Source organism: Scleropages formosus, chromosome 5, assembly GCF_900964775.1.
Source record: "Scleropages formosus chromosome 5, fSclFor1.1, whole genome shotgun sequence".
In the NCBI taxonomy this organism is placed as follows: Eukaryota; Metazoa; Chordata; class Actinopteri; order Osteoglossiformes; family Osteoglossidae; genus Scleropages; species Scleropages formosus.
Window position 1 is genome coordinate 25,362,447 of NC_041810.1, and position 121,896 is coordinate 25,484,342.

At 52.3% G+C, this 121,896-nt stretch overlaps 5 protein-coding genes and 1 long non-coding RNA gene across 10 annotated transcripts in view; 4 read left to right on the forward strand and 2 right to left on the reverse strand.

Annotated features, from left to right (window-relative positions):
• Nucleotides 1-4,968, forward strand: part of cd44b (CD44 molecule (IN blood group) b) — an 11,910-nt gene extending 6,942 nt beyond the window's left edge. For both annotated transcript variants that reach the window (XM_018765287.2, XM_018765286.2), the window contains 6 exons: nt 1-127; nt 329-421; nt 1,327-1,791; nt 2,937-3,029; nt 3,128-3,206; nt 3,428-4,968. The exon at nt 1-127 is cut by the window's left edge and continues 13 nt beyond it. In XM_018765287.2, coding sequence (XP_018620803.1) covers nt 1-127; nt 329-421; nt 1,327-1,791; nt 2,937-3,029; nt 3,128-3,206; nt 3,428-3,629 — 1,059 coding nt within the window. In that variant the 3' untranslated portion in view covers nt 3,630-4,968. The remainder of the gene's footprint in view (nt 128-328; nt 422-1,326; nt 1,792-2,936; nt 3,030-3,127; nt 3,207-3,427) is intronic.
• Nucleotides 4,969-7,502: 2,534 nt separating this feature from the next.
• slc1a2b (solute carrier family 1 member 2b) lies at nt 7,503-40,197 on the reverse strand. 3 transcript variants are annotated; one of them, XM_018765525.2, is made up of 13 exons: nt 39,587-40,197; nt 35,643-35,905; nt 20,634-20,705; nt 18,330-18,469; nt 16,800-16,952; nt 16,404-16,654; nt 16,153-16,312; nt 15,849-15,975; nt 15,510-15,743; nt 14,263-14,457; nt 13,850-13,984; nt 13,498-13,729; nt 7,503-11,451 (listed from the first exon to the last, which is right to left on the reverse strand). In XM_018765525.2, exons 3-13 carry the CDS (start codon nt 20,651-20,653, stop codon nt 11,380-11,382), a joined length of 1,719 nt encoding a protein of 572 aa, XP_018621041.1. In that variant the 5' UTR covers nt 20,654-20,705; nt 35,643-35,905; nt 39,587-40,197; the 3' UTR covers nt 7,503-11,379. The 3 variants fall into 3 exon arrangements, with proteins under 3 accessions (XP_018621041.1, XP_018621040.1, XP_018621042.1); XM_018765524.2 differs by lacking the exon at nt 35,643-35,905; XM_018765526.2 differs by lacking the exons at nt 20,634-20,705; nt 35,643-35,905 and having other exon boundaries at nt 39,587-40,196.
• Nucleotides 40,198-47,907: 7,710 nt separating this feature from the next.
• On the reverse strand, nt 47,908-67,960 carry pamr1b (peptidase domain containing associated with muscle regeneration 1b). 2 transcript variants are annotated; one of them, XM_018765267.2, is made up of 14 exons: nt 67,812-67,960; nt 61,859-62,035; nt 60,699-60,824; nt 60,260-60,374; nt 57,110-57,327; nt 56,674-56,781; nt 52,578-52,748; nt 52,078-52,272; nt 51,451-51,639; nt 51,156-51,347; nt 50,938-51,004; nt 50,358-50,590; nt 49,123-49,490; nt 47,908-48,735 (listed from the first exon to the last, which is right to left on the reverse strand). In XM_018765267.2, exons 1-14 carry the CDS (start codon nt 67,912-67,914, stop codon nt 48,178-48,180), a joined length of 2,820 nt encoding a protein of 939 aa, XP_018620783.2. In that variant the 5' UTR covers nt 67,915-67,960; the 3' UTR covers nt 47,908-48,177. The 2 variants fall into 2 exon arrangements, with proteins under 2 accessions (XP_018620783.2, XP_018620784.2); XM_018765268.2 differs by lacking the exon at nt 52,578-52,748.
• Nucleotides 64,266-65,659, forward strand: LOC108942134 (uncharacterized). The gene is made up of 3 exons (XR_001966688.1): nt 64,266-64,316; nt 64,501-64,612; nt 65,471-65,659. It is a non-coding gene; the product is annotated as an uncharacterized LOC108942134 (long non-coding RNA).
• A 13,440-nt stretch (nt 67,961-81,400) lies between the features above and the next one.
• LOC114910586 (four-jointed box protein 1-like) lies at nt 81,401-83,656 on the forward strand. Its single transcript, XM_029252321.1, has one exon. The coding sequence runs from the start codon at nt 81,854-81,856 to the stop codon at nt 83,042-83,044; it is 1,191 nt and encodes a 396-aa protein (XP_029108154.1). The 5' UTR covers nt 81,401-81,853; the 3' UTR covers nt 83,045-83,656.
• An 11,264-nt stretch (nt 83,657-94,920) lies between these two features.
• trim44 (tripartite motif containing 44) lies at nt 94,921-118,864 on the forward strand. Its single transcript, XM_029252493.1, has 6 exons — nt 94,921-95,135; nt 95,436-95,907; nt 96,589-96,666; nt 101,662-101,913; nt 103,603-103,625; nt 117,675-118,864. Exons 2-6 carry the CDS (start codon nt 95,437-95,439, stop codon nt 117,748-117,750), a joined length of 900 nt encoding a protein of 299 aa, XP_029108326.1. The 5' UTR covers nt 94,921-95,135; nt 95,436; the 3' UTR covers nt 117,751-118,864.
• The last annotated feature ends 3,032 nt before the right edge of the window (nt 118,865-121,896 follow it).

Consider the following 121,896-nt stretch of genomic DNA (forward strand, 5'->3'; position numbering starts at 1 on the left):
AGCAACGGCAACGCCACCATCCTCAGGCACACGCACCACCCCAACTGCAGCAACAACCTCACGGGGATCTTTTACACCACGGAGACGGAGGACGCCACATATGACACCTACTGCCACAACGCGTCCGGTGAGGTGTCACGCGCGCACAGTTACGCACATATGGTTCAGACGAATGCGCCTTCTCTTGCGCCCGATTCAGCGGCCTCACGTTTCCCCGTATGGACTTGGTCCAAGTGTGAGGGTTCGAGCGTTTGCCCTGTCGTGTGACGATGTCCCGTGCGCTGTCTTTCTGTGCTTGCTCTCGAACCCGTGCCGGGCCGTGCGTCAGACACGTCGGAGAAGAACTGCGAGAAGAAGGTCGTCCCGGTGCCTTTGGGCTCAGAGAGTCTTCCTGCGAATGACGAGAACAGCGACTTCGGAGGTGAGCAATGCTCCTGCGCGCTCCGTCTCGCCCCCAAAATCACAACCTTTCCTCCCACCTCGTTATCCTGGGAACAGGTGCAATAGAGGCCATTGCATTCTGGGAAAACAAACGCAATCCATACAGGATGCGGACATATCCCTGCTAAATGATGCTGTGTTTCACAGGCAGCAGGTGACATAGTGGTCAGAGCTTGGATTTGGGTTTGAATCCCACCTCCTGCTCTAGTACCCTTGAGCAAGATACTTGCCCTGAACCAATGCAGTAAAATTACCCAGCTGTATAAATGGGTAAATCGTTGTAAATCAGTTGGTAGCGAAGCATCAGCTAAGCGTAGACATCATGTAGAAGAGATTCAGCCCCAGTTTGAGTCACTCCACCTAAAAGCAGCAACACAGTGTCAGTGTGAAAGAAAATCCATGATGCTCCGCGTGACGAGCACACACCCCCCCCCCCCACCCAACCCCCAGCCTAACAACATGGCCAAAGCGCTCAACTGAGCCACTTGCAGTGGAGCCCCGCCCCCTGTCCCCTACTGCGCTCCCATTGGCTGGAGAGCTCCTGTTTGCTCTGCACCGTCACTCTATGAATCATCAGTGTACATCTCACAATATGCTGTCCGTACAGTGTGAATACTAATAAAAACTGAATCCTCACTAATGTAATTCTTTAGTTTAGGAAAATAACTTAGCGCCACCTGTTCACACGCCTGTGTGTGCAGTGACAGTGAGACGGCAAGAAATGAGCTCAAGTAACCATGGCGATAAATAACTGCAGTATGTAAATATAGATGTGGTGAATATTAAGGCTATAAATCATCCCCCTGACAAGCCGCAAACTGGTCGACGCCGTTGTACGCCTGGCGCACGGAGTAAAACACTGTGTTTTACCACGTGTTACCCCAGCCAGAGAGCCGGATCTGGACGAGGGGACCCTGGACGTGGGGACCCTGGACGTGGGGACCCTGGACAAGGGGACCCTGGACGACGCCCCTGTTGTGATCAATGCCACCGCAAGACCGGATTCAACGAAAGACAACGTGACGACCTCTGACCCCGGGGCCCAGGGAACAGAGGACTGGATCCCTGTCCCCACTGTTGCGGATGACAGCGCAGAGCGGGATGAGCGCCTCACCACCACCGTCAGTCACCAGGACGAGAAACCAGAGGTGGACGGGCCGCACCCCACCACTCCCAGCACAGAGGACGTGTTCGGGGACTCCAATGGCTCCGGGAGCCAGTTGGACACCGTCGAGGAGGAGAGAGAGACCACCGCAGCATCTCCTACTGACCTGGATGATATAAAGTCCACTATAGGAAAGTCTGTGATACCGAAGGGACACGGTCCAGTGATGGAGCCCACATCCAAGTGTAAGTGTCCCTCCGGAGGCTCTTCGCCTCACGTGTCTCTTTTGGGGGACAGAAGAGCTAAAATGGATAAGTGAGACACGCTCAAGGGACGTGTCTTCGTCCAACAGCCGCCCTTTTCAGCACCTGCAGTGTCTCTAAACTGATATTAGACAGTAAGGGGGAGATCCTGACACCTGACAGAAGTGAAACTCTTCTCATGTGATTGTTTATGTTTTTGACGTTCCATCGTCATAGCAACGCTGTTAGATGTTTGCAGGAAGGCGCTACAGGGAGTAGAGCAACGCGAGGTCAAGTGACCACAGCTACCTCAGCCATCCTTCAGTGGGATGGTGGTTAGAGACTTCAGCTTGTAACCAGTGGGTTTTGGGTTCCCGTCCCTGCAGGGGAACTGATAGTGAGCAAAGAGCTTCAGGTGAATCGCTGGTGTAAATATCCAAGTATTGCAGTGTTGGGTACTGCGGTAAACAACAACTGTCAGCTGTCACGGCTTGTCAAGAAGAGGGAAATGCAGTCTGTGTCCTTCCGCTCAGCAGTATCACGGTCCTTGTCTCATACATATCTGGACCAGCAGGTGGCGTAGTGGTTAGAGCCAGCAACATACGATTAAGAGACTTGGGTTTGAATCCCACCTCCCACCGTCGTATCCTTAGATCAAGATTTTTACTCTGAACAAATACAGTCGAAATGACCCTGCTGTGTAAATGGATCGATCAGTGATTTGTCAGCCAGAGACAAGAAACATTTTCTCATGAAGGTTTTGTGTGAAACACCTCTGTAACGCTACATTTACTGCAGTATTTACAGTAATACACCACAGTACAATCCACTTAGTTCATCAAAGGGGCAGCAGGGGGCACGCTGGCTAGAGTTGCCACTTTGTTGCACTCCAAGAAGTTGGGTTCGAATCTTACCTCCCCTTGCAGTAGCGCGATCCGAGGCACTCGCCCCAAACGGATACAGTAGAAATTGAAGTGTGCGTGTTCACTCTGGCCCATCGGGGTTCACTGGTCACAGTGGGTTTTGGTGTGACTGGTAACCTGGGCTCCTCCACTGTGAGACTAAAGGTCCAAACTGGGACTTTCACCTGTGACCAGTGAGGAAGAACGGTCACGATCAGCTCGTGTGTTTCCTCTGTTTTACCGCAGTCTCTGGCAATGCAAAACGCGGGCGGATGGAGGACGAAAGGGCACAGGTCCCGAAACCGACATCATCGCCTAGATATAGCAGCGGCGCCCCAGGTGAGCACACAACCATCCAGTGATCACTCCCTCTGCTGTCGCTGCTGGACCACGGCTGCCCGTCCACCTGACCGCACCGCTCCTCCTTCTCTCCCCAGGCTGGCTGATCATCCTGACCGTGGTGGTAGCGGTGGCGGTCATTGTCCTCGTGATCGCCGCCTTCGTCACGAGGAACAGGTACGTCGGAGGACCGAGTCCACCGTGGGGCAGGTGGCTCCAGGCCTTCTGAAGGTCTCCTAGCGAACACGACCGCACAGGAACGGGTTCAGATCCGTCTCCGTGATGTCTACCGCAGCCGACTTCCGGACGCTTGTGGTGACAATTGATCGGCGAGTGCGTTTGAGCGCTTGGTCATTAATTAATTAACGAGGTGCTCATTAATTCGTGTGCCGAGACAGGTGGTGCGGCAAGCAACAGACGCTCATGATCTCCAAGGAGGGAGCCGAAGGCAACGGGGCGACCGGCGGCGCTCGGGCCGAGGAGAGGGAGCAGGAGATGGTGACGCTCATGCACAAGGAGACGATCCAGGAGAATGGCAACAAAGAGGAGTTCACGTGTGTCGCCTTGGAAGAGCCTCTCGAGAAAGACCAGCTGGCGTGAGCGGGTTGGGGGCGGGGCTTCAGGGGGGCGTGGCCAGCACTTTGGCCTCGAGCTAACAGTAACTTTCACCCGCCTACCCACCCGCGCGGTGACTTGTGTAACGTGTGTCTGTGCTGATGGTTAGTGCTGGCGGTCCTGGTGTCGACTTTGGGGGGGTGGGGGTGGGCGTGGGGGGGAGGTGCAGGAGGCCCGCGGAAACAAGGAGTTGCGGAGTCCGAGAGTCATCAGAGCCGACGGTGCCGGATGAAGCGTCCAAGGGTCCACATTCCCAGAGGGGCCTTGACTGGATCCGCTCGGGCCCTTTCTCGAGGCCCTGGAACCAGTCGGGGTAGCGGGGGGGGTGGGGGGGAGGTTTGGGGGCTTTATATTGGGTCGACACCCTGCCCAGGGCTGAGGAATGAAGGAGAACGTGGGCCGCTGTACATATAGCTTGCGAATGCCACGCTCGGACTTATCTAATATGCTGGTGCAGAGCGGAGAACGCGGACCATCGAGGAGGAAGCGCAGGATGGCGGCACTCGAACCCGGGATCCCCGAAGGTCACGGCTCGGTGTTTCCAAGGACACTCCGCTGGCGCGCATTTCCTTTCCGGCTCCCATTCCTTCGTCTCTCTTTCGTTTCTACTTTACCTTTCAATCGCCTCTATATCGGGATATATTTTCAAAATTGCTGAAAATTATTGAATTGTTTTCTTTTGTACCTTCAGGTTTCTTCGTTGGTTTGTTTTTACCCATGTATAGTGAATGTATTTTCCCTGCCCTTCCTCGTTTATGTTCATTCAGATCCAGTGACCAATCTGTCGTTGTTTCTTCTTCATGCTCAGAGCAGTAATTTAATTAAAAGCGGAAAATAAACAGTTGAACCTTGTGAACTGGACCGGAACAAGGAAGCGCACATGTGAGAGGTGCGTTCAGCCCGACAAAGCTCTGCTCCACACCGATCGAAGGAACCGGCACGACAAGAGAAGATGCCAGATGAGCTGCGCATCTTCAGACCTCGACTGCGCTCATAGTGCACGGTCCACCCAAGGTCCGCGGTCGAGGTTCTTTGCTGACGGTTGTAGCACCGAGTCGGCAGTCACACTGGACGGACGGTCAGCAGAACTCAGTTCACTGAGATGAGTGTTGTTTGGGGGGGGGCCATCATGGGGGGGGGGGGTCAATCGGTACTACTACTTATGGGAAAATGACACACTGATGGAGGCACGGAGTAGCATCTGAAATCACTAAAACACACAAATACAGACATTTCAGTCAGTCAGATGATCGCATTAGAATATCCAATCATATTTATGACTAATAATCATCATGAGAACAGGGCTGGTGGCGCAGTGGTAACAGCTGGCACCTCGAAGGACCTGGGTTCGAATCCCACTTCCTGCTCTAGCGCCCTTGATCAAGGTACTTAACATGAACTGACACAGTAAAAATTACCCTGATGTATAAATGGGTAAATCAGTGTAAGTAGCTTAGTGTACAAATGTGACAGGTTGCTTTGGGGAAGAGACACAAATACCGATGCTAAAGCTGATGCCCCCCACATGGAGGTGTCAGTTGAGTTCGTAAAGCAGGGTGAATTGGAGCTGTCGATGTTAACGTCTCCCAAAAAAATAAAAATTTTTAAAAAGCGATGATGATGATTATAATTAACCAGCGGCCCCAATAAGAAGCACAAGTGAGATGACATGGAGCCACAGGCCTCCTATGAGAACCGCATGAGATGTTCATTATGGCGCTTATATAGTGTTTCTTCCTCAGAAGCGCAGGCTCTACAGTAGAGCGGGCGTGCGCCGCTCTGCAATAATCCGGGGGTTATTACAGCAACCCCCCTTCCCTACCCGTCCCACTCGGCGTCGCATTTCAGGCAATTTCACTCCGGTCCACGGTTGCGCGGGGGTCAGTAAATGAGTTCTCGTGCCGAGACAGAGGGTTGTTTGTTCGGACACCTGGCACCTGCCCACCGCTGCCATTCCCTGGAGGTGGGGAGTGGGGGGTGGGGGTCCCGACGCTTCCGTCGCCCCCGTTTCTGCTGGAAGCACCGGTACCACACCGGGCCTTCCATTGGACCTCACACGCAGGGCCTGTTCCCAGCCTTGGGATCTGAGCTCATCTCATTTGTGACCGACAGTAAAAACACAGTATTTCCCATGTTGCGTGCTTCACATCAAGACAAAGGGGGGGGGGGGTGTCAGGCTCTGGTTGATGGAATGGAGGAAAAGGATGATTCCGCTGTCAGGGATTTATTCATGGATGGGGGCGCGGTTGCCATGGGTGCGAGACAGGGAGACGGAGAGGACGGAACAGAGAGCAGAGAGACGTCTCTAGACACAAGACATCAGAGCGTCGTTTCCGCACAAAAAGCACCAGAAAAGCCCAGTTTAGGCGCATTTGGGGGGCTAAAGATGATCAATAACCAAGCGGTGACACTGTACGTTTCTTTGCTTTAACGTGTTCGACTAATTGCTTGTTCATCGATACAGAGAATGAAAACGGAATAATAATACGGTATTATATCTGCTACTTGGTTATAAGAGAAGCAGCGTTTCACTGTCACGCTTTGGAGCAGTTTGTCTACCGTGACCATGGCAACGAGTCGCCCCCAAGGGTGTCCCGTGTCGTGGTTTGAGGAGAACGCTGGAGGGCTGGGAAACGGGAGTCAGAAACACAAAATTTGTTTGTTGGAGACTAAAAAACCTTTTTGGATTTCACCACGTCTGTGCAGTGGAGTAATAAGAGTCACGTGGTAAACCAGGTAAATCAGAGCGTAAATGACATTAGACTGAACAGAAACCTCGATGAAAAATGTATTTATTGAACATTTGCTTTGCGGCGTCACTTAAAAACATGGACAGCTGACTTTTAATGATCCAGGTACCCATATTATCAGTGGCTCAGATATTTTTTTTTATTTTAGTAATTTAAAATTAATAATTCAAAATAATATTATTTTGTTAGGAAAACCTGTTAATAAAACTTTTACAGGATTAAAAGTTCACAGGATGCCCCGGTGACCCCTGGTGACCTCATCTGGTCCTCCTGCACACCGTTTTCCTCCTGGACTTCGAGCTCTTTGCCAGAGCTGCAGCTCCACACCAGAGCTTCTCACACGTTCCTCAGCGACGCATTTCACCGCGGTGCGAAAAAGGCAGTCGCTGCCGTTCGCTCGGTGGAGAAGAGGCGCCGTGACGGGCTGCTCGCGTTCAGCACGTGCGCACACACACAGCAGGGGGCGCCCAAAGCCTCGCACCAGCAGCTCTTGGGAACCCTTCTCTTTTCTTCAGTCCGCAGCAGATATGAGAACAAGAGGCAACAACGTTCGCTTTCGAACCGCTGCAACTTGTCAGAGTCGTGTGTAAGGAAGGTGCGCGGCAGTGCGGCGAGAGCACGTCCTGTCTGCCCTTTCCGGGGGTTTCTCGTCTTCTCCCGGAGCCCTGACCTGGCGCTCAAAGGGACGGGTTCGAATCGCCGCTCCTGCCGCGGCACCCTGCGCCGACACCGTAACACCTACCCAGCCGTATAAATGTAAGGTAAATCAGGGTAAGTACCATAGCGTACAAAGCACGATCCGGCGTTTCCTTCATTCGGCACGCACGAGCGGAAGGGCCGTCGCCCGTCATTACCCTCCGTGTAGCGCCTTCCTCGTCCATGGTGGTGTTGGGCTTTCAATTACACGGACGGGGCCCCTCACCCTGGAGCCCGCGATTCATCACACCGCTGCGTGCCATCATATTTACACTCTGTTTATGCTCTTAAAATCTCCAGCAGCGAGGATAAAATGTGCAAAATGTGCGCCGTGTGGATGAACGCACTCTGCGCTGACTTTAGTCGAGGTGCTTCACCACCTTAAGAAGGACGAAACGAGACAAGCGCTGCTCAGTCGGCAATCGACATTTATTAGTTTCCGTAATTTTCTGTACACAAAACATTGATCGATCGATATGAATCAACATCTTTTTATTCCACGGGTCCGGCAGAGAAAAGAACTGTATCAGTTTCATATATTGTCCCCGGGTGTGCGTGTATATATACGTGATCTTTCTCACACACACGCACACGCACACGCACTCCCTCTCCGTTGACGTACATCAAGAGTACAAGGAACTTACGACGACTGAGTTCTAGAAAAAAAGGCTAGAAAAGCACTGAAGAACAGAAGTGAGAAAGATTTATTAACGCTAAACATGATTATTGCATCAGAAATACAGTCAGAAGAGTACAAAAGAGACCCGCCGCACAATATTGTGCCTATAATAACCCTTTTTTCTTTCAAATGTCAACATTTAAAAAAAAGAAAAAAAAAATACGTGGAAAGGAAAAAAGCCAAATGCACGAAGACGTTTCCTCCAGCTGGTGTCCGGCGGTCTCTCCGCGCCCGTCTCCTTCCGGGTGAAGCTCGACGTGACAAAGCGTGGAGAGATTTGAGGGAGGTCGCGCCCGAGGCCGACGCGCACGGGTTCGCGAGCCGCCTCCTCTTTCGCCAGAACGGCGTCCGCTAAAGGAACACGTGGAAAGGAGCGCTTCGCTCTCCGCTTGTTTTCGGTTGTTCCTCACGGCCCGACGACACGTTCGCCGTCCAGCGTCCAGCGTCTCCTTCCCTTTCGCCTTCTGTCCCATTCAGAGCGCAGTCTGCGCCACGCTCTCCCGGCGCCGGGACCGAGGACAGAGTCCGTTGCGCTTCTCGGGCCCGGCTCGGGCGACTCCCAGCAAAGCTGCGTTTCGTTCCCTTGTTTTGGGCTCTACGCTTACAGCACAAGGACAACGACCGCACACGGGACACATCTTCACGGAACAAACTTTGTACATGTCCACATTAGATACAAAAAAGATGGACACCGTTATACGGGACGCGTAACACCTATGTAAGATGAATATGAGCTATGCAATTAAAAGGACAATTTCATAGAGTATATTCTTATATATACATATACATATCGATATACATATATATTAATTAGCTCTTCTATTTTCCTTCGGGGAGGAAAAAGCACAGGCAATAGTCTTCTAGAAGATTCCGAAGTTCACGGCAGGTAGAGTCTACCTCTAAGTCGCGCTGCACCAGGACAGAGGTGTGTGAGCTACAATATGTACACAAAGTGCAAACAGGCACTTTTTCACGCTTTAAGATAGCGGTGCAAAAGAAATGAAAACGTCCAACGCTCGCTCGGGCAAAAGGGTCCGGCGCGAGGGGCCCCCGACCACAGGAAGGCCTTCCCAGATGAGCGACTGGTGGAGCGGAAGCGGTGCGGCGACGTCTGCGGCCCACGGTTCGAATGGCGGCATTCGTGGTGCCGCTCGAGTCGCGGTTCCAGACGCTTTGTGGTGAAACGCGGTGTGAACGTGTCCGAAGCATGCGCTGCGGCGTGGTGGATGAAAGGAAGGGTTCGAGCGTTCCTCTCACGCATGGGTACGGACGAAGGGGACCGGCTCGCGCGACGGGGGCGTGAGCGTGAGCGTGTGTGTGTGTGTGTGTGTGTGTGTGTGTGTGTGTGTGCACGCTCTTCGTCACGGCCTTTAAGGGCAAATGTGGTGACCGCAAGGACAACGGTCCCATGGTCGGCGTCACCGCGGCCCCAGTTCACGTTTTCGAGGCAAGGTCGTCATCGAGGAAACTGCTGAAAACAATAAAAGACGCGCTACACCCACACCGACGCCACCTGCACACACACACACACACACACACACACACACACACAACGATACGAATAGGTGGTCCCGCTGATTTGTGTCCTTCGCTCTTATTCGTCGCACGGTTCCACAAGAGAAGAGGTGCGTCCTCGACGTCACTAACTGTCCATCGCAATTTGTCTTCTCTCACGGCGATAGATTCAGGTACGAGTCCTGTCCCCCGTTTTCCTCATAATCGCGCGCGGCTCACGTCTAAAAATACGCCGCGGTGTTTAGGAAGCTCTCGGAGCCGTAAGCTGTCGCGGCAAGAAGCCGGACACGTGCGCAAACACCTGGGCTTGATCCCCAACGACAGCCCCCCCCATATGCTGCTTAGAGAGAAACACCCTGACCGCGTGACTCCTGCACACAACCAGCACTTCCTCTTTCCGGCCACTGGTGGCGCTGCTGAGCCATCTTGTATTTCCTGCCCAGGAGCCTGAAGTCGGTGTCATCGGCATGTCGGGCATCGGGCCCTCGTCCTTGTGCTGGGTGTCTTGTGGCAAAAGGGAAGCCAAAGGATTATGGGAAAACTGGGATGCGCTCCTCTGCATTTGTTTTAATACTCGCTTTCAAATATGTGCTCTAAAATGTGCTTATTTAAACTGGCCATTTAACCGATGTGCCTGCCTAAATGTTGTCATTTATCCTCAATTCTTTTTTTAAGTGCAAAAAAGTATCTTGCATATAAAAAGTGGAAGGAAGCTACTGTAGAAGGCAATACGTTTTAGGCTCCAAGCCCCTGTAAGGTGCAGAAACGCAGACAGATAGACAAACACACACACAGACACACACAGACACACACACACACACACACACACACACGCACACGCATAAAGGTGTCAAAACTCGTTCTGGTCACAAGTGTCGGTCGGACACAACGAAACGCGACGCTGTTCCGACAAGGTGTGGAAAGGAGCTCGAATGCGGCAGTGTGTGAGTCTTCAGCAGTTCTGAGACAAAACAGGTAATATTGTAGTAACGGCCAGGTCTGTGTTTGTTCTCTTGTGAGACTAAAGTGTGTTTCCCCACATGGATAAACATTATTTCCTGACCTTCCCCACATCCAGTCAAAATGTACCTTGGGATATAACCCGTATGATATAATGCACAGTTTGCCTTATACTTGTGCATTACTACGGTTTTTTTTTTACTGTAACAGAAACACGGTCTGTGTCCCGTGAGGTTGGTAGGTCTACAGATCCTGCTTCAGTTCGACTATTTCCATCAGAAGAAGTTCTGATCGGTAAGAGAGGGTGGGAGACGCGGCGGCTACTCGTTGTTTTGCTCCTGAAATGCAGGAGCTGCTGGATGAAAGGCTCCGCCCCCTTCCTCAACCCCACCCACCATACCTGAGGATATGAATGACCCTGTGAACCTGGGGTTTCCACCTCCGCTGGGCTTGTGCTTTTACTTTGAGAGCTGGCTCTGCTCCGGAAGGTCATGCCCTCTCCCATCCACCCCTCCCCTACCCTCTGCCCCGCCCATCCCGGTTGCTCCGGGTCCGTTTCTCCGTCGTGAATCTGAGAGCAGCAGGCTGTGTATTCGAGGTAAAAGGTGTCAGAGCCACGAGGAGAGAGAACGCGGTTCCCCTTTCCAGTCATGAGGTGAAACATGGTACAAGGGCTGCCCCTGAGCAAAGCCATTAGTCTTTGGCGAGACCATGCAGGTGGTCCCACTTGGCCCCGCCCACATGTCCGTCTTTGTCCGCACGCACATTTCCCCTCTCCCGCCAGCTGTTTTACATCATTTTAAATAACTCCATAATGACTGACCCCCCTCCCCCCTTCTCCCTTCCCCCTTCCCCCATGAGCTCTCGGCAGAAAGGTGTCCAGCGATCATGATGTTTCTGGTCTCCATTGACCACTTCCTCAGCGCTCACAGAGGCGGTCGAGGTGTTTGCTTGCGGTTTCTTGGTCAGTTACGGTTAGTTGTTTCAGCCGGTCAGAGTCGGTCCGTTTAAAAAAGGTCGAAAAGTTCTAGAGAAACGTCTACAGAGCCAGTCGTCAGTACGGATGTTCTCCTTTGTCCCGCTAGGAAAGCTTGCGGAACCGAGGACAAGGCGGAGCTCGGACCGCCGCGCTCCTCTATTCCAGTCGCCAGGGTTCCTCCTCAACCAGAGCGAATTCGGCAGGGGAACCGTTGGTAGCCAGAGACACCTGGAAGCAGGTAACCAGGAACATCTGACTGCACAGTTGAGACATCGTCCACAGTATCACTGTCGATCGTATTGCTGTTTGCAGTATCATTGTTCACTGAGTCACTGTCCACTGTATCACTGTCTACAGTATCACTGTCCTCTATATTACTGTCCACTGTATCGCTGTCCACTGTATTACCGCCCACTGTACTGCTGTCTACAGTATCAACGTCCACCATATCATTGTCCACTGTATCACTGTCCACTATATTACTGTCCACTGTATCACCGTCCACTTTATCATTGTCCACTGTATTGCTGTCTACAGTATCAGCGTCCACCGTATCACTGTCCACAGCATCACCTTCCAAAGTATCATCGTCCACCATATCGCTGTCTACTATATCACTGTCCAATGAGTACACAGGACCGGAGCAGAGCAACTGCAAAACACCAGTTCGGTTTTGGTCTTTAAGCACCACCTGATGGAGCTGGGGGTCCAGTTCGTAACAAAGACACACTGGAACATCGTTGAGTGCTTTGCTCTCTCTCTGCTCCAAAGTGAAAAGGTGCCGGCGGTGGGAGGCCAAACACTGCATGCGGTAACAGCAGGGGTTCGGCAGGGGTGGGGTTCACTAGCGAGTCGCGTTCCAGCAAGGATCGCGGTAAGCAGGTCATGCAGCAACACGCAACACGCGGATAGAAGCAGAACACGAAAAAGCAGGATTCGTGTCTTTACGAAAGGGTGAAACTGTTTCAAACCCCGAAACTGACACCAGTTTAATGTGTTTGGAGAGAACGGTATAAAAAGTCCACATTTCTGTACATACAAGCAGCCAGAACATGCAGGAAAATGGGATCGTTAAAAAAGAAAACTGAATTACATGTATTTCTATTGTTCACAGTCAGCAAAACATGCAAACAAGAAGTGAAACAGCAGTTTTTATGCCAAAAACAGCTGTGGTTTTAGAGACTGAAAATATTGACTCCATTCAGCCTGTCCTCATCAGACATATTAACAGTAAAGCACTGGTAAAACAGTGTAAATCCGTCCTGTTCGTCGCATTTAACCAGCGCTTTCTGTGATGTGGTGCGATGCCGTTCGCTCCAGTACCACACCCCTCTTGCGTAAGGCCTGTAAACATGGTGTTTTTCTGTCTACGTCTCTTCTTTCTCAGATCTCCATGAACGCTGGTTTAAAGTGATGACAAGTAGGAATCGCTGCCTTTAAGTGTAAATGTATGAGACTCCTTCTAAGGGTCGTACACAGAGGTCGTGTTCAAAGGCGATGGACAAACCAGGTCTTACCTGGTTAGTAAAGTTTTATGACCAGAGGGGTCTGGTGGCATCGGAGATTTACGGCTCTAACGGCTGTAATTGTGAGAAAATGAACTTCAGAAATGAGAAAAATTCAAGTCATCTTGTGTAATTAGAATAGGGGTTCAGCACACGGGGGGGGGGGGAACTCGTCCCATAATCCTCTGGGGGACAAGTCTCTTTAAGGTGGCTTCAGTCCCCGGGGCAGACAGGAGCGATTAGTGCGAATGCGATCCTATCCGAGTTCTTCCGCACCTCGGCACCTCCGCTGACCTCCGAAGGCAAATGGCCTCTGAAGCGGCAGCTCTGTCCACTTTCACATCACGAAATGAAAAGAGCGTCCAGGCAAAGAGTGACCGACGTCCACCGGCGCGTCCTCAACTGACAGGCAAAGCAGCCTTACGGAGGTTTAAAGGTGTCTTTGTCATCCTGCCTAAAGTTGTGTTTTAGTGCAGCGAATTTACCGTGTTGCCAGGCCTATACCCAGCAGTGCATGGTGCGTACCGCCCTTCGCCGATGGACACGTAATCACCAAAATGCACAAAAACTGCTCTTCCAAAGGAAAAAACCTGTAAATACACCACGCTCCGAATTTCCATACACACGCACACGTTTACATATGGCAGCATTGACAAACATGCGAAGGAACAGGAAGTAGGAGGCGTGGCGGAGCGGAGCGAAGCAAGCGTGCGGCGCAAGCCAAGCGTCTCTAAATGCACGTCTCTATGTCCGCGAAGGAGACGCATACCTTGCAGTCGTCCACGTGCACCGAGTTGTGGGCCGCGTACACGCACTGGTTCGTGTTGTTCTCCTGGTGGTTCTTGAGGTCCTCATAGTAGGACTGCGTCTTCTCCATCTCTATGTCCTCCAGCTTGCCCTGCTGGGCGTCCAGCTGGTCCAGCTCCTCCTTGGACAGGTGGTAGACAATCCCGGCACCGAAGGAGTCTCCCACCACGTTGACTGAGGTGCGGAAGCGGTCCCTGGGGTGGCAGAGACAGGTCGCAAAGTGACCTCTTCCGAGGAATCGGACCGTTTGACTCGGAGGACGTAGTGTTCGTGCGTCCGTGTGTGTGTGTGTGTGCGTATGTGTGCGTACTCACAGCAGCCAGTCCACCGCCACCAGCAGGCTGATGTCCTGTGTCGGGAGCCCCACTGCAGTCAGAATCAGAAGCATGGTCACCAGTCCGGCACTGGGAATGCTGGCCGCCCCAACACTGGCCAGAGTGGCTGTTAGACTGGGGAGACGGACACAGAACACACACACCTGTACGGTCAGATGCGACACACACTCCTTCGACTGCTCCATCACATCACATCACATCATTTTCCTCTCCGGCAGCAGTGTTTGCCCAAAGCGATGTGTCTACCAAACCGCTTCAGGTGAGCATCGTGCTCCAGGCTCCAGCAGCAGGACTTCCAGTTAACCCCTGGCGCGCCGTCCAGATTGCAGTGGAACGGCACCATTGCTGAACTCCCGTCCGCTGGCTGGCAACCAAAGAGCAAGGAGGCTCACCTGACCGTGACGATCTGCCCCGCGTCTAAGTAGATCCCGTTCATCTGCGCGATGAAGATGGCCGCCACAGCCTCGTAGAGCGCGGTTCCGTCCATATTGATGGTCGCACCGACCGGGAGCACGAAGCGAGTCACGCGCTTGTCAATCCCCAGGTTCTCCTCCAGGCAGCGGAAGGTCACGGGCAGAGTGCCGGCGCTGAAATGGCGTTTTGGACCAAGCATCAAAGACGGAACACATGGTCAGAACAAACGTCTGATTCTCAGTGACCCTCTCGATGCTTTTTACCGGATATACCCTATAAGGTTAAACATTAACAATGAAGTTAGCGGTCCAACTGGCCACCATCACACACTTTTCCAAGTCACATGGGGCAAATGTCAGGAAATACACATCCAGCTGTGCGCACATCAGACCTGCAGATCTACAGCTGATTCCTGCTACCAGCCGGTCTGTGTCAGTGGAGGAAAGAACTTCGAAAAACCAATAAAATAACACTGTCTCACTGCCCACTCATCTCAAACGGACTTTGGAGGCTGCACTGTGACGCACAACCGCTGATCTTTACAACCTTTCTAACACTGTGGTGAGGGAACACCTCGTCGTCCATCATCGCCCAAACCGTGATTCCTCTTCCTGTAGAAGATCTCCGCAGGACCCTTCCGATGCACTACAACGCAACACCAGGTCAGTGGGATTATGTGCTGAGGGCCAGCAGGTGGCGCACTGCTTGGAGCTTGCTGCATTGCAGGTTTGAATCCCACCTCCTGCTGCGGTACCCTCAATCAAGGTTCCTACCCTGAATGAATACACTAAAAATTACCCTGCTTTGTGAGCACCTTAACGTTGCAAGCTGCTTTGGAGAAACACACAAGCCAAATGAGTAATCGTACGTGTCCACCTGCACGACTCGGATCCCTCACCAAGCCCCTGAAGACTAGGATCTCTGTCTCACCAAAATCCAAGATATCTGTCCCGGTTTTACCTTTCCCATATATGTGTGTCACTTCGCACCTCAGATATCTTCACTGTGTGCCAGTCACAGGCTCGGGAAAGTTCAAGACCCAAGACCTTATATCGCCTCAAACCACAAACTACGAGAGGTGAATGAATCCAGTCTCTAATTCACAGTTCCCCCAACAGCTGCATGAGCCCTTCACAGCAGGTAAACCATCCAAGCTTCATTCACACACTTGCTCCCACTCAACACCCAGTTCAAGAGTGTTATGTCACTGTGGAACGTCACACACCTGGAGGCAGTGCCCAGGGCAGTAATCCACGCCTGGAAGATGCCCATGAAAAAGGTGAAGGGGTTTTTCCGGACGACGGCGAAGTAGATAAGCGGTAGGAAGATCCCACCGTGGATGATGAGGCCCACCACGACTGTGACCATGTACATGCCCAGCTGCTTTGCCACCACCTCCAAATCTTTGATGGAGATGATCTTCCCACAGATCAGGCATGCAATACCCAGGGGAGAGTACCTGAGGGTGGGATCAGTTACCTTTACTTGACTGTGTCCACATATATGAGCTGGTCTGAGTAATGTTCCCTAGGTCACCTAGGAAGTTCAGGAAAGACCAACTGACCACATGATCATGGTGACCAGCCTCATGACAATCTCATTGAGAATGTTGAAGAATTCCAGCATCAGCTTGGCCTTCTCGCCCATCTTCCCCATGCAGATGCCAAAGGCGATGAAGAATCCAATGAGTCCTAAGAGTAAAACGAAGACACACAAGGAGATGATTTCATTAAACAGTTAAGATCTTACCATGGAGAAGAGTTGTCTTTGTCTACGTGATTCCCTCTCAAGGATGCACAATGATACCCCAACGGCAATGGAGCAGCTCTGGCCTGTATATAATGAAGGATAACTCTTCCAGTTCTCACCTAATACGTTCATCCCACTCTTGAATTGAAGCGATTTCTTGATGACAAAGACAGGCTCCGGTGGCTTCTTAGTGCTGCCAAGCAGGAAGTCATCCACAGTGGAGTTCACCTCATCCGTGTAATCGGGGATCTGCTCCACCTTCTTTGACACGGTTTGAATCTGCAAGGACAAGTTTGTCTCACGCTACCATTCGTTCTAAAAAATCGTAACGCCAGCAAAGCAGTAAGATCCTCTGTCTCGGAGCCCGTACCTGCTGGAAGCAAGCCTGCACCAGATTCTCTGGGAAGAGATTTCTGATGAGGTCAAAGAAGGCATCCAAGCTGGACACCTCGTCATTCTTATTACCCTCCCCTAGTCGCGCCTTCAGCTTTGGGTTTCCCGGGTGGATGAGGAGTACCAGGATGACACCCAGTACAGCCGCGATGATGGTGGTGGACATGTAGTAGACCATGGCCCTTGTGCCAAGTCGCCCACTGGACTTGGCATCTAATCCTGCCAATCCTGGAGTGAGACAAACAGCAGGCAGGGGAGGGGCACTGTAAAGTCAGGGAAGTGAAGTAAAACTCGTACATCAAGAGCACCGTTCTGGCGAAACACCAGATCAGACATTCTCAAAGCTGACTGGGTGCGGCCGCATGACTTTTACCTGTGATTAAGCTGGAGATGATGAGAGGCAGGATGAGCATCTTCAGCATCCTCATCAGAATGTCTCCTGGGAAGGCGATGACCATGATGACATCAGGATTGAGGGGTGAGGCAAAGCGCAGGAGCATCCCTGCCACGGACCCCAGAATCACACCTGAAACGGGGAAAGACGCCCATGGAAAACGGAGCAAAGGAGCAAAACGAGCCGTGAGTTACGGGCCTTCAACCTGTACGGAAAAGAAAACGAGGGGAGTAGAAACAAGTACAAAGAGGGAAAGTGGAGCTTCGTGTGTCAGAAAAGGGATGAGTGCTTGGGTGGATCCTTCAGAGACAGAACCGTTGGCAGAGAAGACAAAGTCGAAACGCTCCTTCCAGGATGAAAAGCGAGTGAGCAATGAAAAGATGTGAGACGGAAAAGTGCCTGCAATCCTCAGGAGACCAGTTGTGAAGTTTTCCAATTAGCGATAATAACATGTCTCGGCTGCTTGTTCCACTCCGATTAGTAACAACCGCTGCAGCTACGATCCCGATGAGGAGATTCGCTCCTTTTCCTAGAAGGAACCAAGTCCCCTCAGTCCCTTGTAGACCTCGCCCACAGCTTTTTTCACACAGTGGGAGGTGCTACAGTGCTGCTCCAGACCAGCTGTAAAAATACCATGGTGCTGTTTCACCTTAGGGGGTGTGGTGGTGCGGTGGCGAAGTGGGTTTGGCCAGGTCCCGCTCTCTGGCAAATCTGGGGTTTGAGTCCTGCTTGGGGTGCCTTGTGACGAACTGGCGTCCCATCCTGGGTGTGTCCCCTCCCCCTCCAGCCTTATGCCCTCCGTTGCCGAGTTAGGCTCCGGTTTGCGGCGACCCTGCTTTGGACAAGCGGCTTCAGCCAGTGCGTGTGTGTTTCACCTCGGCTGTTTTACATCATTTTCATATGCAGGGATCTACCAGTGAACACATGAGCTCCTGCTGTTGTGCTCTAATTAATTCTGGAAAGCCATGCCTCATGGCACACAGACACACACGCATGCACATACACACAGTCACAACAAACATCCACACTTTGTGATGCGGCTGGACGCATGTGTGTCTATTCAGGGGTGATCTTGTACCGTTCCGCACGAATCCGTTCACCCTACCTGGCTCCCTGGATCCACATGACACGTGACGTCTCTCCTTTTCTTAGACTCATCCGATTAACGGAGAAATCGAAAGCCCTGCCATTCCCCCCCGAGGCCCACTAATAGTCTTTAGAGCGCCCCAAGTCGCATGCCGAGCACTAAATGCCACTTCCGCTTGCAATTTATGACAGGCCGCGCATGTTCCCAGCATGCTTAGTCACCTTGCTGCTGCTTCCACTGGAGCGCTGACTGAGGTCAACCGAGGTCAGAGGTGTTTACAGAAGCTCACGAGCAATGCACCGGCGATCCTTTGTAGTAAAGAGTGGGTAAGTGACTTTGGGGCAGCAGCTCTGGGTCTCACCAAGCCAGGCAGTGTCGCGGTGACGGTGTGTGTGACCGTGAGCTGAATGTTCAGTACTGACCTAAGACGGTGAGTGTGAGCAGCAAGTTCTTCAACAGCTTCTGGCAGAGACCCGCACACATGGGCTCCGCGGGGGTGTCGATGGGGTCCAGCTGGCTCTCGTGCATCCTCACCTCGACTTGTTTAGGCATCGTGTTGGCACTGGCGGGAGGAAGAAGACAACCAGTTATTGCAACATCTGCACTCGGCGCTGCCTTTTCTTCTGCAACTTGGATTCCATGTTGACTTGGACTCCCATCCGTCTTTCCCGTGTCTGACCTCGGCATTACTCCCACATCTCCGTGTCACTGGGGACTACATACCAGAGACATATTGCATCTTTAGCCCTGTGTGCATCTAACAGTGCGGTGGGTAGAGGTGCTGCATTTGGCCCAAAGGTCACAGGTTCAAATCCCACTTCCAGCTGCAGTAACCTCGAATGAGGTATTTACTCTAAATTGCTCCAGTAAAATTACCCAGCTGTATAAAGGGATAGGTAGTTGTGGGCAGGTTAACATAAAATGTGGATTCATTCACTACTGAGTTGGCTTTAGTTTGTAAATGGCAGGTTGTTAGAAGCGTAATAAATAATTGCAGCAACAGAAACCAAGAGAAAGCCTCAGATTCAAAGTGAAAAGACAGCGAGTTTCACGGTCAACCGCCGGATTGCGGAAGGGTGCGACCGCAGCAGACAAACACGGTGCAAAACTGCGGTGTTTGGCTGTAAAATAAGCGTAAGTGTAGGGAGGCAGCGCTGCAGACTGCGCACCGCCACCAGGCTCTCGGGAGCCTTGGTCAGAATGACTGTGAGCTGCGCACTAAACACCTCCAGAGAATGTGCTTTGAAAGAGCAGATGTTGCGTGAGGATTAGCGAGGTTCTTCGGTTCTGTTAGGCAAGACGAACGGGGCAGGGGAAGGTATTATTTTTACTTTTTATAGAGCGCTCTTCTCACGCAGTGACACGGAGCGCTTTAACACAGGCATACAGCAAGAAACATTGATACAAACAAAGAAGACAGTCAACTAATGGCTACCATAATGAAGAACTTATTATAGAGCTATAAGTATACCTGCTGGCCACCGGGGAAAGGAACAAAAACTCCCAACTGAAGGTTGAGGGAGAAGAAAAACCTCTGGGGGTCCACGGGCCAGTGGTTGCCCACCCCTCCTGGGCATTCTAGAACGTAACAATTTGTAAGCCAGTGTTTAACAAGTAATTATAATGTTGGTAAATGGCACCTTGGATCCCCAGCTCGACATGGAATGTCTCGATCAATTAATTAATTAATTATTTTTTAATTAATTTTTTTAAAATTTATTTATTTTATTAATGTGCAAATATCAATTTACGGGTCCAGCTTTAATGAGCAGCTCAAAGTGGCTGCTGGAAAGGCCTACAGATGGTCCTCGGGCGCTTGGAAGGGCTACAGTGGAGCGTTTCGTCGCCGAACGCGGCGTTCAAAGTGTACGGCAGGAAAATTTGAGCTCCCGATACGGTGTGAGTCACTCCCGGTATTCAGCGAGTTATGAGCAACAGCATGCAAGACGATAAAAATACAAAAATACAGCAGTTACCCCATCAAATTATGTCTGATTTTTTCTCAAAGTGAGCAAAAAAGAAATGTAAAAGTCTAATGATTTTTGATATTTTTCTACCATCTTTTTTGCTCAGCCTGGAAAAAATACACGAGACACACATGACAACACTGGCATGTTTGAACTATGTTTGCATGTAATGATATTGAACAAATGTTCCTTCATTGGTAGATTAGCTGAACTAAAACACCATTTTATCCAGATGATTGAAAACTGCCCTCTAAACACAGCAGGACTTATCATTGTGTTTTAATACATTAACATACCGAAAAATAAAGCTATTATTATTATTATTATTATTATTATTACAACTTTAAGTCTATTATTGTTAAATTTTATTTCTTTATTCATCTATTAAAAATAAAGCTATTATTATTATTATTATTATTATTATTATTATTATAACAACTTTAAGTCTATTATTGTTAAATTTTATGTCTTTATTTATCTACTATTTATTACAATTTTATGACCATCCAGCTATTCTATCAGTTTTCAGTAGTTCAATATCAGGTTTAACTACATTTTCTTTACCTTAATCCCCAGAAAATGGACATTCTCCAGTTTACAGGGCTGTATTCTACAAAAATACCACAATAACACAACAGCCTGCTCTCCTCTAATCTCATACTACGGGACACTAGGGTAGGCGGGCAATATTTCTGCGGTGGAATAAAAACTAGGGTTAGGGTTAGGGTTGACCTTTCTCATTGTAAGATGTGTGCTTACTGGACAGGGGAATGAGACATGGGAGGAGTCGAATCCTCTTGGCCAAGGTCGCTCTCTTTATCGCCGTCGAAACTGAAGCAGAAAAACAGCAAAAGTGAGATCAGCACACTTAATGGACACTTACCGGTCAGTTACTGGACTGGTCTTTGGTGCTGTGTGCCTTTTACCGTGATTACAGTGAAAACAGAGCACTTTAATTTTTATTACAATTTTACGCTGCCAAATACAGAATCGGGCGCAGTGATTTCCTGGAAATAAAACACATAATCGGGTGACGCTCAGGTCAGAAAGCTGCAGCAGGAAAGGTGTGCTAAAAAATGGCAGGATGGAAACAAAAAGACCCCACAAGGCACTGAGGTCATGTGGAACAAAGTCGTGCACAAGTCTTTCCTCCGTATGATAATCATGGGAGCCCTAAAGAAAAGACCACAGTGTTTCCCATCTACAGGGAGGCACAGACGGAGGTGGTAGCAGAGCCTGGGGGGGTCCCATCAGTCCTCTCTTCTCACTCTCACCATTGCACTGGATGCACGATCGAGCCACATCCCGCAAGCAAACCCGACTCGCGCCACTTGTCTGCCCCCCTCGACGCTTCTGACTTTGGCGGGAAATTTTTTAGAACGGCCCGGGGAGCTAATTGGGATTGAGAGGGAGGCGTGCGCCCGGCTCCCTGCACAAGTTAAGGAAGGTTTATGGAAGATTATAACGTCACCTGGCATCACCTGCCCTTGAAAGGAGCAAATGACGCCGCTCGGCAGCGCCGGACTCCTCCCGCTATCTAAGGGACCTGCGAGAGCCAGTACTTCAGAATAAAAAGCGAAGCAAAGAACTCCTGCGATAATTTCCTCTGCTCAAGATAATCTCACATTTGCCACTGCCAGGTTCCTCATTTAACAAAACGGGACACAGGGAAGTGAATTCGGAACCTCACGGCTTGTTTCCCTCTTTTTTCACGTGTCACTTTTATAACATTTCCCTTTAATGTACAACGTGGCCTCGCAGATCTTGCCACAGTCCGACACGGTGCGTACGGCATCCTTCGGAAAGTTTTCCGGCCCAAGAATCCCAAGTTCTCACCCTGTTTTCCACCGATCGCTCTGCAGCCGACGGCACCGCGAGACAGGGGTCGGAGGTCACTGGGCTTCGCAGGACTCGGGTTCTTGCGAGACTCGGTGCGCGCGCTCTGTGATGCCGCGCACGTGAGCCCACCGCCCGGCTCGCTCCCAGGCGCTCGGCAAGGGCTTCTGTCCTCGCAAAGTCAATCCCATTGGCGGCCGCCACCAACGGTACGCAAACACAGAACACAGCCGACATCACCTGACCAGCCACGTCTCCTGTGCAGAGAGCCCTGCGGAATTCTTCAGCCTCGCGTCCTCACACCTGTCCACGTGCAGCCGTTCAGCGGTGCAATGAAACCCAGGAAGTTCATGAATAATCATTAAAGAAGGCGGGTTTGGCGGCTACCGGGTGCCGTGATGGATGATGCCGTCAGCAACCTCCGAAATAACGCGCCCCCCTCATCGCACCTCCCAGCTCCCGCTGCTGCGTTTGTCACTTTGTTCAAAAATAAGATCATTTTGCAACACAAACCTCGCTGCCGCAGACGCCAGAACCGCCGGGGTGCGTTGTCCATCTCTACGCTTCTAAAGCGGGTAAATCATGGAGACGGCAAGAAATGTTCACATCGCTCCATGTAAACAGAACAGCGGCACACTGATGTCTGCGACGCCATGGCAACGGGACTCTCGGTTATCGCTCTGTCATATATGAGCTGTGAGGTGTGATTTTGTTTAACTGTCATTGTCCCGCACCCTCTTACAGCACAGCGTGGTGCAGCGACGCAGATGTTAGCGGTGACAATGAACATCTGCCCATATGTCTTGCGAATCGCATGCATAAAGTCTGGCTGATTTAATTCAATGAAGGGGGAAAAAAATTAATAAATAAAGGCAGGCCGATGGACGTCACAGTGGAGGTGCGGAGCAACAAATTGACAAGGAGGAAAGATGTCAGAGGAGCCGACAAGTGCGATGTGTCTTTCCAGAGCGTGGATCCACCGGCCACCTCGCCATCCATTATTCAGACACATCGGCACGCTTGCCTTGTTAAAATGTCACCGTTACACGTTTCCTTCTCAAGACGTGTCAGTCAGAAGCTGTAATGAGACCAAGGCAATGAGAGCGTTTGCCTCCAGCAGGTGACCCGACACCGGTCGGTCTGAAACGCTGCGCTCCCCCTCTAATGGGATTCTGCGCAGTAAACCGTTTAAAATTAGCTCGCGGTACAGGGTACCGCGGTAATTGCATTGCACAACAGCGAACGCGGCCCAGCAAATGTCAAGGTGTCATCAAGAGGTGGGATTAGGCTGCGGATTTGGCGTCTCTGAGGCTCCCTGAGCTGCGCAGTGTTTGGCGCTTCGGGTCGAGGGGTCGAGGGTCCACGGAGCTGCACCCCTCCGCTCTGCCAGGGAGGTATGCGACGGTGGTGGCGGTGATGTTGATGGCGCTTTCGGGGGCCGGTACAACTGCGGAAGCCCTGCGGAGACGTGGCACTGAAACGCCGAAACACACGAGACACTTTGAGTTCTGCATATCGATCTCAATTATCGATGGCGCCGTGCGATCCCTCGCTGAGGCCGACTTCTGAAGGCACCGTTTACAGTGGTTAATGGAATCGCTGCTAAACCCATTACGCGCCCAATCAGATCGCTGTCATGATTGACGTCCGGGGGCCTCGGCAAGGGAGGGTGGGGGCGCTGCAACTGACGCACAGGTGCCGTGTGACATGAGGTACAGGGACAAGGTGACACCGGTGGAGGATCTGCGTTCTATTTGCGTTCCTGCGGCGACCTCTTGCACGCAGCTGAAAGGCCAAAGGGCAATGGCGCGGGGGGAGGGGACACGGGGAAAGTCACCTGCGATCAACCTGCCAGCTCCTGATACCGAAGCAAAACAACCGCAGGGCCGGTTCCTCCTTCAAAGCAGAGGATGTGTTTACAACAGGAATAGCGATGTGTGACGCGGCGCCGCGGGAAGAGCGCAGCTCGCGCCCACTTGTCGGCACGGCAGAGGACGGCACAAGTACAAAGCCGGAGAACTGCGGGAGCCCTACACGTGGGGTTTGCACACGCTGCCACTCGGTGAATTTTCAGTCAGGGGTTGGATTTGGAGGGAAGCACCACACCGCTCAAGGCAACTGAATGCCGGCACACTTGCGGACAAAACAACCGAATGCAAAAACACACACACACACACCCCAACACTCGGATGGAGGGGAAGAGCCCAACGGCAAGTGCATCACTGTGTGCACCATGTCCCCCAACTTCACTGACGCAGACAACTGAGTCTCAGCGGAGCCGCTTCGTTGGCTCGCACTTACCTGTCCGAGTCGTTCATGTTGGAGCTGCTGACGGGAGGATGACGATGGGGACGAGCGTTACTCTTCAGCCATGGACTGCGAGCGGAGAAGCGGAAAGCAGAAGAGCGAAGAGCGAATAAGTCCTTGCAGGATCACGCTTTATCCATGTGGCGTTTCGGTCGGGATCCCCGACAGAATGAGGAGTGCGTGCGGTCCGGTTAGGACAGGAACCCGAAATGGCAGGAAGGCCAACGGTGAGCGCCTCGCATCCAAGGCGTGAAGAAGGGACTCGTAAGCGTCCACCAAGGAGATGCGTTCGCACCCGGATTAGCGACAACAGCCTGGTCTAAGCCAATGTGCCAAGAAAGTGAGCCATCCCCGAACGGTGCAGCCGGCCTCGCTGGGAGAGCCGTGGGGGGCGGGGAGGGAGGAGTCGGCTTAACAGTGCAACAAACCAAGATCCTTGCCGGCTTTTTTTCTCCTCCTTCTCCCCCCCCCCCCCAAACTAATCCATCTAAAAAGCGTGTCCTGAAACGCGTTGGGCCGAGGTGCGAGCGGCTCCACGACTGACATGTGTTTGGGTCGACCCGCCTCCAACACGGAGGGTCTCTGCACAAACTAAGCATGAATGAGATGTTATTGAGAAGATATTACTGAGCAGACATTCGCCCGGTTAACGGTCCCTTGTGCGCCGCTTGAAATTTGCGTGAGCGCGAGTTTCAAGAAAAGAATTGCATCGCGTGTCGCAAACACTCATTCGTGTGTAAGGTCTCGTAACGCACTCTTTTTGTGTATCTGGGCGTTTTGTTTTTCGCTCTTTCCACGCCAGACGTAGTCCGTTCATTTCGGCTTTGATGAACGTGCTTCTCCGCTCGCCATTCACTCATCCTGCTTGTGCACTAATTAGCAGTTAATTCGGTGCCTTGGCGGATGAGCGCGTTACGTAACAGTGTTTGTGTGCAGAATGCGCTCGGAATAGCCGGTAGCTCGGCCTTCGAACCACGGACCCGCTTGCTGGCCGGGATGACTGGGATGCTCTGGAAGGTCGACGCTGGAACGGACTGAATGGCCTGAAACGTTGAGGAGCAAAGAGCAGAACAAGTTGTTGGAAGGACTCGCCTGTCTGTGGCGTTCGGGTCCTGCTTCGGTATGTTGCGGCACCACGGGGTCTGCATGTGCTGAATGCTGGGTGGTCCTTCGCACTCTTGACGTGGTTCCTTGTGCTCCACACAGACCGTGGTGGTAAAGAGGCATCCTTGGGACACCTTGGGAGGGCAGATCAGATGAGATGAGGGTGGGGTGTCCATGATGCCCACAACGCTCAGCGATGGCGCAGGTGGGAGGCGTAGACACCCCAGAGCATCCCGTTGTACCACGGTTTGACGCCATTCTCCAACGCTGTATCCTCAACAGGGTGAAGTTACACTTACTGCACCCTGTCCTCCTCGTGGCTGCAGGTTCCCTGTGTTTAAGGCTTCAAAGGTTGCTATGTGTTGTCATGATGAAGTTGCTTAGCAACATCGGGGGGGCGGGGGTCACAGATGGATGGTAAGAAGCAACACCTCTCCCACTCCAAATCGCCACTCACCGCAGCAAGAACAGAGAGAACGATGGACAAGTCGGAAAGGGAGAAGAATGGAAGCCGTCAAGACACCGAGAGCTCACACTAAAACGCTGCTCCAGCTCAAACGAGGGATTTATTTACATTTTCCGCACCTTTTCCTTCCGGGAATGCGCTCCGATGACCACCGTTCGGCATCCATGACCGTGATCATACTGTACTGATGCTGCACGCGACCGGGCGAAATCAGTGTGAATTATGGTGTTTCGACACAATAAGTGCTGACCCAGTTGCTGCTAGCTGAGACAAAGGCGGAGCGCTTGGCGCTTGACCTCACGCCGCCATCCCTTCAGCTGAAAACACCGCAGCGACCGTATTGCCGGGGAGTCATTGCCAAAGTGCTTCCCACAAGCATGTGAGTGACACGGTTTGACCTTCTGTCAGCCGCTCCGTCGCAGAGGAACCCCCTCGGAGACTCGTGCCACCAGCGCAGATATTTCCAAAGACCAGTATGCAGTGGCACGTCAACTCCAAGCGCACGAGATGCTTTCTGAACGCAGCCCAAACAAGCCCCAACTGCGGGAGGTTCTCTCCGAGGGCATCGGGGGTGCATTACATTTTCCGTGACGGTTTTATGAGGGGAATTTTGCAGCAGGATAATCCCCCCCACCCACCCGGTGCCACAGCACATGCCCCTCCCACCCGGTTGCTCTCTTCTCGTGCCGTCACTCATCCTCCGCGAAGGCTGCGCTCCACCTGACCGCGGGCCATGATGTGCCGACAGGTGTCCCCGATTAACTAATCTGCCCTGAGCCCTAATCCTGAGCCAATATGCGGTCAGGGCCGGTGCGCTCCAGCCAATCAAACGGCTGCATTGCTGGCCGCACCGGCAGGTCCCACCGAGCGGAGCCCGCCGATTGGCTGCTGCCGGTGGCAATCTGTTACCATCTTTTAACAGAAGAGACCATTAATTGGCGTACGTAGCAGTCAGAGGGACGTCTGTGGTGGCATCGCACCTTGTGGAGACGCAGCTTCTCCCGCAGGGCCTGATGTAGAGCAGAGAGGCAAGTCCAGCTCAGTTTAATAAAGAGGGCAATAGTGAGGAGCTGGACAGCGTGTAATAATGTGTACTAATGGGAGACGGCACTTTTGCTGCTCCCAACACACGCAGCCTTAAATACGCTTTTGTCCTAAACGATTAAATCTTACTTTGGATCAACACACATGTTCTCGTCCCAACAACAAAACGGCGGGATTAACGGGCCGACATTAATGCGCGCGGAGGTCCTCGTCAGCGGACCTCTGTGCAGGCGTGGAGCCCATGGGCTCGTCCACTTCATACAGGAAATGTGAAAGAGGGCGGGAACCGACCGATGAGCTCAGCTTGCACTCTGCGCACATGGTAAAGGTAAACATGGACACACACGAACGCACACACACACACACGCGCGCGCACGTAAAAGCGTATGATGACTCGCATCCGTCTGGAATCGGAGCAGCGCTCCACCGCCATTTGGGTGCAATTCCCCATGGCTGTCCAGCAGGGAGAGCTGTGGTGAAGAACAGCTGGAGAGTGTGCGATGACTTGCTCTTTAGCCCCTCACAGGGAGAATTTGGACCTGTTTCAGTGTGTGAAATGTCCCATCTCATCATTCCTTCCCCAGAATGAAAATAGATGTTGCTGGGGAGGTGCCAAGACCAAAGGGCAACCCGAACTTCGGTCGAGGCTCTCTTATTTCACGGCGCTTTCCCTTTCGGACCTGTCACATTCACAGGTTTGATTTAGCAACAAAAAATGCTCCGGCTGCACACAATGGATGGATCTGGCGTGTTTCACGGTGCACGAAAAGTGGCAGGTTTCCACAAGACTGTGTCACGGATCCCGGCGTTGTCGGTGCACCATTTCCTTCTGCTCGAGTCAACACCTGTGATTTCATTTCTGTTGTTTGTTCAGCAAGGACACGCATCCCCGGTCTTCTCGCCGCCTCCAGGACGGCTCAGTGTCCTTTTCCCCAAATTCACACACATTTGTGTTTTTGTGACCCAAAGCGCTTGGGAAGGAGAAGGTGGAGGCAACTTTGTGTTTCCACAGAGGTTAGAGCCCTGGGACAGAACAGACCTGCGTGACTCATCACTGCTGGTCCTGCTGGTCCTGCTGCTGCCCAAGGGCCACTGGAGCCGCATGTGAAAAAGCAGTGAAATTACCGTTATGGGCGACTGCTGAGAATTTCAATTAATTCAATTCCGTTCTGCTCTTTCCAACGAAGGTTCCCAAATGTGACCTTGATCGGGTCACGACTCAGTGCAAACTGTTCCTCGGAATTTTTCACACACTTCTACCAACTGCATCTCAACGGTGATGAGGGTTATGAGGAGAACGACAACGACGATGACTTTACATTTATCAGGGACTTTCTCCAAAGCAGTGCACATCGCTGGTATTAAGGTACCTACAACTATCTGCTCATTTCTACAGCTTGGTAACTTTTTTACTGGAGTAATTTAAGGTAAGTACTTTGTTCAAGGGCACTACAGCTGGAGGTGGGATTTGAAGATGCAACCTTTGGGTGCAAAGGCAGTAGCCTGAGCTACTACACTAGTATGACAATTTATTAAATATGCTGGACGTGATGCTGTCGCTCCGATGCCGCACTTCTCAGCGAACGGGGCATCCAAGAGGCGAGCGAGGGTGCAAGTGCCTTTGGTTCGAGGATCCTCTTTGTTTCGGGTGACCCCTGTTGCTATAACAAGGCTTTAATCGCTAATCGCAGCACTAATCCAATCCCAGGAAATTATGGTCGTCTTAATTCCACCCTCCTGCCGTTCGGCTCCGTCAGCGTTGGCAAAGTGCCAACTAATTATGCACTCCATCTCTTCACTTCTCAAAGTGTGTGAGAAGCAACAAATTCTGCAAAAATACTTGTGTGTTACATGTGGACAGAGCTACACTATGGGAACAACACTGGAAGGAGCTGTGGGTGGCTGGGTGTGTGTGTGTGTGTGTGTGAGTGTGTGTGTGTGTGTGTGTGTGGTGTTTTCACACACTGCAGTGAAAGTCCACAAAAATCTGTCTGCAGATCTGCTGCAATAACAGAGTTCCACCTTCTCAGTGTGTGTGTGCATGTGCGCACAGCCTGTAACCCTGAGACGATATCGGGGGAGTGAACATATTTACTGTCTCCAAACCAATTTACACTGATTTAACCATTTATACACTACGGTAATTTGTACTGTATCAGTTCAGGGTAACTTCTGTCCAGGATTAAAGTGTAGTAGTGGAGCTTTTAGCAGGGGGGAGAGTAGAGCCTAATACAGGACTGTGTGTGGCATGACTGCAGCTTTCCTGGGGCGAAGCTCTGCTCCCTCGTAGGTTTTTATTTTATTCTAGGGAAGCCCGTAGAGCCTAATGTGCAGAGTTTCGGGTGGCTTGACTACCGTCCCCATAGGATGATACAGAGTTTTTATTTCTAGTAGTTTTATTAGTTAGTCCAGCTCTCCCGCTGACATCGACAGCTCTGAGGACATGAGGAAAGGATGATTCCACGGTGAGGACGATGGTTCCGAGGATGCAGACCACCTTGAAGAACACTCTTTGCTTCCGGTGGAGGAACTGGGAGGACAACAGCAAATTTCCCGAGAGAGCTGCTTTCATTCGGGAGGTTGTCTTAGGACTGCTGGCCCTCACCGTTGAGAATGTGGTCTGCATTCAACGTAATGGACCGTAGTTGTTCTTCCATCTCACACTGTTGACCGAGGGGGAGTACTGGAAGACTTTGTAGACGAGTAGGGAGAGCACTGACCATGCCACCTTGCGCCCCTACTCCATGGAACCGCTGTGGAAGAGCAACTGGAGGATTGTGACGGTCCACGTCTTCGACCCCTTCATGTCAGCTCAGCATGGAAACTTTCTTGAAGGAGTTTGCCGACATCATCAGAGGACACAAGGATGTGTAGGATGAGCTGGGCTTTTGGAATGGGCGACGCCAATTTCAGGTATGTCTTCGCCCTAACCTTGAGGAGATGGAGGGTTTTGCTCACCCTCCTGTGTATTTTAACCTTTGCAGCAGCAGGGGCTACCTGTTTTATCAAGGGCAGCCTCCCTCCTGTCGTCTGTATTAGGGTCGGGGGCACACAGAGAAGAACTGCAGAGACATGAGGTGCAGGTGGTGTTTGGCGACCGGCCAGCTAACCAAGGACTGCGTAGGTCCCCGCCGCTGCTCCCAGTGCGGAGGAGAGGGTCATCTCTTCTGCAGTTGCCTCCAGCGTCGACCACCCTACACTGGTGAGGGGGCTGGCAGCGCGGCATCAGCCCAGGATTGCCTGAAGGCAGTACCATCGTCGACGGGCGCTGGGGGTCAGACGGGAGCGGTGGCGGAGACTGAGGTAGGGGATGGTTTTGCAGCTGCCAGTGTTGGCAGGTCCCAGTCGGCCAGCAGTACTGTAGTGCCTCTGGCCGAAGAGGATTTTTGTTCTCCTGGTCAGGAGGATACAAACTTTTCACTGGTGACCAGGAGGAAGAAGAGACGAAGGAGAGAGGCTGGGCATGTCACCGGTACTACACTGGGGGTACCTGTTTTGATGGGTACCCCACAAAAAGGCCAAGAAGATTACGCCCCCTCCTCATTGGGATCAGATCATTTGGGTGTTTTGATTATTGATTTGTCCCAGGTGGCTTCCTCTCCTAAGTTCAGTCTTTCAGGCTCTAGTGCGGGGTCCCACCTGGGAGTTGGGGGATTATTGCTTGGAACAATTGTTTAATATGTGATTTTATTTGGATTTTTTTGAAGATTTTAATATTGTTGATGTTTAATATTTTTTGAGTATTGTTGCTTAATGATAATATTTGTTGTATTTAATTTTGTTTTTCTTTATTATTGTGTGATTTTAACATATGATATTTATGGCAGATACTGAAAGTCATGAGTACTTTGTTGGAATACTGATACTGGGCAGTTCTGCTTTTGAAGACATCACACACACACACACACACACACACAAGCTAGCTGAAACCACTCATCCCAAGCAGGGTCGCTGCAAATCAGAGCCTAACCTGGCAACACAGGGCACAAACCTGGAGAGGGAGGGGACACACCCAGGACAGGACACCAGTCTGTCACAGGGTACCCCAAGCAGGACTTGAACCCCAGACCCACCAGAGAGCAGGACCCAGTCAAACCTGCTGCGCCGCCACCGCTCCCCCTTTGAGGATATCACTTGTGAAATTTTTAGTAGTCAGACTGTCATGGTGCCGAAGGGAAGAGAGCGACGGACTAAAGAGCGTTGCGCTGAAAGAATTTAATGCGCTGAGGGGGGTCGAGCAGACGACTAGTCAAATTACAGGCAAGGGTCAAGCGATCAGCAAACATCATCCAAAGGAAGTAACAAGAATCATAGTGGGTAAAGCCAGGAAAAAAGAGCAGGAACCCAGTGACACGAGCACATAGGGACCCCCACTACTGGAACAACGCACTGCAGTTGCTCTTGGAAGAGGTTCCACATTGAAGAGCTTCCGCGGCGTCCTTTTATACTGTATTCCCTCGATAAGCCGCAGGTGTTGCTGATGGGCCGGCGAGTGAGGGAGTGACACGGACAATGGATGTGATGAATCGAAGCAAGGTTGTCATCGTTGGTATGTGATGTTTTAACAGGTGTTTAATGTTTATTTTGTATTGAACTTTGTTTGTATGATCTTGTTTTTTTGAGCATATTGAGTTGTGTTGGTGGTGCAGTGGGTTGGACCAGGTCCTGCTCTCTGGTGGGTCTGGGGTTCGAGTCCTGCTTGGGGTGCCTTATGATGGACTCGTGTCCCGTCCTGGGTGTGTCCCCTCCCCCTCCAGCCTTATCTCCTGTGTTGCCGGGTTAGGCTCCGGCTTGCTGCAACCCTGCTTGGGACAAGCGGTTCAGACGATGTGAGTTGTGTTGGTATTGTGGTTGTTTTATTTGCAAATGTTAAATGATGTATTTGTATAGTCTTTCTATTTTTAATTAGAGTTAATAAAGAAAAAAAAATCAGTTCCGGGTAAGTACTTTGGTCAAGGCCACAACAGCTGGGGGGGGTTCAAACCTGTGTTCTCCGAGGGCAAAATCTAACCACTGCACCACCTGCTGGCCCTCGTTTGTATGACATGACCCCCCTCCCCCCGCTTTTACCAGCAAGTTTCTCAGCTTCATAAAGGAAATCCAGGTATTAAAAGAGAACCTGAACTGAACTGTGACACGCACTGCCAGCAAACTCCCCCACACACACACAAACACACTAACACACCTTGTCTTAAAGTGAAGAATTTGAAGCAAACACCCCCAGCCCCCATCTCGCCTCGACACTCGCTGAAAGTGGGGAACAGTTCTCATCAGCGGCTGTGACAACACAGCATTTGATCACCCAACTGAGTCTCCCGGGAGCTCATTAAAACAGGCAGCCCACTACCCAGCATCCCGTGCTCCAATGAGACACCAAGAGAGCGAGGGAGAGCGAGTTATACTGAGTTCTACTGCAGTGTGGCCATCGTGGCCAAAAAGGGTGGTCTTCCTAAACAGTTCCAGTCAAGGTCCAACAGCAGGCGGCACTGGTGCCTCCCAGCCCCCTGGCTGTGGGTTTAGACATGGGTTCGAAGCCACATCGGTCTGTCTGAAGCTTGCATTGAGTTTCCTCCAGGTGCTCTGGTTTCCTCCCACAGGCCAAAGACATGCTTCAGGTAAACTGGTAACTCTGAATTGCCCTGTGTGTGCGTGTGTGCGTGCTGTCAGCTGTAGTACCCTTGAGCAAGGTACTTACCCTAAATTACTCCAGTGAAGTTACAGAGCTGTACAAATGGGTTAATAACTGCAGGTAACTTAACATTCTGAGCTGCTTTGAAGAAATGTGTTGTGTAAATGGAAAATACCCAGTAATGTTTTTGTAAATTTTAAAAAAATAAATAAATGTAAATGTAAAATGTTCAACATCTGGTCACATAAACACATGACGAGGCGTCCGGTTTCTGGCTCCATTGCTCTCGTCGCTCTCCATTTCAGAGCCGCTGACAAAAGGTAACTTGTCACAAGTCCCAGAGGAAGTTCTCTGCTCAGAAACGTGGTAAACGGAGCTCCGCCGGAAGTGAGTTTAAACCAAGCGAGGCGCTGCGGATCTCCAGCTGCGCCGTTCGCTCCCCTACAGCACGCACCACCTTTCATGCTTGTTAGCGCTGGGAGAAAGTGAGAGAAAGAGATGCCGAGAGTCCCCCCACCAAGTCAGCATATGGTCGTGTTTCTAAGGCTGAGCAGCATGAGCCAGGTGTTCGGCGACTCATCTCCCCGGTTCTTGGACAACATCGCCGTCTCCCAGAGTTTGTTGTCATCAACTGCCACTTCTTCTGATGCTTTTCCCCGAGTTTCTCTACATGAGAGAAGAGGTGATTTCACTGGCCGTTTGGGACACGTGGGATGAGCGGAAGACCAGCTGACCGACAGCTGCAAATGACAGCTTGGGAAGATGTGTGTCAAACCTCCCACATGGATTCGGTCGTCACCGATTCCTCGTTTGTTCACCCCAAGGATACGTGCAGCATTTGTCAGCTTGTCATTGATCACCGATACGCAGGAACACCAGACACAAGCTGGAAAGACGAAAGTGAGCCCAGGTCAGTCCCAACCTTGTACTCTCTCTGAATGCCTTTTACTGACACCTACTGGCTGGACATGCAAAGACAGGCTGCATTCCCTCGAAGCAAAGTAACATTTTAGAAAACAGCGACGAGAAGAAAATAAATACTTCAACTTCAACATTGTGGCTCTCTTCAGGAATGTGTTACTTGATCTCTACCAAGATGAGGGTGCAGCAGGAAAAGCACCTTTTCAGCCTCCTGACACTGCAATGTGCTGCTCTCCCAGATCTGTCGGTGGAGGAGAGCGGGATTTGAGACCTCAGACCCTGAGCCAAAGGACCGGCCTGTGGCGGCAGTTAGCGAGACCAGCAGCACCTGTGTCTCGTCTTTCAGTGGTCAATGTCAGAGTGACTGGAACCACAGTGGGGTCTGGGTGGCTTCGGTGGGCCGGCGTTCTTCCGCTGTTCACACGTTCAGTGGACCGGAAAAGCGCCGTCCGCTAATTCGTCGGAGCCCGTTAGCGGCGAAGTGGCGACAGCTGTCATCAGCGATGTCGTATTCTGTTATCGATCATCAGCGTCAAAGCAGCACCTCTTTGTGAAGGGGGGGGCTCAATGTGCGAAGGGAGCTCTGCTTGGAAACATGGCCAAAGTCCGTATTGTGCTCGCGATCCACCAGGGGCCGTGCTCTGTGAACCGCCCTGAGGTGCCCGGATCCGCTCTAACCCTGTTTTTCTTTCCACGTCACGGTTCAGCCGTCAGGGGAGCGGGAGGGTTGGGGTGGGGGGCGGGAGTGGATAATTTGCCAGCTTCCCAACTCGGCTGGAATGGGACAAACTCCCAGCTCATCCGTGTGCCGCGTTACAGTCCATCCCGCCACGCGTTCCGTTTTCTCCGCACGCTTCCGGTGGGTTTCGTTTTAATGTGAGGCTAATCCCCCCCCATCAACTCCCCCCCAACGTCAGCTTTCAGCAGCTCATCCCCCTCGACGAGTTGTAAACCCACGAGCAGATTTATGCTGCAAAACAGAAATTGCTCCAAATCCCTGTGTGGTACAATAATCTGCCCTTTACTAGTAAAATGTGTCAGTCCTTCTGTTGAGGTTCAGGGTCTCCGTGTCCAGTCACGGGGGGCGCATTACACGCACATCTGCGGGGTCATGAAGCCATCTGGAGAATTGACAGGGAGCCTTTGACACCCATGGAATGTGAACCCACCTTTCTGATCTTACTTTTCTGTTTACAAATTATGATTTGATTATGATTAATATGCCGTTCAGCTGCACAGTGACCCCAGTAAGGGTGTAGAACAGGGTATTTTCCAGGACTAATTGCCCCGATCAGTGGGGCGACAGCATAAGAGGGCTCGACTTAGGGTGTACTTTCAGATGATTAACCGTCCAATGATTTCTTCCTTTATGTAGCTCTTCACTTTACTGCAGTAATTCAGAGTAAGAACATGAACCGAGAAAACGACTGCAGAGTGGGATCTGAAGCTGCAACCCTCAGCAGATACGGCCTTCTCCTTCACCACTACGCCATCTATTGGTAAGGAACTTCTGTGGTGAACGTGTTAGGCATCCCCGGTGTGCAGCTCTGCAAACGAAAGTGACTGCCTCAAAAGGGGAGGAGTTAAAATGCCCCTAATGCATATTCATGGTCCTCCGGCTTTTTCGGCGCGACCCTCAAAAGCCGGGAAATATCGGTGTCGGTTATGTGTACTTGTGAACTTTGAGAGGGTCGAGTTTCAACAAACTCAACAAACTGGCTGCCTCAGCACCCAAAACTAAGAGAGGCAGTGAGAGCGAGATTTTTACAAACAAACAAAATAACGGGGGGACGAATCCCGTCAACGTAATATTCCAAAAATATTTGGCGCGCCATCTGCTAAAGATCCCGTTTAATCAAGGAAGATTTCGAATGATACGATGGGCGGATTTAAAGCGCACTCTAATTATTTCCCCAGACAAAGGGAATTGTTGGACCTCAAGCTGCGAAGCCCATCCGGCGCTTTCTAAGAAACGCGAGCCGTGAATTCCACATTCGGGAATAAAGCGCACGGATTATGGAATATTCAGATACGACACGCTGGAAGATCAAGTGCAGGCTGTGTGCAAATAGCAGGAAAAGTGACTCGATGAGATGTTCCTACGCCACCCAACACGGGCTCCCTTCGGAACTTGGCTTGACAACAAGCCAAAGGAGGCCAAAGGTGCGCAACCTGCACACCAAATTTCATCATGGATCCAGTCTTCCACCGCTTCAGTGATACACAATTTCTTAATTTTTGATTAATTATTCACCATCTCTTATGTGATAATGTCAGATCAGGGGGATATTGAACATGAGCCTCCGCTTTCGGGCTTCCAGACAAGTCCAGAGAGATCAGACTATGGGAAATGCTCTGTCACCCCATCGCCGTGCCATAAGACGCCTCCCGGACAATCCAAACGATATATATTATCATTTACATTTAGGGAATGGCGATGTTTCGGCGCTGCGGGATTCACCTGGAATTATTCCAGACGGTCAGGTGCTCTTCTCCTGCTCCACTTCTCACACCACCGAAGATAAATTGAGCCTCGCAATCCAAGCAAACACTACTATCATCCTGCTTCGGGACTTTGCACACCTGTCGGTTCTGGGTTCAGCGCAGCTGCACATACCCACGCAACCCGGTGCCGAGCCCTTGCAAGTATGTCCTGCTGTAGGTTCTCGTCGCAGAGAAGGACAGGCACAGCTTCTCCGCACAGTTCAGCCTCTGAAAACAGTGCTGGGGGATGGGGGTGGGGGGGTTACTCATTCCACTACATCATACATGTGATTTGTAAAAAATGTTGAAAAACATTTAGATGTGATATTGAAGACACTGCGGTGTTTATGACACTTTAAAACCAAACGTACATTTGTAGTTTTTTTAAAACTATTTTCAAGTGAATATGGAAATAAGGGGGGGTCTCCCCCGGAGCCACGTGGCCACGTTCACACCTGAACTCAATAAACGCTCAATCCCACCATTATAAAAGGAGCGACGGACAAACACCTGGTCGCGGATTCTTGACCACGTTTTTACTGCGATTCTTACCGATTTCATAGCGATTCTACACATGAGCTTCGGAAGGCCTGTTCGCGGTGTGTTTGTGCTCCAGTCCCCTCTGCGTCAGTCCTCTGTGCTCTTGTCCCTGTCCAGCGTCCAGTATCCCTGTCTGGTCCAAATCACGTTTCTGTCTCTTCGCTCCGTTCCCTCGTCTCAGTTAGTCTTTGTTTCAACAGCCCTCGCTGTCAGGTCGCCGCCGGACGGGACAAGTGCTGTTTTTGTGAACAATATCTGTTCCACCTGTGATCGCTTTTATTATTTACTTATTTTGTTATTATTTTTTAAATAATTCTGGAAGATATGTGTTTAAAATAATACTGCGATGCACCAGACCACCCGTATGGTATTTTTCTACGAACTCACTCTTCCTGCAGACCAGTGAGTACAGAATAAGAATAACTGTACAGTGTAAGAAAAGTGTGCCCCCCCAACCCCCAAACTCTTCACGTGAGAGGTCCTGGAGGATGACTAGCGGCGAAGAGGCAGAAATACAGGGTCGACGGAATGCGCCTCCTATCCCCTTCAGGAAACCTGGAGCGTTGTCTCCAGAGAGATGCATGATGACACTGTTCAGACTTTTTGCGCAATATAAAGTCCAAAAGTCCCGAAGTCCAAAGTCAGGTGGTAAATGGTTAGGGGTAGGGGTGGGGGCGCTGACGGAACATGCTGGAAGGGAGGCTGTGCACCACGGAGATCTAATGAGCCCCAAGGAACCATACTCCTTCAGGGGAACTTTGATAAAGCCGTCGCTTCAGACAGAGCTCTGTTTCCATGGACCCCCCCAGAAGTTTGGGGGCGGGAGGGGGGGGTAGAGAGGCACCACCCAGCTCATTCTGACAGCACTCTATTCCCACAAGTCCCTGGTTGGCTGGTTGGACTGACAAAATGACCGTGAGCCATGCGAGCCCTTTGGCCACATTTCCCTTAGGAAGGAATGGTTGGGAAACATGGAGGAGATGCTTCAGCTTGTGGTCTAAGCTGCTCCTGAAACACACACACACACACACACACACACACACACACACACACACACACACACTCTCTCTCTCTCGGCTTGTTTCAGCGATAATGTTTAACAGCCACACATACGGTTTCATGCTCTCCAGTCCTGCCCTTGAACCCAAGTTTGACGTTCTCCGTGTTCTCCCTCCATCCTGTTTGTCTTCTGTCCTGCAATTCCCTTCTGTCCAGGAACATCTCAGAGGACATGAGACACGGAGCAGAACCATGCCGTCAAAGTGACTGCGCACAGCAACACGCAGATTTAACGTAATCCAGCTCCCTTTTTACAGATTAACCAGTAAACCCCAGATGCTTCGAGCAGTTCAAGTGGGCAGAGCAGAACACTCAGAATGGCAATTTGCTGCACTGAGGAAACTCCACTGCGGGGGGGTCCTGTATTCCCACTACAATAAAGGACGCAATATTTACCAGTGTATTTCCTACCTGATGTGACAATATAATGAGGACAGCAGCAACAGATGCCAGCTGTCCCTCACAAATATCAAAGCTCGTTTATGTAACAACCTTTGAGATACATGAGGAGGGATTCAAACCTGCATCCTTCACATTATGAGGAGACAGTCTTAACCACTGCGCCACCTGCTGCCCTTAACGTGCATTCCGCTGGTATGAGTTAAGAGTTGACCGCTGCCCCAACTCCAAAGTGACACCTCTCCCGACTTGTGTATAGACCATGTGTACAGCGGGGTCAACATCCAGTTGACCTTTGATCATAGTTTTGATTTGAATTTAAGTGATATATCGCTGTTTCTCATTTATTCTCATTTTTCATTTATTGTTTATAGCTGTAATTAATTACTGCTATATTGGTACATCTTATGTGAAGCGCTGTTGTTAGGGCTGTAGAGCAGCACTCGTCCATCCATCCTCCAATCATCAGTGACCCCCTGTTCAGTGCAGGGTCGTGGTGGTCCGGACCCTGTCCCAGAAGGGGATGCGGGAGGGACGGGACGCCTGTCCGTCACAGGGCCGCGGGGCTTCGATGAAACAAATGCCACCAGGCAAGGGCCCTTTGATCTCACTTTCCTCCCTCAGCCCTTTGCTTCCTATACAGGGTACAAGTGTCATGACAATGCTTTACCGCAGTGCTGAAAAATATTACCCTGGCCTTGACTGTTATTGGCATTAGCGCGTTGAGCCATTACTTTTCTCTTTCAGGGAGACCAGTAAATCCAGTGCTGTTTACCGCTGTGTTTCCCGGATGTTTCTGGGTTTATTGACAGGTGACAATGGAGCCTATCCCGTTTATTGATGACTTATTGCTGAGGGCCAGACTGACTGGGGGTGCGGACGCACGCACGCACACACACGCGCGCCTCCTTCCGATCGAACCGATACTTTGTCCAGTTTTACTCGAATTTTTTGGCGTTTTCCATCACTCTGTCTTGCGCGCGCGACGACTCGACTGAGACGGCGCGAGACAGAGGGGAGGAGGGTGGTGGTGGTGGTGGTGGTGGTGGCTGGGGGGGGGTTACGGGCGTGTGGAAGCGAGCGAACGAAGGACCGACCGCGTGCGAGTAACGGGCGTCACGAGATGGGCTGGCTGGTGCGACGCGCGTGCAGCAAGAAAAGAATCAGAAGTGGATGAGAAATAAAACGATGAAAAAATATGTGCCGAGTTGCGTCCTGTTCTTACTGTACTGTACTGTGCTCGTGCAGGGGCCTCGATGTCAATTTGGCTCTGAGTTCGGAACAAAGATTCGTTCCCTAAAGCACGTGACGTGTCCAGAAAAGCGCTGCGCTCGTGTGATAATATATAATAATGTCATATCGCGGTATCATTTCTATCTAACTAATTAAATTATACACATGAAAGAAACAGAGAGGGAAATAATAAAAGAGAAAGTTTCCATCCTATGGAATGAGGATGTACTGTACAGTATCAGATTCAATCTTGGAGTGTGAACACCAGAGAGGATTCTGGGAAATATGAGGAACTCCAGCTTACATTTACCTTTATTCAGCAGACATTTTTCTCCAAAGCCCCTTACAACTATTCACACATTAAAACAGCAGGGTAATTTCGTTGGAGTAATTTATGGTAAGTACCTTGCTTATATAGGTACTGCAGCTGGCAGTGGGATTAGAACCTGCAACCTTTGGGTCCAAAGGCAGCATCTTGAACCAGTACACGACCAGCTGTCCCTGCTTATACCACATGGTGTGCGATATAAACATGGGAAAGAAATAAGGAGCACACACACACACATCTGGCCACAATAAAGGCATACATCTGGCGCTGTGAGAGAGCGCGGTGTCGCGCTGATGTGCGTGTGCGTGGTAGAGTGTGTCCCGAGCTCTCCGTGCCGTGCGCGTGCACGCTCAGTCACTCACCGCTCGGTCGCCACGGCGACGCTCGTGTCGCGGACACTTGGGTTCCGGTGCGCTCCTCTCTCGCGGTGGTCGCGTGGACCGTGGCGTGGCTGTGGCACTGCTCCGGGCTGCTGGCACACACACACACCCGCAGATGCACACCGCAGACCCCCGCGCGCGCGCGCACACACACACACACACACACACAGCGACGGAGCGGACGGAGCTGCCGCGCTGCGAGACCCGCAGAGTTCGGCGCTCAGCGATACAGTGACTGAATGAGCGGCTCCCGCGTCGCCCCCTCGGCCCCTCGCGCGCACACTCCTCCTACCCGTCTCCGCCCCCCACCCCGCACCCCCCAGGGCTTGTGCTATGGAATGCCGCTCCGCGCGCGAGCCCCGCCCGTAGATGCCGCTTTCGTACGGAGACGCCCCCTCCTCTCCTGTCCCTGTCCCTGTCCCATGAGGGGTCAAGAGGGCGATCCCCCAGGGGTGACCCTCTGCAGGGCCGCACAGTGACCTCTGCGTGCTGCCCGCGTGCTTTCAGATCTCGGCACCTTCCTGCAACTGAAGATAATGGTGATGACGATGATGATGATGTTGTGTCAGCAACACTCCCTCCTAAGCGCTCCAGCGGATATGTGGCTTCGAATGGACTCTCCCTGCATTGCGATGGCAACCGTGTCAGCACATGACCAGTTTGCAGTGAGCGGGAACTCTGTGTGCAGCTGAAAGTGGGAATTTTGCCTGGGCCAAAGGGAACACACAAACACACAAACACACACACACACACAGTGCGCACACGAGATTCAGAACAGTCAACGTGACGTTGTGTCCCTGACAACCAGGGTCAACATGTAGAAGAATTTGTTTACATTGTCTCTCCACTCTACTTAACTTTACTTTTACCAGTGAGTGACCCATTCATACAGCAGGGTGCATTTTTACTCTGTCAAAGCAGGGTAAGAAGTACCTTGATGGAGGTACTACAGTAAAAGGTGGGATTCAGGGCACCTCTAACCGCTGTGCCCCCTGCTGGATGTGCCCCGGAAAAGCCTGCAAGCGATTTAAGGGATCTCGCTGTGTGAGATGGAAACTCGTTTCGTCTCACCGTGCGAGTTGGACGAGCGCCGATGCGAGTGCGCCGCAGATACTGGCCGTGGCTGTGTGAGTCATGGCTTTTGGACATGCGGCTCCACAGTAATGTCCAATCGTCCTTTGCGGAGACATCGCCTCCGTTTCTAGGTTTGCATGCTGACTGACGGTCCCTGGTCCTTCAATGCCATTTGCTTTCTTCATAACCCATATTTTCCGTTCTCTTCCTTCCTGGACTGTTGTTTTTTTCGTTCTTTCTGTCGTCAGGGCAGCTCGGGGACACTCTGGAGTGTTCTTTCTGTTCCTGGGGCTGAATTTTTTTGGTTAGGGTTCCAAAAGGCAGTGGTGTGAAGCAAGAGCTGGAATCATAGTGAAGAAGGAATAGTTGTGTCGTCACCCCCCCGATGAAATGCCGCTGTCAGGTGACCACTGAGGTCAGATGTTCAAATGCGAGGTCTGACGTGTAGTCAGAAAAAGCCGCTGGATCCCATGGCACAGATTCATCTTTCGAAGAGAAATAAAAATGGGCAGAAGGGATGTCTGGAGCATAAGGGCTTCTTCCAACGGAGATGGTGTGTGTGTGTGTGTGTGTGTGTGTGTGTGTGTGTGTATTGGAGAAATGTGTCAAGTGAGAAATCAGTGGAGGAACCACTGCACTATTTCTAAGAAATGGACAAGATGGTCAGGGTGTAAAAGTTATGCCATTACAAGCGCCTCACATTTCAGAGATACACACACACACACACACTGAAACCTCTCGTTTCAAGCAGGGTCGTGGCGAACCGGAGCCTAACCCAGCAACACAGGAAGCAAGGGTCGGGGGGGGGGACACACCCAGGACAGGATACCAGTCCGCCACAAGGCACTCCAAGCAGGACTCGAACCCCAGACCTGCCATAGAGCAGGACCTGGCCAAATCCATTCTGCCACCATGCCCCCCTAGAGATACAAAAAGATTACATATCCATCCATCTTCCATCCCACTTGTCCTAGTATGGTCACGGTGGCAGCAGGGAGAACAGAGAGGCCCAGCTGCCCCGTCCCCCGCAACTTCCTTTAGCTCAACCTGAGGGATCCCCAGTCATTCCCAGGCCAACTGTGAGATATAATCCCTCCAGCGGGTCCTGGGACGACCTCAGGGCCTAGTCCCAGTTAGCCGTGCCTGGTATACCTCCAAAGGGAGGCGCCCAGGGGGCATCCTTATCAGATGCCCAGACCACCTCAACTGGCTCCTCTCAATGTGAAGGAGTAGCGCCTCTACTCTGAGTTCCTCCCGGATGTCCGAACTCCTCACCCTGTCACGGAGAGTGAGTCCCAACACCCTGCGGAAAAAACTCATTTCGGCCGCTTGTATCTGCGATCTTATTCTTTCGGTCGTTACTCGAATTCATTACCATAGGTGAGAGTAGGGACGTAGATTGACTGGTAAATGAAGAGTTTCGCCTTATGGCTCAGCTCTCCCTTCACCACTACAGACCGGTACAGCGACCGCATTACTGCTGCCGCTGCTCCCAGTCTGCGGCCGATCTCACGCTCCCTTCTTCCCTCACTCGTGAACAAGACCCCAAGATACTTGAACTCCTCCACCTGGGGCAAATTCTCTCCCCTTACCTGGAGGGGGCATGCCATCCTTTTCCGTGAGAGAACCATGGACTCAAACTTTGAGGTGCTGATCCTCAACCCAACCGCTTCACACTCGGCTGCAAACCATTCCAGTGCGTGTTGGAGGCAACCATGTGACGGTGCCAAAAGGACAACATCATCTGCAAAAATAGACGTCACCTTCCGACTCCCACACAGAATGCCCTCCTGGCCTCAACTGCACCTTGAAATCCTGTCAGTGAAAACCTCAAACAGGAGTGGAAACAACGCACAACCTTGGTGGAGTCCAACAACTACATTGAACAGGCTTGACTTAATGCCGAGTATGCGGACACAGCTTTCGCTCCATATGTACAGAGACTGAATGGCCCGCAGTAGTGGCCCCGGTATCTCTTACTCCCTAAGCACCTCCCACAGAATTTCCCGGGGAACACGGTCATAGGCCTTCTCCAAGTCCACAAAACACATGTAGAATGGATTAGCAAACTCCCATGCCCCTTCAATTATCTGTGAGAGGGTAAAAAGCTGGTCCACTGTTCCATGGCCAGGGAGGAATCCGCATTGTTCCTCTTCAGTCTGAGGTTCAACTATCGGTCGGAGCCTCCTCTCCAGCACCCCGGCATAGAATTTCCCAGGGAGGCTGAGAAGTGTGATGCCCCGATAGTTGGCACACACTCTCCAGTCCCCTTTCTTAAAGATAGCGACCATCACCCCAGTTTGCCAATCCAAGGGCACTGTCCCCGAGGTCCATGCAACATTGCAGAGGTGTGTCAACCATGACAACCTTCCAACATCCAGGGCCTTTAGCATTTCCAGGCGGATCTCATCCACCCCCGGTGCTTTGCCACTGTGGAGCTTACCAACTACCTCAGTGACTTTCATCAGGGAAATGGACTCCTGTAAGGGAGGCATATCACTTGGGTTTAAGATTTCTTTAAAGTGCTCCTTCCACCTCCCGACAATTTCCTCATCAGAAGTCAGAGTTTCTCGACTCCTGCTGAACACAGCCTGAGTGAAACTCCTCCAACCCCTTGTGAGCTGCCGGATGGTTCTCCAGAACCTCTTTGAAGCCGACCAATAGTCGTTTTCCATGGCCTCTCCAAACTCCTCCCGTGCCCTGGATTTTGCTTCTGCAATCTCAGCCGCTGCTGCCTTTTTCACCTGCCAGTACCTGTCTGCTGAGTCAGGAGTCCCCAGAGCCAACCAGGCCCTAAAGGCTTCCTTCTTCAGCTTGACGGCTTCCCTCACCACCGGTGTCCACCAGTGGGTGCTCGGGTTGCTGCCCTGGCTGGCACCAGCAAGCTTTTGGCCACAGCTGTGCCTGGCTTCTTCCACAATGGAGGTTTTGAACAAGGTCCATTCAGACTCCATGTCCCCTACCTCCTCCGCGACACGGGAGAACTTCTCCCAGAGGTGCGAGTTAAAATCATTCCGAACAAGGTCGTCTGACAGTCGTTCCCAGCACACTCTTGTTAAACATCTGGGCCTATGGGGTCTGTCCATCAGTTTTCCCCGCCATCTGATCCAACTCATCACCAGATGGTGATCGGTTGACAGCTCAGCACCTTTCTTCACCCAAGTGTCCAGAATATATGGCCTCAAGTCAGATGAAACGACTACAAAGTTGATCGTTGACCTTTGGCCCAAGGAGCTCTGGTACCAAGTACACTTAGGAGCATCCTTGTGTTCGAACATGGTGTTTGTTATGGACAAACCATGGCTAGCACAGAAGTCCAATAACATTTCACCATTCAGGTTTAGATTGGGCAGGCCGTTCTTCCCAATCACCCCCTGCCAGATTTCCCAGTCATTGCCGACGTGAGCGTTGAAGTCCCCCAGCAGGACTATGGAGTCTGTAGGTGGAGCCCTGTCCAGAACCCCACCCACCTTCTCCAAGAAGGCCAAATACTCTGAATTGCTGTTTGGTGCATAAGCACACACAAAAGTCAAAGTTTTCCTCTCTGCGACCCTAAGTCGCATTGCAGCGACCCTCTCGTCCACCAGGACAAACTCAACTGTATAGCAGCCAGTCGGGGGCTTGTGAGTATCCCCACACCCGCCCGGCGCCTCTCACTCCGTGCAACTCCTGAGTAGGAGAGGGACCACCCCCTATTGAGGAGTTTGGTTCCAGAGCCAACATTGTGAGTGGAGGTGAGCCCAACTATATCTAGTTGGTACTTCTCAACCTCCCGCACCAGTTCTGGCTCCTTCCCCCCCAGTGAGGTAACATTCCACGTACCAAGAGCCAGTTTCTGTCACGAGGGGCTGCGACACCATGTGCCACCCCGTCACCTGGTACACATTGCATCCGACCTCCATTTTGGACCTCGCCCACATGGCCCCCCTACGATGCCTTTTCAGGCTGAGCCCGGCAGGATTACATTGGCTGCCCGGCCACCGGGCGCTCGCCTAGTAACACTACCCCCAGGCCTGGCTCCAAGGGTAGGTCCCGGTGACCCTATTCCGAGCAGGGTAAGCGTTCTTCTGTTCCCATTTTCCATGGGGGTTTTTCAGATTGTGTTAGTCTGGATCTTCACTCCAGACCTTTTTGCCTTGGGAGACTCTACGAGGAGCAAACTGCTCCAGACGACATAGCTCTGGAGACCCCTAGATCACGCAAAACCTTCCGCCACACCAAGACCCCGACCCAGGAAGGGAAAAGATTACATATTTATATTTAATTACATTTTTTTCTTCACTGCTCTGTTTTGCAAAATTTCCCTTTGTCGCGGCAGAAACACAGCTGCAATTTCCCACCGAGCCCATAGATGGCGATAAAGAGCAGAACCTGTACAGAACAGCAGTGTGGCGCCACCGTAATTCACCTCGTGTCCACTGTGTTTACAGCTTATGTCTGCTGTTCTTCAGTGTTAGTTGTTCTAACAATCCTGGAAGGAGTAGAAAAGGTGTGCTGTTGCCATGGAGACCAAAGCGAGGATAATAAAGGATCCATGCAGAAAATCACTAACAGTCACATTTGTTCCAAGATTCAGTCAACAGCTGTCATTCAGTGGAAGTTTGTGCAGCTGACACTCAAATTCCACTTAGGTGTTATTTTCAATGTGCTTTGAGATTAGAAAATAATAACTGCATAAACTGTGGGATGACTGTGTTTTTAACCCTTTGCTGACTAGGGCGTAGTGGACAAAGGGTAAAAGTGACTCTGGTGCCTAACTGTATTCATAAGCTGAGGAACCAGTGTGACTTTCACCGCGATGTGGAGATGAACAGAGCTTCAGTGCTCTCAATACAAACAATAAAGAGACAGGAGAGTGAGAGAAGAGTGCTGCGTCTTCGGTGAGGGACTGTTTGCAGCTGCTGTTATAATAATAATAATAATAATAATAATAATAAAAAACTAGAACAATGTATTGGTCAATTATTACTCTTCAGGGCTGTATTGTGCCCATGGAGCTTCTTTAATTTGGATTTGGATAGAGAGCATGACAGAGAATCCCCTGTCTGAGCTGGTAATACTGCTTTTTTACTTCTTTACTGTTTATATTTACATGGCTCCCTATTAGTTGTACTGCCCACCATCTCTGAATGTTTACATGTATGTTTGAGAGCTGTGTTGTTCGGGTGCTATCTATCTATCTATCTATCTATCTATCTATCTATGTCACTACTGAGCAGACAAAGAACAGTCTCCACCTCTGACCACACTGGGGCACTTAGGTGGCTCAGTACCCCCTCCTTACATGACAGTGTTTGGTCCCTGGGTCAAAGGACACAGCAGGGTCATCTCTTGCTGCCTTCAGAGGCGCAGCTAGAGCTGTGCTTCTAGCGATTTCCGTGATGCGACTGGAATGGATTCAGAGCCCCACTCGGCTCTGGAACGCCCCAGGTGCGTCACCGACTTCCACGATTCATCACATGCTCTGAGCGCAAGTGTGAATGCCCAACACAGCCTGCTATAAATAATACTGTCAGTGCTACCCAGCAGCTGCAGCGAGGTGTGTGTGTGTGTGTGTGTGTGTGTGTGTGTGTGTGTGTGTGTGTGTGTGTGTGTGTGTGATTTGCACATCAGTGAACAATGTGGCTGGGGGGAGGGATTCAGTAGTGACTGATATGATGAGCGATGGAGGGTAACAGTAAACACCTCCGAGGTGACGTGTAAGTGTAAAAAGTTGTGGGTCCAACATGAGTACATGCTGTGCTCTCCACTTTGTGCCTTCTACCATGATTACCCAGGATGCACCGTGGCCCGCACTCATCGATGCTGTCTTTACTGTGACCTTAGGGCCGGTTACAACAAAGAGACCCTCACAGGGATTCTGACTGACATATCCTAATGGTCAGCTGGACGTCGGGATGAGCATCTTCCTCTCCCTGGACACAACCCACCTGACTGTTGTCCTCTTTCCAAAATCTGCACACACTTGTGATTGGCTGTCATCGGGCCAATCAGAGTTAAGATAAGCGCCTGCCACTATCCTGCTGTCGGTGCTCTTTGACCACAGATCGAAAACGTGACGTCCATGAATGTTTGAGCAGCAGAGTCACAGGAGGACACGGCACACACACACACGCAAGCACACGCACACAGACAGCATGTCCCCTGCAGTAGCATCATACACAGGTGAGATGGACCCCCGAGGTGAGAGCACATTCCCTTGTCCCACCTTTCACTTGTCTTCCTTCAACATCGCTCCAGACACTCGGTTTCTGTTTCACTCATACAATCAACTGACCGAGTGGACTCTCCAAACTAGCTGGACTTTTCTGCTTTCAGTTGTCCCTGGGGAGGCGGGGGGGGGAATCAGTGGCGCAACGGGTTTGGCCAAGGCCTGCTGTGTGGTGGGTCTGGGGCTGGAGTCCTGCTTGGGGTGCCCTGTGGCGGACTGATGTCCCGTCTGGGGTTTGCCCCCCCCCCAGCCCCCTGCCTTGAGCTGCTGGGTCAGGCTCTGGTTCACCGTGACCCCACTCGGGACAAGTGGCTGTGGACACTGTCTGTGTGAATGGTCTGCAGTATCTCACACACATATCGTGCTGTCTCTCAAATGGGAATTTAAGGGTCAAAACATGACCCAGATGCTGTTTGTCCTCTAAATCTGTTCTGACACTGGACATACATATATATGAGTATGATGTCCAATGTCCACTGGCATAAGAACAAAAAGCAGCCAAAAGCAAACATTTTCCACTCTTTGCAGATGCTGTTACTGTCATGGGGCGGCCAAATGCTGTCGATTCCAAATGAAGCAGAAGCACCCTAACTAAAAGCCTAAGTGAAACGAGAATAAATCCTTGGAACATGTGGAGAAGGACTGAAGACGCATCTCCTTTGTTCCACCACTTCTTCCTTCCCTTCGCTTTGCGTGTCGACCGCTGCTGTTTTCATGCTTCCATCTAGTGGCGCCTATGCGCCTTGCAGCTCTTTGCAGGTTGAACATGAGCTTCTCATTTAAACTCAAGAGAACAGGCTTATTGAAGGCATATCTGGGACATATTTCCACACTGAGAAAATTCCTCCTTCATTTGGAGCTCAGAGAACAATATTCGCTGGTTTTGCCATTGCCCAGGGGCCGTTTATATCCCTTGAAAAGCTGAACTGGATGGATTCGAATGATGACAGCTCCCCGCACAGTTTTTTTTTTTTAATAACACAACCAGATAGAGTTAATCATGTCATTTTATACAATATGTACAGCCCTTTTGTCATTTTAGATATTTCTGAATAATACATCCCAGTATATGTACACAGCGGATTATACAGCAAAACAAACGGTTTCCAGCGGATTCGAGAGATCTGCCTCTCCGCTCCGTCAAGTCTTCGGCGCCTGACGAGGAGGACATCCGTCCCTCGGGCGCCTGGTGCGTGCAGGATGTGGGGTCCAGTGTTAATGGAGCGTTGACCGAACCCCCGGCCATTACAGGAGGACGAACGAGGGGCTCGGCGTCCAGCAGGAGAACCTACTTCATGTTCTTCTGAATCCAGTCTTGGAAGCTGGACACCCGAGTGTAGACCGTGTAGAGGTCCGGGCTGCAGCTGTGCTGCTCGTACCCGAAACTCACGAGTCCCAGCAGGCTCCACACATGCTTGGCCTCGTGCTGCCACTCAGGGTCCTGCGGTGAGTAGGAGGGTGTGGGCATGACTACGATGCCCCCCGTGTCGGCGGGGCAGATGTCGGAGAGGGCGCGCGGGTGCTGCCGGCCGCACAGCATGTTGTCCGTGACGCCGACGGAGACACCGTGCCGCGCAAACTGCCGCTCGCAGCTCACCACGTCAGCCAGCTCCACCAGGCCGGCCCGCACCGTCTCGTTGGTTGCGCCGGCACCCCCTTCTGCCGGCAGTATGGACCAGCCCAGAACGAAGGCATGCTGGGGGGCTACCTGGCCTATTTGCGCTTCTGGGAGGCACACGGGCAGAACCCGCTCACCCACTCGCGCCTTGTCCAGCAGCTTCAGGACAGCCAAGTCTGAGTCCAGCACCAGGGGGTCAAAGTTGGGGTGGACCAGGATGGTGGACACCTGCCAAGAGGACACAAATGTACCGCGGTGCTGTCAGAAGGGCTGTGCCGTTTCCAAAATGCTCAGAGGGGTTGCTTAGCAACTCTGTCAAGCACCGGTTCGGCGGTCATCTGTGCAACATCAGAAATGCATGCAGCCTCCCTCTGGCAGCAAGCACCACTCAGTCCGTGCTACGCCCACCACAAGTCCCACCTGTTCTGTGCCATGCCCACCACAAGCCCCACCCAGTTTTTGCCACGCCCATCACACACCCCATCCAGTCTAGGCCCCCCACTCTGTGAATGTCAGGCCCCTCTCAGCCTCCCACCCTGATTCTCTGCAAGCCCACACCCCTACCAGTTTAAACCACTCCCAGATGAGGCCCCGCCCACCCCAGTGCCATCTCACCCGGAGGTGCTGCAGGCTCCTGGGCTCCCTGAGGTCGCTGCGGTAGTGTTTTCCCACCACCACCTTGACATTGGCAGCACTCAGAGGCTGCGCCTTGCCCAGCTCCGTCACACAGTGCGCCGCCACCACCACACTGCGTTGGTTCACCAGAGCACCGCTGCACACCAGCTGCCAGTGGGCGTCCTCCACTTCCGGCTCTTTCCCCATGGCCGCCGCCTCGTCCTCTGACCCCTTTCCCAGTCCAGCTGCCTGGATATCCTTGTTGAGCATCTTGGTGGCGGCAGCGGAGCGGCGATAGATGGCAGCGTGCCAGGGCCAGCGCACCTCAGCCGGTTTGCGGGCGTTGAAGGCAGCAAGTTTCCCGCAGACTGGAAGGGTTAGGGAGCAGATTGAGACCCGGGTGGGAGCAGAATGGGAACAGAGGTTTTACTAAACACTGACAGTGAGGAGGGCCACTGAATGAAACCTCTCTCCTGTTAATCACTTATAATTTGTTCCTGAAATCCGAGCAAATGCCAAAGAACCAGATAATGCAGTAATGACAGTATTTTTATGGGGGAAAATTCCAGTTTGCCCCAAATCCACCCTAGACGATGCCCAATATTACAGGAAGAAGCGCAACACATAAAAGTTTCACTCCTTCGCAAAATTAATAGTAATAACATTTTTATCCCATCCAAGTGTTTCTGAATACTGTGTGTTTACAGTAACAACAGCGGGCCTGTAGCTAGAAAACATCCTCACCTCCACGTCTAATTTTCCTTTGAAAGTCCATACTCGGAATACAGGTGAGAACAACACACACACACACACACACACATTTTCAGAACCGCTTGTCCCTTACGGGGTCACGGGGAACCGGAGCCTACCCGGCAACACAGGGCGTAAGGCCGGAGGGGGAGGGGACACACCCAGGACGGGACGCCAGTCCGCCACAAGGCACCCCAAGCGGGATTCGAACCCCAGACCCACCGGAGAGCAGGACTGTGGTCCAACCCACTGCACCACCGCACCCCCTGCCCAGGTGAGAACAAGTTTTAGTTTTTAATTTTGATAAGATACTTTAAAAGAACTGTTTAATTTTTACATGTGGTCTCTGTTATTCCATAGTGGATGCAGGAAAACAGTGTACACGGCTCCCCGACTGATGATGATCATGATAATGATGATGATGCTACAGTGGACTTGCCAGGAGCAAATAAGGGGTAACTAAGAAACCCCTGTGGCGCCCTCACCTGGAGAGCAGGAGACATGGCGCCCACTCCACTTGCCCGTCTTGAGGCAGGTGCGGCGCGAGCTGCCCGAGTGCTGGTAGAAGGGCGACACACACTCGTACTCGATTTGTGTGTACAGGTGGTGGAAGCCCTGGGGCAGATCGGGCAGCACGGGGGGGCCCTTTGTCGGAATGAACGGGTCAAACGACTTCCCCACATTGGCGGACGAGTAGAACTTGTGGACGGGGGTCTTCCTGCCATGGTGGGGGAGGGGGGAGGGTACAGAGAGCTCATGGTGGGACACTGAGAACCGCAGGTTCACACTGAGACACCATGGGCAGAAACCAGAAGAGGCCACCGAGGGACAGTAGGTGGTGCAGCAGTTAGAGGTATCACCTTGCAATCTAAGGACCCGGTTCAAATATCGCTGCTGTTGAGCAAGGCACTAACCCTGAACTGACACAGTAAAAAACCTGCTGTAAAAGTAGGTAAATCACTGTAAGTAGCTCAGGGTACAAAAGGTGCACTGTCAGTATCCTTGGAGAAAGTGTCAGACATGAATAAATAAGAATAATAATAAAAAAGACAGTGGTGGACTGACCTGAATGGGGCCTGAGGAGGCAACACCCTCTGTCTCACGAGCTCTGACACCTTGGGCTCCCGACAGGCTGTGGACATAAGGGGGAGGCAGGAGGGCTCTGGTCATTACACATTATCGCAACGGGGGGCGCTCTCGAGCAGCGTGGTGTTTGTGTGCAGCGACCACGTTTCTGGAGCGCTGAGGGAACAGACTATGGAACGGGTCGGGGGGGAGCATACCTCGAACGCACAGGGGCTGCTTGCCGCTCCAGGTCCCGTCCAGCAGGCACGTCATGCGGGGGGTGCCGCTGAGGGCATACGAGTTGTTGCAGAAGAACTCGACCATGTCAGCAGCTCCATCCAGGCCCAGAACCAGCTGGTGGTACCCGTTATGCAGCCTCGGCGGAGGGGGGCAGCGGCGCCTCTCTGTCTCTATAGTGGGGGAGGGTCACATGACATCTGCTACAAATCCTAAAGTCATTAATAGTTATCAATTAATTTCAATATTTGCTATGTTGCAGAGCTTCAGAAATACCGTTCGTGGTCTGACTGTCTTTCTCCTTCTCCTTTCCTGGGTCGGGGCTGCCGGATTTGTCCAAACCCACGGTCGCGTTCTTACTGCCCACGAAGGTCATGGTCCCGTCGGCGTCTTTACCGCCCGCTGGACTTGTGCCCTTTTTGGAGCCGCTTCCCTTACTGTCCTGCTCCACGTCCACATCTTTCACTGGAGCAAAACAGGGGCAGTTTCTTTCTATTGTACCGTAAAGCCACGTTTACGCTCTTGTACGTTTCCCGAACAGGTGCTTTCATAACGTTTGCATGCCTCCTACTGGACACCGAGCACCACGACGCTTCGGCCGCACCGGTCTCGGCCTGCGGCGCATAGATACTGTGTTTTACATCTGCGCTGTCCGTCTCTGTATATTCTGGTCGGATGGTAGGCTGTATAGATGGCCGTGCGTGCGTGTGTGTGTGTGTGTGTGTGTGTGTGTGTGTGTGTGTGTGTGTGTGCAAGTACAAACAGTGAGTACCTGGTTCTTTCACTGATGTCTACAGTAAAACGTAGTATCTGCGCACATGAATCACTTTACTATGGTTTCCCCTGAATTCTGCGCTCTTCCTGCTGCCTTGGTTCCCCCGCTCCACCGCTCCCCCTGCTGACCTCTGACGCACGCCGGCGCCGTGCCGCTCCACGTGTTGTTGGGCAGGCAGGTCCTCTGCGACTGTCCCTTGAGCACGAACGGCGGGCGACACATGTACTGCACGGCGATGAGGACGTTCCCTCCGTACACCAGGAAGTAGTCTCCGTTGGCGAGGTGCTCAGGCGAAGGGCAGCTCTTCTCCTTCTCCCTGGGCACTGATGAGCGCAAGGCAGGGGTCAAAGGTCAGCGAAAGGGTAATACCGTCACGCTCACTTTAACCCCGAGTCGATCGTCCCTTTCCTGAGTTCCTGTTGGATGCTCGGTGGGACTGACAGCGCACTCGTTCAATCACGGAGCCCACGCTGCTCTTTAGAGCCGGTGGGCCGTGCCTGATTATTTGACACGTTTGCGAGGTCGAGGGGTTCAGGGTTTGAGTCGGGTTCCCTCGCGCCTCTGCTTTGTTCGCTCCGGCTTCCGTAGCAGGTGGCCTTCTGGCCGTCGCGCCGCTCCGGCCTCTTACCGCAGGAGGGGGCAGCGGCACTCCAGGTGCCGTCCAGCCGGCAGGTGGCGGAGTGGACGCCCTGCAGCGTGAACCCGGGGTCACAGCGAAAGGTGACTCGGGCCCCGAAGTGAAGGTGGAGGCCCTCCGTGGCTCCGTGGGCCGGTACAGGAGGCCTGCTACACAGCACCACTGGACAGTCAGAGAAACCCAGACAGGGTCAGTACTCCGTATGGCGGGAAACCAGTGTACAGTAACACGGTACAGGTTCAGCGTGCTGTTAAGGGACTTACTGTGGTCCCGTCTAGTGAAAGTGTCCCTTCTCTGTCTACATCTGGTGTCGCTCATCCTCAAGTGACCCACAACTCTTTAACCTTCACACCGCAGGCGAGTCCAGTATGGAACAAGGTTATGGCACTGCAGCGCCCAAACACCCCTGAGACCCGGTCGTTACCCAGCATGCCTGCTACAGCAACCATAATGCAACTGGATCGTAGCCCACAAACACCCTCACCAGCTCTTTAGGTCCATGTGTGAAAGAGGACAATGGAGTGACATCACTGACCTTCTCTACCTGCATCAGCGAGCAATTCCGACCCCCACAGCGCCGCGCCAACACGTCGGGTGACAGAGAAATAAATAGCTCGCGTTATAAAAAGCTTTTTGGTAAAACGATTCCATTTTCCACAGCAGTAAAACGGCTTTTATGACGTCCTTGGCAACAATGTGAGCTCTGTAAACTTGTGAATGGATGGCTCTGTGCGTGTGTGTGTGTGTGTGTGTGTGTGTGTGTGTGTGCCCGCACGTCTCAGCAAAATCTACAAACTGTGACAAACGGCTCATGGTGCCATGAACCGCGGCGATCTGGATTTGGTCGATCGGGCTCTTAAACACCGTTCTAATTCCATTTTCTCACAGTCCCAGGGCTGCAGGAGTGCAGAACAGAGAGAAAACTGAAGCTCCTGCAGCAGCAGCAGCGCTCACCCTTGTGCCGACACACACAGATAAATTCTTTCACATCAGTTTATGGGTTCCGGATGCTTTAATGACACGCCCGTGGAATCACAAATGTACTCTTTATAGGAAGAAAATCACAACGTCTCAGTAACATTTAAGTTTTATCGAGGAGTCAAGTGTTTCCCGTTTTGCCGCGTCCTCACCGTTATTTGTTTTAATACGGCATTTTAAGAAAAAAATAGATTCCATTTTTAATCAGTAAATGGTTGCCACGCGCAGTCACTCATTTGAAAATTGTTTTGACAAACTTTTCTAGCACCCAGTCAGTCACTTTGTAACCGAACCAGAACCCCAATCAGGTCAGCAGTCAAGGGACAAGGTCCATTAAGAACCAACCAACCAATCACAGCTGAGAACTGATCGGGGGCACCTGATAGTCCTTATAAACATCCTCCGATACTCTCCCCCCATCGTCCTGACGGGTAACACGGTAAAATTGGGTAAAACATTTGCACCTTAACTGCCAGACAAATCTGCCCCCTGTCCTCCTGAGCTCTCTAATCCCCTCCATCATCACAGGGACAGCGGGTTCGGCCATATAGAGAGGACACCCACCCCCAAGAGCCACGTGCTCATGTCTCCAGTCCCGCTTGGTGTTGTCGCTGGCAGCCCAGTGAAACCTGGTAAGGAAAAGCGATCGTCGTGCGCAGACACACAGCGCTTCAAAAAGCCCTCATTAGCCTTTAACAGCGCTCTGGAAACACTGCATAAAACAACCATTTTGGTGTCACCGAATCGTTCATAAATCATCGTTCACGAGCTGGTGGCAAACAACGTCAAGGAAATAGGTGCATTACTAAGGACTGAGACGAGACTCGGTGGCGAAGCCAAAGCAGGCCTTGGTCTGAAATGAAACCTTTCAAATTGCCCGTTTTCAGTAGATCCAGAAACACACACACACATTGAGTTTTATATATGATAAATGTACTCTGCAGACAACTCTCCATACTTACTACAACTTTATGGGCTTCCGGGAAAGCGTGGTCCTGTTGACCAAGATATTTTTTTTTCAAAGTTTTTATAGAGAGAAACTGAGCCCCCCAAAAAAAGACCACCACAAAAGAGAACCTTCATGAGATCTATGAAAGTTGGACTTGGAAGCTGAGGCGTGTAGCACATAAGCGTAAGTAATTACAGGTGCTGGGCTACATAAAGATCACTTTGTTCAGGTACTTCGCAGATGTTTTTTTGTCCAAAGCATTGCATTATGCATAGCTCTGCAGAGCTGGACTGCGTTTGCGCTAGACCAGTTGAAGTAGGTTCTTTACCTAAAGGTACAACAGAAACAGGCTTGGAGGGTCATTCAGGATCCTCAACTGCTAATGCTAACTGTTAGCAACAGAGGCCACTGAAGGCATCTGAGTCCAGGACTGTGGGGTGATTGGACCAACCCAAGATTGACAGCACAAGTCCAATTTCCTGACCACAGATCCAGAGGGCAATTTCATGGGGCCAGCTCAAGAGCAAGAGCATCAGGCTGTTGGACCAACCCAAGTGCTAGAGTACAAGTTCATGGAGTCAACCCAAAATTGAGAGAACCAGACCATTGGACCGACCCAAGAAATAGAGCATGTTGAGCTCCAGCAGTCAACCCAAGACCAAGAGAACTGGACCAACCCAACATTTACATTTATTTATTTAGCAGACACTTTTCTCCAAAGTGACTTCCAATGAACTCTATGTAGTGTTACTCTCAGCCCACACACCTTATTCACCAAGGTCACTTACACTGCTAGATACACTACTTACAATGGGTCACTCATCCATCCACTGGTGGAACACACTCTCCCTGTCACTCACACACTATGGATGAACCTGAACAGTATGTCTTTGGCCCATGGGAGGAAACCAGAGCAAACTCACAGAGACATGGGGAGAACATGCAAACGCCACACAGACTGAGCAAAGATCAAACCAATATCCTCTCGCACCACCCAGGCACTGTAAGACAGCAGCACTACTCGCTGTGCCACCATGCCACCCAACACTGAGAGAACCAGACTGACCCAAGACTGGGAGTGCAAGTTAATGTGGTCAACCAAAGACCGAGAGCACCAAGCTGCTGGGCCGACCTGAGACCTCAGTATTGCTGGTTCCACCAATGGTGAGCTTTTCATTGGCTTCACACTTGAGCCCAAACAAATGTCCCAGAGGAGTTGCATCCTCAGTGGTCTTTTCATACCCATAAATGCACCAAACGGTATTAAGCATGATTTTCCATATGTACACTGGGGGGTCTTTTCCAGACTCGTACTCGTCAGACTACGGCTGAGAATGTTTTCCACTCATAAATTTAAGACTAGCTTTACACATGTTTTCCAGATTATGCACCAAAATAACCCGGTTAGGGGCATTTTGAGATGTACAGATCCTGAGGTACGAACAGATACATCTCAAACTTACAAATCTATTGGAGATGGAAGAAAAGGCCGGTATCTCCAGTGGTCGAGTCTGAGGTTCACTTGATAGCCTACTTTGGGCTTTCTATTTCGTTTGACTCATTACAAATCGACACCCCAATGAGTCCTTCGACCCGAAAATGCAGAGGTTAGCGAACAAGTGGATGTCACATGATAGCTGTACCACCAGGATTCAGAGTCTGATCCCTCAGAACGGAAAGTGTGACGTATTTGCTGACGGAATCTCGTTGGACGTGGTGCTGCTGTGAGACATGCAATCTCCTGTACCTCATGAAAACTCAGTGTCAGTTGCCAAAATGGTGGTCTGTTGCTCTCGTCTGTATCTGTGAGCTGTAATCGGGGACTCTGAATGGAGTTGGTTCAGACAGCAGATGAGTCTCGGCTTGTCCCAAGAGCAGTGACCCATGCAGATGCTGCATAAGGCATCTGGCACTCATCTGTCGAATGTGGCTTGGTGCTGGGCCGGGCCGGGCCGGGGGTAGACAGCAGCGAGTCCGGCGTGTCCAGAGCTCCCGTGGTCCAAAGCACGCAGGCGCCGCATCCCGCGCAAAACAGCAAACAGTCATCATGGATGCGGGGCAAAGCAGGACGAGTGTTCCCATTCCACCTGCTCCATAAACTCAGGCACACGGCTGGAAAAACTATGGGAGGAGGGGAAAGGGCGAGGCAGGGCAGCTTACCGTTCTCGCACCTGGGACCAGTGTATCCAGCCAGGCACGCGCAGCGAAACGAGCCGACCGAGTCCAGGATGCAGGTGCCGTCATGCAGGCAAGGGGAGGAACTGCAGGCTGCCAGCACCGTGAACAGGAAGAAGAGGGCAAACGTTAAAGAATGGAGAGGACTCCGTGCTGCAGCCCCGACCCTGGACCGTGAAGAGTTGGCACCACGCCGCACCGGGCACCGGCTAATTGCACCGCGCAGCTCGCGCCGCTGCTTTCGATCCGGGGTCTCTGTCTCGCACTCTGACAGCTTGAAGGAACTGTTTAAGTGCTTTGCTCTTGAGGCCCCTAGCAGATGTCTGCCGGGTTTCCTGGGTAGTGAGGGATGCGAACGTTTCCCCGGGAGCACCGCTTAGTTCCGACGCACTGGCCTGGTGCCGGCCGGCCTCCCGGATACCTGAGCTCTCCTGGAATGTGGCGAAGAAGCCGTCGAAGTTCTTGTAGCCGTCGGAGACAAAGAGGATGTGCAGGGAGCTGCCGGAGCTGTGGATGGGCGGCGGCCTCTCGTTGCCGCAGAAACGGCCGATGAGGCGGGAGCTCAGGTCGTCGCCGTCCCGCACCTCGACGTAGTCGTACCGGCAGCTGTGGTCAAACTCCAGGCTGAGCATCCTGAACCTGAAGGGGAGGAGAGCGGAGACTTCATTTCCATGCAGCCCGAGAGGAGCTTTTCCATGCAAACCGTGAACAGACGTCCCTTTGGCTTGTGGGTTTTGTGATTCGGCACAACAAAACTTGCTGAAATACTTTGCAATTGTCGTATTAAGGAAAGAAACCTCCAAAATGACAGAAAGAAATACATGTTAATGTTCCCTATTATGGAGACTCCTGCTGAGCAGCACGCTGGAAAGACTTCTTTCCACTCAGGTTCGAGGAGGGACCGTGCGTTCGCCCCCCGGATAAGGCACCTGAGTGACCCCCACGAGCTCAGTTCCAATCTTTAAACGCACCAAGGTGGCTAATAAGGGCATGCGAGCGGAGCTGCCGACGGTGCAGAACACATCCCATCCCGGACTGCCCTCCCCCCCCCATCTGCATGAGTCACTTTGTTTAATGGGGGTGCGAATGGGGCATTTAATTCCCCCGCTATTGCGCACTGGCGAAAATTGTGGTTTAAATTGATACAACTGTGATTTGAAGGGCAAAGCAGCTGCCCCCCCGGTGCCCTTTTCCCGCCTTCGCGCTTTTCCTGGCCTGGTAAAGACATCAGTGTAAAAAGAGAGCTGTTGAACTGCTGAAGGCAGCAGCAAAGTTTTCTGCTGAGATCATTCCTGCTTCGGCGGCTCGGACCCGTACTGTACTCGGCAGCGTTTGAGACCGGATGAAATAATTCTTTTCACCATCATTAGTGGAAATATTAAACAGATGCTGGGTATTAATTTAAAGAAGGAAACACACAAAGCACAAGCCGTAAGAGGACCCTCTCCTCCTCAATTTAAACACACATGGCTGCGCTCACCAAGTGCCCTTTCATTTACATAACACTTTTAAAGCCAGCTTGTTTCATTTAACAGTAATTGTTATTCGTTACTAATAATTGTCATTAGGTGATTACATAGCGGTGCATTTTTATTGGGAAAACACAGAGGAAGTGACTACAGGAGCAGCAGGAAAAGGGGTTTGAACCAACACCCTACAGGTTACTCGTCATCGCACAGTAAAGCACTGTTTTCATTACAGATTGCGGAGCAGGGAGCAACGTCCCCGTGTGTTCACGTGTTGTACTGGTCACAGGTCAAAGTGTCATTTGATTTAATCGATGATCCGCGGGCTGCAGGGTAGCTATAACTAGCTGGGGAAATGTTGAGATGAATCACTTGGAAACGCAGTAAAGTACTATAAGTAAAGTCGTAAGGAGAGAAGGGTCTCCCGTCCAGATGTGCCTGTGGGTCTGCTGAGGTCAGGTCAACAGGGACCACACCCCGCTATTACCCACTCATACCGCGTTTCAGTAATGGGACAGCAGATGAATGTGAAAGCCTGGGGCAGCAGGTGGCACAGTGGTTAGTGCTGCTGCCACACACTTGAGGCAGGTTTAAATCCCATTTCATTGCTCAAGGTGTTCATCCTGAATTCCCCCAGTAAGAACAGGTGAGTCAGTATAAGTTGTTCTGGGTAGGAGCAACAGCGTCACGTATTAGTCAGCTACCCAAGTTAGAAAAGAGATCTGGTGGTGATTGAGGGGCTTCACATATTGTTTACTCTGAGATGAGATGTTGGTCTTGGAGGCGTTTACCTTTGTGAGTGTGGTAAGAAGGAAAACATGCCTCTGTGTGATTAAAGGCGAAAACAGCCGAGGTTCTGCCAGGTTTCAGCAGCACAACATCACTGTGTGCATTACTGTGCTTTTCCACTCTGCTTTAACGCTCAGTATGTGACACCAGCTATACCAGCTACACCAGCAGTTATGATCTGTGCTCAGGGATTTAACCCCACCAACCCACCTCTTCCCACCAGGAGGGCCGGCTGGCAGGACGAATGCGCTGCGCGCTTTCCGCCCCCCGGAGCCGCTCCTCCTCCGAGCCGACGGCACCGTGCCGGGACTTGCTTCAACCAGCCAACGTGACCGTGTTTGAACGCAGTGGAACACGCAAAGCACAGTTATGGCACAGTCACCGGGTGCCCGAGCGTGTCGGACCGACGTGCAGCAAGTCTCCTAAAACTGACACTTTTATTAGGGAAGGAATCACAGCAAAAGCTCGTTCATCCCAGCTTGCCAGATGTGTTTTGTTGAGGGTTAAACGGGAGGAAAACAGAGTTAATTGGTTTTTTACATGGGTGAGCTGTCATTTCCTATTAAATTTTCAGGCACAGATTAAAGGAAAAACTGGCAGAGACTCAAAGCTTTAATATACAGCTATATAGGGGCTTCCAAGGAACTTGATCCAACAACCCTTTGGAGATAAGACCCTCATCCTGATGCCCCTACACACAAAGTGCTGAAGGTGTAATGCCAGTTGCTTCTCATATATATAGAATTCATAACTGAAAAATATGCCAACCTATAAAGCGCAGCAGGAACGTAGGTGTGATTATTTCACAGATTCGAACCCTTTCGGCACTTTTCTAACGTGGAACCAAACAAACAATCGGACCCCCCGGGGGGCCCCTCCCAGCCCACAGTCGCCTACTGGTATAGTGGTGTATGATTTACGTTTCCCTCCTTTGGCTGACGATTCATCTGTGACTTTCCTGGGTTCAAATCCCATGCCTTGCTGTAGAACCCTTGATCAGGATATTTACTCTGGACTGCTACAGTAAAAATTACCCTGCTCTACAAAGTGGTTTGTCATAAATCCCTTCTGAGCAAACCGTCAGTTAAATCTTTTTTGCTTTTGCTATAACTGACTCATAAATGTTTATTTTGTCATTTGTTCTCGTTCTTTGTTTGTTATTTATTATTTTTGTTGGTGTAACCACACTTTACCATTAAGGTATTGGGTTAGGGCTTAGAGGTGCTCTGTGTCACTTTCCTTGCAGGGATCAATAAAGCGATAATGAGCCCATCCTATCCTGATAAGTGTAAATGTACGGGGGCACGAGGGGCCACCTGAGCTCGACGGTGAATTCGGGGTCCACGTGGAGGGTCCACTCGCACCGGGCGTTGGTGGGGTAGCTCTCCAGCACGATGTGGCCCTGGGCCTTGCGGATCACCCCCCCGCACCCTGGAGCCGAGAGGAGGCGGGAGATAGAGCCTTGAACACGGCGCACGGCTGCAGCGTGGGCTCATGGGCGAGCCAGCGGGCGCCATTCCCGACCCCCCCCGGGACACTATTATTTGCATACAGTGAGATATGTTGCGTAGCAGGGGGTGGGGATTACACAGGGAATTACAGACAAATCCTGGGACATCAGTAGCAGGGATAACAGGCCCTCGGGCTTTTTGGCTTTCCATAGGAGCTGAACGAGTTCTGTGTGGGCTTCCAAGGAACAGACGCGCACACACACACACACACACACACAGACACAGGGATCAAGACAGGACTTACTCATGCAGTCTCCGCCAGACCATCCCGGGCGACACTCGGCGCAGTACTTCCCCCTGACGAAGAAGTCGTCCTTGGCCGCCCACGTGCCATTGTTGCAGCGCTTGCAGTTCTCAAAGATGCTGCAGCCTGTTTGCGGGGTGGGGGGGGGGGGGGAACAAGTTTGAGACACAGGAATGGGGGGGGGCAGGGAGGAGAAGGCAACCAAAGATGGTGAATAACCAGATGGAGGGAGGTATGGAGAGACAGAGGAGCTTTGTGTGTGTGTGTGTGTGTGTGTGTGTGTGTGTGTGTGTGTGGCGGGGGTGGGGGGGGTATAGAGAAAAACAGTGAGAGCACAGTGAAATGGGAGGCAGGTAACAGACAGAAGGGCCGCATTCCTCACAAAGGCTCCAACACATGGTGTGATTTGATTTATTAGGTCACCCATAAGGGATATTTCACACTCCGGGGACTGATCCTCCTGTGTCTGTGTGTGTCTGTGTGTGACCGGAGCCCCCTCACCCTGTGCTGGTAAAATCATCAAAGCCCCCTCTGAGGGAGGAGGTAAGGCCTCCATCGCGTGTGTACATACACGTACATGTGGCAGCCACAAGAGCTGGAGCTTAGGTGGCTGTGGGGAGGCTGTAGTCAAAGCGTAGACACCCCCCCCCCCCACCACATTGCTGTAAACATCACAGCGAGTTCAGGGCCAGATTTACATCTACAGCCCCTCCGAAGCTTGAAGCCGTGTGGGTTTGCAAACATCTGGTTCCCCCAGGCAGCTCTGAGCCCAAGTGGCTGGGAAGGACATCACTCGGAAGGAGCAGCGTCTCCCCAGGGGACACCCTGGTTGCACATTCTGGCCACAAGTTGCCCATCTGCTGCTTTGAGACCAAACCCAGGTGGCAGAGGGGCTGGAAAGGGGTCCATGAGCCGATGGCGCAAGGCTCATGAGGACATGAGGACAATTCATGCCTCTAAAGGACAAAGAATTGGGCTGCAGCGGGTGTTTGGAAAGTAAAATGTTACGAAAACTAAAGTTTTAACAACACCTTTGTTAGAGACAAGTGCAAAAGGGCAGCAGGTGATGTAACAGTCCAAAACATCATCTTGTGTTTGGTGCACACAGATGGAGACCGTAGTCGGAGGGACGACACCTGGCGGACGCAGCCGTGTCTCACCTGGGTGGATGATGCAGGGGTCACACTCGTTGAGCGCGTTGCGGCAGCAGGGCACGGCGTAGCCCACCGTCGTACCCAAGGCCGGACACTTGCAGCGGATCAGGTCGTATTCGCAGCAACCGCGGCACATGACGTTCCACTCGGCGCCAGGGCAGCGGTCGTACCACAGTCTGTAGTCTGAGACGGAGCAGAGAAGTGAGCGCCGCGATGTGCGGCCAACGCCCCCTCGGCACGTGCGTCTGGATGCGTCTCTCTCCATTTCACAGCCGTCGAGTGCTCTGATTGGATCGCATGACCTCATGTGGCTCTCCGTCATTTGTGCTCTCAGTGGATCCTTTTATTTTCCTACATTTTGCACGGTGGCGCAGCAGGGAACCCCGGTGTTTAACCCGAACCCGAACCCCGGGTTGCAGCTTTGGCTGTGGGTTTCAATCTGGTTTAATCTGTGTGGAGTTTGCTGCACGTTCTCTCTCTGCTCTGGTTTCCTTCCACAGTCCAGGAGTGCGTTTCAGGTGAACTGGGGATACTGTTTTACCCATTGTGTGTGTGTGTGTGTTGTATTGCTCTGTAGATGTGCACTGTTCTCTTTCTCTCTCTCTCTGCTCTGTGTGTGTGTGTGTTGTGTTTTGCTTTTGCTGTCGTGCACTGGGTGCTGTTTGTGTCTGTCTGACTGGCGCTTATTGCTCTACCCAACCTCTCGAATCCTGCAGACAGCGCGGACAGCCTCGCAGCGGGGCGATTCCACATGAGCGCAGTGAGCTGATGGGGAGGGAAACGAGGGCCAGAGGAGCGCCGGCGATTATGTAACTCCTTGGCTCAAGACAGGGAGAGGTGGAAACAACCGAAAGAGCCTCGAACCCGACTCGCTGTCCTTACTGCCTCTGCAGAAAGCTCTTAAGACGCCGCTCCCGCCGCACCCACGCCACGTCGTCCAGGCAAACACTGTGGGAGATGAAGACTCCTCTTTCCCAGAGCGCGGGGTCACGCGAGGTCACCGTGGTTCCGCAGTTCTGGCAAACCGGTGCAACGCAGAATCCCAAAAATGCTCCTTCTTCCACGGTTCGGTCACAGTCTAACCCAGCCCCGACGTGGCCCAGCGGTGGTGCGGCAGCCCAGCTGGAGGACACACTGAGTCTGAGCAACGAGTTCAATGATGGACCGTAAGTGTCGGCAGCGTGGTCATCCAACTGGCGACTCCTCCCTCACCTCATCAGGTGACTTACTGAAGGACCATGTCACTTTCGATACAGGCGTCAGATGACCGCGAAGTGTGCTTACATTTCATTTTGGTGAGTCACTCTCGTTATACAAGAACATCGCAGCCACACAAATACGAAGTTCTGCTGCTGCAGTTTACACTCTTTGGGTTCCGAGTGGTGCAAACACCCAAGAATTCGAAGCATCCTTCTGCGCTGTCTGTCTGTAACTATTCCATTTAGTATTTGTGTATTTCTCCCCCCGCCTCTGGCTGCTACACTAAAACACAAATACATAAAAAAGTGGAATTTATGAACCAACACCCTACTGTGTCATCAGGGTTAATTTTCTGGCAATATGTCGGAGGGTCCCCACCAGACATTCCAAACTGTGCTCACTGCGCTGAGATGTGCCCACAGGGGGCCGCGAGGAAAACATGTCCACGTGCCCATTTCATCACCATGTCGTTGTGTCGAGCCCCTTTCACCCCTGTGCGATTCGCAGTCAGACACAGACACAAAGGGTTTCGTAGACTTACCCTGGTAAATTACACTAAATATTTTCTCTTCTAAGAAAGTCAGTGTAATAAATTAATCCTGGAATCAATTATGTGTGTTTACTGTAGGTCAGAGGGTCACATGGGGTTTAGAGCCATCGCCTTGCAGTTTCGGCACCCCAAGTTCGAATCCCACCTCGTGTGCTAGTCCACTGTAAGAACCTTGAACTGATAGAGATTAAACAGCAGCGTAAATGGGTAAATCAGTGTAAACTTGAATATCTAGCACTGTAAACTGCTTTCGACAAAGATGTTGGGGAAACAATGGCTACTGGTATCAAAAAGTGTGTCTCTGTTTTCCACAGCAGGGAACACAACGACCAGCAAGTGGTGTGCGGGTTGCTTCCCTTCCAGAATGTTCTCCCACTTGAGTTTAGGACGTGGCGATGACACAGGCCACGAATGCCGCAGCCGAGAGCCTGGAGACACCGCCACGCCACCGGTACCTGAGTCACACACTGCCGCTGCCGCCGCCCCTCCATTTGTTGTACCTTGTTGTACCTTGTTGCTAAGGAGCCGGTGAGTCGTCAGCCCTGCTGCGTGTGACTGCGGTTGTGAGGATTTCACTATGAAACACGGAAGCTTTACAGACCCCGTGAGGTCTGTCCTCGAGGAGGGCGAAGCCTTTGGTGCGGCTTTTCTTTAATAACACCACTTTCCCGCATCTCAGGAACACTCCACCGTGAAAATGGGTGAAATGAGACAGTGAGAAACCTTTTCACGGAAGCATCTGGTGTGGAACACGAATGTAATATTTATCATAAAATGTGTGTAGCGTGTGGAGCAGCTGCACCCTTTCACCTTTGACCCCTGGAGTGCTGGGTGCTCACTGTCTGTGGCAGTGCTTCTCATTTACACTCATTTACACTGTTTACCTCCTGTCATTCAGTAGAACCGGCTGAGGATCCAGATTGGCTGCTGCCAATGAAAAGGAAGAACAATCCGGAAGGTTCCTGCACCGGGATTTGAAGGGCGCCGAAATGAGTCCCACCTTGATCAAGGTACTTATCTTGAACAGTAAAAATGACCCTGCTGCATGAATGGGTAAAGTAATGTAAACAGTGTAAGTTGCTCTGGATAAAAGAGTCCAATGGATTCATAACTGGGCTGGAAAAGAAATGCAGAAAACATCAGAGTGAACGGGAGAAGAGAGGTGGTGTGTTTTTCTGGAGCTGCATGCGTGATGCTGGGCGTTCTTCTGGTTTCGTTCCTCTGACTAATCTCCACCAAGCTCCTTTTCTTCTCCAATTTTCGCCAGTTGACAAGATAACGAGGAGCTCGGCAGCCAAAGAGGTGTCAGAATAAGCCGCGTTATTATTCGAGACTCCCAGGGAGCGAGAGCTGCCCCTCCGCCTTCTTTACACGTGTTTTCACTTTTTCTCTGCAGACAGAAAGAAAGCTGCACGGGCAGTTAAAGTAAATCACTGAGGCTGTCAACCCTGTTTGCTCTGCCAGGGGTGGGGGCCCTGCTAAGCACCGTGTTTTACCTTGAGCCGGCGGCAGGATCGCTCTTATTGCCCCGTTTCAGTTTCCCCGGGGGTCTTCTGAAAGTCTCAGGCATGTGTGGCGTCGCAGAACTGTGAATCTACACCACCTGAATGCACATTTACCTCACCTTTGGGTAATGGAGGTTTTTTAGACAGCCACGTTGGGGCACTTTGGGTTCCCGGTGTGCTCGGTGCAGGGCTGCAAACCTGTGCGTGGAGATTCTTGGCCCAAACCTCCTCTGTCCCAAGGTGGCTGCGAGAGGCGCTTGCAAAACAAGTTATTTTCCAGGCTACAGGTCTGGAGCCTTAACGCAGAGCTCAGTGCTCCTACAGGCCACCTTCTGCAACTGGGCTCTGCTTTCTCCATCCCAGATGCTATGTGTCGAGATCCGATTTGTACAAACTTCCGGTGGAGAACGGAGGGCAGAAACCGCACAAGCGGCTCACGATCGACATGGGCTCTGTAGCACGACAGGGAGCCGAGATCCGTGAGACGCGTCGAACTACCTCCTCATCAACACCGTTCCAGAACACCTTCATTCAACCATCATTCTGCTGCAGCTCGGCCTCCAGCGAAAGTTCACAGGTCTGTTTCCGGCAGGAATCTCTGTGACAAAGACACGAACCCGTCTCTCGAAGGCTGCACTGCAGACCTGGAGCGTGTTCTGGAACTTCTAGAAGGAGCTGGTCTCTGCAAGAGAATCTGTCTCTCTTTCGAGGGATTACTCCTGTTACAGCGGCTCGGGCAGCTGGCTGCCTCTGAGGCGCCTCTGCGCTACACGGGACCTGTCGCCGCACCGGGCACTTTGAGGAGGTGATTATATTACCTTATTATATTCTGTAATTTCACAGCACAGAAACCAAACACTTCCTTCCATTTGACAGGGATGCACGTGGATTGCAATGCTTCCACAGTGTCCATTGATACACTTGGATGTTTTCACTTTCTTCAGGGCTACAGCAGCTGGTCCACCAGAAGTCAAGTGCAAGGCATGACATGGGAACGTTCTGGTGACGGGATCCAGACCTTTAACCGCAACGTTCTTTGCTGCCTGCGCAGTTGGATGGCTGACAGCAACCACTCATCTCCCGCAGGGGCCGTCTCCTCGGCTCGCAGCAGCCATACCCGCCGGGTTTTCTGAGATTGCGGTCTCCTCCAGCTGTCTGCTGTCTTCCGGCCACTCCCTTGGTGCGCGTCCATCCGGTGGGGCAGAGAGCACTGAATGTGGCCCTTGGCCCCAAACGAACCCAGGACAGCCCCCAGCTCTTAGAAAAGGGGAGCGGGGCGTCAGCAAAACCAAATGGTATTAATAAAGTCCGTGTTGTTCTGTCATCGACTCCAAATTCCTTTCCGCGTCCGAACCGTCAAAAAGATATCCGAAACAACAGCCCACAATGCATTTTGGGATTTTAGCCCAAAGCAAGTTTGAGTGTGAGCTGGAGAATTAGAGTGCAAACAGGATGGCATTGTGGCCACATTTTTTGTCTCGGTTTAGCTGGCAGTGTTATTCTCTGAGCAATTGTTCTGTCTCCTCATGTGGTCTCGGCTTCTCTGCTTTCACCACAATTTACCACAAGCAGTCGCAGGGTGAGGGCGGGGGTGTAGCTGGAATGGGGCAACGGAGAAACACCGCTTTCGGAGGAGCATGAATCGTATAAATAGTCCAGAGGAAATTGTGCCTAATGGGCCGTGTTGGGGGGACAGGGAGTGTACAGTAGAACAGTTGCAGAAGAAGTGCAGAATGTCAGATCGAATAAGAGCAACGGGGCAAATGCTCACGGCTGTTTCCGGCGCCCCCTGCTGGCACTTGTTGAGAGCTGCGCTGCACATACACTGAGCTGTTGACACCTCTTTTCTTGGAAACCAAAAGACTGGTAACCTGTGTTGCATAATCTCTGTATCATTGCCCAAGTGACTTCATAGTCAACTGATGGGGAGGGAAGTAATGTTTGGAATAAAGAGGGAAATGTTAGTCACGAGATGCCGGCGGTTCTGTCCCACAGCAAGCATCGCGTCCCCTTGGGGGGATTCGGACCGTTCCTTTCCTCCCTACTTTCTCACAGCACTTCTAAGATTCTGGCTCCGCAGCAGGGGGTCAGGACCTGACCGCTTCCCCCGAGCTCATCCTTTGGAGCCCATTGCACGTGGAGCTGCTTTCGCATATAAACACAACGATTTGTCAAAGAAAGTTGCAATGGTCCCGACTAGCGCAACCTGGTCAGACTGTGGTCAGCGGTTAGTGTTGGTGTCGGTGTGCAGCTGATCTCGCATTTCGAAACGGATGCCTAGAGCTGTCAGGAAGTCACATCCCTTACGCTGTCAGTCACCATGTGGGGGGCCCATAGGAAACAGACATGCAGTGATGAATGAATGGGAGATGTGAACGGGACCGGACGGTTGGAGACGTGATGGAAAAGTGAAGCATACCTTTGGACCAAGAAAGAAAAGCGCAGATTGAACAGCTCAAAGAGCCTCGGCGTGCAACAAGGTGCTTGGACCCCAGCGAAGGTCCCACACACTCTCCGCTCCGGTTTGCCCTCCTGGATGACGGATGACCCCTCGGGGCTCTCATTGCCTTTTACTCGCCACTCGGGCGCTTCATGGCTCCAAGGGCAAAGCCGAGGAATGCTGAGGCTGCCTTTTCAAACAAAGGACCGGCGCGGGTGGAGAGAGCGAGGAACGCTAGGCAGAGGTGGCGGATCGGGCTCTTACCGTGTGGCCAGGCGGAGCCCCAGGCACCGAAGTGCAGGAGGAGGATGAGGAGGAAGAGGAGAGGCTGGGAGGGCATGACCAGCTGGTGTCCCACGGAAAGCATGCTTCGCTCTCGAGCTCTGTTTACTTTCTGAGCTCAGCTGGTTTGACATCACTCTCTCTCCTCTGCCTCTCTCTCTCTCCCTCTCTCTCTCGCTCACTTTCCTGGCCTCAAGTTACAGCCCAGCCTCACAGGGGGATCCGCGCAGGATGGGCTTTCCAAAGGGACTGGGGTAGCTCTGTACAGCGACGTCACGGCTCTTGGAGGGAAGGAAGCAGACTCCCTTTAACCCGTTCCCATCGCTCGCTCACTCACTCGGATCGCTGGGGGGCGCCGAGCTCGGCCTCTTTACCGGCCTGGCACTCTCCCGACAGGCCTGCTTGGGTGGGAACTTAGGAGGAAGTGAAAACACATCCACACAGATGTTTTGTCATTAACCTTTACATTCAATGAGTGCAAGTCGTGTGTTTCCACTTTACATGGAACCCCACACACAGACAGTCGGTTTTGCCCCCTTCCACACGCATATACACACACGCACACACACACGTTCCTGTTCCCCCAAAAATAAGGCATTGCATCCTGGAGACAGATTGAAGGATCTTGAGCGCAAGGAGTCCGTGACATTTCCCTCGTGTAATGTGTCATAAAACATGTGTGTGACTCTCAGCGGTGTGTTCAACATCGTGGTTCTCCTTTAATTCAAAGAGTGTGTTTGATGCACTGGAACTTGTCCCGGCGTGTAATTGTCACACATCAGCGCGCATTTCAAAACAGCACAAAGTGGGAAGAAAAAACAGATCAGTTACCGTCAGTGAAAAAAAACACACATGAGTTTTTCCTGAGAAGAGCAGGATCCAGACCTTGGCCTAAGAAAGGCGCGCTTGGGCGTCGCTCCGCAGTACCGGGGCACCGCCCTCCCAGCACCTTTCATCGCCGCACTACTGTTTGCTCGCATGCCTTTTGGTTTGTTATGGGAAATATCGAGTTGCCCGGCCTTGATGTTTCTCACATGTTTCGCTCCGTGCGCAGCCCCATCTGGCCGTACCGAGAGGCAGAACCACAGCGAGCTACTCTGTGAACGTCAGCGGTCCTTCAGGAGCCCGAACCGTCATTCCTAGTGTCTTCCTCCGGAGAGCCTCATCACCAGCGGCGATGTCCAGGGGCATCCGAGGCCGCAGGCTGTTCTATCCAAACGCGGTGCCGGAGACCGCAGTTTTATACACACACACTTGTATTTACACAGCTGGATTCGACTGCAGGGATTTTTGCTGCACTCAGCTTGGTGGCTGGATCCAGGAGGTCTGCAGATCCCAACCCGTGTGGGTTAGAGTGGCATGCTCCCGCTCCTGTTACTCATCATTAAACCCAGAAGGGAAACCTCACTGGGTGCAGCACATGAACTTGAAACCTCGCTTGGAAAGAATCCCGGAGTACGTAGCCTTCACCCCCACCCCCCCATTTTCCTCCCATCGACATTTGTCACCGTAGAGTCCATTAGCGGTTCTCCATTTGTTTCATGGCAGCGTTGGTTGTCACAGCGACGTTCCTGCAACTCATATTTGTTCTTCATGTGGTGCTTTAATCCAAAGTGATTTACAGTGGTAACGTCGTACACTCATTTGGACAGCAGGGTAATTTTTACTGTGAGGTTAATTGTCTTGGTGAAGGGCACTACACCTGGAACAGAGACTCAAACCCACACCCCTTGAGGGCCAGGTAGCAACTGTAAACGCTACACTTTGTAAGGCGGTTTTGTTCTCGAGAAGAGAACGGGGCGTGGAGACGGTGGTATCCAAGTCCGCCATGCTGAGCCACAGTACAGCTGTTTCCTTCCTTCACTTCACATCTTGATGTGACCGACACACTGGGTTGCTGAGAGGTGTAACCCAAGGAGGTGCAGCAAACCCCTCCCTTTCCGAACCACCAGAAAGGACTGGGTCACAGCGGGATTCATCCTGTTAACGGGCCGCAGCCCTCCAGGTTCCTATCTCCGCACGGCACTTTGTTCCCAATAAGGGTGCAAGCGTCCGGCATCCACATAATAACATCCAGACATAGCAGAGCAGGGATTGGAGGCGGGGTGGGGAGGGGGGGCACGGTCCTGCTGAGGCCGCTTTTGCGGTGCTTCGTCACAGTCTGGATCGAATACACTTCTGTTTGGTGCCGCTGAAGCGGTTACTCCAGCGCTCCGCTATTCTCATCCCTCCACCCACACCAGCTATGCAGCGACGGACGCCAGGAGCCAAAATGCGTGAAGACAATACGTCTCATGCCTGTACCCACAATGCACAGCTGGAGCAGCGCAGCTACGCATCATTAATTAACCCAGCAGACACTTTTATCGAAGGAACCATCGACTTACATCACTTACATAGCTGACAACTTATTCATCTCAACAGCTGGGTTCCGCATCAAAGCCATTTGTGCTGAGCACCTTGCGGGAGGATGCAGCGGCCCCTAGCGGGACGTGACCCCACCACCTTCTGCTTGCAGGTCCTCTGAGTCCTAGCGGCCTAATGGATGCTGACTGTAACAGGAGAGTGAATGCTGGCAAAAGAAAGGGTTAGGACCCTAAAATGCGCTGACGTTTCCACAAGAGCAAAGACAAGAAGTGTCCAATGAACAGTTTTCAGCAATACAGCATGGATGTGAAAGGTGGACATTGAAGGAGGAGGACAGAAGAAACATGGACTCCTTTGAGCTATGGGGCTGGAGGAGACTTCGAAGGACACCATAGGCAGGAAGGAAAAGGGATGGATGTTGGGTCAGCTTGGGTCAGAAGCGTCACTGGAAACTCAAACAATGACACTGAGCTTTTCATACTCTGGACACATCCTGAGAAGGTTGGACTCTCTCGAAAAGACAGTGATGATAGGAAAGTTGCAGGGAGCAGAAGAAGAGGATGAGCAGTGACCAGATGGATAGACTCAACTGCAGTGACAGTGCACACAGCCCTAACACTAAAGACACAAGTGGAGGGCAGAACTTTCTGGAAGCACTCTATATACAGTGTGCGCTCAACAGTGGCGAACGTGGACTCGACGGCACCGAACAACAACCATCTCAACCGCTCAGTCATGTGATCCAGCACTAGAGTGTCTGAGCAGGAGCTTCTGGCTGGACGCTCCTCACATTCCTCTGGGTTGATGACATTGAGAACGTTCCTCCAGCAGCAGGACGTGGTCACGATCTTGGCTGGATGGTGGAGCGTGGGTGGGGTGGGGTGGGGTGGGGTGGGGGGGGGTGTAATTTGGGGAAAATGACCGTCATGTCATGGAAATCAGAGCGACGGGACATAACAAGGAGAAACGACCCAAGGAACAGATAGGGGATTTTAAACCCCACCCCCGGTGCCAAACACCCACACCCACGCATCCACAAACACCTTTCTGGACGAATTCCAGTCCGCGCTTCTAACTGGGGGGGTCGGAGCACAGCTCTGTGGCTTTAACACTTTTTTCTGCCTCGGGACTTATTTTGATCCCGGGAGCCGATGGGTGTTTTCGAAAAGGTTCCACTGGAGGAGGGCCAGAGGAGGCGCAGCAGACAGACGTTTACCACTCACAGTTTGTTTTGGTTTGCATCTCCATGGCAATGAACTCACATTCCATGTTGTACCTTTTTTCTGTTTTCTTTCCATTTTTTTTTTTCCGTTTTTTTTCCATACTGTACTTCTAGGGAAGAAAAAGGTGGATGCCATTGTGAGGGGAATTCTTTAAGAACTAAAACATGTGTGTGTGTGTGTGTGTGTGTGTGTGTGTGTGTGTTTGCTGGGGGGTGGAGGGTCATCGTGGCAGAACTCCATCCTGCTGTGAAGAAACACTCCAGGTAAGTCACTAAGAGCCCAATATCAAAGCTGGAGATGTCCTGAATCCAGTGCTGAACTCCAAAAGTTTGCACTTTAGTGTTTTTTACATTTTTTTCAGACTGGCAAATTTATTTTCTTCTCATGCGTTTTCTGTCTGTGCACAAGTATCATCACGAGTTTGGAAATCTCTCTGGTAATTCTTTACTTTAGGGTGGGAGATTCCCCCCCTCCCTCCATGATTCTGCGCCCTACAGTAAAATCGGGACCGATAGGAACGAGCAGTGAACTCTGTTCCTGAGAAACAAGGCCCCCTCCCAGAATGCTGCTCGATGGTTTCCGAGGCATCTGGGGAGGAAGGCAACAGCGCATGGGACGCAACGCCCAGACCTGCCGAGGTTGGACCGAGGTCACGGCTGTGCGGCTCCGTCTGCGGCACCCCCACAGGGCAGCGTTCCTGCACGCCTGCGGTGTGAGTACAATGTAAATGTGTGTTTTTGGGTCGACCCTGGAAACGAGGCGTGGTCCGGCTCACCACACACACTCCGCACAGCCTTCGAAGGCAACACGAGCTCTCAAGAAGCAGTCAGCACGTGCTTATTGGCTTTCGGGGGAACTTTGGGAAATGTTGCCGGGGGCATTTTTTTACCCCTTATTATGGTGTGACAGGAAGCGCAGTGTGTGCGTTGCTCCAGTGAGCTCACAAACCGCCGCACACACCGTTTTTCTCCACTTGGATGTGCAGCTGACAGGAGTGGTGCTGAAAACAGGCGTGTCAAAAGCTGTGTCCTGAGATGGAGTCGCAGACTGTGACAGGCAGAAGTTCAAGTGTGTGCGTGTGTGCGGGTGTGTGTGTGTGTGCTGGTCTACTGTGTTTACACATAGATGGTGAACAAGCAGGAAGCTCAAAATGTCAGCCTCTTCATACAATTATTCACACCGTCAGTGAAGAACTCAGAGGCAGGGCCTGTTGAGAAGGTCTGAGAAGAAGGTCTAGTTGTGGAACCTCCCTGGTTCATTTAAGGGTGGATGTGGACCTGTTGAGAAGGTCAAAGGAGAAGGTCTAGTTGTGGAACCTTGCTGGTTCATTTAAGGGTGGATGTGGACCTGTTGAGAAGGTCAAAGAAGAAGGTTTAGTTGTGGAACCTCGCTGGTTCATTTCAAGGTGGATGTGGACCTGTTGAGAAGGTCAAAGAAGAAGGTCTAGTTGTGGAACCTCGCTGGTTTATTTCAAGGTGGATGTGGACCTGTTGAGAAGGTCAAAGAAGAAGGTCTAGTTGTGGAACCTCGCTGGTTCATTTCAAGGTGGATGTGAACCTGTTGAGAAGGTCAAAGAAGAAGGTTTAGTTGTGGAACCTCCCTGGTTCATTTCAAGGTGGATGTGGACCTGTTGAGAAGGTCAAAGAAGAAGGTCTAGTTGTGGAACCTCGCTGGTTCATTTCAAGGTGGATGTGGACCTGTTGAGAAGGTCAAAGAAGAAGGTCTATTTGTGGAACCTCGCTGGTTCATTTCAAGGTGGATGTGGACCTGTTGAGAAGGTCAAAGAAGAAGGTTTAGTTGTGGAACCTCGCTGGTTCATTTCAAGGTGGATGTGAACCTGTTGAGAAGGTCAAAGAAGAAGGTTTAGTTGTGGAACCTTGCTGGTTCATTTCAAGGTGGATGTGGACCTGTTGAGAAGGTCAAAGAAGAAGGTCTAGTTGTGGAACCTCCCTGGTTCATTTCAAGGTGGATGTGGACCTGTTGAGAAGGTCAAAGAAGAAGGTTTAGTTGTGGAACCTCGCTGGTTCATTTCAAGGTGGATGTGGACCTGTTGAGAAGGTCAAAGAAGAAGGTTTAGTTGTGGAACCTCGCTGGTTCATTTCAAGGTGGATGTGGACCTGTTGAGAAGGTCAAAGGAGAAGGTCTAATTGTGGAACCTTGCTGGTTCATTTAAGGGTGGATGTGGACCTGTTGAGAAGGTCAAAGAAGAAGGTCTAGTTGTGGAACCTCGCTGGTTCATTTAAGGGTGGATGTGGACCTGTTGAGAAGGTCAAAGGAGAAGGTTTAGTTGTGGAACCTCCCTGGTTCATTTCAAGGTGGATGTGGACCTGCTGAGAAGGTCAAAGAAGAAGGTTTAGTTGTGGAACCTCCCTGGTTCATTTCAAGGTGGATGTGGACCTGTTGAGAAGGTCAAAGGAGAAGGTCTAATTGTGGAACCTTGCTGGTTCATTTAAGGGTGGATGTGGACCTGTTGAGAAGGTCAAAGAAGAAGGTCTAGTTGTGGAACCTCCCTGGTTCATTTAAGGGTGGATGTGGACCTGTTGAGAAGGTCAAAGGAGAAGGTCTAGTTGTGGAACCTCCCTGGTTCATTTCAAGGTGGATGTGGTCCTGTTGAGAAGGTCAAAGAAGAAGGTTTAGTTGTGGAACCTCCCTGGTTCATTTCAAGGTGGATGTGGACCTGTTGAGAAGGTCAAAGGAGAAGGTCTAATTGTGGAACCTTGCTGGTTCATTTAAGGGTGGATGTGGACCTGTTGAGAAGGTCAAAGAAGAAGGTCTAGTTGTGGAACCTCGCTGGTTCATTTAAGGGTGGATGTGGACCTGTTGAGAAGGTCAAAGGAGAAGGTTTAGTTGTGGAACCTCCCTGGTTCATTTCAAGGTGGATGTGGACCTGTTGAGAAGGTCAAAGAAGAAGGTCTAGTTGTGGAACCTCCCTGGTTCATTTCAAGGTGGATGTGGACCTGTTGAGAAGGTCAAAGGAGAAGGTCTAATTGTGGAACCTTGCTGGTTCATTTAAGGGTGGATGTGGACCTGTTGAGAAGGTCAAAGAAGAAGGTCTAGTTGTGGAACCTCGCTGGTTCATTTAAGGGTGGATGTGGACCTGTTGAGAAGGTCAAAGGAGAAGGTTTAGTTGTGGAACCTCGCTGGTTCATTTCAAGGTGGATGTGGACCTGTTGAGAAGGTCAAAGAAGAAGGTTTAGTTGTGGAACCTCGCTGGTTCATTTCAAGGTGGATGTGGACCTGTTGAGAAGGTCAAAGGAGAAGGTCTAATTGTGGAACCTTGCTGGTTCATTTAAGGGTGGATGTGGACCTGTTGAGAAGGTCAAAGAAGAAGGTCTAGTTGTGGAACCTCGCTGGTTCATTTAAGGGTGGATGTGGACCTGTTGAGAAGGTCAAAGGAGAAGGTTTAGTTGTGGAACCTCCCTGGTTCATTTCAAGGTGGATGTGGACCTGTTGAGAAGGTCAAAGAAGAAGGTTTAGTTGTGGAACCTCGCTGGTTCATTTCAAGGTGGATGTGGACCTGTTGAGAAGGTCAAAGAAGAAGGTTTAGTTGTGGAACCTCGCTGGTTCATTTCAAGGTGGATGTGAACCTGTTGAGAAGGTCAAAGAAGAAGGTTTAGTTGTGGAACCTCGCTGGTTCATTTCAAGGTGGATGTGGACCTGTTGAGAAGGTCAAAGAAGAAGGTCTAGTTGTGGAACCTCGCTGGTTCATTTCAAGGTGGATGTGGACCTGTTGAGAAGGTCAAAGAAGAAGGTTTAGTTGTGGAACCTCCCTGGTTCATTTCAAGGTGGATGTGGACCTGTTGAGAAGGTCAAAGAAGAAGGTTTAGTTGTGGAACCTCGCTGGTTCATTTCAAGGTGGATGTGAACCTGTTGAGAAGGTCAAAGAAGAAGGTTTAGTTGTGGAACCTCGCTGGTTCATTTCAAGGTGGATGTGGACCTGTTGAGAAGGTCAAAGAAGAAGGTCTAGTTGTGGAACCTCGCTGGTTCATTTCAAGGTGGATGTGGACCTGTTGAGAAGGTCAAAGAAGAAGGTCTATTTGTGGAACCTCGCTGGTTCATTTCAAGGTGGATGTGGACCTGTTGAGAAGGTCAAAGAAGAAGGTCTAGTTGTGGAACCTCGCTGGTTCATTTCAAGGTGGATGTGGACCTGTTGAGAAGGTCAAAGAAGAAGGTCTAGTTGTGGAACCTCGCTGGTTCATTTAAGGGTGGATGTGGACCTGTTGAGAAGGTCAAAGGAGAAGGTTTAGTTGTGGAACCTCCCTGGTTCATTTCAAGGTGGATGTGGACCTGTTGAGAAGGTCAAAGAAGAAGGTTTAGTTGTGGAACCTCCCTGGTTCATTTCAAGGTGGATGTGGACCTGTTGAGAAGGTCAAAGAAGAAGGTTTAGTTGTGGAACCTCGCTGGTTCATTTCAAGGTGGATGTGAACCTGTTGAGAAGGTCAAAGAAGAAGGTTTAGTTGTGGAACCTCACTGGTTCATTTCAAGGTGGATGTGGACCTGTTGAGAAGGTCAAAGAAGAAGGTTTAGTTGTGGAACCTCGCTGGTTCATTTCAAGGTGGATGTGGACCTGTTGAGAAGGTCAAAGAAGAAGGTCTAGTTGTGGAACCTCGCTGGTTCATTTAAAGGTGGATGTGGACCTGTTGAGAAGGTCAAAGAAGAAGGTCTATTTGTGGAACCTCGCTGGTTCATTTCAAGGTGGATGTGGACCTGTTGAGAAGGTCAAAGAAGAAGGTTTAGTTGTGGAACCTCGCTGGTTCATTTCAAGGTGGATGTGGACCTGTTGAGTAATTTTGGCTCTAGAAGAACATGTGGTCAATGTTCCAGGTTGACCGAGGCCTTAAGGGAAGCGTTTGGACGACTCCTTTTCCTCTCGCCACCGCGGTGCAGGTAACCAGCAGCAGGCCGGCACGCCAAGTTCTGCCAAGATGGGCTTCTGCTCCAGCAGCAAGGCGAGCGTCCCGCCGGGAACCGCTCCGGCAGAAAGCACTTTTCGCCCAGGATGTGTTTACGGAACCTGCTGCCCAGATCCACAGCCACGGAGCTGCAGGCTACCTGACAGCATCGCAGCAAATGAGACGCAGCTGCGGGAGAAACGCCAGCTCATTTGGCACGTGTGTGTAACGCGTGTCTCGTAAAATGTGCACGGCGTGGCGTGTTCCAGAACTTCGGCGGAGGAGATTCCACGGTGGGGGGGGGGGGCACCTTCGCATACCAATTCTCTCTCCGGGTGTCGTGACCCGGTTGTGTTTTGCTGTCGCTGAAAAACAAAGAAAGAAACAAAAAAAAAAAAAAACATGCAAAGTTGTGATTAGACAAAAGCATCAGCAAAGGAGGACAAAGACAAGAACATTGTATATATATTCATATATATGTATATAGATCTAATTATGTTTTGTGTGTTTTGAACAAACAGGAGCTGCGACTTTGGGCTCATCCTGGTGTTTGGGTTTTGACCCTGAGTGTTTTTCCACTGAAATAGTGATGTAGAAATTCTTTGTTTTGCCGAAGGAAACATACAAACACTTTCAAGGGTTTCGGAGAAAACCACTTTATTGTTCCTGTCGATCACTCCCAAGTCCTGCTGTGGCAGCGACGGCGGCCTTTGTGGGCGAGTGGCACTGTACCGCCCCCTGCTGTCGTGGCCAGAGCTGCAGTAATTCACGAAGTAATTGAAAAAAGTAATTGATAAAGTAATTTATCATTAAGACATTTAGGGTAACATCTGATACTGGACTTTGACTCATCGCACATGAGTGAAACTGCACATGTGGCATAAGGAGGAACTTCTCTTTTCCCACCTTGTCATGATGGGTTTTATCGTCCCAGCGAAGGGCCGTGAAAGGAATTGTAAAGGTAAACTGCTTTCTAGAGCCAAAACTTGACTAGAATAAGAAGATCCACCCTGGAAGGATGGGGCGAGGTGAGCGGTCCGAATCATGCCATTAGAACAGCGTATGTGACCTGAGAAGTGCTACATGTGAAGGGAAAAGGGAGTGTGTGACACCGACATGTCGTGCGTCATTTCTCAATTTTGTCAGTTAATGTTTATTTGAAATCAATCGCGCAAAAGCACAAAGTTGGGGATTAACGTCACGTTTAGCGGCCGCTCCAGGTCAGAGTTCTGCGCTGAAAGTACGCTAAAGTGCAGCGCGGCGCCGTGGCCACTAGAGGGCGACACCGTTATATAAAATACAAGTTTTCAGACACTTAAATATATATACTGTATATCTATTTATATGCATTAAATACAAAATACAAGTCCTGCCCGTTACCCGACCAAACATGTCCAATGAGGTGTACAGGTGTCTACCGGAAATGATAAAAGCCTCGTGGGGGGGCACTGGGGGGTACTGGCCAAGTAAAGCTTGATTTCAAGTTCCTGTTTCCTACCACTGCGACCCCAGCAAAGAGCGAGTCCTCTAGGGGAGAGGAGCGAAACCCACAACCATCAGGTAGGGTTTAGAAAGCAAGGGAGGGGTGTGGGGGACCCTTACCGCAGCTCGGCTGTGTGCTCCGTGATCAGCCCCCCCGCTCGACACCCCCCCTCCACTGCCCCTGCTGCTAATGGCACCGATTATTCATGTTTAAACAGTCCATGTGCCCTCTGTCAGGTGCCCCTTGTTACGACGTCGTGGCCGGATGCGATCAGTGCGCTGCGGTGGTCCAGTGGTCGGGTGGGCCGGTGGTCCGAAGGGCGCTGCACAGCCCAAGCCTGTAGAGGGCGCCGCTCTGGGCGTCTGCATCCCAGTCAGATATACCAAAACACAAATGGACTGCATTTACCCATGTTCACTGCTGACTAACTGGACGCATTCTGTGTCACACCTGTACATGACATGACAATTGGAGGGGGGCACATGAACCCAGAGCCCCCACCTCCCTGACTGCAGACATCTTTGCGCGTCTGATTTAGAGGTCAAGCGTGACCCTCCACTCTCAGCAGGCCTGTGGGAAAGCAGGGTAGGGGGAAGGGGGGAGACGGGGGTCGCCCTGATGCATTCAGACAACTAGCCCCCCCCCACCCCCGTGCCCACTGAAGCCCAACAGGAGGGCACTGGAAAAGCAGGCCTGCTCCTCTCCCAGGGGATGCGAGTCAAATGGTGGGAGGCGCAGCGAGGCCCACGACCTACTTGTGAAGTGCGGCTCGTCGGAGTGTGCGGCGCTCATGGCAACGCGCCGCTTTTGACCGCGCTGGGGGGGTGGGGGCAGGGGGTGCTGCTGGGAGGCGCATGGTGCTAAAAAGGCCTGGGACGAGCACAGCTGGACGTGCGTGCGTTCTGTTCGGTGGCAGTGGGAGGGGGGTCCTGCCCTTGCTCAGCTTTGGCCTGTTTCTTGAGAAATTTCAGAGGCAGCATCGGAATGCATCTCCCCCCACCCCACTCCCTGCCCCCGATCCGCTCCAGATCCCCCCCCAGATCCCCCCAGCTGGATGCGATGAAATGTGTTGGTTTGCAGTTTCATGCCCGCAAAAGCAACATCCTCGCCCAGAACTTCCCGGGGTGGAGCCAGGAGGAGGGCTGAGCGCGACCCCTAATGCGACTGCGGCGCTCGGACCCTCACGGCCCGGCCGACAGCAACCGCAGTCAAGAGAACCGGTGACAAAACACCTGGACGCAGTGATGCGGCGACTACAACAGGTATATAAAGGAGAGACTTTTTTCATCTGCTTCAGCTGCCTAATGATGTTGTTGTGCCGGAAATGGGGCCCTTGAAGAGCATCGGGGACAGATGGCAGCTTCGCCGTTTAAAGGGCAGGTATTTCCACCCCGGTGTGATTCGGTATTCATCTGAGGTGTGTGGAAAGGCAGACGCATCCATCCTTTCCTCTCCCCTGCTGTCTAACACGTACGTGCTCTCTCCCCTCTCTCCTCACGCGCGCACACACACACACACAGAAATCCTCTGTTTTTCTCTCTTTCTCTCTCACACACATTCCCTCCGTTTCTGAGACGCACGCAATTGCTGTCTCTCACTCTCACACACACACTCGCATACTCTCTCTCTGTCCCATATATAACCTGTTTCATTCTGCCTTTTTCTCTCAAGCGCAAATTCACACACACACACACACACACACACACACACACCGTGTCTCTGACACGCACATGCCACGCGCACCCTTAAACTCATCACCGGTACACATTCATAGAAAAGCAGTTCCACCTGTTCAGAACCAGGTGTCATTACACACTCGAGAGACAGAGGGCCCCGCCGATCGGACGCCATGCCCCCGGCAGCCCAGCAGCGAGCAACCGTCAGCAGAACCGACAGCGGCTGTCAGCGCTAATGGCGCACCGGCGCGTTCATTTTTCAGCCCATACGGCAGCATTTGCGAGTATGAGGCCAAAAACGATGATTCTCAATGCGCTAACCTTTCGGTAGTGACACGCCCGTTTGTCTCGAGTGCCGACCGCCGCCTCGCCACTTCTTTTTCTGCGCCACACCGAAGGGGCGAGACCGGCAGCGAGCAGCTGTGGCCTGGCTGGTGTCAGCTCTCGGTTGGGGGGGCGGGCGAGAGTCGCTCAGGGCCCCTTTGGGGCGCTCATTTCACCGCAGGAATGGACAAGGAATTTGGCTGGAGAGGGGCAGAAGAGCGGAGACGCCAATATAGGCCCTGGCGGGACGTGGGGGAGTTTGATATGGATACAGGCCGACAGGGGGTGTCTCGTGGCGTCTGCGCGCCATAACATTCGACATCCTTTGCTCTTGCGCCATCTGTTTTTTGAAGGCCTCAAAAAAGCACCTTTTCTTAAATGTGGGCCACGGGCGCCAACTCGTCCCCAGTCTGACGACACCAGCCATCGGCGAATAATGAAAAGCAGCCCGGTGTCGTCAGGCTGGGGACGATTGGGAGGCGGGGGGTGGGGGTATGCATGAGCAAAAAAATCACGGTGCTTCCATTGCGCTAATTGAGCATTGAGGCAGCTTCAGGACCGAGGCAATTTGGTATGCCATTGCCTTACCATAAAAATGACCCAATTAATTTGATTAAGAACTTTAATTCAGAGGCAGCTGAATACAAAAATAGGGCTTGAATTAAAAATCATTTTGCAGTTTCGGGCGAATATATGAGAGTTTCTCGCGTCTGCGCTCGCCTTTCATTTTTCCCCGGTAATTGATGGCTAATGAAGGAGGCGATTAACTTCACCGCTGGCACAAGAGATTACAGGACAGAACGGGGGGCTCACAGAAAAGGCCTTTTTGTCAGTCCTGTAAGGAGAAAGAGGGGCTCCATCGTGGCTTTAATTCAAGAAGTTTGTCTTGTGGAGTCATTTTATAGTGAATTCCCCTCACAAACACAAAAAAAACCAAAAGCTGAAAACAAGTGTATTAATGTGCGACGGTCTGTCAATACATGTTTTCAGTGTTTCTTTTTTATATCAAGGAAAAAATACCAATTTTTTCAGGCATCGCATCCCCAAATGTTACATGATAGGCAAAATCTCCAGTCATCACTTATTGAAGACATTACTATTGGGGGGGTCACCAAGCTACTATGTCATGAGGGGCACTTTTCCATACACACAACTTCTGCTTGTTCACTTCTTTGCCTAAATATATAATGGCACTGAATCTCAATCTGTTTATTATGTATTATTAGGTCACATGAGGTCGTGTACTTATCTCCTGTTAGCGCTTCGAGGACTGGATGTGTTAGTTCGTGTCCACATGTGTAATTGTAGAAGGTTTACTGTTTTTCTCAACATCATCAGTGAGTATTAAAACATTCACACTGCATGTTTTGGGTCTAATAAGGTGTAAAATAGTATTTATGCTTTATACATCTTGTGCATGGAGGAAAACCAAAAAGACATGTAGAAAGCTGACATAACACGGACAAGGAAAGGAGCGGAGGGGGAAGGGCCACTAAAGACAAAGTATAAATAGCAACCGCGTAGACTTTTCATTTTATTTTTAGATACACACACTAACAGCACTTTTCAGTTCTGCTCCCTCCTCCTTCCCTAGTGGACCCTCTCCCTCTCTCTCTCTCTCTCTCTCATACACACACACACACACACACACACGCACGCCCACCGGCGTGGCGCTCGAGTCACGTGCCTCCGGGAGCTGAGTCTCGAGCGGAGCGCAGAGCTCAGAGATGGAGAGAAGCGCGCGGCGGAGCCGGAGACACGGCAGCGAGCCCGCGCGGACACAGATGGTCGCGTTTCGTCTCCCCGCGGATTAAAATGACCCCCTTTCTGGCAGCGGAACTTTCCGGAGCTCCGAGACACGCGGCTCGGCGCGCGCCCGGCAACGTCGCCCGCGACAAAGGGCGCAGCGCTCGGGGCTGATACTTTGTATCGCTCGTCTCTTTGTTCCGCCACAACTCGCGATGAGGCTGAGCGGCGCGTGAGTCGCCCCCGTGACGAGGAGTCCCGCGCGGCAGGAGCGAGTGCGAACCGACTCCGACGGGCGGGCGCGCGGGTCACCATGAGGGCGCTGCCGGCCGCTTTCCTCGCGCTGCTCCTGCTGTGCACGTGCGCCTGCGTGCTGCTGGTGTGGAGCGGGCTGGACGGCGCGGCGGACATGGGAGTGGACGGCAGGGCGGTGGAGCCCGGGTCCCGCGCGGACCTGTCGCCGAAAACTTTCCGCGCGCTGCTGGCCGTGGCCGGGCTCCAGAGAGAGCGGGGCGGCGGGACCCCCCACGTGGAGTCGGAGTCGGAGCCGGACCTGGACCTCGCGCTGCGGGACGAGCTGCTGTGGCCCGAGCGCCTGGACGCGCTCCTCCCGGAGGCGTTCGGCGAAGCGCACGCCCGCGCCTGGGCTCTGAAAGCCCGCCGGAGCGCAGTGGTCTCTCTGGAGCCCGGCTGCGGGAGGGCGTCCAACCGGCTCGCCACGTTCGCGGACGGCACGCGGGCGTGCGTGCGCTACGGCATCACGGAGGAGCAGGTGCAGGGCGAGACGCTCTCCTTCTACCTGGCCGCGTTGCTGGGCATCCGGAACCTGCCGCCGCTCGCGCTGTCGCAGCTGGACCCCGAGAGCGAGCGCTGGGCGGCCGTGAGGGGCGCCGTGCACCAGCTCGGCTGGTCCTGGGGGGCCGTGGTCTCCCTCACCGAGTGGGTGGCCAACCTGACCGGCGTGGTCACCCCGGCGCCCCTCCGGCAGCACGGCGCGGGGCTGCGACCGTTGCGCGAGGAGCTGCGCAACCGCAGCGTGCATGAGGTGCTGGAGCTCGTGCAGTGGTCCGACCTGGTCCTGTTCGACTACCTGACGGCCAACTTCGACCGCCTCGTGAGCGGCCTCTTCAGCCTGCAGTGGGACGCGCGCGTCATGGAGCGGGACGCGAGCAACCTGCAGAGGACGCCGCGCGGCGCGCTCCTGCTGCTCGACAACGAGGCCGGCCTCGTGCACGGCTACCGCGTGCTGCCCATGTGGGAGGGCTACCACGGCGCCCTGCTGCGCTCGGTGTGCCTCTTCAGGGAGAGCACGGCGCGGCGCGTGGCCGAGTTGCAGCGCGCGCGCGACGCCGGCGCCCGCCTTCGCGAGCTGTACGTGGAGGGCGAGCCGCTGGCCCGCGCGCTGGGCTTCCTCTCCGACGAGCACGAGCGCGTCCTGCAGGACAGGGTGGACCGCGTCCACAGACACATCGTGCACTGCAAGGAGCGCCACGGACGCGCGTGATCGCCCGCGGCAGTGCCGTGCGTGACCCGGCTGACTCCTCCCCGTGGGTGATCCGCTCTCCTACCTCTCGCGGGCCAACATTCCGTTCGTGGTCACGGCCCGAGACGCGCTTTTGCCCCACGCAGAAAAATACCCACCACACTTTTAATTGAAGCCTTAAAAGTCGCAATTATTTCATAAAGGAATTAATGTGTCGGGAGCGCGCAGACGCGCGGCAGGACTGCGTGGCACGAGGACAAAGGAACACTTAAGGAGTCAACAGGAGCCTTATTGTGTCGCACGCGTGGGTGGGAGCCGCGGGACCCCTCCGCTCGGTGGGATTCCATCTGTGGGGAAGAGACACGCAGCAGATCATGGTTGTGTTCAGAGCCTTAATGAAGTCTGATCCCTCACTTAGGAGGGGTGTGTGTGCGTATCGTGTCACGGAAGAACCAAGTGCTTCTTTTTTAAAGTCGGACTTTATCCAGGATGACCCTGTTTCGTTGGGAGGACTTGACTTTGCGCTGTAATGTCATGTGGGACCTCAGTGGTGTCAGTGTGTTGTGCCCTGGACTCCATGGGTCATGTGGTGTGCAGAAAAAGCCTCAGTGTGTGTGTGTGTGTGTGTGTGTGTGTGTGCTCTCCACTGCAGTCTGCTAACCTGCTTCACTCGGCTCCTTTGGTCCAGCTTGGAACCATAACTCTGAGCTGAGCTTCTTAAACCTCGATCCTCTGGGGTCCAGATCCGCTGTGTGAGGGAGGAAATAACCGGGTTTTACAGTTTGTTGTCTCTGGTTAGACATGTTTTTGAAAAGGAGCAAAGTGACACTGCCTGTGGGAGTGTGTTTAGGGTTAGAAGCTCTTGACCACCCTGCTGTTTTCTCTCTGCGGGTGTTGAACACACCACACGCATGCGCACGGTTACCCCCCCGAGGACGGTTTGCTTTCCTGGCCCCTCCGCACCGCAGCAGGTGGGGGGTCGGTTCCTGTTCTCGGGCTCCAGGTGCGCCGCTTTACCTGTGAGGTGGTGGAAGGTGAACACACACTAAGCTCATGTGGTGCTCCAGGTGTGACCTGGTCCCTCACTGGCAGGTAACTGCAGCCCCCCAGGACTGGAGCTTCCCATCAGTGTTAGTTGGATGCATATCAGTGATGATCTTTGCTGTGTTTTAGTAGTGGGTGTGCGTGTTGAGGAAACACTCCTTACTCCACTAGGGGGCTGTGACAATGATGGGTGTTTGGGGTTAAGTCCCAGTAGACAAACTCATCTCCATGTTCCTTTACCTCTTTTCTTTCTTATGATTTACAGACAAGCATTTTGTTACATGTGAAGCTTTACTTGTCCACCCCGAGAGGGCAGGGGGTGGTTAAACAGCTTTCGGTTATGAAATAGGCGATAGCGCGAGGGTCCCGATGCGATGGGGCACATGTGCGATCGACACCAGTGCTGTGTGGAGAAACGCAAACACGTTCAGATGGTTTTCTCGAGGGCGGGAGGCCTGTGTTCGTGAGGGGTGGGGTTCATCGAGTCCGCTCGCACACAAACACCCCCCAGTGGTGTGATGTGCTTTAGATGTTCAGAATGGGGGCCTCCATCCTCCCCCCCCCACTTGTGGCTTTTTAGAGACCCCCTGGTTCTTTTCAAAGGCTTGCTGTCAGGCTTCGTTACGTTGGCGGTTGCCATCAAAGGCAAAGTTTGCCCATGCGTTTCCTCTTCCTGTTCCTGGCCATCGGGGGGTGTGTCCCCAGCTGGTTGGCCATCTTCTTAGGCCTTGCTACCCCGAAGCTCTCATTTAAACCACACACACACTTGCTGAACTGCTTGTCCCAAGTCGGGTTGCGGCAAGCTGGAGCCTAACCCAGCAACACAGGGTGTAAGGCTGGAGGGGAGGGGACACACCCAGGATAGGATGCCAGTCCATCATAAGGCACCCCAAGCAGGACTCAAACCCCAGACCCACCAGAGAGCAGGACCCAGCCAAACCCGCTGCGCCACCACGCTCCCTTCATTTAAACCAACAAGACTCCTGGTCCACATCTGCCTTGCCCTGATTGGCAGGTCAGAGTGAGGCCAGGGGGCGGGACCTCAGCCTGTGGGTGTCGGCCGGATTCCCGTTCCCCACGCACATCTCCAAGCAGCTGTTCACCCGCTCAGAAATACCTTGTCATTTATGCAGCTTACTGCAGGCATTTTTATTATCGCTTGTCATGGGTTGCGGGGGGTGGGGGTGCAAGTCGCCAGGCTGCCGTTTGCGCTCGTCTTCCTCCCGCAGTCCGATCACTTCCAAGCTCGAGGTGGAGAGAAACACAGATCGCTTTATTTCCATCTTGATTAACAAAGGCCGAATTTGCCCTGTGTGGAAAAAAAAGCACGTGCAGAACTCGTGGTAAAAGAAGTAAACGGGATGGTAAAAGTGGTAAAAGTAAACGGGAAACGGCTGGGTTCCACTTTCGGGAGCGGCTCACCGGAAACGGCACAGCGGCCGAATTTTTTCGCGTCGTTCTCTTCCGCCGCCTGACTGGTCCCATTGTGTGGCGCACATTCCAGGGGGCAGAAACACACAAAACACGCTGTGACAGAACACAGCCAGTGTGGAGGGTGGGGGGGGGTGATGACCCCCAAGAGCTCATGGGAAATATTCACCCGTAGCCGAAGCGAAATTATGATCGCCAGCTTTCCGCGTGTGTGTGTGTGTGTGTGGGTGGGTGGGTGAACTGGGGAGGATTTACTAGATTTGTATGAAAACAATTCTGCTGTTAGAAGATGTAAAGTTTTATTATTACTATTATTATATGAGGTGTCTGCACTCTGCTGTCACTGTACATACTGTATGATAAACGTCATTAACAGTTATTGTTCATGACTGTCCACTAAGAGGAACTTGACACAGGCACTTTATGTTGTGTTTTTTAATAAATGCAGTTCCCTGTGTTTTTACAAAATGTACCTATTGGAAGATGTCAATAAAGATACGTGTTAAAACCGCGAATTCCGTGCCGTTTGTCGTTGGAGCCGGAGCCAAAATCTCGCCTGACATTTTCCATCTGTTGGCGTGTTTTTTTCTTTCTTTCAGAGTATCGATCCCGCGATGATGTACTGTGGCGCTGCGCTGTGTCTCCTCGATCTTATCGAGCTCCAAAGGAGAAATGAAAAGGCTTTGTTTTCTCGCACATGTGACTTATAGCGAAATGCCGGAGAGGCGACACCGGCGGGCCTTGAAATAACACCCAGATGGAGTTTGGTGTCGATAGGTAAATGGCTTTATTATTGTCCTTTGGAAGCATAATTGCGTTCTCTCCCTGTCGTTCTTCAAAAAATTCGGGAATTGCTTTGGGAGGGTGTTAAATTGGAGCGACCGAAAACAGCGGTCGCCGTCTGAAAGGGGTGTAAATCATGGTGTCGGAGGCCCTGCTCTGGCTCTCGCTTGCTGCCCGGCCTTCTGCTCGCCGCTTATTGCTCGCTGTGGCATTCTGGGTAAAAGGAGCTCCTCGTGACCTCGGGTCCCGCTTCCTTCGGCACCGGTGTCGCTGCGAACGTTTAAGCGCTTCGGAATGAATGTGACGCTTTTCTCCAAGGTGACATTTGTGCACAGAGCTACTTACACTGATTTACCAGCGGGGTCATTCGGTGCAGGGCGAGTCCCTTGATTAAGGGTACTAGAGCAGGAGGGGGAATTCGAACCTGGCTCATTTAGTGCAGCACAGCAGCTCTAACCACTTCGCCCCCTGCTGCCCATAGCAGAACACAGAGCTGAGTAGTTCATGGGTGTGAATTCAGGTTAAGGATGTAACTGAGGGTACAACAGCAGGTGCCCTTTTGGTCCTCAGCTACTGTGTAATGTCCCTCCGTTCCCCCCCAGCTCACGTTCTCCAGCCCTGGCGAGAGCAGCAACCCCTCCGCACCCCTTGCCACCCCGGCACCTACCCGCGAGCCCCTTCTCGAACCCCTGCAAGCAGACCAACGGAGCCACCCGAGGAGCAGAGAGTTGAATCCATCGGCGCAGAGGTCTCTCCGTGTTCTTACAGAGAAGCGTTGGAATCCATCATGAATGTGGTTTCACTGTTTGTGTGTGTGATTTTACTGCGTAAAGTATGCAATTTGAAATGCAAATTGTTCCCATTCTGCTGCTATTATTCATCAAGTGCCTCTCTAATGGGATTTGTTTGTTTATTTTATTTATTTATGACATATGACGCCGGAAAGTAATAACAGGTCCCATCTGGCGCCGGAGCTGCGGTTGTTCTTCCGCGGTTCTGAGCCTAAATGTCCAAATGTGTCCAGACATGCAGAAAATTCATCTTCTCTTTATAAAGGCAGAACCGAGTTGGACTTTGAGCGTCGGACGCTCGATAGGTAGATTTTAGCTGGAATTTGGATGAGACGGTGGATGGGACGCGACCCCCGAAACGCTTTTGAACTCAGCCTCATCACTGCTCCCCAACAGCCGTTGCGGCACCCCCCCGATGGCCCGGCGCTCCCCCTTCTCTACGACGCTGCTGGGTCGACGAAGGACCCGTCCTCCCGGCAGGGCGGAGGAACACGCTGCCGTCCAGGTGTTGTTCTGACACGGGGACGGGCGAATTCCCCGGGAGGCGCCGATCAGCGTGGCGCCGGCAAACGAGCCCGGGCGTGCAAGTGGGTGGGGGAGGGCAGGTATCTTAATAATTGCGGCGCAGCTGTCGGTGGCTCTCGACGAGCGCCGGATCGCCGCGATGACTCACTTCAAATCATAGGTTTGACAAAGGCCTCCTTCTGCGCTCGCTAATTACAGCCAATGAGGCCCTGGTTCCACGTGGCGTGGTAACGGCCGTGCGGTACCCTTTCATTACCACACCCCCCCCCCCCCCGGATTCACCACACAATGGGGACAGTAAACACAGGGTGTGGGGCTGAGCTATGTCCAGCACTGCAACGAAGGCTGCCGGTTTTGGGAGGTTTTTCAGAAAGGTGGGGGGGGTGGCAGGAACGGCGCTGTAGGGCAGCTCCCCCATGTGGACACATCACCTTGCCCCCCCAGTCAGCAAGCGATGCAGGAGAGACGTGGCAGGGTCTGTACGCTTTGGACCACGGTAAGTCGTACCTGAGCGAAAGCGTTGTCGCCATACCCTTCCACCAGGTCGGGGCGGCCCGAGCTGCAAGTCGGAGCTCAGAGGTGGAGACGGGCAAGACAGGACGTGAACGCAGTTTGTTTTCCTGGGGCCGCCCTCCCCTCGAACCCCCACCGCCCCGTTCCTGCTGCTATTCCCAGGCCCCGAGGTTGGGGGGGTTCGCTGCGTATCCTCCCCTGGGACGTGACCCCTCTTCTAACGGAGGGGCAATCAATCCGACGAGGAGATTCCCCCCCAACTCGGAGTCCTGTTTCAAAGGCATTTCTGCCTCCTGCTTTCAGCACCAACACCAGCCCCCCTCCCAACCCCCTCCGCGCAGGTGTTCCCACGATCCACCGCTCCTCAGATCCTCGGACGGCGTCCTCCGGCTTTCGTGGAGGATTTACGAGCCGCTGACGGGCCGCGGCGACGCCGACGGGGGGCAAATCAAAAGCAGAAGCCCTGGGTCACCGCGGCTCCCGTGTGCAGAAACTCGATTCTGTTTCCAAACCGGCACCGCATCGTGCGTTTTGTTCTAACGGGGAAGGTGTCCGGTTTTTTCTGCTCGGGCAATGGGTTCGCGACCCACCGGAGCGCTGCTTAAGTGTGTGTCATACAGAGTGCGGCAAACTCAAAGGTTTGCAGCGCGGCGCTGCTCGCCTCACGATCAATAATCGGCTTCCTGATATATAACGCAGCAGAAGTATTTGCCTCCTGAAGCCCGAACGCAAATCTCACGGAGCGGTGCCGTCAAAGCTCATTGGGCCCCGAGCCAATGTCCACGTGTGGAACCGGTCGGTCGGTCACTGCTGTTCGCACATGTGCAAAAATTTTTATTGATTTATCTGACGCTTTTCTCCAAGGTGACTTACAGTGTGTGTGTGTGTGTGTGTGCGCGCTACTTACTGATTTACTCACTTATATGGCAGGGTAATTTTCACAGTATTTTTACTATATTAATTCAGAGTAAGTATCAGCAGGAGGTGGGATTCATATGCGAGGAAATATCGCTGAACACCTGCTCTCCCTGCATATGCGTGTTGTGCAGACAGCTGTGGTCTGATGTGTGTGTGTGTGTGTATGGGTGCAAGCGCTCATCTCTACGGCTGTGTAATAAGGTTGATAAGGGATTGTTATTCGCATGGAAGCGGTTTGTTATTGAGTCAGTCAATCCAGACAGAGGAAAAGGAGTTCCATTCCATACCAGGCACTGCAAACACACTGAGTGTGTGTACACACACCCCTCTCCAGCGCCTCTAACACACGTGCAGTGATGCGGGGAGGAGGGCGGAGCCACATGGAGCCAGAGTGTCTCGACTGCACAGGAGAGCTGGGGGTTTAGGGATGGTTTTGACATTCTTGAGCAGTCCAGGCACACACCACTGAACACACACACACACACACACACACAGTGCGCTCTCTGTGGCCTCAGCACTCCTGCAAGTAGACCCCCCACTGGGAATACCTGAGGCCTGTTTGGATGGATAGTTACTCCAGCAGTGGACGTGTCCCCTTCTCTGTCTCTGAGTCACATGCACACGCGCACACACGCACACGCACACACACACATTTCATTTCAATTCCTCTCTCTCGCTCTCCATTGAGAAGAAGTGCTTTGCTGGAGAGGAACTCAGTGATAAATCATTAATACCACAGCGGTTGTGTGATTTTTGAAGTTGTTTTTGAAAAACTCATTTTAGACAATTAAAACCAAATTGCGGGGGGGGTTAGGAGAGGTGAAGAAACAACTACGTCTGCAGGTTTGACAGACAGCTGAGCATCAGCGATGGTCTGTCCTTCAGGAAGAGGTCTGCATGCTGATGATGCATGGGGACAGCTAGTAGTGTAGTAGCTAGGGTTGCTGCCTTTGGATCCAAAGGTCGCAGCTTCGATCCCACCTTTGGCTGTAGTACCGTTGAGCGAGGTGCCTACCTTAAATTGCTCCAGTAAGAATTACCCAGCTGTAATAGTAAATAATTGTAACCTTAGCACTGTAAGTTGCTTTGGAGAAAAGCATCAGCTGAATTAATAAATGTAAATGATGCTGCAAAGCATGTGCTCGTATAGCACAAGGTACAGAAGCAGATGGGTTTGAGACCCTTCCTGACTGCGGGAGGGATTCACTCGTGGACTTGTTCCTCTAAAGCAGGTCGAGTCGGACGGCAGGCTGGCACGCGCACGCCTGAGCAGGCGACCGAAACAATTCAGCTGTGGATGAAATTTGGCAAAATCAGATGAGGCGCAGAATGTCGGCTTGCTGACGGAAATGCGGGCCAGATGTTACCAGCGGTGATTTTAGACCCGCCGTTATTTACTTACTTATTTATTTATTTATTTCCCGCTGCGCATAAGGGTATAATCTGCTTTCGGGCCGAGATGCGTTGTCTTACGCCGAGATGAAGCGCAGCTGGAGAGCGCTTACATGTGCACAGTCAGCTAAATCGATAAGAGGCTTTGCCTTCATTAAATCTCCATTTCTGTTATGATTTCTAGACGTCCGTCGCCCCGCACCCCCCACGCTCCTCTCCTTGCCGGGTTCCGTTGCCGCGCAGATGGTGAGACGGCACAGCGTCGGCTGCCGGGCCGCCGGTAATGGCCTAAGACTTGAAGTTGGGCGTTGAGGGAAACGAGCAGGAAACCATCCGCCGGGTTTAACTGGAAATTGGAGCCCCCTCAAATTAACACATCATTAATACGAGTCCAATATAATTCTGATTATTCGGCTAATACCGTTTCCAAGGTGTTTCACACTTAGATAACGAACTGTACACTACTTTACCCATTTGTACTGTTAGGTCATTTTTACCATATCAGATCAAGGGTACTACAGCAGGAGTAGGGTTTCAAGCCATAAGCCTTCAGGTTAGAAGACAATCGCTCTAACTTCTGTGTCACCTTCTGGTCCTAATGTTGACACCGAGAGCAGTGGTGTGTCTTTCTCATTTTGGTCCCGACCCGTGTGTGTGTGTGTGTGTGTCTGCCTCACGTGTTTCTGCACTGCTGAGTCTACATTCCTTCCCAGGGATGCCTAGATAGGTCGGTAGATCAGAACTCATCAGCATCCTCCCCCCGACGGCCCCGGAGCCAATGCCCACCCCGGTGCGGCGCAGATGAGGGCCCCAACCATCAGGGGAAGACAAGCAGCGACTCGCAGGCCAGAACGAGTCAACGTTTCATCACAGGAAGGCGGCGGCAGGCAGCGCTCACCTCCAGGCCAAAGTGTGACAATCCCACCCAGTGTGACGGTCACACAATCTTCTACGCTTCTCTTCATTGCACATTGTTTGTATTTACTGCTCTGGCACTTTTTTCCAAAGCAACTGATTGCTTTATGTTCTTATGTTGAGCTACTTACACTGATTTACCCATTTATCCAGCGGGGTAATTTTTACTATCAGTTCAGGGTAAGGACCTCGATTGCGAGCGTTGCAGATGGAGTACGCATCCAAACCGGGGTCCTTGGAGTGCGCGGCGGCAGCAGCAGCTCTAACTGCTGCGCCCCCCGCTGGCTCCGAAGGAGAGGTGTGGTACCTCCTCAGGATCGTCCTCCTTTCGCCGTATGACTTTTGTGCGCTTGAAGCGCTCTGTGTTTGTTTTTTTCCGCTGAGGAGCAGAAGCCGGAAACGGGCGGACGTTTTAGGGGAGAGAACTTGAGGAGGCGTCGTTGTCCGACTCGTCTCACCCACCTGCTCGCTTCCGAAGCATTCCGTCGCACGAGGAGCCCCGCCCCCGAACGCCCAAGAGAAATCCCTTTAGAAAGCGCTGCGGCGCATCGGCGGGCACACATCGGTGCCCTTGGATCAGTCGTGAAAGACGGCGGCCGCGGGGAGCGACTGTGTGCCGAGGCTGATAAGGGCCCCATTCTCGACGGCAGGGAAGGGCCACGGGAGCCTCGCGCTCCGCTTTAAGCGCTTTATCTCTTCGTTTATTTATCCGCTCGTTGCTGCTTGTGTGACGGGGGGGCGAGCCCAGGGGCTCGCGAACGGGGCGCATCTGCGTCCCGGCCCAATGCACGGATGCCCTGAGGCCTCCGAGACCCGGGGCTCATTGGGCAGGGCGGAGGGACAAGGTCAGCTAATCCTGTCGCCAGCATGAGGAGCGGTGAACAGAAACGCTGAATAGCTTTGGCGCAGCAGTTGCTCTTTCGTGGGGTGTTCGTCATCAACGTTTATGTTCATTCGTTCATCTGAAGCTTTTCTCCAAAGCAACTTACGGTGTTCATCCATTTACAGCAATTTACCCATTTACAGAGCCATGTAATTTTACTCTCTTAGTTCAGGGTAGGTACCTCGCTCAGGGGTACTAGAGCCGGAGGTGGGATTTGAACCTGCAACTTTTGGGTCCAAGGGCAGCTGGTCTAATCACTTCAGTGCACTTCCAGCTGACCCTCCTCCCTACCAAACACGCACTTTAGGCATCAATTGTCTCGGCCCGCGTCTCGCTGTTTCTGGCTGCACCATTTTCCCAGCATGCTCTCTGTTGCGTAACCAGCCATCTGGCTGCTGTTTATAATTTTATAACATATAAATTTTATAGACACCAGGCAGAGTATTTCCTCTGAAAAAGAGAGAAGAGTCGCGCCGTGCAATAATATTAATTTCTGCTGAAAAGCGAACGAATAAATGAACAAGGTACTTAAGCAGCTGTACAATCGGTGTAATTGTCGGCGATGAAGTTCACTTTGCGTGAAAGTCTGCCAAGCAGCTGGAATATTAAACATAACAGTTGTGATAACTATGTTAGCAGCAGAACCCGTGTGATTCCGTTCCCTTCAAAGACGTACGAGGACAGGAGGACTATGTTGGCCTTTGCGTTTTAGAATTATCCATTTTATTAATGTTCACGTTGCCTCCGCAAACTGCTGCTCAAAGCTCATTGTTGATCAGTTCATCTCCGCTCTATGCCGAGGGACACCGGACACGAGCTGTGAACACCGTGCGGGTGAGTTGAACTGAGGACGTCCAACACAGTTCTGTTTAGTTGCTCTTTACTGCCATCTGTCAGCCGGGCAGGTAAACACAGGCGATGTTCACGTTCGAAGCTGGAAATGTTGAAAATCTGTATCCTGACTGATGTGGGGGTGCGGTGGTGCAGTGGGTTGGACCGCAGTCCTGCTCTCTGGTGGGTCTGGGGTTCGAGTCCCGCTTGGGGTGCCTTGCGACGGACTGGCGTCCCGTCCTGGGTGTGTCCCCTCCCCCTCCGGCCTTACGCCCTGTGTTACCGGGTAGGCTCCGGTTCCCCGTGACCCCGTATGGGACGAGCGGTTCTGAAAATGTGTGTGTGTGTGTGTGTGTGTGTATCCTGACCGATACGAGGAGGCAGCGCATTTAGACGCGCGTGTGACTCGCTCCACCAGCCGGGTTCGAAGAGCAGCGCAGGTGTTCGGCAAACCCTGGCGTGTTAAATGGATCAAACTGTCAATATAAGAAAGCCGCGACTAACGGAAGTGCCTATTAAGCAAAGCAAGTTTCTTAAAAAAAACTGAAAACAATCAATATGCAGACATGTCGGCTTCAGAGCTTCAGAAGCGCTGCTTCTGTGAATATTCAACGCGCGCTTGGTAGGAATCAGAAAAGGCCCAACATGAATATGAGGGTTTGTTGGAAAGAATGTCTTTGAATTTTATTGATGACACAATGTTTCTGTTGTTTATAAAATGTATGATGTTCTTTTTAAAAAGGCAGAAAACGAGTTCATGCATTGGTCCCTTTTTTCTTTATTTTGATGGCAGATATCAAACTGCATAATGTTTAATAATCGTTCGCCCAGAAAGCAACTTGGCAAATACGACGACCCCGGCAAATGCCTTTGAAAGTCCGAGTGTAATGAGGCGCTGTGGATGTGACCGCTGAGGGCCTGCGTGCGCTCCAGGGTTCTGCGCGTCACACCCACTTACCTCTTGGTGAAGCCAGAAAGGCCTCTCTGTGTTCCCGGACCCAGGTTCCGCAGTCTGCCCCCTGATGCATGCTGGGAACCGCTTCACTGACCCCGCGGTCGGATACGATCGCTCGGACTGGGACCGCACTCGCGTGTCCCCAGCGCGGTCCAGCGCTCGTAACCCTTCCGCTGTAGCTGTTTCGCTGTTGTTATTATTTTGGATTTGATATATTAAACTAATATATCCCCAGTTATAGAGCCGCAAATAATGTATTGTATAATAATATATCTTTTATTCATATATATTATATTTATATTTATTTCTAATGTATCTGATGAGGTTTTTCCTTTTGCCGTGTTTAATTAGGTTTTAGCTAACACTTTACTGTCGGAGTACGTTTGCACACACAGGGAATCTGACAAATTCTAATGCAAAAGGTCAACAAACAGAGACATTAGAGAAGATTAAAATAACTGAGTTTGCACAGTGGAAGCGTGTTTGAATAAAATGTATTAAATGTTACGCAAGAAGTGTAATTATTCAGAAGGACAAGTGTGATCATATCTGAAGTGCGCGAGAAGAGGGGGGGAAACGGCAGGGGGACTTGGCGTAGTAGGAAACGTTACAATTACTATGGTATGTCATGTGTAAAATAGTAATGGTCATGGCACACGTGGACAAAGCCGGTCTCTCGGGGAAATACGGCTCATATTGAGAGTTTATAATTAGCAGCTCAGCAAACATGAGGAATGAACCGCGGTAACCCGAGCAAGCGGGGGCGGGAGGGGGACCTCAACGGATCTTCCCCACCCCCCAGGGGCCGCGAAGCCTGTTCCCCCCGCAGGGCTCTCTGCCTCTTTGTTGCGCTGCCTGTTTTTCCGCCACATTCATCCGCCAGTCGCTTTCGGGAGGAGGGAGAAAAGCAGGAAGCTGAAAAAAGAGCCCGAGCAAAACAAGGAAGTGACTGCGGCTGCGTGTGCCGAGTGACAGCGGAGCGGCGCCGACGAGCCGGAGCTGTGTGCACGCGTCTCTAGCCAGGATCCCGAGAGCCCACCGGCCCCCGCACCCCCCCCTTCCCCCGCAGGCAGAGCGGACAACGGCGGCGGAAGAGTGAGCCGGAGCGGAGCGGAGCGGCGCGGGGGACGGGTAGGCCTCGCTGCTGGGGGGAGATTGGGGGGGGGCGAGCGTGAGCGTGTGGGAACGTTTGCTCTGCCTTTGTTCGCGGCCGAGGTGCCCCGTTTGTGGGCAGTGGTGGGGGGGGCAGGGTAAAGAGAGAAGAGAAGCAGGATCCGAGAGGTCAGGGCCTTAAGGGAGGAGCTGAAACAGAAAGCAAGAGATCTGGGTGTGTGCGTGCGTGCGCGTGCGCGCGTATGCGGCCGTGGCCTCGCATCGGGTCTCGGCGGGTTCGTTGCCTGCTCTCCGCTGAGGCTCTGGACTCCTGCGCAGGATGAGCGCCGCCGGCGGCCCGATGAAGGCCCGCGATGACGAGGAGCTGCCGCAGAACGACGGCACGTGCGACGCCTGCGAACCGGACGAGGCCGAACCGGCTGCCCAGCTGTGCCGCCCCTGCGGATTCGCCTTCTGCGCCGAGCACGCGGACCGGCACCGGCACAGCACACGCCACATGCTGGAGCCCTACCTGCAGGACGACGGGGGCGAGGGAGAAGAGGTGGGCGGGGCCCACGAGGCAGAAGTGGGTGTGGCCCAGGGGGCAGCAGCAGGTGGGGACGAAGCCCAGGACAACGGTAGGCACAGGGACGCCGTGACAGTAGAACGACTGCGCTGCAAAGAGCACGGCCAGGAAGGGTCGCTGTACTGCAGGCCGGACGAGAGGATCATCTGCGTGGTGTGCGCCGTGCAGGGAGAGCACCGGGGTCACGAGATCATCACCCTGCGGGAGGCCTACCTGTGGCAGAAGGTAAGTTTACCGGACCAGGGTGCCAACCCTATGATGGCGGTGATCAAAGAGAAGTCTATTGGAGCCAACGGGTGGTTTAACTATAGTGAGAAGGATGTGGGTTCGAGTCCCACCTCCTGCTGTATTGCCCTAGATCGAGGTACTTACGCCATTCTACACAGCTGGACAGCTTTGGCTGTGTCGGTTTAGGGTAAGTGACAAACATGGAATTACAAGTCACTTCTGTAGTGTGTCGGAGAAGTTATTCCGATTATTAAATGCCATGAGAGAGTCCCAGCTGGTACCTAATAACTCCAGTCAACAGTCAACTCCGATCATCCGATGTAAATGTACCGTGAGCTCATGTTAATCTTAAGAGATCCAATACAATGACACACACACACACACACACACGCGCGCGCGTGCACACCGAGCCGTGTTACCGCGCTGAAGCCCTCGCTTGTGTGTACAGCGTAGCTTTACACTAATGAAGGAAACAGAGGACGGGGCTTCGCTTGAGAGAAGTGAGTTTGTCTCACGCCGCCGTATTTATTGAAGCACAACATGTGAGCGAGAAACAAATCCGGCGTGAGCAGATATATGCAATGTGAAATATGTGAAGTATGAGTTGATGAGTTGGTGTTTTTGCCAGTTGACACGCAGGTTGACTCTGATGTTGTTTCTTGCCGTCGCCCCCTGCAGAGCAAGGCCGGGGTGGACCTGCTGAGCAGCACCCAGGAGATGGCGGAGAAGATCAAGTCCAAATGGACCAGTTCTGAAGTAAGTGGGCTCCCGCCGGCTCACCGGGCATTCCGACGGTTCCCGTGGAAGCGAGCGTTCGCATGGGCAGGACCTGTGCCCGTGCTCTTAACTGACCCCGGAGCCGTTTGTCACGCGGCGCATCTCTTTAAAACGGGTCACGCTGATTCGAACCGTGTGCCGTCACAGATCTGCCCATCTGACCGGGTTCTACGCTAACTTTCCCCACTCGGGCCCAACGGTGCCCCGCAGCTCAAGGTGCGTTGCCGCTGCTGTGACCGGTTTCCCGGCTCTTTTGTTGCGGATGTGTCTCCCGGTTCACAGCGGTTGACAGCGTTCACCAGAGCCCTCGGAGAAAATTCCAGAAGAACGGGCCCCTATTTCCACAGCTATTACACGGGTCTGCGCCGCTGCCCTCGCTATTATGTCACTGCACTCCGCTCTCGGAGGGCTTCGCAGCGTCTCAGCCTTAGGCGTGACGGGACGCACGGCCGTGAGAAATGAATAATGGGTGCAGCGACTGGGGTGACCCCCCCCCCCCCCCCGTGAAGGTGGAGTCATTACGGTCACCAAGTTTTGGGGCCCAAGCAGCCGCGGCAGCCGGGGGCTTCGAGGAACCTTTTGCTTTATGGGCCCCAGAGGAGCGCAGCTCCTTTCCTGCCCCGAATGAAATATCCATTCGAACGCGGCATCTCCTCTCTGTAGTTAAATGTCAGCAAATCTTAATATGCGCGCTCTGTAGCGGGGGGCCGGCGGGGGCCGCAGGAACGCGGCGTCTGCAAACATTTGAAGATGTGGCCGCGTCGCACCGCTCCCGTTTACTTTTTCACACACACCCTCTCAGGGAGAGAAGGTCAACCCTTCCCCTGTTTACTCATTAGGCGCAAGCTGCTTAATTAGGCGCCACGCCTCAGGTATGAATGTTAAACACGGCGCCCTCGTGAACCTCTATATTTAGAGGAGCACCCCCCAGCACCCACCCACCCCTCCCCCGAAGTGTTTTGGAAATGATAGAGGCTCCATCAATATTAACGACGGGCCGCTAGGTTATTAAAACAGAGCCCGACTTTCTCGTTGGACGAGGCGTCCGGCCCGTTTGCCCGTGTGCCGCCGGCACCCCCCGGAGCCGCTGATCACGGAGCATCGGCGCCCCTACCCCCTCCTCGTTTGTTTTTCTCCACTGCTGAAGATTCAGTGCGAACGGCGCCCCGCCCATCGAGCGTTTGTCTGCAGGGGTAGTTTGAGATATTAAAACCGACTGCCAAACTCCGCCGCCGCCCCCCCTTCCTCCTTCCAGCTGCGGTAGCACCAGACGTGTTTAATCTGTGTGCGAGAGCAAGGAGGGAACGGAGGATGGCGATGCTTGGCCTGTTGGGATACTCGTCCCTTCGCTTCCTCCCCGCAACAGGATTTTAATTTAATTACCCGATACCGTGTCACCACGGAGTTGGGACGGCGTTCACCGACAGCTCGTGACGCCCCGGGTTCCACTCCCGCTCTCCGCTCTCTCTGACATTTCCTTCGGAGAGAAGAGAGCAAATTGAAAATGTTCCTCCTCTCGGCTGAGTTACGGCGCCATTCGGGGAACGCGACTCGGCAGCCTCGCGAGGACGGTAAAGAGCGGACAGGATACGGCGCGGTGCCGAGGGCCGTTTTTATGCGCAGAGGCCCATTACCTGGAATGAGGGCCTCTCCATTCAGAATGATTTACCCCGATGTGTCATTAAGGCCCTATTCTCCGTGCCGTCCGCCAGCACTCATCACATATGTGGGTTACCGAAACGCCTCTGAGATTCCGTCTAAAAGTCCGTTCCCGGTGAAGGACTTAAAAAGGGTCTATTTTTGTCTCCTGTCACGTGTCGTCCCTGCGAGACTCCGGCCGTGAGGACGTTCGCGCGTGTTTTCCAGGCGCATTTGAAGCACCGCGTCACCTTTCCACCCACCTTCCTCAATGAGGGCTCTTTCCCTGCTGCCCGTAATTGCGGGGGGGAGGAAGGGAGGGGGGTGGGCTGGTGACGGGGAGCTCCGCACCAGTCTGACGGCAGACTGGCGATGGTTGGATGGCTGTGTGTGAGGAGGTGTGTGTCACAGTGAAGCTGAGCGGAAGGACGGACAAGTGCTTAACTGCAAATGGTTTCCATCGCTGAGCAAAAGTGAGCACGAGTCCCCTGAGGTCCCTGGTCAGCTGCCAGACCCCTCGCGGGAGGGTCTGATCCCCCGTCGAGAGGCACCCGCAATCTGTGGCCAATAAAACTCTGGAAACACAAGCTGACCCAAATGGCGAACACCCAGCGCCATCTCTTACCTTCTTATTGTTCGCAGCGCCACCTAGGGGTGACCAGGTGAACGGCTCTCCCCTCCCCAGGTCTGCGACAGGGACCGTGAAGTGCGCAGTTGACAGGTTTGAAATTAGACCTTTCGCTTCGGAAAGGTTCGACCGTTGGCTCCTAGAGAGCTGGAGTCCGTGTCGAGATACTAGACGGGAACGATTGGCGACGTGGGGTTCGGGTGCAACAGCCCGGCCACGTGGGGGTGATGGGGGGGCCTTGGAGCGACGCTGGTGTGCATGTCAGCCACCAGCACTTCTCCTTCCCTGCTCTTCCCACCTTTGACCACATTCTCCTCCTCTCTTCGCCTCTTTTTCCAAGGAAGGGAAAAGCGAAGTAAATCGTTTCGGCTATTCGAACGCATGACATGGAGAGCTGTCGGTCTCAGGCCCGCATTATTGCTTCTAGATGCAGCCATTACCCCGGGATCGAGACCTGCCGGGGGCTGGGGGATACGACATGGGAGGAAGCGAAACCCGGGGCCTTTGTCAGCAGGGGGGGAATCGGGACACGCCGCTTAATCGCACTCCGACTCAAGGATTTAGGCTCCGCGCGGCTCTCGCCGAGGTGTCAAATGTAAATGAGCGGCAGCCGAAGAGGTCCTCTGGGGAGCCCGTAAAAAACGGATGAAAAGGGAACGCAGCGAGGGGCTCGATTGCCCTGAAACCTAAACAGATGGTTCAGCGGCGCCACAGACTCTGAGGTCTCTATTTTCGCACGCGGTGCCGTCTCGCGCCGCTCAGGAGAGACTTAGTTTTGCCTATTTAATGGGGAGAAATCCAATTAAATCACATTTAGACGGCTGAAAAAAAAGGAGTTTGAGGGTAAAGGAACGACACGACTCGCTCCGTCCGCTCCCCTATTCCCTTTCATCCGAGCCACGCTCCTCTCTCCTCTCTCCTCTCTCGGCTCTCCCTCTCGCTCCCTTCCACCCAGCTTCCAAGTGCACTCATTCACGGCGCTTCCCTCTTTCTCTCTCCTTTGTTCTTAACTTCTGTGCTTTAGAAAGGATATCTTGCGCGATGCGCTTAATTGCGGTCCTATCGTAGGGTTTTACCCATCACTCCCAGCGACGGCGGAAACCGCATGAGATTCTCGCACTTTCCCTACGACTGTGTGACACGCGACGGTACAAGGTCTCTGTACGGCTCTTGCTGCAGGGTGTGTGTTTTGGTGCCCGTGAATCTCAGCTGTTTCTGTACTTTATTTTACCCACAGAACACCGAACCATCGCTGTGGGACACCGTTCGGCTCCTCCTGCCGTTCGCGTTCCGGTCACTTACGGCACTTTATGCAGCGGGAGTTGCAGCTTATGTTACATAACTGAGGTCTGCGCTTGCACACGGTCCCAACATCCAGCAATTCTGCCCTCTTATTGATGTTAGCGATGCTGTGGGCCAGCGGGGGGCGCAGCGGTTAGAGCTGCTGCCTTGTAATCAAAAGATCTGCATTTGAATTCTACCTCCTACTCTAGTACTCTTGATGAACTGAAAAATACAGTAAAGTTTCCCTGTTGCACGAATGGGTAAATCAGTGCAAGGAGCGCAGTGTACAAACCTCCCATTTTCAGTTGTTTTGGAGAACGACGTCAGATCAGTAATAACAGTGTTATTGTTTCCGATCAAAGCAAAAGAACAAAACAGGCCTCCCGCACCCCACGCGCCACAAATTCTTCCCAGGATGCATTTCGGAGAAACGGTTCGTGTCACGCTGTATAAGTTTATAGTTTTAATAATAAAGCATCCAAAAATCACTTTCTATTTTGATCGTGCTCTCGTTATTATCCCAAGGCGATAACTCAGGTTATTAAGTGTTTATGGCGCACGCATAAAGAGCAATGCAGTGATTTGCGAGAGAGGCAATTTGATTTGCTGCGGGCGGTTGATTTTGCGGTCGGACGCCACGGTCCAGCCCCTCCGGGTCACGGTTCCCGCAAACCCTGTTTCTGTGTCTTTGTGAGGACGGACGCCTGGTTCAGAGCGTGGGGGATGCGTCCTCATCACGGGGCCACGTTCAATAATTTAGGGCCCGTCCCGCCGCAGCTAGGAAGCGGAGTGGTATCCTCAGACGTCTTCGGCTCATGCCGGATGAGGCCATCTGCCTAATGAATAAATAACAATCTCATTTTGGTGGTTGTCAGAGGCGCCGCTGCTCTCGCTGCTAAAACTTTGCTCTTGGAAGAGGATTTGGATTCATTTTGATGGATAAAGAAATTAATTCAAAGGCTGATTCTAATCTATGTGTGGGATTAGCCTGCAGAGCAATTCATTTCAAACTGTTCCTTCGCGAACGGCGAATGCACTGTTTTTCCTTCCCTTTTTCCCCGCGCTTTGATTGCATGACACATTGCGGCGCTCGTTCTATCGATTCCTCTCTTTTATGACAACCGTTTTATGACAGCTTCTGCAGATGTGTTGTTCTTTTTTTCCCCCCCTCTCCTCTTAACGTGCCGCTTCGCATCTCGCAGATAAACTCTCTCGCCGTCTCGGCTCACTTTCGAGGTACTTGGCGAGCGCGGCGTGAGGCCGTCCCGCCCAAGTTGTCGTATGAACAAACAAGCGAGAACAACGAAATGACACACAAATCAAAGTAATGCCGCTTGGGCTGCGGGGGGGGGGGGGGGCGGCTCGGTTCACTTGTTTGCCTCGCGCTTTCGTTTTCTCACTTTCCTGCCCTTCTCCGCCCGCAGTTGAGCACGGAGCAGCTGGAGGAGTACGTGAACCAGCAGTTCGACGAGCTGCACCGCCTCGTGCGCCTCGAGGAGCAGCGGACGCTGCACCTGGTGGACCTGAAGGAGGCCTTCCTGACGGCGCAGGCCGCCGAGAAGATCGCGGAGATCACGGTGCACACGGAGCGCCTGCAGGAGGAGATGGCCGCCATCACTCAGCAGCTGGGAGCCCTGGACCAGGCAGGGGAGGCCAACCCCAGACAGGGAGCTGCGGTGAGCCAGCCGACACGTGACGTCCTGCTTCCGCCTCTCTCGCGGCCACTCTTCCTCGCAGGAGCTTGAGGACCTCCAGCCATTCCATATCTTCACCCTATCCACCCTCAGTCTCAACGTTATGAACTTTTTAAGGGTTTGACGATCACATGATGGCAGTGGAATAGAGAAAATATGCATGATGACCGCTGGCCTCCAAGAAGAACTTTGAGGCCACCGGTCCAGCCGAACCAGCTCGTAGCGTTAGCGCTGCATGGGTCTCCAGCCTTTACAGCCCTGCGTTGGTCCAAGATAAAGCCTTGGCGTCGTTCCCCATTTCCACAAACGTGCTTCAGAGTACGACCTCCGAAACGAGGCTCTTCCCATTTCCCTCATCCCACATCCACCTCCACTCGCTCTCCGCTTGATTACTTGTGGGCCGAATTAAAGGACCCTCCTCTGCCCATTTTTCACTGCCAGCAGACGGGCTGCGCGGCGACGCCGAGAAAAGCTGGGAAACGGCTGCAGCCCAGATAATAGCTGATCTGGAGTGAGATGTGCTGCTCGCTCAGCAAGTAATTAAGCTTCTAATTGAATGCCAATGGTTGGCCTGTGTGCCGCGTTGGGCCAGGAAGGTACCGTAGTACTTGGAGGGATCCGCTGGTCACACTGCCTGCTGGAGCTGTGGACGAATGGAGCTCCAGTCACTAGGAATTAATCGCATCCTTTACCTCTGACAGCCTTCATCGTTTCCCTTTATTTATCGATTTATCGTCGCGTTAAGTCGCACTGCTATTCTTGCTGAACTCGCTTTCCCAAGAGACCCAGTGAGAGCAGCAAAACCGGGTTTCTTATGAGCTCTTGCAACTTCAGAGATGACGTGCATTCGGATGCCTCATCTGCAGAACAGCATTACTTGGGGACCATGAATTGTTCTGCTCTTAGAAGTAGAGCACAGCAGTAGGAGTAGTAGAGACTGGAACGTCAGCGTCGAGTTTCCCCGCAGCACCGGAACGTTCCCCAGTAGTCCGGCAGCAGGACGCCGCCGGGAAGCGCTGAGATAAGCAACAGCGCGGCGAGGCAAGCGATGAGAAGCTTGGTAGCAGAATGGGACAAAAAAAATGTAGGCGAAGCCATTAGTGCGACGGAACCATACATTCGTTATCGAAATGCATCGCCTTCTGTTGCGCCTTAATCTGTACATCCGTCATTAAATCGATGGAGAGAGCTGTAGGTAAGGGCTCTCCGCATTTGCTGCCAGGGCAGCCGATAATTACAGTGCGCATATCTGTCACCAGCAATCCCCTCATCTAATAAAGATGGAAAAAACCCGCTGACTGCTCACCCCCCCCACCCTCAGAGATGAAACTGCCCTCTTGGCTAATTAAATTCGCAGAGGAGCCTTCCTGTCCTGTTCTTCGAGTAATGGGCCTCTTCGGAGGGCGTGTCCACTGCCAACACGGTGCCAGCCTGCTGGGAAGAGAGCGGTGAAAAAGTTGCGTGCGGAAGCTTGACAAATTGGCGACGTCGCGGGCCTTTTTGGCACTCCTCGCTCAACGGGTTTCGGCACCAAACACCCTGAGCGACCTCCCTAGGACTTAGTCCCTTTTACACGGTTGCGCGGCGCTGCGGCTCAGACCAATCAGTGTCAGCAGTGCCTTGTCTCTTCTTTATTGCTTGTCTGATACGCTTTCTTTCTCTCTTTTTCAGCCGGACGTTGAACCGACGCCAAGGTAAGACGGCAGCGCCTCCCCCTGCGTTCCGTGGTTTATCGAGATGTACCTCTAGGAGACAGTCGCTCCTTTGCCGAGGGCCTTCTGCCCGGTGTACCCGCCGCTGTGGGAGTATCAAAACCCGGAGGCCATACCTGCCCCATCTGGTTGAACGTCTCCATCTTTTACCCTAGTAAGAGTGCCTCACTCTTTCCCGCTACACTGGATGCTGGGAATGCTGGGAATGCTGGGAAGGCTCTGCCCTTGCAGAAACGTCTTGTTGTTGGACCAGCTGGAACCCGCTACCTTCACGGGCCAGGCTGCGTTGCCCCACCGAAGCAGCCCTGTTAGCTCGCGCAAGTGTGTGTTTTGGGTCTCACTTGTTCCCTCGGGTTTTCAGCACACGACTCGAGTAGCATCACATCACCTTCCCCATGACCGTGTGACATGCGTTGGTGTGACAGGATTTGCTCCTTGTGAGACCGCAAGAGAGTATGCTTGACCTCACAGGTTTGCTGGCACCTGCACAGAATCTTAAATCGGCGCAAAGGCCCTCGCTGGTTCCGTGGAGTGCCGCCAGTCCCACTGCTAGGGTTGGGGGGGGGGTTATGTCTTTGACTGCCTCTGGCTTTCTGAACCGATGGAGGACGAGCGCGTGATGCTTTGCCAGACATTCACTTGAGTTTGCTAAGAAGGCGCCAAGGACTGGAGAGCAGAAGTGAGGTTGGATGGGAGTTAGAAGTTGTCCAAGAGCTGAAATGTATTGAATTTTCGGTACTTCTGGGCTGCACCACGGACTTGGGGTTACGCCGCGGTCCAGTCAGAGGAGGAAACCGCACTACAACAGGTGGAGATATAAAGGGGCTGTGAGCCGAATAGACAGCGGTCCTGCAGAGCGCCAGGTTCTGGTCTCCAGCAACTCCAGTGGGTCTGTGTGCTGAGGAAGGTGCGAAGGGATTGTTGCAAATGGTATCAAGCGGTATAGCTGTTGGAGCTGATGGTATTGGAGCCAAATGACCCAGGTTCGAATCCCACATCCTGTTGTAGTGCTCTTGACCAAGGCACTTACCCTGAACTGATAGGGTAAAATTCACCCTGCCGTATACATGGGTAATTGTAAGTATCTTAACCATGTAGGTCATCACATAAATTAATAAATGTGAAGGGCAGGACAGCACAGGCGTAGCACCGGCGGGAGAGTGGCAGATGGGGGCATGTCTGTGGAACAGCCGGGTGCGGAGGCTGCCAGGCTGACAACGCAGACAGGGATTAGGAGACTGGTAATGGTATCCACACCGGAAAGTGATTACTGAGCAGAAAGACTAATCCCAGCGCCACCCGTCCCAACCAGAGCTGTCTGACCCCCGTCCTCCTGCCATGAGATAACAGCTCCCCTGTCAAACCTCAGTCCATCACTCATCGACCCCCATCTGTGTAGAAACACAGTCGCAAATAAAAGCAGCGCATGTCCTGGAAACTCCAGTGTTTTGTGTGTGTGTGTGTGTGTGTGTGTGTGTGTGTGTCTGGTCCTGGTTGGTGCTCCATAGTGAGGGAATTGGGGAGGGGGTGCTGGGAAGACAAGCAGCTGGATTCTCATGCATGTGCTACTTAAAAAATGAAATTTCTCCTTCTGGCCTTTGTGTCATATTGATTTCTTCTCCCAGTCTATTGCTACCTCCATCTAACACACCCACACACCCACACACACACACACACACACACACACACCACATGCCACACATCATACACAGGAGACATTAATTTAGAATTTCATACTTCTCCTCCTACTGCATTGAAAAGATTACCAGAGATGGGAGAGCTCCTTTAATTTGGGAGAGCGGGGCCATGATCGATCTGGGGGGGGGGGGGGGGGGGCACCGTGCATCTTCTAGGAAAGAGCTCCTGCCAAGGCGCGCAGGTGGGATTGGGGGGGCATAGGGTGAGAATGTGGAGGCAAAGCTCGTGTTTCACCCAGATAAACCAGACACGTTCCTCTGGAGAACATTCTGGGGGGGCGGGGGGGTCCGGTAGACAGAGATCTGATCTCTTCGCTGCGTGCATCTCAGTGTGAAGAGATAATGGAGCCGCGTCCGCAGTGCTTTTCCCATAATGCACGGCTTTGTTCGCAGGCCCAGGGAATGGCGCTCGTGGGAGGGGAGAGGCTCCCCGGCGTTGGCACCGCCCCTTCTGCGCTCGGAGACGCGCGCCTTATCAGCAGGGCAAACTGAAAGGGAAGGTATGAGATTATCTCCCCGACACATGGCGAAGCCGTAAGAACAACGGCTCGACACAAAAGCAAACGAACGGCCGGCAGCAAGAAGCCTGCGCAAACGAAAGAGATTCGTTTGAGGGAGAGAACGGTCCAGGTCGCCCAACGACACTTTGGTTAATCCAGTTATCGGCGACGTGGGGCACCAGGCATCCGACACCTTGTAATCTCCACTGGTGTAGTACCCTGGAGCAGGGTACTTACCCTGAGCTGACACAGTAAAAATGACCCTGCTGAATAACTTGGTAAATCTGTGCAAGGAGCATAGTGTGCAACTTTGCCGTTGTGGGTCGCTTCAGGGGGAAGTGTGAGATCAGTAAACGAATACTAATAATAATAATAATAACAGTAATTATAATACACACACACACACACACATTTTCAGAACCGCTCGTCCCATACGGGGTCACGGGGAACCGGAGCCTAACCCGGCAACACAGGGCGCAAGGCGACACACCGAGGACGGGACGCTAGTCCGTCGGAAGGCACCCCAAGCAGGACTCGAACCCCAGACCCACCGGAGAGCAGGACTGTGGTCCAACCCACTGCGCCACCTCACCCCCGTAATTATAATATTAATGAGTCATTTTCAGAGCGCGATAAATCCAGAACCTTCCCTTGGAACCGTGGTGCGCGGCGAGCCGAGTTGCGCGGCTGCGTTTCCAGCTCGGCAGCACCCAGACCCATCTGTAGGGACGGTGCGGTGGGTGTGTTCCATCGCAGCAGTGACCCCGGCCGTCGTGTCCGTCGACGAGCATCTCCGACTGCCTCCTACTTCTCATTTCGCCGGTTCAGTGTGCAAAGTAAGTGAGGTGCGTGTGGACGCAGCCAAGTCAGAGGAGTGTCAGTCAACGCAGGCCAGTGGATCGACCCCCCCAGAGCCCGTTTACAGCATCCGTTCGTCCTTGTGAGGGTCGCACAGATGGCCTGGGTAGAGGCGAGGAGGCAGAGGGGCGGAGGTAAAGTATGGGGTTGCAGTTCGAGGGCGGGGGGGAGCTTGAAGACTGTCAGGGACTTGGGTTTCCTCTAATGAAATATTTAAACGGCCCCCCAAGGGGACCACTGCTCCTCACCGTCCTCCCTCTCGCAGCGGCTCTCTGTAAATGTAGCCCGCGCCACTATTTGCCTCCCCGCTTAATAATTTAGCTGAACCGGCTGAACCGGGCTCAGGACGAGGATGGGTTACAGGCTTGGGGTTATGGAGGGGCTCACATTCCCACCCTGTGCACCTACACACACACACACAGAGCACTGAAACTGCAGATCTCGAGTTCCCTAGGACGCACTCGCTTGCCGGCATGTGAGAGACACCTACATTTATGCAGACGTCCGCTGTCATTCGTGGGTGTTGGTGTGCACGTGCGTGTGTGCGAGCGCGTGCGTGAGTGTGTATGCCGCTATGCTGCGCATGTGTCCACGCGTGTGTCCGCTCACCACTGTGGGACGAATGTGTGACCTCGACGCTTTCCCTTAATTTGACCATTTTTCATCCTCGTCTTGTAATGCGCAGATGTTTCAATCTGCGCGCCGAGAAATGCAGCGGAATACAGAAAAAGGTCATTTTAGCACAACAAAGCTTTCGATAGCCATCTCAAGTTAATGTAGCCGTTGTCATAGCAACCCGAGCAACGTGCGCCCAGCACTTTGGTCACTGTTTTCAGGTCTGGATTTTTTGTCGAAAAAGTGGAGAACGGAGAGCGGAAGAGAAAGTGGACAGCGGGGGGTGGGGATGAGGTTCCTCTGTAAGCACATCTCACCTCTTGTGTGAGTGAGACGGGAGAAAAACAGGGCTTCGCACCGCACCAGCGTTTCAGCCCATAATAACGCATCGTCTCGCCAGTCCTATTTGTGAGAAGTGGGAACGCACTCTCCTCCATACACGGTACAACAGGGTGTTTACCCTGTTTACAGAGTTCAGTCAGGACAGAATCCCACACAGGGCTTCTTATTACATCCAGATGGGAAACAAATCAAATTATTATTATTATTATTATTATTATTATTATTAACACTACTGATCTGACCAGGTCGACTTCCAGCATTAGATAATTGACTTCATTGATTTACACTTTTATATGTATATCAGGGTAATTTTTAATCTGTCAGCTCAGAATAAGTACCTTGATGGAAGGCTCTACAACAGGAGTGAGATTTGAGCCAAGAACCTTCAGAAGCACCAGCTCTAATCGCAGTGTCGCCTGCTGGCCCTGGAGACAGGGGGCCGAGCGTGCGGCTGTGCGTTCGCTGCCGTCCGCGTCCTCCGGCACAGACGAGATGACAAGAGTGAGGGAGGGTCGCTTACAAGCACCATCCCAGTTCACGCACCGCCGTGTGTCGGACAGGGTCGGATGCGAGAAGACACTGCGGGGAAGGTTTTACTGCGGTAGTTACCGCGTGTCCGAAGAACTCTCACACGAGGTGACGTCAGCGAGCCCCCCAGCCCCCTCAAGCCATTACTGGGAATTAGAGACGGAATAAAACACTTTTCAGCACAGAGTGAATGGACTCCCAACGGGGTCTTGCACCCACAGCCTTTGAATTACTTTGCGCAGTTCTGCCTCCTTCAGCCCCGTTAGAGCGGATCACACACGTCCGCTGAAAAGGGGCATCTGCTGCTGGCTAAAGCAAACAAGCGTTTGCCAGAGCAGCAGGGGGTGGGGCTCGGGGGGGTTGATGGACAGACGGTGTGGGGGATGGCGGGGAGGGCATCTTTGCATTCTGCACACATGATGGCCAGAGAAATAGTGTAAAATCATGTGACTGTGTGCATGGGGGGGGGTTTCATACATCAGCACAATTGTACTTCTCAGCACCTTCACAGCACGTGTCACCAGTACCAGACAATGAAAGAGACTAATTTTTAATCACATTAACATATTCTTCATATTGCTCAGCATACGAACACAACTGGGACCAGACGCCTGTCTGTAGACTTCATTTGTAACTCAAAAGTGTTTGTTTCCAATAATCACAATCAATAAAAGGTTAATAACGCAGATGAACCTCAATTTATTCATTGTTTAGGACCTGTGAAAACCTCGCGTTCCTGTGATGACAAGTATGAATTTGAATATTTATTCCTTTTTTGCCGTATTAAAATTAAAAGTAATTTTAAATGGCTGCAAATAAACTAAAAAAAACAAACTGTTATTCAGCCACGATCGTCGACCGATTCCTCCCATAAACGTGCGCAACGTTCCTCCTCTCGTTATCGATGGCCGGTACCCAGGAGCGCCAGAGACGAGCTGTAAACACCGTGGAAGTGAATTGAATTGCGACGGTTCCGGACTCGTATTCCCTCATCTTTTCTGTCACCTGCTTGTTTGTTTGAAAATCCACCTGTCTCTAAGAGGATGATATTTACAGTATATGATATAATATTTCTATATCTTGCGTTTGCCCCTAGACAGATGCCGGAATGGCGATGTGCTGGAGAAGGTGGAGAGGGGACTTTCATGATCTCGCTCTATCCCCCGTCTCTGTCTTTGTGTCGGACTCAATCCCAGCTCCCGCTGCCGTCATCGCTTTGGTCTTAGGAGCCGCAGTGTATTTCCCAACCCCCCCCCCACCCCCCCGCGGTGATTCATGCTGATCCATGCAGGGAAAGTGAATAAGTGGGAAAATTCATTAATTAAAAGTGTTTCCTACATGAAGAGACACCTGGAATGATGCAGTAAAAGGCCGAGGGAGAAGAGTGGCGCTGCTCCCTGTTTATTGGAAGAGGGGTTATTGGTGGGGGGGGGTGACAAGCCCATGACTCGAACCCCTGAACCAACACGGTTCCGCAATGAGCCGCTCCACCAGAGCCACTCCGCTATCTCCCAGAATGCCCCACTGTACCCTCGCACAGCAGGAAGACGACCATTCCAGGTGTCCAGTTCCGATTCGCTGGTTTCATTGCAGAACCGACCCCTGACCCCCGCTGTCCGTCTAGCAGACCTCATTGGCAAGTGTGTCCAGTGCGGCGTCCCCAGTGGTAGCGAACACATAATCAAACCAGAGTGAGGTCGCCTCTCTCCCTGCTCACTTCGCGCAGGGACCAAAAAAAAAAAATTAAAACGTCAATTTTTCCCTAAAGAGGGTCCACTCACACCTGTGTTCATGCACTGTACCTTTAAGATCATGCCCGCATAAACCTTTACGAAGCTACTCCTGTAATGTAATGTGAATGTTTATCATACACACTGCTTGTCCCAAGCAGGGTCGCGGCAGGCCGGAGCTTAACCCGGCAAGGGGCTGGAGGGGTGGGGGACACACCCAGGAGGGGACACCAGTCTGTCACAAGGCACCCCAAGCGGGACTAGAACCCCAGAGCCACCGGAGAGCAGGACCCGGCAAAACCCGCTGCGCCACCACGCCCCCCCATGCTTTGGAGAAAAATGTCTGCTAAATGAATACATGTAAATGTTAAAAAAAAATCCCTGTCTGCAGCCTGATGGTCCTGGGTTCGAATCCCACCTCCTGCTCTAGTTCCCTTGACCAAGGTACTGACCCTGAACTGATACAGTAAAAATAACCGCGCTGGATAAACAGGCAAACCATTACCGAGCTGAGCATGAAAGAGCGGAAGCTGCCTTGAGCGATGGAGTCGATAAATGAATAAACAGTGACCCTCTGTGTCCTTTTCCAAGCCAAAAATGCGTTGAGAGTGTCGATTTTGTGACGCGTCCGTACGTCTTTGAAGCGGTTATTTTTCACAGTCACGGATTGCAGGGTTCGGTTTACAGGCCCAGCGGTGTGACGGTAGCGAGGAACCTTAAGGAACGTAATGAATGTGTGCGTCGTCAAAGAGCGGCGAGTTCCGTCAGAGCCGCCGGTGACAGCAGCTACGAGAGAAGAGCCAAACTGTCGGCACGAAATCGCTGCCATACATCTCATTTCCTCACTCCGCTCCCTCTAGTTGGCAACGGTTGCCGTGGATACGCAGCGGCAGGGATCAGCAGAGGTTGCCTGGCGGCGGCGCTCGGCCTTGTGGCGCGGAAGGCCACCCGCAAAGAAGGAGCCTCACCGGAGGTTGTCGCGGCCATGTTTAATTCAACGGAGCCGAGACGGGCCCCGTCACGCCTCGATTTATGCGCTGCCTCGGCGTCCGGGTCCCTCCCGCTCCACCATCAGCGCTCCGACCTGCCGAAGCAACCTTGACCGGAATTGTGGGATGCGGCAGATGTTGCATCCAATTAGGGCAGGCGAACAGCAGGCAGGAGAGCAGTGGGCAGGGCACCCCTTACGGCCTTGTCGCCCGCCGACGCTCACCGCGTGTTTATTATTTGCGCCTTGCGCCTATCCCGTCTCCGAGGGGGCGTCGGCGAGCTCCGCTCATTACTGCGGGTGTCCTGAGAGGACGGAGAGCGCATTAGGTCGCGGGAAGCACTGCAAGTGCTTCTCCCCCGTCTTCTGATGAAATGTAATATCAAGGAATTTCACCTCCAGGATTCGCGGGGCTTTTATGACGGGCGTTTTACAAGATGCATTAGCGAGCATCAATGTTTAATAGGCAGCGAGCGCCGCCGAGCTGCTGGGGTTGCGGTTCCTTCACTCTGTCTCGTCTCGTTGCGCTTCCCCGAAGAGGGTCCGCTCCCACCCGTGATCCGTGGACAGCAGGCGCGCCGGGTAGGGGTCGCCGGCGGCTCCTGTTGCAGGGTTTCAGCAGGGGCCGCGTCCAGAGCGGCGAGCGGTGGCGTCACGGTGGGCGGAGAGACGAGTTCCGAGCAAAAACGCAGCGTCATTGTTGGACGTCGCAGGACCCCAGGTGTCCAGGCTGAGGGTTTGAGAAGAGAGTCTGAGCAACATTCCCGCTGCTCCGGTCGCACCTCGTCAGGGCACAAGATCAGAGGGGCCACAAGGCCCCCGGGATGCTTTCCGGAGATGCGCTCATACTCACTTGTTTACCGCGCTTTCCACTAAAGACGGACATGTTTCGTACAAGGAGACAAAGGTTTTCCTCCAAGGCAACTTTGTTCCGGCCTTTGAATTTTTTATAGTTGGAGAGGGATTTTTTTCTATCGTGGAAAGTGTGTCAGAACTCTGTCCCTTTTAAAGACTGCAGAAATACAGCGCTCTGGTCCCTCGGCGTCACCGCGGTAAACTGCGCAGGAATTTCAGCACTTTGATTCAATAGTGTGAGAGGAGATGAAAAATGCTGCAGTCGCGTTTAAATGTGTGTTTCCCGCAGTCGCCGCCCAGCCACTTCCTGCTTCTTCGCGTTGTATCTGGGGAGTGGGAGGTCACAGCTTCGAATCCCACCTTCCGCTGCAGTGCCCTCGATCGAGGTACTTACCCTGAAGTGATACAGTAAAAAATACCCAGCTGCATAAAAGGATAAATAATTGTAGGTGGTTTTATACTCTTTGAGAATCATCTAAATGAAGAAATATGAATATATATATATATATATATATATATGCGTGCGTGTGTGTGTGTGTGTGTGTGTGTGTGTGTGTGTGTGTGTGTGTGTGTGTGCGCGTGAAAGGCTTTTCCTCTGATGGGAGGGATGCGACATCACGAGCGCATTGTGAAAACGTCATGTACCTGCCAGGGAGAAGCTTCCCGCAGTGAGATGGAGCACAAATCCTTGGCAACATCAAACGTGTGCCGGATCACGGTGTCCGCAGCTCTGCCGTCAGCGGCGGCGCTCTCTTTTCCGTTGACTCACCGTCTCCGAGAGTCTGCGTTCGAGCAAACAGCCCCGATAATCAGGCCCAAATGTGACGCGATCCAAATGCTTCTTTAACGATTCGTTAGCGCTCGTCGTCTCGGCGCGCCTGCCACTCACCCGTTTTCCTACGGTAATTACCATTTAGTGTTATTCCGCATCCGAACACGGTATGCAAATCAGTGCTGCAGCGACGTAGACCAGGTGACACCGATTCTTGCTTTCCCCTCTTGAATGTGTGTGTGCGCGTGCGTGTGTGTTTTGTTCCTGCAATCCACTTTAAGGCATTCATTAAGCATTAATCTCTGACTAACTGGAGCTTAATGACTGAAGGATGGCTGGGGAAGGAGCTCACAGTACTGTGGTAAACTGTGGGACTGTGATTCGAGCCGCAGCGGTTTATCACGCTGCCAATCTGTTTGGTCCTCACAAAGAGCCCCCCCACGTGTCTGGGTTTTTAAGAACCTCCATCCCACTTTAACAGCAGGACTCGTATGTTGCTTTGTAAGCCAGATTTTAATTTCACACTCAAATTAATAAGCAATTTATTATTAATGCCTATCTGAGCAGTATCGTTCCTCAATTACCCACTGGCAACAGTGATTGTATAATCAGTAAATGAGGTTTTGTGTGAATGACTTGGCTGGTGATGCTGGGATCTAAATCATCCTTTGCTGGTTCTTTAGATGCCGGATGCGGGAGGAGGGGTGTGTTTGAAGGGTGTGAACCGTGCGGCGAACGGGTACCCGCTGGTCCGTGCCGGTCTCCAAACACAGGCTGAGCTCCCAGGTGTCGGAGCTGACCCGCCCAGCACCGGTGCGGGGGGTCTAGACCTTGGTAAAGGTTACTCGCCGCAGCCCACCTGTCACCGCATCGGTCAGCGGAGCAGGGAGAACGCAGTGAGTGCTGCTGTCCAGCGGGTGCAAGTGAATTACTGAACCTGTGCAAAATTATATTCGCGGCAGAAATGCGACTCCGAACGTCCGCGAAACGCTCAGAATCGCCAAGATCGTCCGGCTGCTCGTCCTGCCCGCTATGGAGAAAAGCCCAAGGCTACACACGGGTCAGAGGTCATGTGCACTGCAGCCGAGATGTGGCTGGTGACCGCAGTCCGGTGCGGGGTCCTGCCAGACGGAACCGCTAACCGCTAAGCCTAAACGGGTCTTTCGCAGGGTCAAATTTCATCTGCCACATATTGACATGATGCTCCTGCTTTGGTTGGGGTGCACTGTGAGTACGTGGGGGGGCAATGTTGCCAGGGCTCCGTGTGTCAGTGGTGACTCCCGACCTGGGATTTGCGACACAGGCATAAGCGCGCGCACACACACACACACACACACACACACACACACACACACACACACGCCCAGTGAAATGAACTGACAAGGCCAACAGCATCTGGGAGCTGATAAAAGCAGCTTGCACTGTCAAAGGGAAGCGATAAAGTGTGAAAAAAGGTCGCCGGGTGCATTGAGAGCGGTGACCGGGCCCCTCGCTGTTCCTGGAGATGGAGGCCCTTTCAGCACCAAGGTGTGAAATTAATGTGCTATCAATATATTTGCACACAAACATATTTGTTGCTAATGCGATTGGGCTCTTTCGCTTCGCCGCTCAGCTCTCTCTCTCTCTCTCTCTCTCTCTCTCTCTCTCTCTCTATTTGTCTTTTGCTCTGCAGGTTTCCCAGGCACATTTTTTGTTTATTTATTTATTTACTCGTTACCCTCCCATCACAGCAGTGTATCTGAGATCTGTTTCTACGTGTGCTCAGACAGCCTTATCAGCTGCAGCCCAATGTCTCTGCGCTGTATCCCTGGCAGCGCTTTGGTGTCCACGGTGGCTCTTGTTTCCAGCCGCCGAAGCCGGGCCACGGAGGGAGGGCGCGCCGAGCGTCTCGGCTGTGTGCTCCGCCGATTTGCGTGCGAATCGGCTGCGAATTTGCTCCCCGTGAAACGCGCTCGTCCGGAGATAAAGGTCACGGCGGCTGGAAGCGGGAGGTTTTGAGGGAACCTGGACGGCAGGAAAGATCCACGTTTCCGTTTTTGTCGATCAATATAACACATCGCGTCTTTCTCTGGGAAAATCTCCCTTCCTCACCTTTGTACGTTTCTTCGAGGATCGTGTTCTTCCCAAGGAACTCGGCGGAAAAAGTTGTCTCTTTCACCCCCCCCCCCCCCGCCCCTTCCCCCACGACCTCGCCCACAGCAAATTCACGGTACCGCAGCGCACGCACTACAAAGCCTTTTCGGAATTGCTCTGGAGGTTTGAGCGGAACAGAAAGGAAAGGGCCGTTTTCAAAGACCACGTCTCCTGCCAGCGGTTGTCAGATGAAAGGGAGCGGCCCGAGTCGGCCGACGCGTCCGGGGACGTATCCCGTGGGGTCGCCGACAATTAGCACCTTTGCAGTCCGAGCTCCTGCGTTTCGGGTTCCCGTCACGCCTCGGCCTGCGGCTCCGTCCCCGCGGTGGGCCGCCCGGCGGGACGGCGGCTCCTTCTCGCGCCCAGACCGTCCCGGGAAGCCACAAGTTTCAGCTCATTACGAAGAAAAAAGAGACGCGGGGCTCGGCGCCGCAGACGAGTGACGGACCGTCCTTCAGAAACCATCAATAACCATTAGGGATGTTTCCTCGTTAGGAGAAATCTCTGCGGCTCTCCTGAGAAATGAGCTTCCTTTATTGTGATGGAGTAAAGCGAAGGAGCATCATTGCTGTTTGGAAAGGCGATTTTTTCCCCTCCGTTTACCGATAAAGCCTCGCTGTCTGGCAGCGTTGTAAATTAACTTATTTGTATTCGACCTTTCTGCCTAAACAGCAAGGTGGCCGCTGCCACGCGTTAGTTTATTCGCTCGGCGACGAAGCGCCTGGTGCCGGGGATCAGGACGGGCTCAGGCACCGGCCTGAGAGGCCAAGGGGTCATAGCTCCAAAGCCCGCGGTGCTCCAGACCCCCATCTTATCACACTCGATGTGTGTTTTGGGTGCATGATGGGAAACGTTACTGCAACAAACAACCCCCCAGCATCAAAACGAGCTGCAATGGGACTCAGCTAGTGCTCTCACAGCCCCAGAGTGATTCTCCTCCTCGCGTGCTGCCTTCAGCCAGAGCGGAAGGAAGGAAGGAGGAAATAATTGGCCCCCTTAAATAAGAGATAAGCCGCATTAGCGATGATTAATAAGTCATAGCAGGAAAGAATCGGGGACGTCACTCTCGCTTTTCCGGGCCATTCGGCTCACGATGGTGCCTGGCGACACTCGAGATATGTGGCGCCGGGACAATAACGGCGGAGCTTTTCGTCCAGGCGGCCTCCTCCACCCGTACTGTGGAGCCCCGTGCTTCCGCCCTGCATCACCTCCCCCACAAGTCGCCACATTCTCCTCCGACAGTAACGAAAACGTTATTACAGCCACTTGACCGAGAGGTTGGCTCCGGCTCCTGGCCATTAACTGTTGCATTTCTGTCCTTTTTAATGTGGCATATTAAATAGTGAGCGTAACGCTTGGGGAAATGAGCACAAATGGGTCACGGCAGAGCGACGGTGAAGATTTAAGTCGACTTATGCAAATCAGACTCTTTTTTTGTCCCCTGGCAGCCAAGGTTGTTGTGTGTGACTGTACTGTAGTGAAAGACGTTTTGACACCGCGTTTGTCAGGAGCTCGGCGTGTTGCGGGGACGCAGCTGAATCGGTATGTAAAGAAACCGTATTTCTACGAGACTCTGAGCGCCAAGGGGGAGGGTGCGGGGGTTGGGGGGGGGGCTCTGTCTTTTACATGAAAAAACACTTAAGAAGTTTAGCCGGGCTTGTGAAATATTCAGAGACGCCGAGCCCCCGCCCGTTATCGTGAGCGGCGAGGAAGCGACACAATGGCGCTTTGTCACGTCGCGCGGGTCTCCGGGCTCCTCGCTGTGCCGCTCTGCCTCGTATCCTCTCAAGGTTTAAAGACGCACCGCTCCCTTACTTTCCTCTCGCTTGGCGGCAGACTGGAGGGGGGCCTGTGAGCAGAACGTTTCCGACTCCGCCGTAGAGAGGAAGGTGTTGGGCAGCTTCCTAGAGGCCATCGGAGCATTTGTCCGGCTCCAGCGGTCTCGTTCCCGGCCCATCGCCTCTGCGGTCGGAGCTACGCTCGTCTTTCCGTAGAATGACCGCGGTGAGTCATGTCTCGAGTCACAGTCATTCGCTTCGCAAACATGGGTCCCCAAAGCAGCGTAGAGCGAGTGTTTCATCGATGTCCTTGTTCAAGGCGACTAACAGCGGAACACACACTGCGATACCTAGAGCACAGCAATGTGACACACACTCTGTCACTCACACACGCAACGATGCAGAAGGACGATGGCAGAAACCAAAGACCCTCGCACTCCTGGCAGTTGACCTAGAACTGCTAGAGACCTTCCGCTCTGCCATTTGCTCGGCTAAAACCACCTTCTTCCTACAAGTAGCGTGAACAGCGAAGGACCTGCAGCCTCTCTTCTCCACCTTCTCATTGCTGCACTGCCTCCTCCTTTTCTCTCAAAAACCTCTGGAAGCGGTGTGCACCAAAACTGCTCTCCCTCCTCGCATGAAGCGAAAGTCGACTGTGAAGACGAGTTTGGCAATGAAGCAGTTAAAAGTGATAAAGTTGGAAGTAATTAAAGAATTAAGTAAAAGCGCTGGAGAAAAAGCTTTGTGTACATAATCATAATGAAGGAAGAAGGCTTGACATCGGGGGAGAGGAAGAGCAACGGGGCAGAGAGGACCTGGTTGGAAGCAGTCGAGGGGTGCTGGGGGGGGGGCACAGCCGAGAGGATCGCCCCACACACGGAGCACAACAGTGAAAAATGGTCACGCTTTAAGGGTCTCCGTCTTCGGTTGGGGTCGGGGGGCGAAAGGGGGAGTCCTGTTGGCACCCCGGAGCAGACGGCTGTGTGAAAAGGAGCGAGGGGCTGATGGGAGGACAAGATGACATTCTGGAAGTTACTAGAGAGCGAAACTGGAGGAGGCAGAGTGAAAAGGACTAAAGAAAATGAATATAGAATTGGTTCCAGTTGAAAGACTTCCTTCCTACTGGGTGACGCTGTGTGCGTGTGTGTGTGCATGTGTGTGTATGTGCGTGTGCGTGTGTGTGCGCGCTTGAATTTCTGTTTCATTCAACAGCCTCTTCTCTTTCCCCCTTTCAGACCGGAACCGAGACGAGAGCCGCCCAGGGACTACGGAGAAGGCGGGGCCGGTTCCTTCATGGGCCACGCCCCTTGAGCCAAAGTGAGCTCCGCCCCCTTTTCCTACCTCATCCCGGGTCAGGAGGGCTGGAAGAACCTGGGACACGGACATCAGACGCTTCAGACACCGGGCGCCTTTCTCATTTTTATTGCGCTCCTCAGTTTGAAGGCAGCCTTTCGGTGGAGAAGGAATACAAAGCAGAGCCACTCGACATTCAGCTGCTTCACCTGAGTCGCTGAAATTAGCAGGTTTCAAAAACCGAGTGTAATTTCCGCTGTCTGCCTCATTTCTTTTCTCATCTCCGACCGACTTCTGTAGCGCAGCCTTATTCTGGCCCCAAGGCACTTCTCCATTTACGCACAAGTGTCTTCGGTCCAGAATTCACAATACAGAGCACCTTTGATGTAAAAAGGACAGAAATTGTCCCGGTTCTGACCACATAACACGTGGGCTTTGTCTTTGTGCTTCTGGGGGAGCTTAGCCTGCGACCCAGCATCCATCCCTTGGATGGACCTTCAAAAACCCAGCATGCGAGTGGCTCCTCTTCACTTCTGCTGATACGGTTCCCACGGTCACTTCGGATACTTCCAGAACACACCATCCCTGGTGGGGGGGGGGGGGGGGGGGGGCACAAGCGGGCCCATTAATTAACTCCAGTGTTTGGAGTCCGGCTTTTCATCGGGACCCCTTTCCCGGGCGCTTTGCTCTCCGATACCGGATCTCTCTCCAGCTGTAAAGGCATAAATTCTCTCATGGTTACAGTTATGTTGATTGCTGGATTTTTTTGTGACATAAAACATGACTGTAATTTCTAATATGTGTTTTAAAACTTGCCTTAACTTGCTGGTGGTGCCCCACGGCATTGTGGGAGCCACACTGCGGCATCTTGATCGCGGCGGTCTGTGATGCCGACCGCGCGCCGACGTCTCGGATTCACCTTCCTTTCAATTTTAACGAAAGGGAAATTATTTGTGCGTCTGGAGCAAATCTGAAGGTGTCGCTCAGAGGTGCATTTTTATTTTTTTAAGAGGCTAAAATTTCCTGCAAAAAGAACGAGCGATGAAACGATTTTTTTTCTAATGTGACATTTTAAGCCAAGTTGTTTTTTTACTGCAAGAGTTAAAACTTCTCACTTGCCATCATGTGTCTATAAACGTTAAATGAATTAAACCGTTTTCCTCCTGTTTCCTTTGCTGTTTTTCATGATCGTTATTGAAATTGCAGTTGATGTACTTTGGAGTTATTTTTACCATTGTTACATGTGATTACGGTTAGAAGTGAAACGCACGGGCCGCACGCTGACAAGGGACAGGAAACAATGCGGTGATTTGAGCGGCGGGACCTTCGTGAGCTCCCAGCAGCGCCGCTGTGTCTCATTCCTCGTCTTTCGCTGCTCTTCTCTCACACGACTCGAACAATAATGACACATTGTTAAGGACCCATTGAGCCACTCAGCCGCTCGTGCGTTTTTTTTTTTGTTCTGCACCGGAGTAAATTAGATGTGACTAAGCGCCAACGCAAAGTAACAGGAAATAAAGCACAACGGGGGGGGGACGCAGTCTGTCATTCGGCATCGCCGGATGACTTTGTCCAGGAGTCGCAGCGGCAGGTTGGGATAATTGGCGCCCCGGAGCACCGAATCCAGGTCTTCATTGTCATTATTACTATTATTATTATTATTTATTCACTTATCCGACACTTTTCTCCAAGGTGACTTACAGTGTGAGGTTTGTACACTAAGTGACTTACGCTGATTTATCCATTTTTACTACATCACTTCAGGGTAAGTACCTTGACCAAGGGTACTACAGCAGGAGGTGGGATTCAAACCCAGGTCTTTCAGGAGTCAGGCAGCAGTTGCGACCCCATCCTACACCTCTCACTCAGCCTTGATCCATGAATGTCTGTAGGCGCTCGGACCTCTGGACCACAGGTGATCTGTTCTGAACATGTTCTTCATAGCCCATCCCTTGTGGTGAGCAGCAGTTCAAAGCCCCTTCAGGTGGTCTTCAGCAGGGGGTGCAGATGGTGCAGGGGGACGAATGGTCCTTGAACCCAAGAGCTCAAACTTGTTGGCCGTCCACGCCATGGTTTCAGTTTGAATGGAGACAATTGCTCGCGAGGAACCTTGGAGAGATGAAACCGCTCTATTGTTCTCCACCAACGCAACGGCTGCCACCCCCCACCCCGCCTCCAGGCTGCAGCTGAAAAAGAAGAGAGAACCGGAGAAACAAACGCTATCTGGTGTATCTTGCTGCTTCCACTGTAGGTAAAGTGTCTTGAGGAGGTGCCTGTGTGGACAGAGAAGCTCAAGACCTTCTGACTCCATGTTGGGTGTTGGGAGTGTTGCTCCCCCACCACCACCACCACCACCACCACCCAAAACCAGTGCTGTCAAAGAATCTCTTTTCACCACATTATCATTACTCTGTCGTGCCAGTGGCCTTGATCGTCCATCCGATGGATCGAACACGGTAACGATGAACTGGACTAGGACAACAAGGGGCCTTTTGTCTGGGCAGGAAGTGCAGCAGAGGAAGACAGGTCACTGGGTTCCATCTAAAGTTCTCACACACTGCTGACTTTCAGCTCTTCATACAACCAGTTTCACAGAATTATTGTAGATGGCCACACCTTTCTGGAGCCAGAGTTTCTTATCTCCCTCAGCTTCTCATTTCCATCTTCTCTCCTAGCTCATCTTTTCTCACCTTCATCTTCTCATCTTTATCTTCTCTCCTCCCTTATCTTCTCATCTCCATCTTCCCTCCTCCCTCAACTTCTCATCTCCATTTTTTAGCCTCCCTCATCTTTTTTCATCTCCATCTTCTGTCCTTCCTCAACTTCTCATATACCTAAAACTCTCTGCATCCTCACATTTTCTCACCCATCACCTCATCCCTCACCCTCCTTCTCTCATACCTCATCTTCTCTCGCCGTCTCTCATTCTTCACCTTTTTTTCACTCCTCATTTCTCTCACCTTCTACCATCCATCACCTTCTCTATTCACACTTAGAAAAGCCGCTATCACCCTCAGCGGGCAGGAGGCACCACTGGTGTGTTTGTGTCGGCAGAAACTAATTGTTCTGTGGGCCTCCAGATTAAATTATGTACGTGACGAGGATGCGAGTGGCTTTGGGCCTTTCATTACCATACTTAATGGCTCTTCGCCGCAACCAAAACGCTTTTACTTCTTCGTGGTTCATCAGGCAGCAAAAGGAACTCGCCCACCAACGCATAGATTTTTGCATCTCTTTCTATCTTTTTCGTACACACTGTCATGACCTTTAAATTCGGGTTTGTGTGTGTGTGTGTGTGGGGGGGGGGGGGGGCAGTTTTCAAAGAAAAGAAGTGCAGCCCGCAAACCATCAAACTTGGCACAAATTACATGTTCCTGCAGGGGGGAAGAAAATGTATTGTGTGCTTCATAGTAAATGCCCTTTACTATTCATCATTGCCCACTCCCAAGCACACACACACACACACACACACACACACACACACACACACACACACACACACACACACACACACACACACGGGGAACTTATCCTCTGCTTTCCTTGTATCCTTTCCCCTCATTTCTCTGTTTTTCATCTCTCCATCCACCTTCCTCCTCCAGCAAATCTCCATTTAGATAAATTCTCCCACAGTTCCTGCCGGCTCCCGGTTCCAGGCGGAGCATCACTTATTCTCCGTATCTCTCATTCTCTTCGTTTCCGCGGTGCTTCGCGCCAGTTCTTTTCTCAGGTTTTTTTTTCACACCCCTTACCGAAAGATATAAAAAAAAAACTTCAGAGCGGGAATGAAGACAGACGCTCTCAGCTCTGAGATCTCAGCCATCTCTCTGTCGTGTGGGGTGTCACTCCACTCGGGGAAAGAGGAGTCTCTGCACGTCCTCTATAGGACTGGGAGCCTCCACAGGTGGTGGGCTTTCTGAATAGAGCTGGTGTGTGTGTGTGTTGAAGTGGAGGATAAAGGAACTATCGTGAAGGATGAGTTGGTCTCTCTAGGAGTGGTGTGTGTGAGGAGTGTTTGTGTACGGATGAGTTGGTCTCTCACTCTTCCCAGATGGAACAATCCCATCGCTGATAATATAAGATCAGAGCCGCCATGCAAACCTGATTAAACATGTTTACCACGTTTAGGTGAGAACGTCTTTGGTGTGAACATGGAATACAATT

Coding starts and splice junctions, on each gene's coding strand:
- slc1a2b (XM_018765524.2), bottom strand. CDS start 20,653: ATGTCTCATTCCCCTGTCCA. Junction 14,458..15,509: donor GCCCTGGGCACTGCCTCCAG/GTGTGTGACGTT, acceptor ACGCCATTTCAG/CGCCGGCACTCTGCCCGTGA. Junction 13,985..14,262: donor GGGCAGATCGTCACGGTCAG/GTGAGCCTCCTT, acceptor CCGTCTCCCCAG/TCTAACAGCCACTCTGGCCA.
- pamr1b (XM_018765267.2), bottom strand. CDS start 67,914: ATGCTTTCCGTGGGACACCAGCTGGTCATGCCCTCCCAGCCTCTCCTC. Junction 62,036..67,811: donor GGGCTCCGCCTGGCCACACG/GTAAGAGCCCGA, acceptor GCTCCGTCTCAG/ACTACAGACTGTGGTACGAC. Junction 51,640..52,077: donor GGCGCCGGCGTGCGTCAGAG/GTCAGCAGGGGG, acceptor GTTTTGCTCCAG/TGAAAGATGTGGACGTGGAG.
- LOC114910586 (XM_029252321.1), top strand. CDS start 81,854: ATGAGGGCGCTGCCGGCCGCTTTCCTCGCGCTGCTCCTGCTGTGCACG.
- trim44 (XM_029252493.1), top strand. CDS start 95,437: ATGAGCGCCGCCGGCGGCCCGATGAAGGCCCGCGATGACGAGGAGCTG. Junction 95,908..96,588: donor AGGCCTACCTGTGGCAGAAG/GTAAGTTTACCG, acceptor CGCCCCCTGCAG/AGCAAGGCCGGGGTGGACCT. Junction 96,667..101,661: donor CCAAATGGACCAGTTCTGAA/GTAAGTGGGCTC, acceptor CTCCGCCCGCAG/TTGAGCACGGAGCAGCTGGA.